The sequence below is a fragment of the Panthera leo genome, chromosome A1 (genome assembly GCF_018350215.1).
Source record: "Panthera leo isolate Ple1 chromosome A1, P.leo_Ple1_pat1.1, whole genome shotgun sequence".
Lineage (NCBI taxonomy): Eukaryota > Metazoa > Chordata > Mammalia > Carnivora > Felidae > Panthera > Panthera leo.
Window position 1 is genome coordinate 81,086,938 of NC_056679.1, and position 105,176 is coordinate 81,192,113.

The following is a 105,176-nucleotide window of genomic DNA, read 5'->3' on the forward strand; positions in this document are numbered from 1 at the left end:
CACGCAGGTTGGGTCCCTGTGGTGCAGACGGTGAGCGTGAGCTCCAGGGGGCGTCTGACCCACCTACGGCATGTTCGGGGCTGACCAGAACATTTCTCTGAGCAGGTTTTCCTACCCGGACCCACTCTGTGGACAGGTTACGCCTCTGCTTGATCCATGGGGTGAGGCTGGGAAAAGTTACTCGGGACAGGGTGTGGCTGCCTCCTTTTTCTAAATGGGCAAGTCAGTGGACATTCATGAATCAGGTCCTAAAACAGCCCTGGAGAGAGAACTTCTGCCTTGAGGCCGTGTTGGCAATGGCCTGGTGTTTGTTCTAGAACACACACCCTTCTTATTGGTGGTTGCCGGCTGCCCACACTTCTCCAGTGAAACAAAAGTCCTCTCTTCTCTATCCCCGACGTCATCAAGTCATTGGTAGTGTGGAGGCTCGGGGCATTGGGACCAGAGGATCGAGGCTTTCAGCCCATCCTGTGATCCTAGCTGAGGACCCCAGGCAGAGAGGGGACACAGGACTCCCTCGTCACCAAGTGAGTTGGTGGCAGAGCAGGACGCAGACACCCCTTTCCTACTTCGGCCCCTCCATCAGTAAACGGGTATCTCAGGGGGTTGGGGTTTGTTTTTGCATACAGTTCTAGTTTTTCTGTCTTGTCACTTCCACTTGTCTCCACTCAGAGGTATTAGGTGGCCCTCTCATCGCCACACCATCACAGGGTCCCTGGTGGAGCCAGTCCTGGCCGACTCTCCCTGCCAGGCATGCCGATAGCATCCTTGGTCCCAAGCAGGACCTTGCAGTGTTTATCCCCAGGGGTGCTTTGACAGAGCAGGACTGACCTCGATAAGATAAAATGTAAAAACATCATCCACCAGGTCCCCCCACCCCCTCCCTCACTCTCACGGGATCCCTGAGTACGGTGATTTTCAAAGCTGAAAATTTAATGAGTTAATAGTCTGCGCACATCAGAACGTCTCCTCTCGGTGGTGGCTCCCACGTGTCCAGACCCTGCGTGCGGCAGGGGATAGATGGTTGCTGAGAGCAGCTGAGAACTACATTTATGGACAAGAACACAAACATTAGCATTACTAACAAACATCAGGTGATCCACTAAGTCTGAGCTGGAGGGAGTCTCCCACTGGGTCCGGAGTCGAGCTGGGTGAGAGCTCCACGGAGAAGACGTGGACGTGACCCTCTGGAGGCAGGAAGCACATGGGCATGGGCACTGCCACCCGGGGCACAGAGTGATCCCCTGTGATGTGTTATGGGTTGGAAAAAGCTTAAAAATACTGATTTGCTCTATGATTTCCATTTCGGAAATCGACCGAGGCCTGCTTCATGGCCAAACATGGACGGTTCTGGTGACTGCTCCCCCTGGAAATCGGGAGGAATGGGTATTCTGAAGGTGCTGGGCGCAGGGTCCTATAGACTCATCAACTGTCTGTTTCTACGGGACGTGCATTTGAGTCCCCCACGATGATTGTGAGGGGGCTGTCAGTTTTTCTTTATATATTTCAAAGCTATGTTATCAAGTTCATAAAGACTAAATTATTATATTTTTCTGGTGGACTGAAGCCTTAGTTGTGTGACACGTTTCTCTTTAACTGTGTATTTCTTCTTGCCTTGAATCTACTCTGGGGGCACCTGGGTGGCTCATTCAGTTAAGTGTCTGACTCTTGATCTCAGCTCAGGTCTTGATCTCAGGGTCGTGAATTCGAGCCCCGTGCTGGGCTCCATGAATGTGCATGGAGCTTGCTTAAAAAAAAAATCTACTCTGTTTGATATTAATAGACATAACCACACTAATTTTCTTTTGGCTAACGTTCGCATGGTATATCATCTTTCGTCTGGCAACCTTCACCTTTTCTGTGCATTGTATTTCATGTATATATTTTAGGCACTAAATATAAGGATGTAGTTTTTGAAATTCCTCCTTTTTGCTTTTTAATTACTTAATCCACGTACATGGAATGTATCTAGTGATATATATAGCCGGGTTTATATCTACTGTCTTACTATTTGTTTTCTCTTGTCTCCCTTGCCTATGTTTTCTCCCTCATTACCTTATTTAAGTCACTCAAGTATTTTTTCGTTCCATTTTCCCCTTTATTAGGTTAATTATGTATTCTTTTAATATTTAACAGCCTTGTTAGAAATTACAATATGCACCTTAGACTTTTTTTAATGTTTATTCATTTGTGAGAGAGTTGTGTGAGCTGGGGAGGAGCAGAGAGAGAGAGAGAGAGAGAGAGAGAGGATCTCAAGCAGGCTCCGCACTGTTAATTTAGACCCTGACTCGGGGCTCGAACTCATGAACCATGAGATTGTGACCTGAGCTGAAATCAAGAGTCGGACGCTCAACCACCAGAGCCCCCCAGGTGCCCCTACATCCTAGACTTATTATAATTGAAAATAAATTAGCGCTTTTACTACTTTCTGAGAAATGCAAGGACAGGAGGCTATTTAACCCCATTAACAACCATCTTTTGTATTATATTCATCATGAATTTTTTACAAATGTCCTAAACACCACAGAACATTATAGTTAGTTTTATACAGTTAATATTCATTTAGGTTTACCCATATATGTACCCTTCCTTCTGCCCTTTATTCTGTAGTGCATTTTTAATGCTTCCAACCGACAATACATTCCTATGACTAAAGAACTCCTTGTAGCATTTTAGTGTGGCTCTTCTGGGTGTGTCATCAGGCTCGTATTTGTCTGAAAATATCTATATCTCCATTTTCGAGGAATATTTTTACTAAATACATAGAATTCTGAGTTAGCAAGTTATTTTCTTTCAGTGTCTCCATTGTCTTCTGCCTTCCATAGTTTCCACTGAGAAGTCTGCTGTCTTCCTCTGTGTCCTCGTTGCTCCTTTGACGGTTAAGGCTCCTTTCCTCCTCTGGCATTTTAAATTTTTTTTTTAATGTTTTAATTTATTTTTGCGACAGAGAGAGACAGAACATGAGCAGGGGAGGGCCAGAGAGAGAGGGAGACACAGAATCGGAAGCAGACTCCAGGCTCTGAGCTGTCAGCACAGAGCCCAACGCAGGGCTCGAACCCACAGACTGTGAGATCATGACCTGAGCCGAAGTCGGACGCTCAACCGACGAGCCACCCAGGCGCCCCTCCTCCTCTGGCATTTTAAATACTTTCTCTTGTCTCTTGATCTCGGCAGATTTACAGCGATGTGCCTGGATGTTGTCTACTGCACTTATCGTGCCCGGATCCAGCTTATAGTGATGTTTGAGTCTATGGCTTCGTTTCTTTTGTGAGTTTTGAAAAATTCTAATCTGTCTCTTCAAATATCAATTCTGAATGATTTCTCTCTTCCCCCTTCTCCAGTTGTACATATTAGATCTTATTATGTCCCCTGTTTCTTATCATTCTTTTTATTTTCCATGCTTTGTTTTGTTTTGCTTTTATCCAAATGTTTTCTACTGACCTATTTCCAGATAACTTACTCTCCTCTGCTGTGGCTACTCATCTACTTTGTACCAAATGTCCATCAATGTGTTTTTAAACCTAGAATTTCCATTTGAGTCTATCTTACGGATTCTACTTCTCTGTGAAGCTCGCCATCTTTTTTGTTGAATTAGATTAGTCATAGTGATTTTTTTATCTGTATTCAACAACTCCACTATCGAAGTTATTACCAGGAGTCTATTTCTGTTGCCTCGACTCTTGGTATGACTGGTGCTTACTGACTGAATGCTGGACGTTGTGTTGTGAAATACCGCAGAGACTCTGGAGGGCCTTCGTCTAGCTCTGGCATCTAGTTAGAATAAGAACTGATCATCTTGAGTTGTTGTAACACCAGGTTTCAGTCTTTGTAATATCTGGTCTATTTCCAGTTTCTCTTACTCTTCATTTCTACAGGAGTTTTGATTTAAATCTGAGAGAATTTATAGGACCTTGAGTTTTATTTTTATTTCATGCTATGAGGCTGCGTGAAAGCTCTCCTTGGGTGTTCAGCCTCTTGGCTACGACTTTCTGCTCACCTCATTTCTGAATGCATGGCTGGGAACTTAAAGAACGCTTTGAGGGACAAAGAGATCAGATGTGTAGACTCACTACACTTCACATGCCTTCTCTCTGGCACCCCACTCCTGGCTACTTCAGAAGCCCTGAACTCACATTTTTTTTTATCCCCGGCCCTGGGAGATTACCGGGAGACTCTTAGTGCCTGATTTCTGCTCTGCTTGTCAGACTCTGTAACTGTGATTACATAAGAGTTGGCAAATGCTTCACAGGGAAGACAGGTTTAGAATACAAAGCTCACATCAGTCAATTGTCCTCTCTGGTGTCTTGACCCCAAGTTCTTGGTGTCTTTCCAACGTACACAGATTTGAAACGGTGTCTCCAGTGGGATAAAGCTCCACTACCAACAAACCACCACTTCCAGAAGTGGACCTTTGAGAAACAGAGACTGTCCTGGGCAGTGAGGATAGAAAATGAAAGAAAAAATATTACAGGTAAAGATTTATAAGACTTATTAATTTTTATATTTAGGAAAACAGCACAAAGAAGTTCTCTCTCTCGCAACTTGTGGTCTTTCTGGCCTGAAAATAGTGCCGCTGGCTGTAATGAGGAAATACTTTGAGTTGTTTCCCAGAGTCGGGGAGGGGGTCCCCTGAATCATTCACTGTCCCCCTTCCCCATAGACCAGTCCATCCAAGAACCGCCCCCTCTCGACTTGGCATCGTGACTCCAGGGTTTCAAGTTGTGTATGTATCGGACGCCAAGTTAGATGCGTCTGCCTTTGCTACTGTGTGCGCCAACCTAAAGATGTGGAGAAAATTAAAGAAAACAGAGGAACAAAGAGGAGAGTCAAGAATCTATTTGAATTTGACACACGAGACATTTGTTGTTAGCTAGCAGCATCCCCGTCGAACTATGGGGGAACTCGAGGAAGCAGGTGGGGAGGCTTTCTCTCCTGGTACAAATACAAGTGCCTTCCCGGGCACATCTGATCAAAATGCAGTATCGAGGAAGTTTACTCTGATTTGGGTATCTAGTTGGAAGAGTGTGGGAAGAGATTCTAAATAAGGACCAAAAGAAATTGATCGAGAAGCCCAAGCTACAGAATGAACGACGTGTAGCTTACTAACAGGAGACCTAAGCCGTGAGCATGGACGAGAAGTTCCAGATCGTGTGAAGGTACAGTTATTTGTGATTCTAGCGCTCAGTTATAATTCCTCCTCACCGGCCGAGCCCTCGGCCAGCAGTTCTTTCTTGCACACACTCCTTCACCACGAATGTATCGAGCAGTTTCTTTCTACAGAGCCTGCCTTGCCGGGGTCGTGGGGACACCTGCCTTGTCCGGGGCCTGAGCCTGCTCCTTTAGCTGTTCCATCCCAACTTGTTGTTGGGAGCAGATGCCCTCACCGTCGACTGTGTGGGTGCAGCACCCACAGAGTGCCCAGTCCCTCTGTCTGCGACAAATGAACACTCGACCCTAAAACACACGCAGTTCGGGATATGGCTGATCGCTGCTCTTGCTATTTTGGCTCGTGCTTGGTGGAGTCCAGCCCCGTGCGGTGCGACCCCTGCGGCTGTGCAGGGGAGGTGGGGTGTAGCTGCAGGTGACCAGGACACTCTGCAAGTGCATTTCCCTTTGGGCCGCTCCGCTGCATCCACGCCCCACCCCCCCAGGTGCAGAATCTCTGGGCGCTCTGCCTTCCTTGCAGGTGCCAGGAGGCCAGCTCTGTGCCTCAGACTCCGGTTCCTCAAAGTGACGTTCCTGGGTGAGCAGCGTCCACTCCTGGGGAACCTGTCAGAGGCAAAAGCGCTCAGATTTCGGCCTGCTCTGTCACTCCGGGAGATTTGGCACCTGTGCAGGGGGGACCGCTGCCTCAGGCTGTCACGTTTCTAGATCAACAGAGAGGAAATACAGTCGTACGCTTGCATCTGTGTCCGAGATCGTCCCCCCTCCTCCATGGGGGAAGGTGCCTTGGTCACAAGGTCAGCGTCACAGGCCAGTGCTGTGCTCAGATGAACCGATTTCAATCCAGCGTCTTCCATGAGTCACACTTCAGAGACCCAGGAACCCGCAGTGTCCTCTTGCCCTGCAGGGGCATAAGTGAGAGACTTCAAACTCAGGGTAAGTAGAGGGACACTGAGAAAGGAAGGAGCGCCCAGACGTTGTGCTCAGACACAGTGTCTCTCTCCCAGCATTTTCGCTGGATCCCCAGCAGCACAGCCCGATTTGCTCACACAAGCGTCTGCTCTGCAGTTAGACCCACGTTGTAAAAGCTGCTGCTGTTGTGCCCCAAGAGCCCCTGTGTGACCTGCGCTGTGGCTCTCCCACGGGGAGACGTGCTGGGTGCACCGGTCCCCCAGCTCTCCCCAGCCTAGCAGCTCTCCTCTCTGGATGGCAGAGCCCAGCCCACAGGTGATGAAGCAAACAGGTCACAGCCCGTGCCCCCAGCTCAACGGGTCGGCGCCTGCGTCTGGTTCCAAGGACTTTGTATCAGTCCTGGGCAGCATCCTCGCTTTGATTGCAAGCATGAGCCTCCCCTGCTCTGGAGTTTATGCCACCGCGTTTTCTAGAAACAGCCCTGCAAGGACGAATCTGCCTCCTGGTGCAATGAGCGATAAAGCGGAGGCCTGTTATTCCCGGGGCACAGTGTCACTGGCAAGTAAGCTGGTGGCCTTTCCCTGGTGAATAGGGGGTTTCTGCCCTGTGGGATCCTAGCCCTCCATCCGCCTTGGAGAAGGAAACAGCCCCAGGCAGCCCCATGGCCCCTCCTGCCTCTGCCCACGGAAGCAGTGCTCACTGGCTGTACGCCCACCCCACAGGGAACACGCACATTCACGTGCGCATAGACCACACGTACGATGCACGTGTGATGAGGCCGTGTGTCCCCATGCCCATGAGGCCGTGTGTCCCCACGCCCATGAGGCCGTGTGTCCCCACGCCCCTTCCCGGCACACCCTGTGACTTAAGCTGCTGTGCCCAGAAACTCCCCTGTCCCCCTGCTATGTCCCGTCTCAGACCTGTCCACCTGGCTGCACCCCCGGAGGGGCCAGGGTTCAAGAGCCATGTGTGGCCACCACAAGCAGGCCAGCCCCAGGGCAAGCTCAGCAAACACTCTGTGTAAAGGGCCAGATAGAAGGTCCTGGAGGCTTTGCAGGCCGCCTGGCCTCTGCTACGAGTCAGATGGTGGCAGCTAGAGACCATTGGGCAGAACGGGGGTGGCCGTGTCCAAGACTCTACAAAAGTCAGGCTTGGCCTTGGGCGTAGACGGCTGTGTGGGACAGCGCCACCCAGGGGAAGGGCTCGGTGAAGGAGCCATTCTCCGCGGGCACCACCTGGCGTGGGAACTACCAGCCCCCGAGGGCCCGTGAGCACTTGAAATGTGGCCAGTGTGAGCAAAGAACTAGATTTTAAACTGTATTTCAGGTAAGTTAACGGTAAACAATCGAGGTGGCCTATTGCATGGCCCCGCGGTGAGGGAGGTCGAGACCTGGCTGACCGGTTCCATGCGAGCACCGGGCGGAGTTCCCAGTTACGCTCCCTCCTCCGTATCTCCTTTCAGGCCCAGAGAAGATTCGCTCCTGGTGACAGACACACCTGTGCATGATTTTACCGAAAGAGAAAAAAGTTCCACTTGAGTCTTCAGAGGCTAAAAGTCGTAAGCCCAGAAAACACTTTTTTAAAAAAGATGCTATTTTTAAGTGGCCAAATAGACTTGAAAAACATTTGCTAGAAAATGTTTTCCAGCTAAAGATCGCACATGACGTTTCTCGACTGAGATTTCACTCTTAACTGCTCGCATCTGAATCCCTGATAACAGTGCTTTACAGAGGCAGCTCTGGGCCCCCAACCCCCAGTGGCCAGCACCCGAGGGGGCGTCCCGCAGGCAGGGAGGTCAGGCCCCGCCACGGGTGACCAGCGGGCCTGGCGCCAACCCCCCTCCGCCACGGGTCACCAGAGGGCCTGGTGATGCCACGTCCCGAGCTCACTCCAGGGTTTTGTTTTTTTAACTCAAAATAGGAGATGATGGCACTCAGCTCACAGGTGGTTCTAAGGATTAATTTAGGCCGTGATGAAAATGGAAATAACCAGTTGGAGGAAATAGCCGTAATTAACAGTGGTAATTGACACCCTGACCATCATCACGGTCCAACTGTGTGCCACGCTTGTCCAAAGGGTTTCCATTTGGATGAGCGCATCCCACCCAACAGACCTGTGGGAATAACACTGCCATCAGCCCCCCTTCACGCCCCCCGTGGTAACACCCCCAAGTGTCCCACACATCCCTCCACCATCACACACATACCACCCGCCATCACACTCTCCAGTTGTCACACACATCCCTCCACCATCACACACACACACACACACACACACACACACACCTAACATCACTCCCCTACCATCACATACTTCCCCAGCTGTCACACACCCCCACACTTCTACCCTGGTCATCACCCCTCCCCCAATGTCACCCCCAACCCCCACCCCACCATCATCGCCACGGCCACCTACTCCACCCTCCTTGTCCCCCTGCGAGGGACACACACTATCACACCTCGTTACCTGTATTAGTGGGGGTTCTCCAGACAAACAGAAGTGTGTTGGAGATTATTTTCAGAAACTGTCACACCCGATTCAGGAGGCTGGCAAGTCTGAGGTAAGCAGGCCCACAGGCAGGCTGGAGACCCAGGAAGGGTATGGAGATTCCCACCCCAAAGGCTGTCTGCAGGCAGAATCCCTCCTATTCAGGACACTTGGGGTTTTTCTCTCGGGTTCAATGCAACGCCACAGCCCGCCCACACCAGGGAGGGTGACCCGCTTTACTCGGACCCTCTTCTGATCCACTCACGGCCACATCCTGACCGGCTGTGTCCACGGCCCAGACATGGACCCGTAAAATCGACCAGTGCCTGCATGGCTGCCATCACCCCAGACAGAACAAATGGGGCCTGGAGGCACCTTGGCCCAGGCTCGAATGGTGGAGCAGGGGCAGCCTTAGGGGCTTGGCTGGCCCAGGACCTCAATCTCTGTCCTGCGCTGCCTCCCCGTGGCTCGTCTAAGAACGACAACCACTCTGCCCTTCCCCACTACTCTGGAAGTCAGGAGTCACCCCAGCCTACGGCACTGCGGTCAGGGGCTTGTCCTGGATGTGCGTCCTCCGCCGGGAAGCCCTCGGCCCCAGCGCTTCCCACCTCCACTGACGGCGTCAGACCGGAGACCTCCCCCCGGAAGCGGGCAAGGAGGAGACAGCCTTGTAGGTGGATGTTGGGCCTAGACAGCAACGATCCCAGGCACCGAGGCTTGGACGCTGAAGCTGTGCAGTGGGGACACCGGGCACAGCTAACAGGGAGAAGGTCTTCGGAGACTGTGCGGCCTTGGAGTCAGACCAGGTGTGAGGCCCTGCCCGGGCCCTCAGGGCCCATGTGACCACACACAGGGCTGTTACCCAGTGTAGGCCTTGAACTCCTCATCTGCAAAATGTGCCGGCAGTAAGATGGTTGGGATGTTGAAGGCATTCAGCCTGTGGCTGGAGCATCGAACAGGCTCAGCAGGCGGGAGTTACGACCCTCATCCCGGAAAAGGCTGCAGCCCCGAAAGGGCCTCAGGAAGCCCCGCGCAAGGACCCCCATGCACCTCCATTAAAGGTCAGACCACCTGGTGCGGCCTCAGGCAGCCATGCGGGGATGCCGGCTCTCTGCCCTGTGTGTCCCTCCGCGGGGTCTCAGAGGGCAGCCGGATGCCAGACAGCAAAGCCCGTGGGGGGCCTGGAGCCTGATCCCTCCCCCAGCTGCCACTCTCCGTGACCCCATGGCGGCGACTTTCAGGGTTGTCCTTCAGCTTTCTGTAAAGGGCCCCACGGCCACAGGTGGAAGGCCCAGACGGCTCCTGGGGGGGCAGCGGGGGCCCTGCCCTGCTGGCCCCCTCCCTGCTCCCTTCTCTTCTCCCTGTCTCCCCGCCCCACCTGTGGGGAAAGGGGGTGGGGGCTACGGGGCACCAGCATCTGGAACTGGGGACCCGTCCAGGAGACCAGACGCTATCACTCCGAGCTGCCAGGTCGACTTGGTGGCTGGCACGCGGCCACCCGCCATCCTGTGGGACTTTCTGTTGAGCTAGACTGAACTGAATTCAGTTCTCCAAGAGGCGCGTGGCATAATGGGACCGGTCATCTGGAGGTCACATGTCCACTCGGACTCCACGGGCCCCCCGGGAGCGGCCAGAGGGGGCGAGGCGGGCGCCCCAGGGTGGGAGAGCGAGCACACCTGCACCACAGGTCACACACACCGTCGTCAAGGCCACCACTTCCCTGCAGGACTGGATCCCAGCTTCCCTTCACATCCTGTCCACACTGACCAGAAACAGCCAAAAGCCAGATGTGCATCTAAGTTGGGTTTTTACCTCACAGTTCTTTTTTTGACACCCAGGTGCCACAATAACATTTGCTTTGGGGGAGAGCAACCATCTAATCAACAAAATAGCAACCCTGTATGATGGGCAGAGTCCTGCATAATAAAATTTAATGGGGAGGGGGTCCTGCAAGGGTCCTGGGGAGCACGGAGCATCTGCCAGTGGTGGGGGAGGCAGGTCCAGGGAGCACAGGGTTCCCGCGGTGGCGGGGTGGGAGCCTGGGAGCACTAGGTGTTCCACAGGGAGGCAGGGCGGGTCCTGGGGAGCAGGGGGTGTCCCACGGGGGTGGGGCAAGTGTCTTGGTGACAGGATCATAAGACTGGGCAGGTTGTCACCAGGGAGCTCAGCCGTTAGCAGTGGGTGGGGCCACCATCCACCTAATCCAGCCTCAGGCTCTGCCCTAAAGAAGGGTTGTGTCTACGCCACGTGGTTACCACCTCCGGGGCGCACCTGCCAGACCACATCTTGGTGCTGCCTCCCGGGGGTGCTTGTCATGAGCTGAGAGGAATGCTTTAGTTGGTGCGGGAACAAGAGGGCACAAGGACTCAAGGTCATGTCCGTGGAGAGGCAGCTGAATGGTTCAGGGTGTTTACCTGATGTTTAGCTGTGCTGAGACCACATGGTCCTCAAAGCTGTTCTCCAGTGTCTTCGTGGCTGTGACACAGACACACTGGAGGGAGGGCCTCCCTTGGGGCTGCCCCTCAGGCATGGGCTCAAGGCCCCAGCTGGACGGGGGTGGGGGGGGGGGAGGTGGGGAGGTCTGGAGGGGTGGTCTTCCCGGCCACACCCTCCCTCCTCCTTCAGTAGCTCCTCACTGGCAGGACATGGAAAGTGCTGGGCCATCCCTTCACTGTCAGGCCACCAGCAGGCAGTGGCTTCTGTCACCTCCTCCACTGCTTACTTACCAAGAGAGGCCTCTGGCCCGCAAACCCTGCCACTACCATGCTGGTGAGCTGGGGTGGACCCTTCTCCAGTTGAGCTTCCAGACGGGACCCCAGTCCCAGGGACAGCGTGACCCAGCCCTGCCCCTCCTCCCGGAGCCCGCCCCCCCCCCCACCCTCCCACCTCCTCCCTGCAGATGCGTCCTGACCCAGCGGGCCCTGGACCTGGCCACAGCTCCTGGACCTGCTCCTCCCCGGGTCACCAGGCTGTCACCACTGACTCCTTCTTGCTATAATCACTGCATGTGCTCTGCACCCTTCAGTTGGACTGGAGTCCCCCACAGGGGCCTGGGTCTGACTCATCCCTGCTCCCTTCACAAGCCCAGCACAGCGGCTGGGATTTGAATTCTGGATATTTCTGTGACTTTTGGATAAGTTCTTAAGTGTCTGCAGAGCTCAGTTTTATTTTTTTCATACGTAAAGTAAAAATTAGTGAATTATAAGAGTGGATGCTTGCTGATTCACTGATTGACAGATGCAGTTCTGTGCTAGTCCTTCAGGAAAGGCCACCCATGGAGCTCTGCCGTCGGGTCCTGCGGGCCTCCCTGGACTCCGGGCGAACAGCTCAGCGAGCAACACTGGTCACCAGCTCTGGGGCAGCAACGTCTCCCTAAAGTCCCCTCCCGGATGGGAGTGCCCTCCTGGCCTGGGTGCTCTATGGTCTCGGGCTTTGACTCACTCTGCCCCAGGCCTTACCGCTGAGACCAGCACCTGTGCATCCCCTCAGGGACACCAGAAAGTCCGGTGGTCGCAGAGCTTGGCTGCTGAGAAGAGAGGACGGTAACTATTTTACAGTCTCGGTTCCCTCTCTGGCCTGTACCTCCCAGCGCCCCAGCGTCCTGCCAGAAGACGCGCTGCTTTCCTTGAGAAACGAGCTGTAAACACCGTGAAATGTTTAAAGGGCCAAATTGAGTTTTGCCAACATAGTCTTTCTTGTCCTTCAATACTTGACTAGTATATTGACGAAGCTCCCGCAAGCCTCGCTCTATTTTTAAACCCTTGATTTATGCCTTTCAGTTGGATCTTGCTCAGCTAAACATGTTGTGTGTGTTCAGCTGAGAGTAAACATCTTCCCGTGGTGGTGGGGGTATGTTTGCAGAGACCTCCCTCAATTACAGAATTAACAGGGCAAATTTCGTTGTCTTTGTTGAGACAGAGAGATTACGAGAAAAGCCTCTAATGAAGGGAGACACAAGAAATAAGACCAACAAACAACACTAACAAGAATGGCTTGGTGACTTCCTAGATGCGAATGGCTGAACAGCGAATCCCTTCCGTTCTAGAATTCAGAAACAGGAACACCCCGTGCACCATGGGGTGGTGGTGGTGGCGAACCCTGTGAACCCTGGGTCAGAGCAAGGCTGTGTGGCTGGCCCGGTGGCCGGGTGGCCTCAGGGGGGCCCGGGAGGCCAGACGTATGACATCCGAGGACGTGCTAGAAGACTTGCCCACGGTGTCACTAAGGGCCAGACACTGGAGGGAGGTGAGGGTGGGCAACGGCTGCCTGTGGCCTGTGACAGAAAAGTCCAGAAGGTCTGGGCTGGAAGGGTGACCACGTGATGCCGAATTTTTCCAACAGAGCCGCAGACCTGGAGGAAGCTCCCGGAGACACACAGAGGCCCAGAAGGCTGGACGGGACCTGTTCCAGTGACGGGTGTCTCACAAAGACTGGCCACGGGAAGAAGCCATGGGGCCCAGGAGGAAGAGCTGGAGTGGGAGGGGGGGCACTGGTGTGGGGACACAGACGGAGATGCAGATCATGGGGTGGGCAGCCACCTACCTCCCTGTTGCCCCAGCCACCCGAGACCACCTGCCAGACCCCCAAACTGCCCCGTGAAGGCAACGGAAGGGCCGGTGCCAGGCAGGGGTACCTCGATCCTCGGGCTGTGATCCCGGCTGCCCCCATCCTGCTCTCCACCGCCAGATGCCCTGCGGCCTCGGACTGGAGCCGGTGCCACAGGCAGGGTACAGACGGTGGCCGGGAGCACCTGCCTGACCCCCAGGGTGCAGATACCACCCCGGGAGCTGCACCGTCTGCATAGTCGCTGGACCACCGGGGTCCCGCGGGGAAGCATTCGCATGTCCATGCTGCCCCACCCAAGGACAAACCAGCAAGATCTCACATTTCCTGCATCATCCGTCACCTCACCCCCACCCACCCCCACCGAGGTTAAAACGGAGGAAAGGGCGGAGATGCTAGTATCCGAGATGCTGCTCCGTGCGGCTGCGAGTCAGTGTCACATAACCTCCGGCGTCAAGATGGCGTCGTACAGGACCCCCCAGACGTGGGTGCCCCGCAGCACAGGAAGGTGGGCAGGGGCCACAGCGACGGGGCACCCGCGGCAGGCGGGACACGCTCAGCCCCACGCACAGGTGAGCGCCGCCGGGAGGAGGTGTGGCCACGGTGCAACAGGATGACACTGGGGGGGGACACAGGCCGTGATCCACACAGGTCAGCCTCTGGGGGCTGCTGGGGGGCTGCGAGTCCACGGGGCAAACAGAGGGTGTCCGGCAGAGCCCATCTCTGTCCCCCAGGATCCACTCCGGCCTTCAAAGAGCAGAAGTTGTGTGTCCCTGTGTCGGTGTCCTGGGGCCGCCACAAAGCACCACAGCCTGATGGGTGGTTTGCAGCAGGAACTCACTGTCTCATGGGCCCAGAGAAGTCGACATCCAGATGCACACAGGCTCTAGGGGACGGTCCTTCCTCCCTTTTCCAGCTTCCAGCGGCTGTTGGCCGTCCTTGGTTTATGGCAACACCTCTTCTCCCATCTCCTCCCCCCTACCCACCCTGGCTCTGCCTTCCCACGGCCTCCTCCTCCCAGCGTATCGCAGGAGGACATCCACCCAGATGATCCAGAAAGATCTCATCTCAGGAGCCTGAACTTAATTATACCTGCAGGGACCTTTTTTCCAAACAAGGTAACGCAGGTTCCAGTGATTTCATGGGGAACGTGTCTTTGGGGGTCACCCTTCAACCCATGCAGTGCCGGGTAAAGGACACACAAATCCCCATCTGGAAGTGCAGCTCCCACCTGTGGCCTTGAACTCCACTCGGTGGCTGCCTCTTCTGACCTCCCGGTGTCCAGGAGGACGACAGGACACTGCCATCCACCAGGATGAAGCAGGCAGGTGGCTCACTTAGGGCAGGAGCGTGTGGGACGTGGGTGGCCCCCAGGGGGCACCCCGGCACAGCCAGAATAGACAAGGGCAGCTACCTGGCCTGGAAAGGGCACAATTAGCGGGAGCTCAGCCCCTTGGGAGCCAGGGCTGGGTTTACGCCCTCAGGGAAGCAGCCAAAGCCGGCCGCAAGCAGGGCGGAGGAAAGAGCACTGTGGGGAGAGGGGCTGGCTCCTTCCACCGCCCCTCAGTCCCCTCCCCCAGCAAGACCAGCGCCCCCCCCCCACCCCCACTGTGGCCAGAGCCGTGGCCCCATGGGAACTCTGCTCCACCCACCAGTAATGGCCACCTGCCTGCCGTCTGGGCCTCCACTGCGGGGGTGGCCGGCACTGCCGAGCAAGCGGAGGTGGCCCTGGGCCCGGCCACGGGACTTGTGCAGATGAACAGGCCCGGCCCAGGCTCCAGGGGGCCACTCCTCATCCGACCCGCACCTCGGGGTCCCCCTGCCTCACCCCTCAAGGTGCGTCTGCACTCAGTGCTGCGTGTTTTCCAGAGAACCCAGCCCACCGGGACTGACGTGCACACAGCTCACGCGATGTTAAGCCTGGGGCACGGCCCCGAGTGGGGAGCCCGGGCGGCAGCAGGAAAGGACGGGCCAGGGCCACACACCCCGCGTTGGGCCGACCTCCTTTCCCGGGCACGGGTGGGCCAGCTAAGAGCGGCCATAAACGGCTGAGTAACAACATCAACAATGAGATGTGATGAATGGATATTTCAGAGACGCGTGGATCTTGGCACAAAAGGCCACACGGTGACACGAAATATTAAACAAGAACATGCAGATAAGGCCGGCAAGCTAAGGACGCGGTTGATAACGCATCAGCTTGGGCCAGGCCAGGAGCTATATCCTCTCTTGGAAACGAGGCAAGGCTTCTCTTTCCTCTTCAGAGGAAATTAATAAAAAATATTTGCAGATTATTATGAAAAAATATATATTAGCTCTTGGAGTGATGATTTAAAATCAGTTATTTGTGAGACACAGCACATCAACATTGGAGCTGCCCGGATGGTAGGGGGTTGTGGGGGGCGGGGGGGACCCCCACGTGATAGCAAACGTCCCAAATGGTGAAGCCAAGGGGCCAGCTATGAGACACCGAGCCCGTGGACTAAATTTGCCTTATCCCACTACCTAATCTTTTAATTTTGTAAAAACAAAAACACACAAAACCGCTGTCCTACAGCTAGAACGTCCGTCCCAAGCTACATGGTGCTGTCGACCACCACCGGGTCTGCGCACCCCTCCGGGAGCCCCACGGAGTCAGCCAGCGCCACTGGGCTGTGCCCTTCTCGTCACGCGGACCTGAACACTGACCACGGGCCACTGGGACCACCCGGGCCCCAGCCGGCACTATCCGATGGCCCTTCCTCCCGGTCTTGGGTCCCAGAGGCAGACAAAATACACAGGCGCCCACAGAGGAACATCTTCCTGGGCATCGAAGAGAAGGAATAAAGACGGTGAGCTTCTCGCTCCGCCCCCTGCCCGCCCCGCACAGAATGGGCCCTTCCGCCAGGAGCCAGGGTCTGCGGCCCGGGGGCACCCGAACTACAGGGCACAGGGGACGCGGGGAGGCGCAAAAGCCCCCGCGCACATGGCCGTCTGCCTCTGCCCCCGCAGGGCCGCGGAGCAGCCTGGCTGGAGAACAACAGGACGCCCCCCTGTCCACACATCTGAATGCTTCTGACGTAGAACTCTGGCCAACAGACCCAGCCACCCAGGGACACCCTCCAGGGACACCCACCAGGGACACCCTCCAGGTGCTCTCCAGGGAGCCCACCGGGGATGCCCACCAGGGTCGCCACCCAGGGAGCCCACCAGGGAGGCCTGAGCGTTGGAGTCTGTGTCCAGTGGCCTCCCTGCCTTCTGCCCCTCAAGCAACTTGCAGGAAAAGGAGAACTCAGAATCGGTTCTATTTATATTCAGAAAACAGATCGTGTGCTGCCTCAGATACTTTATCCTCAAATTATCTGCAACTTCCCCCAAATCCTAACTCCCCTGGTTCTCCCGAAAGTGCAGATAAGAACTGACCTACAGCAGTGATGTCTCGACAGTAATCTCTGAGAAGAATTTCACAATCCAAGCATGAATCCCAATAAGCATGAGCATTTATTTACAAATCATATAAACAACTACTACTGTTATGAATATTATCAACACAAAGAGACATTTTAGAAGGACGGTATAAGGATGAAATGAAATATTTTAAAACAATTTTAAATGTAGGTCTTCATTGTACTAAAATACGGTAAAAATAGTGACTTTAGGGAGTCCCAGCTTATTTACAAAATCGCGTTTACCATTTGTGACGCGACCATTTGAAGAGACACCGACATTCAGATAATTTTGACTCTTGGTTTTAATTTCTATCACGTCTGAGAAGATTCCTCACAGGACACAGGGCAGCTCCATCGTGCGTCACTGGCTGGACCGCCAAGTTGCATGGCACGTGACACAATCCCATCGACCAATTTGGCCTCATTTTGTTAAAATTTGGGCAGCAAATTTCTATACTCCATAATAACAGTCAGGTGTTCTCCAGGCTAATTAGAAAGTGTTGAATTTTAATGATTTTTATGAATAAGTCCAATCTACGAAAACCCTTTGTTTGTGATATTTTAGAACAAGTTTAAAAACTATTTCCAAGTTTTTCAAGTGTTAAGTTAAACTTAAACAAAAGTGACACACATTATTCTTGGCAACAAACCCCCATAACAATAACATAACATTTCTGAACATTTTCCAAGCGTCTCCACAGACACATTTCTTCTGAAAAGTAGCTCCTTCCTGAATCGTTGTCAAAACATCATTAGCCAGGTTTTTCCTCGCAGGGGCTGAGTGTTTTACTATGAAAATGTTTGCTCAGTGGCCCCGTCTTGCACAGAGACCATGCACAGATTCGGAACGTCTTCATCGCTAAGAGCGGTGGCATCTCTTTACTTGAGGTGACCGCCAGGCTCCGGGTGCCGCAGGTGCTTCAGGATCACTCCCTGTGTCCCTACAAAATTCGGCAAGGACCCACTGATGCTGGGACTGACACTGTGGTTTCGCTTCCACGTGGACGCGGTGGGTCACAGAGAGACCGTGGCTCCCGCCCCAGAAATGAGAGTAGCCTAGACCCTCTGAGGGGACCCCACATGCCCAGGAGGCAGGAGCGAGTTTTGGCACCCCTCACTCCCGCCCAGGTGACCCTTCATGGGGGGACTGGAACGGCGGCAGCTGAGAGGCCCCCACAGACACAAGGGAACCTCGGCCACTGGAGACGGAAGATGCGGGGGAGCAGAGGGGGACCCAGCTCTGGGCGGCAGGCACACGGGGCCAGTGGTGTCAGGCAGAAAAGCAGAGAAACCCAAAGGCGTTGCACCCCGCCCTGGGTGAACGGGAGACACTCCCTGAGGGGCAGGGGTGGAGGCCGGGAACTCCCCAGGGGCAGGTGCAGGGGGGCAGGTGCAGGGCGACACCTGAGGACAAGACAGCAGAAGGGAGATGAACCCGTGGCCACTTTCGACCCCAAAGGACAAGAAAGCCCTGACCAGCCTCATGTCATCTGAGTCCAGCTCAACTGGCCATGAAGCCTCCACGTGGCTCAACTACAGGACAGGCGGACTTGTCCCACTGCACCCGTGTGGCCAGAAGGCGCCCGCGCCGGGTGTGAGTGTCACCTGCTTCCGCTGGGGTCCGCTGCTCCTTCTATTTTTCCAGCTTTGCTGCAGCGTCACTAACACTGGAATATCTCTGAAGCGCACATCGTGCTGGTAGGGTGCACATCTACACCGCGACAGGGCTCCCCATCTTGCTAATTCGCACATCCGTGGTTTCAGTTTTCTAGTCTCTGCTGTTCTCATACACAAGCTGACTCTGGCAGTCAATAAAAACAAAAACAAGATACATCAACAAACAAGAAAACGTGCTCCGCCAACATGAACTAGTTGGGGGGGGGGGGCACCCGGCTGGCCTACTCAGTGGCGCACACGACTCTTGACCACGGGGGTCATGAGTTTGAGCCCCACGTTATACACAGAGCTTGCTTTAAAAAATAAAGATTAAAAAAACTAAGAGTCAATAGAACCAAACGTGGAGAAATGACTCAGATATTGGAATCTCAGAGCAAAACTTTAAAAAAACCATAACAAGTGTGTTTGGAACCTAGAAAACAAGGAGGCCGATGTCTGTGAAGAGAGCCAAACAGAATTGCGACGCGGAACACGCGGTGTCGGAGAAGACACCGCCTGTCTGCCGCCTGTCTGCCACCTGTCTGCCGTCTGTCTGCCGTCTGTCTGCGGGCTGGCAGCGGCATGGCAGGAAATCTCTGAACTTGGGGGCACAGGCAGAAACTACCCAAACTGAAGCAGAAGGATGGTGCATTGGGGGAAGTGCCACCTGAGGGCAACATTCTCGGCCAGCACATGTGAACCTGCAGCCCCAGAGGAGACAGAATCTGAGGCATAAAAATGCCTGAAGAAATAACAGGCAAGGATATTGCAAAAATAACAGAGAACCAGAAATCCAAGAAGCTTGGCAAACTCAACGGGAGAATACAAAGAAAACCCTCCAAGGCACACGGCAAACTGCTGGAAACCAGGATGGGTTGTAAATCCTGAAAAGAGCCGCACGGGAAAGAAAAAAGGACAGTGCGACAAGGGAATCAAGGCGGAGACCTCTGCCGTCATCTGAGCTCGCGGCCGCAGGTGGAACAGCACCAGCCCACATTTCTGTCTCTGCAAAAACATCCCTCAAAACCAGAGACACGTGGGGTGGCCCCAGCACAGTAAAGGACACCTCCCACACCCCGGAGTCCACCTGTATTCTAAGCACGAAGACTCGATGCAAAGTACCTGCACTTGTCTTTCTTGTTAACACGTTCTTCGCCCCCTCCGCGGACTGCCTGACGGATGTGCCGGGCCGGGCACCCCACCCTGAAGACCACTGAGCCTCTTCAGGGCACCCCCAGAATTTGCCTGTGGCAGGCTGGGTCACCAGGGTTCCCCATGGCCGGAGCAGTACAAGCCCTTCTGGAATCTTCCCCGAAGCCTCGTGCGCAGCAGCTCTGGATTCGACAGGAGACGGTGGCTCCACGCTCACGGGCCAGGGGGCCTGACTCACGGAGCCCCCACCCCAGGCCTGCAGCCTCGGCCCCAGGAGGCTCGGCCCCCTCTCCCCAGCTCCACCCTTCCCATCCTGGCACCTGACGGAGGGAACTCACCTCTCCAGAAGGGCGGATGGGAGGCCTTCCACACCGCAGGACCTCCCCCGGCCAGGGTGGAGGCTGAGACAGGCCACCCCCAGCCTCAGCTCCCAGCAACGTCCCCGGGAGCGGGGAACCCGCAGACCCCTCTGATGACACAAGGGCACGGGCCCCAGGCTGTGGACCAGAAGGGCGAGCAGGGGCAGCCTGATGGACGAGGCCGGGCCTGCGTCCCGGGATGGACAGTGAGGCCCTGGGCTCCCAGGTGTCCCGCAGGGGTGACAGCGTAGAAGTGGTGGATTTGTGTGAGGGAACGCAGCCTGAGGCTCTTGCCAGCAACGGGAACCTCTGCTCCCGGCAAGTTGCTCTGCAGGATTCCCTTGCTGCATTTTTATTAAAACCTTAAACCCAGAATAAAGGCAGAGATATACAAATTTATTTCTCCTCTTGAAGAGACACCTGGCGACACGTCCACAGAACAATATCCATAATCACTCAGCCACATTTCCATACCATTTGACGCAATTTTCTGGAAAGGAGAGGTATATTTTCAGAGCGGGGAGATCTGTGTGTAATTTTAACCTCCCCGCCTCCCACCCGGAGCCCCGCAACACACAGGCGGCCAGGGTGTGGCCGGACCGGCCCCCCATGTCCCTGCTGGGCCCCCATGCAGGTCGTAGCTCCACGGGCCGGCCCTGCGGGCTGGGGCCATGCTCCAAGGCTACAGTGCCTGCCAGACAGCTCTGGCCAGGACGGGTCGCCTCCTCCCCAGATTAACCAGCAGCAGAAACACCCTCCAGGGCCCTGCGCTGGGCAAGTCTGTGCCCCTGAGGCCTCGCTTTGCAGGCGTCATGCCCACAGGGGCAGCGGCCACTCCAGGGCCAGGAGTCCCAGACAGCAAGGCTCCCGAGACCCCAGGGATGGCTGACGCAGGCAGCTTAGGCCCCTCGCGCGTGGCGACCACAGGTGAGGGGCCACCACACGGGCAGGCATGGGAGGGCACCCTGACAGGAAGAAATACGTGGGGGACCCAGGGATCCAGCCATCCCCTCGGAAGGCAGCAACCCTGGCCTACGAGGGCAGCACCGCAGAGATTCAGATCCCTGACCCAGGAACGAAGGTTTGGGCCACACTGCAGGCAAGACACCATCAGCCAGAGTGGTCCCCGAGAATTCAGACTGGAGGGCCAGGGTGACAGGGGCTCACCCCACTCACCACCTCCCTCTGAGCCGCCCCAGTGTGAGCAAACACATCCATGCGCTGTAACCTCAGATCTTCACCTGCGGGCACGTCACTGATCTGAAGCCCCAGATGGCACGCTCTGAAGTCCGTCACGGCCTTCCTGCCAGGCCAGGCTCCCTGAAAGCTGCTCAGCCCACGCTTGCACACAGGGGACCCCTCTGGTAACTTGGCTCAGGAACTCTCCGATGCTTTGTCAAACTTCCCCAGAACCGTGCTGCCATCTGACCCTTCCTCCAGAACTTTCTTCATCCCCACGGCCCTTTTCTGTGAGGATCTGACCTGAATCACACCTAGCCGGCCTTCCCAGCCTCCACCGAATCCCTCCCACCATGGTCTCTCTCCCGATAAAGCTCTCTCCCAGGCATCTCTCCCGATAAAGCTCTCACACAAGTAATCCCACCTTGCTGTCTGCTGCTGGGGGAACCAGCACAGGTACACAGAAAATCCAAAGAACCCATAGATAAGCTAGTACAATCAGTGGGCAATTGCTACAACAACTTAATAAGACTTCTGGATACAAAATCAACATATAAAAGATGCATTTCTGTGTATCAGTAACAAGTAAAAATCCTACCTTGAAGAAAATACAGGCACCCCTGGGGGCTCAGTTGGTTAAGCATCTGACTCTTGATTTGGGCTCAGGTCATGATCTCACAGTTCTCGTGGGATCAAGCCCCGTGTCAGGCTCTGTGCTGACAGCGCGAAGCCAGCTTGGGATTCTCTCTCCCTCTCTCTCTGCCCCTTCCCCCCCCACCTCCCTCCCTCCCTAAACATTTTTTTTTTAATACACTACCATTTAAAAAATGAGGCCCCTAAGAATAAACCTAACAAAAGTTGTACAAAGTCATCATGGAGAAATTTATAGGATTTTGAAAGGCATTAAGACAAAAGTAAACATGGAGAGATATACTATGTTCATAGATTGGAATAAGCAATATTATAAACATGTCAACCTCTCTCCAAATTGATTTATAGACAGTACAACCCTAATCAAAACATTATTCTTTTCTGGGAACTGGACTCTAAAATTTACATGAAAGGAAAAAGGTCAGAAATAGCCAGGGGTTCCTTGCAGAAGAGTAAGAAGTTTAAAGCACTCTCCTTAAGAGATACCAATATCTACTATAAAACTATAGAAATCAAGACAGTCTTGTGTTGACGCAAGGACAGACAATTTGACCAATGGAACAAAACCATGAATATGTAGATTTCTGTCTTATGACAGAGAGAGTATTTCAGATCAGACTTCTCAATTGTTGGGACTTGGAAACTGAATAGTTATGGAAAAGAAATGAAACTGAACTCCTACCTCACACCATATGTAAAAATTCATCCCAGGTAAATTGAAAACAAAATGTGAAAGATAAAACTATTACATTTTTATCTTCCATGACTGCAGGGTTGGGAAGTATTTCTTAAACAAAATGCAGCATTTGCTAACCAAAACATTTTTATAAAACAAAGATTGACAGATGGGTCAATATTATAATTTAAAATATGAAAAAAACAATACAGGGGCCCCTGGGTGGCTCAGTAGGTTAAGCATCTGACTTCGGCTCAGGTCTGATCTCACAGTTCGTGAGTTCAAGCCCCGCATTGGGTTCTGTGCTGACAGCTCAGAGCCTGGAGCCTGCTTTGGATTCTGTGTCTCCCTCTCTCTCTGACCCTCTCCTGCTTACACTCTGTCTCTCTTAAAGAAATTTAATAAGATAAAAAGACAACACAAAGAAAGCATACCAGAAATTGAGAAAAGATGTGTGCAATATCTATAACTGACAGAAGATTCGTACATAAACTATATAAAGGGGTGCCTGGTTAAGCGTTCATTTGGGTTGGACTTCGGCTCAGGTCATGATCTCTTGGTTTGTGAGTCTGAGTCCCACATCAGGTTCCCTGCTGTCAGCGCAGAGCCAATTCATATCCTCTGTCCCCGTCTCTCTCTTTGCCCTTCCCCTGCTCATGGGCACACTCTCTCTCACAAAAATAAACAATAAAAAAATATAAAAATATAAATATCCCATATATCAATAACAAAATGACAAGAAAACAAAACAAAACAAAACTCTCCCAAAAGTACAAAAGACAAAACCAGGCAATTCAAAAAATGGGAAAATTCAATAGCCAGCAAATACATCAAATCACATCCAACCTCGTTACTAGCTAAGAAATATAAATTAAAGCCATGAGATACCATCATACTGCAGCCAGACTGGCATTAAAATCTAGTGATAATTGTAAAAGCCAAAAATTGCAAATAACCCAAACATTCATTAAGAATAAAAGGGCTGAATAAACTGTGGTACGTTCAAAAACTGGAGTGACACATAGCAGTAAGTGAACTTCAGTTACTGCTCAAGGTGTCCATTATCAACACACTTAAGTTATGGGCACCAGTATGCCCTCACACATAAAGTGTTGAATTACAGATCCCACCAACAATCTGTTATTCTTAGCAATGCAAATGCAGGTGGTAAAATTACAGGGGAAAGGGGTGAGTGACAGAGTCAGGAAAGGTCACAGGAGGCTCCCACATTGGTAGAAATGCTGTAGATTTTAAACTAGAAGGTAGGAACATGGCTTCTGGCTTTGCAGTTAATCTTTAAACTTGACATGTCATAAACATATGCAGAGATTAATTACACAGAAAAAAATCTGCATCGCCAAAAGCTGCTTCTCTTAAAAAATAGTAACTCTAAAAACGTGACAAACCAGCACTCCAGTGAAACAACTCGTCAAAATCATCTTCTTGCCAAATGCAACGATCAATTCTCTACCAGAATCTAATTCTGCCTTTCAGCAGCATGCAAAAGAGTTGACCACTCTTTTCCTGCAACGCTCTTCCCTCGGGTTCTGCGATACCCCAATGCTCCTGCTCAGCCTCTAAATATTGGGCATACTTGAGGCTGAGTCCTGGATCATCTTCTCTACACCCCCTTCGGGGTAACTTCACTAAAACCCATTCCTTCAAATGCTCTGTATATGCTGATGATCCCCAAATGTTTAACTCTAGCTGTGACCTCTCCTCTGAAATCCAGACTCATAAATCCAGAGTTCACGTCTCTGATGCTCTATCCTATAGCCTCTAGCTGCCTTGGCCTCCCAGGACAACCACCTCCACTGAAGTTAGAGACATTTCCATGCTCTGCCTAGGTTCCCTCTCCCTGCACTGCAGACTTTCTCCAGGAAGTAAGTTAGGGGTCACCTCAGGTTGTTTCACAAATCTCCCAGGTATCAGGGCTCTCCATTGCCAGGAGTACGTTGTCTCCATTGCAACCTGTTGTCTGGCTTCCCTGGTTGTGTTTGGTTTGGTTTGTATCAGGCAGAATACATCTGGTCTCTATTATTCCATCCTGGCCAAAAATGGCAGCCCTCCCTCTTTAATAACTCTGAAAGTGCAAATTAGTACATCATAAATGTTAATAAATGTTTGGTGAATGAAGTATTTAACTTTAAAACCACTGAGTACAAAGAAGGGTGTCTCAGCAGTGAGAAAAACAAATAGCAAGATGGTAGGCTTAACCCCAACTGCACAAATAACCACATTAAAGGTAAATAGCCTAGAAATCCCAATTAAATACAGAGATTTTATATTGGATTAAAAAAACAAACATAAGTGTGGCCCAACTATATGCTGTCTACAAGATATCCACTTTATTTATTTTATTTTATTTTAGAGAAAGAGAGCATGAGTGGGGGAGAAAGGCAGAGGGGGAGAGAGGACAGAGAAAAGTCTTTTTTTTTTTTTTTTAAAGTTTATTTATTTATTTTGAGAAAGAGACAGAACAAGCAGGGGAGGGGCAGCAAGAAGAGACAGAAGCCCAAGCAGGCTCCGCACCATCAGTGCAGAGCCTGATGGGGGCTCAAACCTACAAACTGTTAAGATCATGACCCGAGCCAACATCAAGAGTCAAACACTTAACCAGCTACACCATCCAGGGACCCCAAGAGTGAAAGAATGTTAAGCAGGCTCCATGCCCAGCACAGACCCCAATGCGGGGCTCAATTCCACAACACTGGGATCATGACCTGAGCCTAAATCAAGAGTCAGATGATCAACTGCCTGAGCCACCCAGGTGCCCCAAAATATCCACTTTAAATATAAAGCTACACATATGCTAAATATAAAAGAATGGAAAAGATATACCATGCTAACACAAATCAAAAGAAAGCTGGAGTGGTTGTAATATAGACAAAGTATGTTTCAAAGCAAAGAGTATTACCAGAGATTGCGAGGGTCACTTTACAATGATAAAAGGGGTCCGTTCATCCAGGAATTATAACAATCCTAAATACTTATGAACCTAACAACAGAGCTTCAAAATACATAAAGCAAAAACTGAGAGAAATGCATAAGACAAATTCATGATTATAGTGAAAAGATTGCAACACCCCCTCTCTCAACAAACAATAGGAAAAGTAGACAAAAATTAGTGCAAGTGCAAAAGACTTAAGCCAACCACCTTAACCTAACGGAATTCATAGAACACCACAAAACATCAGAATAAACATCCTTTTAATGTGTACCCGGGACACTTGTCAAGATAAACCCTCTCTAGGGTCATAAAACAAATCTCAATAAATTTAAATGGATTCACCTCAAAAAAGTATATTCTCTGACCACAGTGGGATTACATTACACATCAAAAACAGAAAGGTACCTGAAAAATCCATAACAATTTGGAAACAAAATAACAAACTTCTAAATAACCCATAGGTCAAAGAATTAACCAAAAGGGAAATTTGGAAAGTATTTTAAAAGAACAAAAATGAGAGAACATATTAAAATTTGTTGAAGGAAACAGAAAGATCTTAAATCAATTACCTTATCTTCCATCTCAAGGAAAGAAAACAAAAGAAAAGCTCAGTAAGCAGAAGAAATAACAAAGATCAGAGTAGAAATCAGTAAAATATAAAGCAGAAAACAATGGGGGGAAATCAATGGCAACAAAATCTGCTCATCTGAGAAGATGAAACTGATTAATCTCTAGCCAGATACGTGGGGAGGAGACACAAGCCTCCCATGCAGAAGAAATTTCAAATAATTTTTGTAGATACTCTCCCCTCAAAGGAGGGAGAGCAAAGCCCCTCTCCGCTAAGTGTGGGTTGCACCAGCGACCTCCCCCTAAAGGGCACAGGATGAAAAAGAGGGTAAAGGGGTAACTTCGCAGGGAAGGATGCCATCTCAGGCAGGCGACCAGGGTCGGCACTCACATTGATAAGCCATGTAGACAGTGTGCACCCTGGATTCCCTGAGAGCAGAAGGGCACTTCTGGGGTCTTCCTCCCTGAATTCATAATCTCAGTCTAACCATACGACATCAGACAAAACCCAATTGAGGGACATTCTATAAAATATCTGACCAGTACTCTTAAAACTGGATAACAGAAAAACAAGAAAAACCTGAGAAAAATGTCACAACCAAAAGGAGCCTAAGGAGACAAGACAACCAAATGTCATGTGATGCCCAGAACGGACAGAGGTCCTGAATGGACAGGTGCTCGTTATGGACAGGTGTCCTGAATAGAACAGAAAAAACATCCAGCAGAAACATACAGGAGATGCATAGGTAATTTATAGTTTTCTAGTAGCAATGTTTAAAATGTAAAAAAAAAAAAAAAGAAAAGAAAAAACTGGCAAAATTAATTTTAATATATTTTATTTAAGCAAACATATACAAAATATCACTTCAACATGTAACTGTATGAAAAAATATTGAGCTATTTTACATTCCTTTTTTCATACTAAATATTTGGGATTTGCAGTGTATTTTACACTTACACACATCTCAGTGCAGAGTAGGCACTTTTCAAGTGCTCAACACCTGTGATGGACAGGCAGATCTAAATTAATAGCTACAATCTAAAGTTGACAGCAATTGGAAACTACTATAATCACGGTGAGGACTCTTGGTTAATTGCAGGCTAATACACAGATATCGCTTCCTCTGACAAGTTTCAATTTGTGGTTAAAATGACAGCAAAAAAGCAGTAGCAGCTTTGCTAGGATTCTCTACATACTCATTTGTCCAGTCTTTTCCCTGAAACTATACCTGTGGGAGACTCTGTCCACACCACGGACAGAAATAAAAATCTCTATGCTGACAAGCACAGAGCCTGGGGGGTACTTAAGTCTTTTAAAAAGGCCTAAACAGGGAGAATCTATTTGTAAATCACCTACATGATAAAAGACTTACATCCAGATATATATAAAGAATTCTCAAAACTCTGTAAGAAAACAACGAACCCAATAAAACATGGGAAAATATCTTGACAGACACAATTTCACGGCAGATGAGCCTATGGAAACACACTCGGTGTCATTAGACCCCAGAGACATGCAAGTTAAAAGCACAGTGAAAGGCCAGCACACACCCGTGAGAACATCTGAACTTAAGAGGCTGTTCCTCCTGCAGCGTGGACAAGGATGCGAGGACACTGGAGCTCTGGCTCATGGGCCCTGCCTTGCCGGCCAGGCCCTGAGACATGAGATGTAAACATGTGAGGTGTGGACGGCTAGCCGTGCCCTGTCCTAGCCACCAGGACGTGAAGGACGTGAAGGACGTGAAGGCCTTTATCCACAGACTCCGCCACAGCTGTTCACAGCAGCTTTACTTACAACAAATGCTGGAAACAAGGTAAATGGTCAACAGGTGAATGTGTTTCCTTGTGTGATGGGAGTTAAAAGCTCTCAGCTTAAAATTTTTTCCCAGTGGTTTGCCCCAAACCATTCCACGTACCCGAAGTAACCCTTCACACACTCTAAAGACCCACAAGTTCTCGTCTGTGGGTGTCTCTTTCTGTTCTTGTGTCCTACCACTTTTACATAGTAGCATTACGTTTTTTGATAACATGGTTTGACAAATCTGTGTATCTATTATTCTTCCTTTTCAGAAACTAACAACTGAGAAAAAAGCAAACTTCCCAGAAATTTTGAACTGTAACTATATCCACAGTCAGAATAAGACAATCACAGCCTGGTTAGGAACTAATGAAACAGAAAATGCACTCCATGAAAGCCTGTGATGTAATGCAAAGCGAGAATGATTCAGTCACAAACACAATGAGAAAAAGAAATTCCATATGTTTTCAATTCAGGAAAAAAAAAAAAAAAGAGGAAGAGGAACATACTAAATACAGAATAGCAATTTAAAAACAAAGCAAAAAATGGCATCTATGCATAGTCAAATGATAATATCAAGAGATAATTCCTGAAAGACAGAGCCATGATCACACTGGGAAGGTGACCAGAAAGAAAAAAGAAAGCACGAATACATAATACCGGGAACTAAGGAGCTAGAACTCAAACGTGAGTATTTCAATTACCATAAAGGCATCTACTTAATCATTAATGCCAACAAACTTGACAGCCTAAATGAAAACACGTGATTTCCTAGAAAGAAAAAGGAACCTGGAATTCAGAACCACAGTAGACTAGGAAAAAAGGCTGTTTATGACACACCCACCAAGACGTGTCCGGTGATGACACTGCTGAAACTGAGCAGGGTCCTTGGGAGGAATAATCACGACTTCGGGACCACAATCTTCTGACACAGCCAGAGCATCCGGCATCTTCTCTCCACCAGGTCAGAGTCTAACAGACCCAAGCGACTCCACCCAAGTCACCAACACACAAGGGAGCACCTCCGCCTTTTACGTAGGCGCTGCCCTCCCTTGATTACACCTCCATACATCTGCAAATACTGCCGTTCCTGAAGCGTAAGTTCCTCCGTGCTGTTCGGCACCCCTCATCCACTTACATGCGCATGAGCAGGGTGGTGAGTCCCTCTCGCCCACCGAGGCCCAAACGGCCATGCTCAGCTCTACACAGGTCTGCCGGGAAGCCCGGTGGGAGGCCTGTCCTCCCTGCTTGCGGCCACAGCGTCCACACCAACGTTCCCAGCGCTGAGGAGCCGTGCTCACGGGGAGGCCACTAGCCCGCCAGCTCCTTGTCCTCAGACCTCGGGTGCTGGTTTTTGGGAACACTGGTCCCTTCACGTAGACTTTGTGCCTCGTGACTCACTCTGAGTATGACTGTGCCTATTTGATACAAGTGCTTTTTTCCGAGTCAGATTTTCACGTTGGCTGTCCCATGGTGTCCCGTAAAGCCAGGACACGTTCTCCATAGGGCTGGGAGAGTTCCCTTGGTGACAAATGTGTATGCATGAAGGAAAGGTGCCCCCTGCCCCAGCTTGTCAAACCTGCTATAACCCAACAGGACTCAAGAGAGGCAAGTCCTGAGCGGAGACAAGCCGTGCCTGCAGCCTGGCACTTGACCTGAGCTGGGCGGTAAGAGGCGTCCCCAGTGACAGGAAAGCTGGGCTGGGCTCCCCGGAGCTGCCCGGGGCGAAAGGCGTCAGCACACCAGACACAGGAGCTCCGTTCATCAAGAATGTGCCCAGAGCCTGACTGGACGCACACAGTTCTGTCCGATCTACACGACAGGCCTGAAAGGTCAGCACCACTACTGTTCTCCGGGTGAAGCAGCAGTGGCCCTCCCAGAGCCACGCCGGGTACCTGCCTCCAGGGACGACTCACCGCTCCAGCGGGCTCTCCCACCTCAACCACCCTGTGGGGAGCCCCGACTCATCACTGAGGAGACCAGCTCTGTGACAGGTCTGCCGGGTAACAGGACGTCCCCAGTGGGGTCTGAAACAACCTGGACCGCCAGCCCCCCTGTGGTTGCCACCTCCACGGTTCTGTCCAGGGACCGCCCCCACCCCGGGGGAGGCCCCTCAGAAAGCACCTCCATAACCCACTCGTCACTTCCTCCTAAGCTCAAACGGAGTTTTAGTTCCCAAATCTGGATTAGCATTTTCCAAAGTGGCTCCTACGGAAGATTAGAGGAGAAATGCTTTAAATAAAATAAAAACAGGTTCCGAGGTCAACAATCTTAGGGAAATTTCTCTGGGAGATACAGGTAACCCCTGCTTTTCAAAAGCCCCCATCACGCCACTTGGCTTTCACAAAAGCCCCACATCAGTGCCTGTCTGGAGAGGATCTTCCAGAGCATTCAGGGCTGGCTTTGCAGCCCAGCACCCTCGGGGGACTGCGCTCCCATCGCTCTGCTCAGCAGCCAGCCGGAGTTCTGCACTGCGCCTGCTGGCACCCGGGCGTTCTCTCGATCCTGTGCCTCTTCCAGCAAGATGCACCCCGAGAAAAGCCTAAAAGGTCGCTTTGGGGCGGGGGGGCAGGGGGGCGCACGCAGACACTCCTCCATACACGTCACAGCGGACTGCTACTTTGCTCTCCTCCGACTCGGCTTATGGAAGTCCTCATGGGAGGACCACTCTGGACACGGCACTCCCTCGCTCCTGGGAAGTGTTCCGGGACAAAACCCTGCTCCAAACTCCAATTTTACAAACTTTTAACCTAAACTACGCTGCTCTCCTACAACGTTCAGATGCACTCTGCAGAGCGGGGACCCCCCAAGCGCCCTGGGGAACTGGGTGGGACAGCAGAGCGAGCTATGAGGGCAGTGCCAGCCCTGAGAGATGGCCGCCCCCCTCCGCACCGAAGGGCACACGGGCTGCGTCCTAGGTGTCACCCTCATCCCCACGTGTGCCCTGCCACCTGGCGAGGGACCAGCTCTCCTCACAGCTGCTCCATTCAGGGAGGAACCGATACAGCTGAAAGACCGCTTTTAATTTTCTAAGTTTCACTTATGCAACATAATAAAGGCGGATTTATGTGACTTGATGACGTTTTTACAAAAAACAGTTCCCCACACCTGGTCAGTATATAAATATTTACAATGAAAAAATAGGCAAGGGAAAAGGAAGCCTTCCATATTCATGTCAGTTTCTTTAAAATGCTCATTAGAATTTGAAAATAAAATAGTTCGTTCACTCTCTAGTCTCTATTTACATCGTCCCGACGGCTGAGGAAATCTGGGCTTGAGGGTGGCTGTTCAGATCACCGGGACGTCCTACACTATTTTAGAGTAGTTATCTGAAAGAGTAAATTAAATATAAAAATGTAAACTTTGAAAGAAGGATAAACGTGTAAAGGTTCTTACAGAAGTTGACATTTTACACACTACAGACCAAAATAAAATGCTCTGTATATTTTCTTAGCAGGGACATTCTGTTTCAATTGAACTTGATCATATAACAAAAATTGCCTCTAAGGAGGAGGTTAAAAAAATAGCAAGAACAAAATTACCATCTTAAGTGATGAACATCCATTTGCTCTAATTTTCTCTAAAAGCAACAGGGATTTCTCAAAAAGTGACAAATATAAATTATATCATGGAGAGCTTAAGAAGCCTCAACGAAGTATGGTATCTCGTAAATACGAAGACGTTAAAAAACAAACGAGTAGTGCAAACGGGCCTATGTAACTCGGTGACGTTACAAATACATCCACTCCGTGTGTGACGACAAGATTTGGATGTGACAGATGCCGTGCCCCCAGGAGCTTCAGGGGCTCGTGGGCAGCACGCCGGCGGCCTCACGGGTTCGCACGCGTGTTCACCTCGACCTGCAGTCCCTGGCGCAGGCGGCGCCGGGGGATACGGGAGGGCTCACGCGTGGGAGCCACGCCGCCCGCGGGAGCCCAGGGACACCCGCAGCCTTGGCTCTCGGGCCTCGTAGTGCTCGTTGAAGTCCAGCCTGAAGCTCAGGAAGCGCAGGCTCTCGTCGGAGCTGGTCGTCAGCAGCACCAGGAACTGCTGCACCACACCCTGGGGACAGGAAAGGAACAGGAACGTCAGCAGGGGCTCGCCCCTGTGGCTCAGTGGGCTGGGGTTTCTGTCCACACCCACGGTCCTACATAAACCCCCACTGCGGCAGGCATCCCAAAGGAGGGCCGGGTGTGGGGAGGAGATGCCCGTGGGCACAGATACAAATGCGCTATCAATCGATTTTATTTAAAAGAACCAACACGTTTCCCTTTCTGCCCTAAGTTCTGTAAGAATATGCAAAGCAGTGAAGCTTCTGATGTTCAAACAGCCTATTCTTTTTATTATGTTTAACCTTACGCTCTTAGAAATGTACCCTTCTTTTTGATGTTTACTTATTTCTGAGAGAGACAGAGACAGAAAGAGAGAGAGACAGAGCATGAGCAGGGGAGGGGCAGAGGGAGAGGGAGACACGGAATCCGAAGCAGGCTCCAGGCTCCAAGCTATCAGCACAGAGCCCGACGTGGGGCTCAAACTCAAGAACTGTGAGATCATGACCTGAGCCGAAGGCGGACACTTAACCGACTGAGTCCCCCAGGAGCCACTTTTTATTTTAAATACAAAACCCAGAGTTACATTTTCATCTTTCCCTTGAGTTATGAAGAGGCCTGAATCATAAAGCCCTCACAGGAAAGCACAAGGCAAACATGAGGAAGGACCTGCCTCTAAGGCACGACCATTGGCTCCCAGGCCGAATCTCCTTCCTGAAGATTCACAGGCAGAGTGTGGAGCGTCACCTCCTTATCGAGGGGCTTTGTAAACGTGAGGGGACATGACTGTCCTCAAACCTTCAGACGGCAAAACCCAGCTGCTTCTCTGCAGGGCGGAGTCACTTAGGAGCACAAACCCCACCATCGGGTTCCTGAGTCACAGCCAGCAGGCGTGTGTCCGTCAAGCAGGTGAGGTTTGTCCCCACGCCTGCAGACCCGCAGGAGGTCTCATGTGCAGAGAAGTCCTCGCTGAAACACCACATGCCACAGTCCTCCCAAACCCCAACAGCACCTCAGTCCCTGTCCTTGCTCCTGGGGACTTGGGCATGTGACACCAAGGGACACACACCTGAGCTGGTGCACAGCAGGGCGCTGTGGACACCCGTGTCATTCTGGGAAACAGAGGGCTTCAGAGACAGTCTCTAAGCAATTCTATCACAAAAATATAAACAGTGGCTCCTTGCTGGGCAACAAAACAAACGTGTGAAGGTCACTACAGGGACATGTGAAGGACAGGTCTGTGCTCAGGCTGGGGACTCCAGTCATGGCTCAAAAGCAGAACATGATGGTGGCTGTTGATGCCCTGCTGTTTCCATAATTCAGAGAACAGAAGAGGACTTTTCTGTTAAGGGAAAAGAAATCCCAATGGCCATGATTTAGAAAGAAGATTAAGACTGTAATTTCAGTAAAACTGGGATTATACAGATTAAGATTCCTTCTCAAAAATGTATTAACTCTCTCAGGAAATATGTAATCACCCCTATCTCTTTGAGAAACAAGCATAGGGACAGACGTTTTCAAGATTTCTCTGCAGCAGATACACAACTCTCTTAATAGTAGCAGTGCACCTGCAGGCTCAGTCAGTTCACTGTCCAACTCTTGATCTCAGCTCAGGTCATGATTCCAGGGTGGTGGGATAGAGCCCCATGTTGGGCTCTGTGCTGAATGTGGAGCCTGCTTGAGATTCTCTCTCTCTCTCTCTCTCTCTCTCTCTCTCTCTTTCTCTCTCTCTCTCTCTCCCTCTCCCCTGCTTGTGCTCTCTCTCCAAAATTAAAAAAAAAATTTTGAATTAAAAAAAATAATACGGAGCTGACCATTAGGTATCCATTTTTTTTTAAGTTTATTCATTCATTTTCAGAGAGAGAGTGAGTACGAGCAGGGGAGGGACAGAGAGAAAGGGAGAGAGAGAATCCCAAGCAGGCACCATGCTGGCAGTGCAGAGCCTGACGTGGGGCTTGAACCCATAAACCGTGAGATCGTGACCCGGGCCAAAATCAATATTCGGACACTCAACAGACTGAGCCCCCCAGGTGCCTGTAGATGTCCATTTTAAAAAAAAAAAAAAATTTTTTTTAACGTTTATTTATTTTTGAGACAGAGAGAGACAGAGCATGAATGGGGGAGGGTCAGAGAGAGGGAGACACAGAAACAGGCTCCAGGCTCTGAGCTGTCAGCACAGAGCCCGACGCGGGGCTCAAACTCACGGACCGCGAGATCATGACCTGAGCTGAAGTCAGCCGTTTAACCGACTGAGCCACCCAGGCGCCCCTAGATGTCCATTTTTAAGAAATGTGCATACATGCTATTTCTGCACACGGAGGTAAAGTAGGTATTTCATTATGAAAACAGTATCCGGTGAAGATACTTTTGCACTGAACACAACCCCATCATCGTTAGGACATATTTTCAACAAACACGCAACAGTCACTAACGTCAGAGGAAGACACTTGGGAAAGGGACAAAGTCTTTCCCCGCCCACGTCACACGGAAGACCGCCATCAGAAGTGTGAGGACACGGGAAGAAACTAGATGCCATGAACAGGTGGCACCTTCGTGTGAAATCCTGAACCACGTGGAGACATTAGCACACAAATATGTAATTTTCAAAGGTTTTAACGTCAATGCTCGATTTGTCTTCCTTATTAGTTACCGGCAACCAAATGTAAAAATTCTTCACAAAATCTTTTCACCTGTATCTCCATCACTAAAATCACACTGAGAACAGATGGAACCAGAAGGCAAAACCACCACAGGCATAAAAGGCAGAGCCCATGCACTCTGGGCCTCGGCGTCTCTCTCAGCCTCCCGGGGCTGTGTGCCGAGTTCAGCGCCCGCTGCCCTGCGCGCCCGGCTCCTCCACAGCCCCCCGCACGCCCGCGGCGCCCTCCGGCCTCACCCCGGCCCTCCCAGAGCCCCCGCCCACCACCGACACCACCGGAACCCTCCCAGGCCAACATCGGGGGTGAGCCCAGGGTCCCTGGGAAGGTCACAGCCAAGACTGGGCACCACCCTGGGTGGAGGGTGGACCGAAAGGACTGTGTTCTAACTATTCTGATGGCAACGGTCTACTGCAGGAACACACCAGTGTGGTCCGGGCCCTGCCAGCACCTGGTAGAAATGGGCCAGTATCCGCAGCTGCGAGCACATTTTCGGGATAGATTCTCGAAACTCTTGAATCCTCCTGTTCTCCTCCTCCTCCTCTGCTGCCGTCACTCCCCACCGGCCCTAAAGAATGGGAACGACCAGATGAAATTAAAATATGGGTGCAAGAAGCCGCCAGGGAGGACGGGGCTAGAAGGGGAGGGCGGGGAGAGGCATGCTTCCCGCGTCCTTGTGCTGCCGCTGAGCACAGACATTTTCCATCAGCACACATGGGCACAGAGAACGCCCTCACTCTTAGTGACTACGGTTTTACAGTGCGTACGTAGCACATGACACTTCTGATAATTCGTCAAGCCAAGCAGCCTCTCGCGCCGAGCAATGCACCGGTCCATCACTGCGCGCTTTCTCGGCACAGATAGCACGCACAAAGGGGGGCCGACTGGCCCAAAGTGGGAGCCCGTGAGCCCTTGACGGTGGTGGGAACGCCTCTCGCTACTTCTCCTAAGCATGCCGGCTCTTTCTGCACTGGAAATAGACCTACTTCTGGTTCTAAGAGACTGTTCTCTATGGGCGGTGAATCTAACTAAAGGGCTTTGCAGCCGGCCTGCACAGAAGTAGTGTAGGAACTCAGTTTATCAGTGGGAACGCATCCTGGTAAGACAACGATGAAACACTGGTTTCTCCTACAGCTGTTCTGTGTCCTCTGGAAGCTTTAGCACGTCACCCTTCCTGTTCAGACTCAGCCCACCGTGCTGCCTGTGGGTGTGAGGCAGGGCCAAGCTACAGCTGCCTGACTCCACCTACTGACGACCCATTGCCCACTGTCCTCAATCGGGAACTGACGGTCCCAGGAGGCGTAGGGCCGTTTCTGGATGTCTCTCTGCTCACAACTGCCCGTGGTGGCGCCAATGACGTCCTGCTCCCTGCCGTGTTTTCACGGCTAAGTCCCGAGTGCTCAGGTTACTCAACGTCTCTTCTCTGCACACCATGCCCTACATATTTCCACATCAACTGTAGAGTTGGTTTATCATTTCTTACCAAAAGAAAAAAAAGTATGAAGGCCCACAAAAATCCCAGAACTGCTGGGATCAGAACCGGGATGGAACTGAGTCGGTTCTCCAATCCACGAATACAACATATTCCACTTAGGGGCCCTTTACGATCTCTGTGACGCAGCAGTTCGCAGACCTTGTTTGCCAAGGGCCAGGGGGCACACAGCGTGGGGTCTGTGGGCCGCCAGGCCGACACCATCACAATGCTGCCACCAGCCTATGCGGGCAGCCACGGACGGCTGCTCCAACACAACTCCATCTGCGGGAACACTCAGGAGGCCGGGCCCCCGTCTTCGTGCACAGTCTCTTGAACACCACAATGACCCTAGGTCCAAGTGACTGCTTCTGCAGTTATTTTGCCCACTGGATTTAAATAATTTCTCCGAGACAGTTCGAGCTTTCAGCTGTCCTATGGTTATCCCCAAGCACATCTGAACGAAACACACCGAATAGTCCTGACTCATTATGTAGATGCGTTCCACTCCGGTGCTGATGGCTTACAGTCTGGAGAGAGAACGTTCAACTCCCACACAACTGGCCACCCCGCTACTACAAGAATGTGAAAATCCCAAGGACTGATTTTTGCAGATTTTATATAGTTTAGTAATTCTCGAGAAGGGCAGATTCTGCGGGGCTGTGGGCAGCTTTACAAATCACAACAGTAACTGGCTTTTACTGAATGCTTCCTAAACGCTAAGTCACTGGCGTGCATGACACACGCCGACAGGTCACCACGGGGTCTTACTTAGCGTCACTCCCCTTTCACAGACAAGGAGACCTGCCCTGGAGAAGTCAAGCCACCCAGAAGGACGCCACCAGCGAGCACGGCCAGGGTGGAGTCTTTGGTCGGTCTGGCACCCGGGCGTGCCCGCACACGGGCCAGGCGGCATTTCGGGGTCACACACACACCCCCATCTTGGCGACAGTAGTGAAGCAGGCCTCTTCCTGTTCCCAGAAATCCTGAGGGGACGGCATGTGCTCTAAGTGGTTGTGAGTTTTCCACGTTAAATAGGGTCCTAACACAAATTTTAAGGAAACAGTTAAAAATAAAACTAATCAAACTGTGTCAACTGAAAAATTTGTCACTCAAGAAGAAGCACCTTGAAAAGGTAAAAAATTATACAGATTATATCAGATACAAGAAGTCTCCTAAACACCCCAACTTGCTCAATAAATCTTCACAATCCAAGGTCACGGAGGACACAAACATACCTTAGGGAGGTCACTGAAAACAGCCAAAGTGCACAACTTAAGTTCCCACGTGGACACACACAGCCACCAGCTCCAGGGGACAGGTGACACAGAGCTGGGCACCGTTTGCAGAGATGTCAGCACCTCCCTCACGGGATTCCCGCGGGTGCTGTCTTCATTTATTTTCAAGACAGGATGACAGCAATGGTGACCGGTCCCCTGGAGCAGTCAGCACCGCCTCAGGACTCCGCACGCAGGTGTGCGCACGGCGTCAGTCGAACATTTCAGCAGGGAAGTTACCTGACGTATTCGTGACTATGGTGGCAATAAGCTCATTTTTAAACCTGGTAAAACCCCCAGTGTCACAGCCATACCTCGACTTCATTCTGTTTCTTTTTCTCCTCAAACTGTAATCGTCTCTGTAACTCTTCCAGAGCCGCTCTGTATATCGCGTCTTGAGTGTTCTGAAGTTCGATGATCTGATCAAACACGGCTCTTAGTTGATTTAAAAGTGCCTGAGGACAGGAAACAAAGATTTTTCTTTTAACGACTAGAGCCCCAACATGCTCATTCCGAAGTTGTTCCAAAGAACATGGACGAATAGTAAAAAGGCACGAAAAAACAAGATACCAACTCACACCCTCAAAGGGCTCTGCCTGTCCACTCGCGCGTACTGAGCACGCACCATGCGGCACAGGGTCCCGTGTCACCCACACCCTCAGAGCACATCACAGGCCACAGCGCAGCCCCAGGAGCAGAGATACTGCGAGGGCAGAAAGGAACAGGAAAGCAATTCCATTTTCTCCACCCTTTGGAGCCACACACACCCAGACCAGACATGGGAGACATGAGAAAAGAGGTTCTTAATGAAATAAAAGAAGAAACAGATTTCAGCACAGTTTTTAAAAATCAGCTCACAGCAGGCACACGCGGACGGTCCCACACTGGAAGCCACCAGTGTTTGGGCCCAGCGTCTCCACACTGCACGGCGCCCTCCACAGGTACCTACGAGATTTCAGGTGGGCTTCCTCCTAGTGTGGCCCCGAAACAGAGCTCAGCAAACATCATTTAGGTAGAAGCCAAAGACACATCCGTGCAAAATGCCACATATGCATCCAAGGTCCAACAGCAAACACAAAGACAACTGGGCCAACGGTGGGGATGCCAGGGGTACAGGAGGGTGGGATGTGAAACCCAATAAACACGACAAGTCTTTCATGGACGGACAACGGCGCCCCACGACTGAAGAGGGGCGTCTACTCGATCCTCCGCCAGCTTAGAGTTTTAAAAAACCCATTAACAATTTGAGAGGAAGAAAATCTTGAAATCACAGGAAAAAAATCACGTTAAAACGTAACAGCCACTCATGATTTATCCAAAGCATCTAAGCAAACTAGGACTCAAGGACCCTCTGTAATCTGATAAAGGTCCTGGGAGATCTCCTGGTGACATTGCAGTCAGGGGTGAAAGAAGAAAATGTGTCTTCCATGTCGGGGATGTGGCATGCATGCTCCTGGTTGACCCAGCTAACATCCTAAGTCAAAAGAGCCAAACATACCCTGTGGAAAGGAAGAAACAAAATGGTTTTCCCTATAAAAATGGGACCTACGTGGATCTAGAAACTACTAGGATAAAAAAGCAGACAAAAGAGCAAAATGAAATCGACAGCATCCCTACAGACCAGCCAAACCGCACACACGTAGTAAAGGCCTACAAGAGATGTGCAGAATGTTATGGGACAAGATGGTGTGACTTTACGGAGAAGCAGAGGAGAAGCCCAGAAAGCAGAGGGGCTCCAAGCTCACGGGCGGGCGGAAGCAGTGAGGCTGATAGGCCCAGCCTACCGCTGCTGGAGAAGGAGCTCGGGTTGGTGAGGACATGTGTGAGGCTACCGTCCCGGCGCTGTCCACGGGACTCACTGCACCCACTCAGACATGCCCCGCACGGGGCCACTAACTGCTGGGCACGAACCTCACTACCTTGTAGCTGCCCCCAGGGTGAGGACGCCAGGACCCGCAGCAGACACCAGGCTTACCATAAGGCTGCTTGTTCTCTTGCTTAATAACAAGAAAGCAAAACAAAAGATGGACGTGGGCTAATTCTTTTGTTTTTAAGAAAGATGTATTCGCTACTTAGGAGTGGTTAACTACTGTACGAGGTGACGGAATGCTCTTTCTTCACTCAGGGTGCGAGGAGGACTCTGTCAGCAGTATGCCCGCACGGCACGGCCGCGACCGTGTGTTCTGGGCCACCATCAGTCGGCAGCAGAGTCAGGTGGGGTTCAGGACCTTCCTTGGCAATGCAGAGGCGAGGATCATGTGTGTGCACACCCGCAGGATGATGCAGTATCAGAAAGCCTTACTTCTGACTAAGAGAGACACCAAAAATACACTGAATTTTCGTAACAGATTGCTTGAATCTATTCTAGATTGGGTTCCTTAAAAAACAAGACCTCTAGTGATTATTTTAAATCATTAAATTCAAAGTAAAACTAGGAGTGCTAAGTGGCTCAGTCAGTTAAGCGTCCCACTCTGGCTCAGGTCATGATCTCACGGTTCATGGGTTCAAGCCCCGCATCGGGCTCCATGCTGACAGTTCAGAGCCTGGAGCCTGCTTCTGATTCTGTGTCTCCCTCTCTCTCTGCCCCTCCCCTGCTCGTGCTCTGTCTCTCTCTCTCTCAAAAATAAATTTAAAAAGAAAAAAATTAAAAACAACATTTTAAAGTAAAACCATCAGCAAAGGGGCCATTTCAAAAATGGACATTAAGTCTTTAGCGTACTGACTTCTTCACTGAAGGAGACATAGGACCAACTCACATGTGAACTTTCCACGACCACGAGAAAGTATGTTACAGGTAAAACATTTTCTGCTTGGATTCTGCTCACGTCAGTGGGAATCTTCTGGAGGCAAGAGGTGTGACTGTTGCGTACGCGACTGTCCTGTGTGGCTGAAACCACACGCGGTCGGCCGCTGACTGCTCCTCACTCCCCACGTAGACTGAGGTCAGCGTGGGTGTAACCCTCAGGAGCTCACGCATTACACCTGCCCGAGCTCGATCTCTGTAACACACACAGAATGGCTCTGAACCATTCTGGACCTGACTTACACACAGGTCACTATCCGTCGCGCATCAGGCACCAATGCGATGGATGGTTTCCATCAATTATACCATTTACCCCCCACAGACCTATGTGAGAGAGACGAGCGTCACGCCCGCTTGACACGACAGCGCTGTGCCCACACAGCACACACGGATGCACATCCACAGACAGGTAGCACGCGTGCCGCCAAGCAGACAAGATGACTCCACGAGTGTCCGGGAGCTCAGCCGATAAAGACGAGGCTCACTAACAGTAACCAAGGCCAAAAGGCTCCAGGCACACAGTTCTTACGTCACTCATCACACCCAAAGTGCTTTCAGTTACTTCTGTGCCATCGTTTCAACCCGCTTACCCAAGCACGTGGGTAATCGACTCCCACCCAGGAGCACGTGAGCACTGTGGTACGCAGACGAGGGCGGTGTTCACCACAGTGTGGCACATTAACACCTGCTTTCGCAGCCATGCCCGGGAACACAGCTGCGCCCAGCGCGAGCCCCCAGAAGCACCGTGCTCCCCTCGGGGAGCTGCCGGCTTAGCCAGTCGTGGCCCTCCACGAGCCCAAAGTCACACATTTAGTGTCAAAAACGCGCCTGACATTTTGACTCTTACATCAGAATAGATTTCCCCAGATGTCCGAATAAAATCACGACTCCAGAAGGTTCGGCCACGTGAACAGCCACTTTTGGAACAGGGGCCCACAGGGAAGCGATGCTAACAACCAAGCCAGGGCCGCGGAACACAAGCAACACTTAGAGTTCATCTAGACAAATACTGTTTTCCGACCTGTACAGCCAGAGGCTCGCTCCGTGAGCGCACACAGGAAACACCACCGTTCCTAGAGAGCACGTGAAGGCACAGCCCCGTGCTCCGTGCATCCTCACACCCTCTCCTGAATGTGGGCAGTTCCTACTGCTCGTGGTTCACTTGTGTCTTCCAAGCCCAAGAGCCCACGGGTGGGTGAGAGGACATGGGTGGGTAAGAGCCCACGGGTGGGTGAGAGCCCACGGGTGGGTGTGAACACACACTTTACCAGTTTCACACACATTTCAGAGCGTGTTCTTATTGTAACTCTGCCCAGAAACGGTCAACCTTGAACTCCAAGTGATTAGTTACCCCAATGTGGGCATCAGGCGATCTCTAAGATCTCCCTGGGACAGGAGCCCAACACGCAGGCCACACTACTGGTCTCCATGTAAAGAGCATGTCCATCTTACTCTGGAGTCGGCGTCCAGCAGACAGCGGGAGATGATGGTGTCCAGGAACACCTCGTGTGCGGCGATGATGTGGTCCAGGTCCTGGGCCTGCTGCACCTTGTTCCAAAGCTCATCCCAAGAACACTCAAGCACCTAGGAAACAACAACGTGAGACTCAGGACGGAGGTCGTGTCTTCCTGGTGTAGGGTCTTTGACGAAACTCACCACATAAGACATCATGACTTATTTAAACCAAAGGGTGCTCAGGAAGTACCTCGAATGTGATGTAATACTGCATCTGGTGGATGAAATGGACCATCTCGGACGCCAGGATGTGGCAGTGGTGCAGCACCCCGGAGAACTCTGCAAGAGAGCCGCAGAGCTGGTGTCACACACACAACACACTCAAACAGCACACTTGCTCCCACCCGTTCATCTGCAATCACTTTCAAAAACAAACAATCGCTGGCTTTAACTCTTAGCCCCTTAAAACAGGGAGCAGTCTTTCCATGGTCAACCTCCGTGCCACTCAAGCTACACAAGGGTTTAGCTACCTAATCAACAGCATCACGTTACTTTACGTGACGTAAGGACCCGATAAGGAACAGCATGAAACAAAATAATTGCATCTGAAAATTCAGTAGACAAACTGCTTCACAAGTATGAATTCACGCTCAATGCCATGGCTTCTTTACAACACGTGTGCTGCTGTTGCGTGAGACCTCGGGACTCCCAGTAATCTGGAGACAAAAGTGACATTTCCTGAAGGGCCCAAATAGGACCTCATCACCTGAGAGACAGGTGAACTGGGAGGAGATGGGCCTGAGCCCAGACTCTGCTTCTGTCCTTTGCAAGATTATAAAGCCATCAAAAGGCTTTTAGGTCACCACAGAACAGCCGTTCTCTGCTCACACTTCCAATTTTTCATTCAAAGACTCCACCAGAGTACCAGAGCCACCACAATAGAGGGTTCAGTCGGAAATGAGACCATCAAAGGAATGGTTTAAGCACATTTATTTTTGTTTCCACCCCAAATGTCTTTAATTGCGTGGTTAAATAATCATCGCTGCACACAGTTATTCGAGAAACCATTCTTGTCCCTTTGTAAGACGGTAACGAGGAAGCGAAATAGGGACATGTGGAGAAACAGTGGTGATGCATACTTTAGAAAACAATCCTTTCTCCAGGTTAAGGGGTATGGGACACGTGGGGACTGTGCTGGCTGGCGGAGACAGCAGGCCCCCTCAGAAGACGAGCCTGAGCGACAAGCCCCCTGATGTCTTCCCTGCCGTCGGGAGCCTGCTGTCCGTGGCTGTGGTCAACAGTGTCGTAAAGAACAGGTAACGTGAGCCCCGAATAAAGAATGTACTTCTCCTAATAAAACTCTCAGAGAGGGTTAAGATGTCCCAGCTCCCACTCCCAGCCCATTTACCTAAATTACTTTCAGTGTAAAAGAGTGTAATAAAAGGCTGTTGTAAGTACGACTCACCCGTGTCACGGGGGAAGCAAGCTTCTATTACAACTCCATCCTGGGCTTTGCCCCAGGGCTATAAGGACAGGGATGGTGCTCCCTCCCCCACAAGGCCAGGCAGTCTCCCCTGGACAGATGTGTACTCAGAACACCCGCAGCATGCAGATGCTCCTTTACACAGCATACGTGACAGCAAACAGGTCTCACTGTGACACCCAAACCTCCGGGTCTTCCCTCCAGCACACCTGCGCTAGGTCCAAACACGCCACTTTGCACGGAGCCAAGTGAAAGCCGTCTGCTTGTCTTTCAGCCTCGTGAGAAGGCATCTCTGTGTCCTGACATTCCTTCCACAGAGAGTTTAACATCACTCATGGACTGCAGATTCCGTGCCTGTCCTGACAGACGTGCATGAAGACGGTAAGCAGGCCCCAGATGTGCTACAGGAGTACAGAAATCCGTGTGGCCCGTCTCATCACCTGCCCAAGTCAGTGTGCTACACGCAACGGGAAAATCTCAACTCAACAAACACGCGGGTGTCACTGCTCTCGTCTCTAGGTCTTGGGGCCCCCTAGGGTGCACTGGGGTCCCATCCATCAATCCAGCAGTCCTTGGATAATGTGTTGGCTTTTGTGTGCGCCTTAGATGACTTTGCTAACGCCTTCTACATGTTACATGTGAGTGCATAAACGAGGAACTCGGTCAGGTCTCACAGAGCTGACAACATGGTGCCCTGCCCACCATTGCTGACTCCACTTCATGACACGGAGTGACCTGGTGCACAATTTCTCCACCACCAATTAAACTACAAAAACCTCTCGTGTCTCGAGTCACGCTGGCGCCAACTTCAAATTCCCGGCTGTGGGCCTTGGCTGCTACCTGGAAATCCCGGGATCTCCGTGCCTTCCTGCCTTCCTCTGACACAGCGGCTTCCCGCCTGACACCTCTGCCCTGGAGCCCTCCCCCAGGAAGTTCCCTGCCACGGCACCCAGGGTCGCCCCCACTCACACTGTCTACACCCTCATTTCTAGTTCAGATCTGTCTCAGGTTGCAAATCAATTCAAACCAGATGTATCACGTAGATTCTTATAAGCACCTCACATTAATATGCCTAAAACTGAAGCATTACCCCCAAAGGTGCCCCCCAGCTCCAAACAGGGCCCAGTCACCCAGCCCTGCGCCCCAGAGCTCCGTCAAGTTCACACACGTCCCCCTGACCCCAGCTGCTGTGTCCACCAGGCATCCAGCACAGCCACCCTCCTCACAGCACCATCACCAACCTCCAACGTCGCCTCTGATGCTCATTTTCATCATTGACAACATAGTGGCTTTCAGAACCAAACAAGTCCGAGCACGTCCCACACCCGTGAAAAGACATTTAAAGCATACTTAAGGGGTGCCTGGGTGGCTCAGTTGGTTAAGCGTCCGACTTTGGCTCAAGTCATGATCTCAAGGTTCATGAGTTCAAGACCCACGTTGCGCTCTGTGGTAACAGCTCAGAGCCTGGAGCCTGCCTCGGATTCTGTGTCTTCCTCTCTTCTCTCCCCTCCCCCACCTGTGCACGCATGTGCGTGTGTGTGCTCTCTCTCTCCTAACATAAAAATAAGTAAATTAAAAAAAATAAATAAAACATAATTAAAATATAAATACTTGTGTTTTTATGATTGACCTACAAATAATCGCAAAAGCAAAGCAACATTTGCACCGAGGTCCAAAAAATACATAAACACAAGCATCTCCCAGTGAATGCATTTAAAAAAAAGCAGGCAGTTTCCTGCACAAAATCTGGAATGAGGTGTCTCTCCTGTGGCTGATCACCCCTAACTCCTTGCTGCCCTCTACAGGTGCCTGAGGAACACAGAGTCTCATGAAACACCCTGCCCCAGGCTCCAGAAGGACTGGACGGCGTGCTGTGGGGGCATCTTCAGCGGGAGGCACCTTCGACAGCATGCAGGGTCGTTAAAAATTACACCAAGTTTGTTTTTTTAAAAAGTACCCTAAAACAGTTTCTTCACAATTGCAAACCACCTCCTTCAACCTGCATTGATAACTGACACTACTATACTTAAAAGTGACTATCAAATTACCCATCTGATTAATTTCTCAAGGCTAAGGCTTCAAAGAACGTTGGGGAGAATCAGGATTTCTCCTGCCTCCTGTGTTCGGAATCTCTACTCACCACAAAGGGCCTCCTGCAAACGCCATCTACTATCACCACGTCACCAGGCAAGTGGCAGTGACACCTGAACAGGTATCCACCCCCACAGGGGGCAGCACTGGTAAGTGCATTACACAGACCTGGAAGTAAGCACCTGTCGACATCCCTCCCCCCATGAGGAAACTGAGGCAGGAGATAAGGAAGTCAGCTGTGGCCACAGCCTGGTGCTGAGGGACTGCGCACAAACCCGGGCAATGCTGCCCAGCAAATTTCCGGCATTGAGAGCTGTTAATAAATGTGTAATTATTGAGGAGTACCTACTCATCTGCGTATACAAAAATGATACACACAAAGAGAACCTCTAAGGAGAAAAATGCCTACTCGTTTTTTAAGTTATCATTTCTGCAGGTCTGGAACACTGTCGATCATCAGATGAACCATTACTGTATTAATCACCAAGAAAGAGAAACTACTGCCAATTAAATTGGCAGAATGCCACAGCAGTCCTGTGGTGACAGGTCTCCCCCAAGGACCCCACCCCCTCTCCCACCTCCACCACCTTCAATTTCATTTCTTACAAGGACCAAGAAGGAGATCATTTTAATACCACCCTCTGGGGAGGGAGGGACCTCCATTCACTCTCTTCCCTCAACACACAAAGGTTGAGAAGCATACAAGCTCATTTGGGCACCTGGGTGGCTCAGCCGGTTAAGCATCCAACTTCAGCTCAGGTCATGATCTCATGGTTCATGGGTTCAAGCCCTGCATCAGGCTCTGTGCTGACAACTCAGAGCCTGGAGCCTGCTTCAGATTCTGTGTCTCCCTCTCTCTCTGCCCCTCCCCTGTTCACACTCTCTCTCTCTCTCTCTCTCTCTCTCTCTCTCTTTTGCAAAAATAAACATTAAAATTTTTTTTTAATTACAAGCTCATTTGACTGTATTTATCTATTTCATTTTGTTAGATATTACTTGAAACACAAATGGAGTTGCCATTAATTGTGATACTTTTTACATTAATTGAATCCAACAACAAAAAATCTCCATACCACTAGAACCAAATCTTTAAATGATTTTGGGATCAACAATTGCCTTCTGTCCAGCTGAATGACAGATATATAAAAACAGGCATAAACATCTTGGTAGACACTATCAAGAACTCCTGTACTAAGCAAATCATTTTCTTTTTGTGTGGTTGGTTTTTTAAGTTTGGTGTTTTTTTTTTTTTTTTTTTTTAAGTAATCTTTACACCCAACACGGATGGGGCTTGAACCCACAACCCCGAGATCAAGAGTCACATGCTCCACTGCGCCAGCCAGGTGCCCCCTAAGCAAATCATTTTCAAGTGTAACTATTTACTCTAAAAAACTTACTTTAATAAATATTATTAAAGTATCTGGGATAACAATCAGTGATACTGTTCGCATGGACCAAGACAGCTCCACACACCACACATATATGCAAATCTCCAAAGGTGCTCCCAGAAGCACTTTCTGTAATCTTCTATAGTTCTGCCTCAGATTTATGACCGGCAAGATGTTTCTAGATTTGTTGTGTTAACAAGACTAACTAGCTGGGTGATTTCTGCTCGTTAAGTTGACTGGACAGCAACAACTTTAAAATACTCCTTATAAATAAAAGTAAGAACATTACACCCCAACAGAGACATGAGCAAAAAACCAGTTTCCTAAAAGAAACACAATGACCAAGAAAGAAAGTGTTTAGTCATCAATAATTTAAAAAGCATTAAATTAATTAAAACAAACTTCCATCTTCCCCTCTCGAATTGACGATTTGTTTGAACACAACACCCAACAGCAGCCAGCTAACAGGAACGCACACAGCCGCCAGAGGACTGTGCCCCTCGAGATGCACCTCAACCTGGTGCCTGGCTCCTCAAGTCATGTGACCATACGCGCCCACAGCTGAACTATCAGGACCGCTATTCATGAATGTGAAGTAAACTAAAATCCATCCCTGCTAACCCAGCTGTTCCTTCCCTCAGTTACCTAAAGAAATAGCCAGAGGCATATAATACAAGCAAATGGCGTTGTTTACGTTAGTGGGAAAAAGTACAACTAAAGGGAAGAAAGATCGAATGGTATATTCACACGAAGCAAATGTTGCTATTAAAAAGATTGTAGGAGAAGCTTCAGTGACAAGGAAAGGGTCAGTGAAGTAAGCTAACGCTAAGCTCTCCGAGATAGCACCGGTTATGTTAAAGTTATTGATTTTATAAAAGAGAAGGTCTATTTTTTCCCACACTACCTTCAAGTAGAAAACAAAGCTCGCTGATTATTCAATACAAGAGAACAGCAAATTCATACAGACACTGGTGAGGTGATATTCAAACCACGAGCTAATACTTAGAACTGTCACAGAGCTCAGACTTCCCAGGGCTAAAAATAACAGACGCTTATTCTGAAACAGGGTGACAAGAACAAAGCGTCTGCCCTGCCTGGAGAGGACCTGAGTCGGGCACAGAGAGGTGACACCTGGGCACACACACGCGGCAGTGCCAGGCAGCCCCAGAGAAGGCACGCGGCCGGCAAAAGGGTCAACCCACCAGGGCGCACCCAACAGACTGTGTGAGTCACCCCGAGACACAGCACGAGGTCGTGACACCAGGGACGAGAGACAGGTGCAGAGCCAGGACACAGGCAGGCCCTCTGAGTGACTGACGCCTCCTTCTGCCTCCTTCACGAAGAGCCAGCCGGCGAGGCAGCGCACAGGTACTAGAAATAGCTGAAGGCAATAACTCCCGTCCACAACCATTATGGTATTGACAAGAAAACGTTCCCTCTCACGTCCTTCTCGGCTACATCAGAGGGTCCTTATTATCAACCTTCTATGAAGTGAGTCCGGAGGAAGCCAGGCCAGGAGCATAATCAGAACGTCCTGATGCCCCTGGAAAAGGCCTGCTGTGTATACAGAAAGCAGGGACGCCCAGTAAAAACTGGCCACTCTGTCCACACAGTCGGGTACCCTCCAGGCCCCCGGCTTCCGGGGTGTCATTATCCTGGGACTTTGGGAGCTGCTCAAGGATCAGCCTTGATCTAGCAATCACGCAAAGGTTACACCTTTCCTCAGGCAACAGCTCCTTCTTCAATAATCACTTTCACCAAAGGGTTAAGAATCGCTCAGTGCTGTTTTTCCTTGGAGACACATTGTTGAAATACTTTCTCAAAGGTTTTGACCAAATGAATTTCAATACGAAAATTTCAAAATTATTGGTAACTACAGTTATTCAGTATTGGTAACATTAAAATAAACCCATCTAAATTTTACCACAGCTTTTAATTGTAAAATAATATAAAAAATTTTCATGTCACGGTTTATGAACCAGAATAAACATTAAAGTGATTCCCAAACAGACTTTAATCAAAACAATAAGTGAATTTTAAATGAGACAGTGGTTTGTTAAATAGCTTTCCTTCCTGTAAAATAAACAAATGAACATAGCTTTCCTTCCTTAAAAATTAAAAAAAAAAAAGTCCAGACATGAACAGCAGAGTGAGAACAAACGTAATTCTGAAAGAAATCTCGTGGTCTGAAAAAATCTAACTGGATTCAATTTTCTTTCTGATTTGCACCAAGTCAGGATGAGCAGTATCACAGATGAGCCTCCCACAGAAGCCCGCTCCAGAAGCACGGGGACGCGGGGCTGGCAGGGGAGCGGCCCCAACCTCCCCGGGCGGGTTTACCTGGCATGTTCCTCAGGAGCTTGGCATTGCACATGTGTCCCTTGCGGATGTCCGTGAGGATGTACTCCATCCGCTTTGCCCTCCAGAGGAAGTTAAACACCCTGAGGTAGTGGCTCATGCACTCTCGTGTGAACACCTGCGAAAAAAGGCACAGGACAGGCTGACAGCACTCTGACCTACGGTGACCTAGGGACCCTCCTGTGACAACACAGCCTTTCTGACGCATCTTTTTTTTTTAAGGCAAAAGAAGCCAGAGAACACACAATCAACTCTAATAAATCCAAGCATTACATAGGCAACTAATATAACACGTTTTAGGAAAGTATCATCAAATACAACCACGGTGACGACCTGTGCGCTAAGTAGTACGTGGGGCAAACTCACAAGGATAGAAGCAGATATTTTGGTACCAATTTTACAAACTGAAAGACAGAGGCCTAAGGTCACAGAGCTAGTAAACAGTTTCTCGGGACTTTTAAATGCTGCCTAAACCCAGTCAAAATGTGGGCTCTTAACCCCAACGTCAACCGTGTAGCAGTGTCCTCCGCCCCAACCACCCGGACGGACACATGAGGCTGCTACATCTCAAGCCAGGTGGGCCTACGAGAGTCTCCTGTCTGTCAAGAGGCCTCCGGGTTATCTTAACACAGGTATTTACTGCCTGTGGAGCCACTTCACTGCAAACAGACGGACGGCGGTCTCATACCCTGGGAGGATGGACCTATGGGCAGGGGCTGCGCGAGCTTCCCTCCCACGGGGGCCACACTTAGCAAATAAGAACACAAGACACCTGGTTAAGAACGAATGTCAGATGAACCACAAAACATCGTCTAGGAAGTCTGTCCCGTGTGTACAGTAACAGGGTTTTCTGCAGACAGCGGCCAAACACATCTCGCACACCAACGTGTGCACAACAGACGTGGGTACGTTTACTTTTCCCAGTCCCTCGAGAAAGGATGCATTTCCCTGAGTCTGCGGCCCTCTCCCTGCAGTACAGAGAACTGGAAACACCCCTCCCTGGGGCCTCGGCTCCCAGCAGCTCTGCGCTGTGCATCCAGGAGCCAGGCTGGGCCCTGCATCACTGGTTTCTCACCCTGGAGCCCAGCCTCATTCACGCCCCGGGGCCATTCCTCATATCACTCCCAGACTGCTCCACACTCTCCTCTGGCCCAGACCCCACCTGGTCCTCAAGGACAAAGGCCACACACCCTTCCCTGGCCTCACCAATGTCCCTCTTCTCCAGACAGGACATTTATCACTGGACCCCTACAATCTGAGCATTTAGCTGTAGACTGCTCTACCTTTGTCTTCTTATTTTTGTGTATTCTTGGCTCATGTGTTATAAGGACTATCTGTTTATTCTTCTGTATGCCTTTTGTGCCAGTATTCAGCAGTGCTCAGTACTGACTGATGACTGTATGTGTCTATACTGGACTGACTAGGAACTGCTCTGAATGGACTCTGAGACCAGTTAGGACTGTTTTGGGGATTAAGTACTTTGCTGTGCTGACCACACTATAGTTGTGTCTGCAACTATAGAAATAAGGGGTGACTGGATTAAATAATTTTACAAATCAACCACAGAAACCCTTGCTATACAAACGCTGCCTTGTAGAGATCCTTTCAGTGCTGGCCTCCCAGAGCGCATTTCACGTGACCCAATTTACAAACATAGTTTAATCAGGATTTGTTAGGAACAGGCACTGTTTCAGAGAGACACTCCTATATCCCACGGCGTTTACATGGGGAGATAACCCACGTTTAGTTTTGCCGTGTGCATCGTCTTTTGGTTCACTGTCTGTGTACCAGGAAGTTTAGCAGAATACAAAATAAGCTTCTGATACGATATAAGCATACGTAATAAATACAAAATAAGCATCTCACCTAACACCCTGGAGACCAAGTCAATGGATTTTATCCTGCCCAAGATCCCAGTGAGAAGATCACAGATAACCTCTCCACATCCTCCTTCACAGAATTTACAAGAAGCTAAAATTATACTATATTATATAAAATGAAATTATGTGACTAATATATGTACTCATTATAATTAAATTATACACAAAACTGGCAATCTCAATTAACGAGAATAGAAAGGGAATGGAGATAATACTGTAAATTTAATAGGGAAGAAGCAGAAAATCCATTTTCTTCCAAAATTCGACTCTGGAAGTGTATTTTTAAATAAAAGATTCCATTTAGCTAAAAATATAACAACCTGGGACATCAGCAAACCCCAGAACTGGAATAGCAAAACCAGACGTGCAAGACCCCATCCCCCACATCCTGCGGCAGTCACAGGGCCCTGCGCCCACCCAGTGCGGCCTCCCAGGCACACCCTCCACCTGCTGGAATTGGCAGGTAAGTTAACACTTGTTAGCCATAGACAGAGATCCACCCCAAAGTTGTTTTTTAAATAAATCTAGGATATAAATGTCTCTTGACCCTCTCGATTAGAGCTTACAAAAAGCTAAAATTTAAAAAATATACTGCATACCCAATTGTTTATATACAAGGTGTGCAATGTTTAACTTTGTATGCTTCGTGAGTCTACACTATTGTGAAATAATTAACTGCATGTATGAGTACGTTCAATTTGTCTAACATTCGAGGCACTCACGTTCTAGGAAATAACAAACACAAGGGCCTCTACTCTGGCATCTGTGGCAAAATGATATGAACGTAGTCAGTATTAACAAAGCAGACAATACAAAAGTTTCTGATTTAAATAATAATGTACACGACAGGATATTTTAACAAGTAAATACTGGAAACTAGGATATAAGTCAAAGAAGAAAAAACTAATTTGAATATGACAAAAAATCAAATTTAAGAGCAGTTATGCATTTAAAATACAGTAGCTCTGATCTGGTACAGCTTAAACACTAGGAATATGTGTGAAACACGCGCACCAGGAGCTTCCGGCTCACAGCAGACACAAGAGCCACATGTCCCAGGTACGGCTGCTGCCCCAAAGTGCGAGGCAGCCGCGCTGGTGCACCCTGGCAGGGCTGTGACTTACACCTGGAGATGTGGGAACGGCCATGGAGTCACACTCTGCAAGGACCGTCAAGGAGGATTTTCACAGCCAAACTACATTACTTCTTAACAAAATATTTTTCCCAATAACTAAAAGAAACGCATGTTCTCCTTCAGTATTTCAGATATCAAACGACTGACATCACTCCAAAGAATCGTCCTGGTCAAGGAGAACTGACTCCAAGCTGAAGAGAAAGTGGGCACTTAAGGCAGGGCATTTGGGCCGCAGACAGCACGCAGAGGAGCCAGCCTCTCAGTCTGGGAACTCCGGGAGGAACCGGTACTTTGCTCCAAGCAGCACCAGCACCATGGACAGCAGCACCAGCACCAAGGACAGCAGCAGCATGGGCTGCTCCTTGGGTCCCAGGGAACACTGAAGGTCAGACTTCATCTAAGTAGCGTAAGTGTGACCTCTACAATGCACGTCCTAGTCTCTCTCCGTCTGTTCTGAATTCGCTACTGTGGTCTAAGGATTATGGGGTCCAACGAGCACTCCATTTACTACATGACTGCTGAACCCTATCACGGAGCAAAGGGTATTTGTAGGAATTCATAAAATACTAGAGCATTTCAGCACTTGTTAATGATTATCTAAGCCACACAGAATTGTGGCTTAGGTATTCCTTCAGTGGGTCTGACCAGAGGTCAAGTGATGGCCTTCAGTAGAAGCTCTGAAAGAGAGCTCATTCTGAAACAACAAAACAGCAAGCTGAAGGGCTGCAGCAACCATAAAAAAGCCCAGCATGGCCTTACCGTGGCAATTGGCCCATCGACATGGTAGTCCAGGCTGAAAACGTCCCACCCGGTGTCACCTGGAGAGACCTGGGGACAGAAACAAACACTGCAGGCCTTCCCACCAGTGCTGCACTTAGTGCCAAAGAATCTCTCATCAAAGAAAAGGCAGTAAAATAAAGCCCAATTTTTGAAAAGCATTCAATACTTGTGAGCGTTAGCTATAGGACAGCAGAGATCTGTTTGTCAACCCCTGTACCCTCGGCATTTAAACCATGGGCACAGAGGAGATGCTCTAAGGATACTGTGAAATGAATGGTGTGTTGTGGGGTTTTATTCAATGTTTATTTATTTTATTTTTATTTCTTTAAAGATTTTTTTTTAAATGTTTATTTTTGACAGAGAGACAAAGCATGAGTGGGGAAGGGGCAGACAGACAGAGAGGGAGACACAGAATCCGAAGCAGGCCCCAGGCTCTGAGCTGTCAGCACAGAGCCTGATGCAGGGCTCAAACCCACAAACTGTGAGATCGTGACATGAGCTGAGATTAAGAGTTGGTCGCTTAACAGACTGAGCCACCCAGGTGCTCTTATAATGTATTTTGAATAAATACCATAAAATCAGTCTAAAATTCGTCACCAGTTTATGACAAGAACTCACTGCCTCAGATGTCCTGAATCCCTTATAAGTCAACATTTAGGGGTGCCTAGGTGGCTCAGTTGGTTAAGCATCTGACTTTGGCTCAGGTCATGATCTCACGGTTCGTGGGTTCGAGCCCCTCGTCGGGCTCTGTGCTGACAGCTCGGAGCCTGGAGTCTGTTCAGATTCTGTGTCTCCCTCTCTCTCTGCCCCTCCCTCACTCGTGCTCTGATTCTCTCTCTGAAAAATGAATAAACATTAAAAAAAAAACAACAAGAGTCAACATTTTAAAAAAGCCAACAAGCCCTACTAATGGTCCTTCATCATAGCTAAGCAAACAGTGTGTGATGTTTCTGACACTCATTCCCCTAAGAAAACTCACCGTCTATCAAACTGAAACTAAATACATCTATTTTTGATGAATATTACTGTTACGTGCCATCCCTGTGCCTCCTGCAACATTACCATTAACAGGAGACAAGATTCACTCCACAACGTGCTACCGAGCGCCGGGCTGAGCGCTGCGTGTTCTCCGTCTGCGGCCCTGTGGGGACTTTGCACAGGGAGCAGACGGAGAAGCCCAGTGCAATTTAGAGATGTAGCCCTTGTTGAAGACCAACGAGCAGCACAGTGCAGGCTCAGGCCAGCCAGCCTTCCGGCAACGACTCCCACCCGGCAGGCTAGACAAGATGCACACCACACACCACACACCAGAACGCTGGCGAGAGTGCTGGCCCGGGGAGCTCACGGCCTGAGCAGAACCAGGGCCACAGTACCTCCAGCAGCCTCACATCCAGTCTCTTGAGGATCTCAGGGCTGTCAAACTGGGCGTTGGTGGCTCTGACGGCAGTTTCAAGAATTCCAGTCAAGTTGTGTTGATACAAAGTCGTAGCTGGACGGACAAGTTCTGGTCTTAACAGATTTTGTAAAAATAAAAGATGTTACTTGAATTCTTAAAGAGCTTTGCAAAAACTTAAAATTGTAGAAAGAGTTGAAATTATAAAAACTAAAAAGACAAACCACTACAACATAGAAACAAAAGTTTCACAAAACTAACTGTAAACAGGATTTCACCAAGTCTTTTGGGGAATAAAACATTTCTTTAAATCTCAAAAAAATTAATTTTGATTCTGCTTAAATTGAAAATACTTAACATATGCCATACACATTAACAAATCAAGTTTTCAACTTAAGTCTGGCCTACAGAAACGGGAACTACTGGAATTTTCTGCACAGACCCAATGGGTAGAGAGGTCTTTGTTAAATCAAAACAACTAGATACACAGACGTCATGATTCTAGAAGCTAAAAATTGCCGCGTTATCAGCAAACACTTCTCTGGGGTTACTCATGTCCAGGTTGCTAAACAGAAAGCTAACGTTACCGGGCAAGAACCGGCCAGGTTACCAACACAGCCTGACGGCGAGGGGAAGTGCAGGAAAGGGGCCACCCAGTGCAAACAAGCCGCTGTGTGTGAGCACTAGGTTGGAGTGCACCACCTGAGGGCCACAGCCAACACCCCGTGTGACACACAGGACCAGTCGGTACAAGAGCAAATCCTAGGAGTTCCCATCAAAAGGAGAAAAGGGGTTTCTTTCCTTTTTTTCTTTTCTTTGTGTCTATGTGAGAAAATGGATGCTAGCTGAACCTGCTGTGGTCACCATTTCACAACACATGGAACCAAGCCATCGTGCTGTACACCTTACACTCACACAGTGATCTAGGTCAACTATTGCTCAATACACTGGGGGAAAAGCCTGCCCATCACCCCCAGGCGTGCACATAAGCTGTGCGGCTCCAGGTCTTCGTGGCAGCAAAACGTGGGGCAGAGACCGATGAAGAGGGACCATGACATCATCACTCAGAGAAGTCTGAGGCTAGCTGGAGACCAGGGACATCCCCCACTTTAAAGCCACAAACTTCAAACATGTCTTCAAGAAACAAATCTTCTGATTACGAGATGCTCTGAATATCAAAACCGCGCATAAGGCAAACACGTTAAATCAGCCACACGACCTGGTCCGTAGCATGACAGGCACCCCTGCGTTTGGCCTCACCTGTAAACCGCGAGAGCTGCCTTGCCCACCTTGACCTGCACAGCTGCACCCTGGGCCAGCTCCCCCCACATGCTCACGGGAACCCCCATTTAGGCCAATGGCATCTCCCCTCCAAACACTCCTGCCCGCCCATGCTTCCGGCAGGCGCTAGGCTGGAGACCAGGACTGAGCTCACCAGAGGCCCCTTCCCTGCTCAGGGTCCAGACGGGACACTTCCACAAGTACGTGTGCTCAGTTCACAATTCACCAACCCCTTCTCAAGCTGACGACACAGTCACCCACCCAGCACAAGCACGTAGAAGGTCACTGACAGCTATGTGTGCCCTTTCATGCGGAAGATGGGCTCTGGGGCAGAGGAGGGACCGCAGGGGCCTGTGTCTGGACCAGGGGCCTCATTAGAAACGCACGTTCCTGGCCCCACCCCCGAGGGACCAAGCCCCTCTGTGGGCAGGCCCAGGGTTCACCTCAGCCAGCTCCCTCGGCAACTCCGAGGCACAGTGACATCTCAGGACCAGGCCACCAAAACCACCCCTTGATCACACAGGTAAGACTGGAAGGCCACACACTCTTTCAAGTGTTCCAAAGGGAACATCAAAAAGTGCCAATCTCCATTTCTCAGTGCCTGAGTGGACATCACCCGCGCTCTGGCTAGGAGCCTGGCTGCACCCGAGGTCGGTGTGTCTAGAGCCCGGACAGACACCCTGCTGAGGGGCTGGAAGAGTCTCCACAGAGGCCAGGGAGGGACCCACATCTAATTCTGGGACAAAAGGTGCCATGAAAAATGTCACAGAACAAAATGAAAAGAGTAGTAATTTTGTTTTATAGGTTTTTTTCCCCCAAGGAACAATTTAAAATTCATAATATGGAAAAAGTTGTTTGAAATACACAATTTTTGAACTTGTTTGAAACTGGCACTAAGTGTGATCACACTGCACACACCTCGGACATGGGACTGTCAGTGCCAGGGTGTCCACAAGGCCCACAGGCTTGTGAGAAAGGTACAGAATATGAGAAAACAAACAGACTTCAATGTGACAATCTTGGTTTCATCAAAAAATTTTCCAAAAAAATTTCAGATTTCATCTTACCGATATGTTCTCTAAGAACTCAGCCAATTTCCCCTAATGGCATTTATTCTTTAAAACAAGAACTGTTAAGACTCCTCATGTTGCAATCTACTGTGTATTTAAAAGATCCAAAGAGTGTTCTTACTTGAGCAAGTCCATTAAGTGCCTGATGAAGTCCCCTTGGCCAAGGAGCAGGTAGCGCCTCACAGCCTGCATGTGGTCCAGCAAGCTGTACTTTTTGTTAAGAACGTCCAACAGGTACTTGCTGGTCTCAAAGTAAGCAGCATCAATTTTCCCCCGAAACGCATTCTCCAAATCTGTGAACAAATCTGCAGCTGTAGGGAACAAAACGAGAGCATATACGTACATAACTTGTATTTCAATAAAGATAAAACTACCAGCTCCACGCACAAATGTCACCGCCTACACCCACAAACGGCCCTGGCAACAGACCCAATGGGCTGGGTGCGCAGGAAGGCGAATGAGCCCGAGCCCAAGAAACCCAAGAAACCCAAGAAACCAAAAAGGCCGCCATCTGCTGGACGCACAGTGGACGCCCGAGCTCTGACCTATGAGAGGCCCCAACAACAGTCCGTCCTGTCCTAGACCTGAAGGTCAAGTCACTTTCAACAACACAACTAACTCAACACCTCACGGAGACACTGAGGTGAAGAAGGCAGCACAGGGAGGGTCAGTGTTGAACTGCCCGCACGGTCTCAAGAATGAACAAGAAGGTGCCCACAGTGAGCAAGCTCTGGGAACTGCTGGCCTCAGGGTGAAACACAAGAAATGACACACGTTGGCGAGGATGCGAAGAAAAGGGACCCTCGTGCACTGCTGGTGGGAATGCAAACTGGTGCAGCCAACTGTGGAAATCAGTGTGGAGGCTCCTCAAAAAGTTAGAAGCAGAACCACCATATGATCAAGCAACTGTACTTGGTATTTCCGCAAAGAAAATGCAAACACTAATTCAAAAAGATACCCGCACCCCCACGCTCACCGCACGTTATTTATGATACACAAGATACGGGAGCAGCCCGAGTGTCCGTCGACGACTGAACGGTCGAGAGGTGGTGTGCACACACAGTGGGCTATCATTTACCTGGAGAAAGGTTATTCTGCTATTGTGGCAACATGGGCGGACCTGGGAGGGTTACGCTAAGTGAAAGAAGGCAGACACAGATACCGTACGGTATCACTTATGTGTGGACTCTAAAGTAGTCAAAGTCAGAGAAGCAGGGAGTAGACTGGTGGTTGCAGGGCCGGAGGGGAGGAGAAAGCAATGAAAGGGTACAAAGTCTGGGTTCTGCAAGCTAGAGTTGCCGGGACGACCATGGAGCGCAGTGCCTGTGGCTAACTCCACGGTATCACATATTTACAGCATGTTATCTATACTCGTTTACCACTCTCTATGTTTGATTATTTAGTATTTCATTTCCTTGTACATTTTCACCTTCATACCTAGAGTTTAAGTTCACGAAAGGCACAGTCATTCTCATGAAGAGTAAGTCATGTCATGTCGCCTGTAGCTGACACCGCGAACGGAGTCAGAACGACAACATGAACAGCAAACAGCCAGGAGGGAAAGCTGCACACATCAAGTCGGCCGCACACAAAACACTGTGGAATTACTTCGGTGGGGTGGGCAGCAGATGGGAAAAATGGAAGCGAGGGCAGCAGCGAACAAGGGGACCATAGGACATCTCACACAGGCAGTCATTTCACCCAGCACTTCCCCTGCTAACTTCTGAATAAGCCTCTTTGTGTTACATGTGGCCACCAGTAGAAACATTTTTCCTTTATTTTCTGATTTTGGCATAACTGTCGCTAGATCGTTTTCTTTTTAAAGTAATACAAATTCTAAGAGAGTAAAACAGCTCCACCTAATCCAGTACTTACTGGTGAACTCCACGTAAAAAGAGAAATTCAAACTTTACATAGTAATGTTTTACACACATCACACTAAGTGTGAAGGTATTTCAGATGACAATTCAGAAACTGTCAGTCCTACCGGACGGAAAACACTTCAAGCGACAGCTCTATCGCACCCCCACCACCACCACCACCACCGCCACCACCGCCACCGTACCATCCTGGGGGGAGTCGGCAGACTTGGTCACAGCTATCATCTTTGTAGTGGGTGTCTGGTCATGACAAACCTGGTGCAGGAAATTTATTGATTTTCCGATCAAAAGGACCTAAAAAGGAAAAATATCCTCCAGTTACCATGATGTAAAAATGATTAATCATTCAACTACTATAAATATTCATAAGCAACAAATCTACTATTAATTAAAAATTAAGTAATGGAGGGGCACCTGGGTGGCTCAGCTGGTTAAGCTTTTGGCCCAGGTCACGACCTCATGGTTTCATGAGTTCGAACCCCATGTCGGGCTCTGCGCTGATTAGGACTCTCTTTCTCTCTCTCTCTCTCTCTCTCCCCACCTCCCCCGCTCATGCTGTGTCTGTCGTTTCAAAACAAATAAACTTAAAAAAAATTTTTTTAATTGTTTTTTAATTAAGTAGCAAGGACATCTGGGATAGCATCAAGGGAACTGTAGGAACTGAGAAGACTTATTAACAAACACACATTAATCAGTGTATTCAATCAATACATACTTCTGATCCTAAGATGCGATAGAAGAGTTTTGTCACCTGCTGCCCACATGCAGAATTATGACAGCAGAGCCCCAGTACCCCCCGGCCTCACCTTCCTGGACTGGTCCATCGTAATAAAGGAGGGGATCATCGATCTCCGTAGAGTGTACTTGTCCTGCCACAGCCGGTCCGTCTTGACGGCTGGATCCGAGGCTACGAAAAACTGAAAGCAGAGGCACGGCCAGGTCAGAAGATGACGCTTACAGCAAACCGCTCGCTGACAGCCACACCGAGGAAGTCACCCTGAAGGAAAGCTCTCCAGAGACGGGAGACTTACCTTCAGAGTAAAACCGTCTTCAAAAGCATTTTGAGCACTGGGTGTTGTATGGAAACCAATTTGACAATAAATTCCATATTAAAAAAAAAAAAAAAAGCATTTTGGATACATCCCTCTGTAAATGGAATCACAGACGTCCCAGACTTTTTAAACCGAGTCTAACAACGCAGGCCTTTTCTCGAGGATTCATGATCTTCACTCTGATCACAATCATCACCTCTGCTGTAGCCTCTGCTGTGCTCTGGCTGGGAGGGCTGCCTCATCTACCATAGTGAAAACCTGCGGGTGTCCAGAGGTGTGGTGCGGCGGTCCCTGTGCTCAGCTGTCCCCTCCTGCCCACGTGCAGCCCTCTGCAGGTTCTCCCCTGCGGAGCCCCCGGTCTAGAACACAGAGGTGCCAGAGCTAATGGACCCTGCTCACGGACTGCTGGCTGCAGGCTGACCTGGGCGTGTGGGTGGCCAGCACCTGCCTGCCTGGCAGCACTGCAGGAAGTGCCTTCCCAAGAACCACCCTGCACAGAAGCTTCTCCCCTGTCCACTGTGCTCCTCACTTTTGCTGATCCCACTGCCCAACCTGACCCTGATGTGAGAAAGGGCACGAGGCCACTCTCATGTTTCAGTCCCATGTCCTTTAAGGTTTTTTTTTTAATTTTTTTAAGTTTATTTATTTTTGAGAAAGAGACAGAGCATGGGATGGGGGAGGGGCAGAGAGAGAAGGGGAGACAAAGAATCCCAAGCAGGCTCTGTACTGACAGGATAGAGCCCAACGCAGGGCTTGAACCCACACACTGCAAGATCATGACCTGAGCTGAAGCTGGATGCTTAACTGACCAAGTCCCCAGGTGCCCCTCAGCTCTATGTCCTAAATACGTTTGGGCTTTTATCTCTATAAACTCAATTTCTAGTAGAACTGCCAAGTCAAAGCAATTTTTAATTTTTAGAGACATGTCAGACTCCCCTTCCCAACCAAACAGGCACATCCACGGACACTCCCACAAGGAGGATGGCCCCTGTTCTGCATCCTCACTTGTGTTAGACTGTGCTAGTCAGCTGGTGAAGCTGTGGCCACCTGTACTGTTACCATCCTGACACAGGAAGTGGGGCCTGTTTCCGCGATGCTGATGGCCGTTTGCTTTTATTCTCCCGTAAACTGTCTTTTCATCTCCTCAACTGTCTACTGACGCTGTCCTTTTCTCATCAACATATGAAAATTCTGTTATATTAGGGAAAATGACCATCTGTGGATGAAGTATTACTAATTTACTTTCTCCAAGTTAACCATTTGGCACCGTTTACAGTATGTTCCATGTTTTCGCTTTGTTCCACTTCTGTTGTGTAGGTGGATGTCTTCCTTTATGGAAGAAGACTTTCTTGTCTTCCTACGATCTTCCCGCTCCTAGATTACGGACAATTTTCTCTTACTATTCCTGACATGTTACTTTTATTACTTACATTTTTTCATCCGTCTAGAATTTACCTTGGATATGATGTCGGGGCTAGTGTTTCCTTCTGGAGCATCCTCCCTCTACTGGCTGAGCTAGCACCTTTTATTTAATATGCTATCCTTTTCTCTGAGCTAAAATGCCTCATCAGAAGCTGTCATGATAATTGTATCGATACATCAGAAAAGGGGAAAGGCGACTAGGTCAAGAGATGGACGAGGTATGTGGTAACATCTTTACTTCCCAACCTCCAACGGTGACCAGTGGCTTTGTGTTTTATCATCATGAACATGGACTTAAGTGCATCTATGTTTCAGTCCATTAGAGTTACTACCCTCACCGGCACTCCACCACGTTTTCCATTCTGGGATGATGGGAGCCCCTTCAAGCTGGCTGCTGAGTCCTGTAGACTCAACCTGAGGTGTCTTCCTTGCTTCTGGTGTGGAAGATGTGCCAGGCTCATCTTACTCCTTTCTCCTCTAGACCTAGAATCAGCCACTCCTCCAGGGAGGAGAGAAATGGCCCTCAGTACTTAGTAGTATCTTAACACGGAAGCCGGACGGTTTGAGACGCAGCACTGGCCACGTTAAACGTGACAACCTGGCTCCCCCGTGGAACCGTAAGATCCACTTAAGTCGTAACACACTTCTCTAGTGATTCTTACACAAGTTCTAAATCACCAACAGGTGAACAATGCACAACCCAGACTAAGGAAAGTGTGTCCACAGAAACAAAATAGATTTAAAGAATTTTAAAAATATTTTCCGTAATTATATGCCAATGCAAAGTTGATGGTTTCCAGGCAAAACATAAAAAACAAAGAGAGAAAGAGAAAACTTGAAATGAGAAATGTAAAATGCTATCGCTATGGCACAGAACCTACTCAACTTTAAAATAAGATATCATTCTTGGGGTGCCTGGATGGCTCAGTTGGTTCAGCGTCTGACTCTCAATTGAAATCGAGTCAGTTAGTGAGTTCGAGCCCCACTGAGAACATGGAGCCTGCTTGGGATTCTCTCTCTCTCTCTTCCTCTCTCTCTCTGCACCTTCTCCACTCACACACGCGTGTGCTCTCTCTCGCTCTCTCTCTCAAAATAAAAACTTAAAAAAAAAAGGTATCATTCTACGTTATTCTAGACCACAGAAAAATATACAGAACATTTATTTTATGGATCTAGTATAACACTAGCAAAACCTGACAAAAATAATACCAAAATTAGAAACTATAGGCTAATTCCATTTGTAAACATAGATGAAAAAATACAAATAAAATACCATCGTTGCATTACTGGAATAAGGTACTTTTGGTCAGGGCACACCATACTCCCAATACACTTCAAAAAAAATTTTTTTTAAGTTTATTTTTGAGAGAGAGAGACAGCGAGAGCAATCGAGCACATGCACGAGAATGGGGATGAACAGAGACAGAGGGAGACAGAATCCGAAGCAGGCTCCAGGCGCCAAGCTGTCGGCACAAGCCCGACGCGGGGCTCAAACTCACGGACCGCGAGATCATGACCTGAGCCGAAGTCGGATGCTTAACCAACTGAGCCACAGGCGCCCCTGAATACACTCCCAAAGATAAGAGAATGTATAACAAAGTATAAAATAGTATCAGGTAGTCATTAAAAATAAAGTTCATTCTTAACTATTACAAACTCTTCTGGGAATTTGATGAAAAGTACAGATCTTCTTTCCACAAAATAACACTATTATGTGCTATTCAGGAGTTTCAGAGATCATGCTTTATGAAGCCCTGGGTAGAGAAGAATAAAATTTAACAGCACAAAATTTTCATTACTAAATAACCCCCACTGTATTGGTGAAGCAGGAATGCAAAGTAGTGTGTTTTAGAAATACAGTGAATGAAGGCTGAAATTTAATTATTTCAAATTAAAACAAAAGTAAAAGTTTACAAAATACTACGCATGTACCATATCTGATAGACACATTGAAAAATACACAAGAATATACTATAAAAAATATACACAAAAATATTGGCAGGTTATCTGTTCATGACAGGATTACTAATAAATTTTCTCCTCTGTTTATATGCTCAAAATTTTTTAATTATTCAAACATTTTTAAATCAGAAAAAATATCATTCAAAAGAATTGAGTAATTAAGACCAATGAGAGAACATATGATACCAGCAAAGAAAACTGTGCAGTAACATCACCTTCTCATAGCAACCAACAAAAAAAGATTTGTTTTCTGTTCACAGAAATCTACTCCTGAGGGTAAATATTTAAGAGAACAAAATTCTTAATGATGCTAAGGCCTTATTCCATCCCTCTTAAGTCAGGGCTAGATGACAGCCATATATAAGGAGGGACCTGAATAAATGCCAACATGTTTATAACCATGTGGATGAGACCAAGTTTCTTATCTTTACGTACAAACTAGTATTTACTGATCTTTGTATTTTTAGATTTGATTTCTATCACCCAATTTTAAACACATAACTAATGACTGCTTTGAGGGATAACAGGTCCCACAATCCTGAAGCGATTATCACGTTGAGATACTTAAATCACCCAACAGAAACTTGAAAACTGTCACGAGCCCACCAGGAGTCATGCAAAAGGTCGCCCAATCACCGCGCTAGGACCGCCCCATAGCCCCCCACTCAGCAGAGAGGGGCTGGTGTAAATTCTGCTGTTACCAGTTATTCACTTAAACGGAAGAGCTAGTCCCACAAACTAGTCCCACTAATTCGTCCTGACAGATGGAGTGCAGCCGGCTTTGTATCAGTATGTAAGACGATTTAATTTAAAAGATAAAAAGCTCGGACAATTCAGTCATCTTTAGAAATTAGGAAAGCATCACTTCATCTGAGGGCAGAGTAGGGTGCAATCACTCTCCCGGCAAACACTGAGAGGAGTAGGTCCATCCTGGGATTTAATTAAGCCTCTGAAAAACATATAGTTACAGAGGAAAAAAACCAAGGTCAGAACATAATTGCTTGTATTTCACTGATGCATTTTCCACTCAAGGTTCTTTACTTTTCACCATGTGTCAAACACAGAAAGAACGGAGAAAAAAATATAACATAATTGTACCATGATTTCTCATTAACTGTTGGACAAATGCCAAGGCCTCCCTACTAAAAACAGAAATGAAGAGGGTAATTTTCTTAGCAAGCAACGTAGCTTCTAAGAAACAGCCATTATTATACAAAGACCCCAACCCCAAGTGGCAATAGGCAGGCAGCCCTCCAGAGCCCCTGCGCACCCCCCCCCGAGCCCCTGTGCCCCCCCAGAACCTCTGTGCCCCCCAGAGCCCCTGTGGCCCCCCCAGAACCTCTGCGCCCCCCCCAAAGCCCCTGTGGTCCCCTCCACCCCCCGCCCCTGCGGCCCACCACACCCAGGAAGCCATACGGGCTCCGCACAGGGAACCAGAAAGGTCTCGCACACGGTAGGCAGGAAAATCCCAGCACGTCAGGGGTGAGGCTGGAAGTGACAAAATGCTAACATGATCTTACATGGTACACTTTTAAATTCAGTAATTCTTAGCAAAAATATACAAGAAACAGAACAAGAGAGCTGAAGGCACCCACAGATATTCCCAACAGCAGTCACCACATTATCTCCAGTTCCACCGACCTTCCAGTTCAAGGACATAGATTTTTAGAGCATTTTTAGAGCATTTAAAAAAATTTTTTTTTCAAATTTACTCATTTTTTTGAGACACAGAACAGAGTGTGAGCAGGGGAGGGGCAGAGAGAGAAGGAGACAGAATCCAAAGCAGTCTCCAGGCTCTGGGCTGTCAGCATAGAGCCTGATGTGGAGCTCGAACTCACTGACCGCAAGATCATGACCTGAGCCAAAGTCGGGCACTCAACCGACCGAGCCACCCAGGAGCCCTGAGTGTTTTTATAGCATTTAAGTAAACATGTGAAGTCTGGAAATTTTCGGATTCTGAAAGCAAGAAAGCTTACATTTACCTTTTCCTTCCGTGTTTGCTCCCAGATGAAGTCCCTCACCCTTTGAAAAGAATTTTCCAAAAGGCAAAAAATAAAAACAAAGTAGATTAACGTTGAACTACTGGAATAATTTGTTCACCTCAATCACTCAGGGCAGAAAACCCATGGGAACTACTGAAACATGAAAACCCCATGTTTTCATTTGTACTAATTTGTAACCAAATAAAACTACAAACTTCCCCCAAGTGTTGAAAGTACTTAATCACTTACAAAATCTGTAAATTTTTCAAGTGCTCCAACATTTGTCTACCTTTCCATTTCATAACAGAACACAAAACACAAAACACAGTTCCTGCTGGTTGGGCCAAAGGGTCCTATCTTTTTAGAACAATTCACAATAAAATCCCAACTGGTAGGCCCAGAGGCAGTCTTGAATGATTCCATACCAGAGACAGCAAAGCTCAGAGGCTACCTGGGCCTCTAACTCATTCTTGGGTTGCAAATCAGCCAAGCCCAGAGGTAGCTAAGGCAGGACACTGACCACTGCCCAGCAGCAGGAGAGACAGACAAGCCTTTCCAGGGAAAACCTCAGAAAACGTGGAAGGAGCTTCCGGGAAGGACAAACTCGAGCTCTGAATAGCCATCAACAGACAGTAGGACCCCCTGCAATCAGTCAGAGCCTAATGCAGGACAGTCACTGAGCAGTGGACAGCTGGGTCAGAGAGAGAAGGGCCAAGAGCAGGGAAGGTTCTGATCCCACCCCTGACTGGCATCCCCACCCGTCCCGAGGCAGGAGAACTGGAGCTTCAAGTACAAGCTCACACCTACGTTGACTCTACAGAAAACTAGCTCCTGTCCACATTCTTGGGGCCAGGTCACGACTTTTCTTGTAGGTTTTGTTCTAACTGGAGGTTTCCTGACCTGGGGTCCACGGGCCCAGAAGGCAGAAGGGTCTGTAAACGTGGAAGGGAAGGGAATTACACTTTATTGGCACTAACTTCTATCTGAAATTTAACTCTTCCTTCCATCACAAATGCAAACAACAAGCCACAGTACCTGTGACTTTGTCACCAAAAGAAATCACATATTCTCACATGACCTGTTCAAGTGGGTGCACAGATCCAAAAGGGCCACTAACCCTTCTTACTGAACGTGTCAATAAAGACACACATCTGTTACCGCATCGCTTATCTAATAGGAAGTCTGGAAACACTACATAAACACACTTCTTTACCAGGGAATTTTTCTGGTGCGCATTTACTCTTCTTGACTGACGATGACGCTTTCCCTCCCCCTCACAGAAAACCCTCTGAGAGACTACTGTACGGACGAGAGCTAGTGTGGACTAAGAAGGCCCTCTGCTCTCGCCTCCCTCTCCTCACCTCAGCCCCTCCGACACACTCCATCTCTGTCCCACTCCAGTCAGGCTGGGGCTGCAGAGAATCACAGGACAGGCCCCCAGGGTCTCGGGCTTCACTGGGCCTCCGAAACATCCTCATGCCCAAGTCACAGTCCACATCACACCTCCTTACGAGGTTCCCAGAGGGCAGCCAAAGGGACTGGAGACTGCAAATGGCCAGGCCTGGTGACAGGTAATCAAGGACCTCCTTACAACCAGCACTGAGGCAGAATCAAGGCTCAGCAAGGGAGGAAAGTTAAATCTTAGGAGCCAGACATGGCTGGCACCCCTTCGCATAATACAGTCACCATTTTAATCATTTTAGAGCGTGAATTCAGCACTTTAACGTTATCCACTACAAGGCTGTGCACCCGCCATCACCATCAAATTCCAGAACACCCTCGGCATTTATTTGCAGGAACACCATACCCATCAGGCAATGACCTCCCCACCTCTCTCTCCCCAACCCCTGACAGCACTAACCTTTCCGCCTCTGTGACTTGGCCTATCCTGCACATTTCACATAAATGAAATCCTACAACACGTGAGCTTTTGTGTCTAGCTTATGTCTCTCAGCCTAAGGCTTTTAAGATTCATCCATGCTGTAGCATGCATCAAAATTTCACTCCTTCTTGGGGCTGAATATTCTATTCTGTCACTTGGATAGACCACCCATTAGGTAACAGACACCGGCACTGCTCCCACCTCTTGACCATCCTGATAATGAATGAGGTTTCTGTGACAATCACGTACAAGTTCTACGTGAACGTGTGTCCTCACCTCTCTTGGGCACACACCTGGAACCGCTGGGGGTGCGTGTAACTTTCCAAGAAGCTGCCAGCCCTGTCCCTGAGTGGCCGCACCGCCGTGTCCCCACCAGCACTGTATCAGGGTTCCAAGGTGGCCAAGTCTCCACCGGCACTTGTTATGCTCTGGCCTCTGCTCTGCTCCAATGAGATCCCCATGAGTGTGGTATGACAGCCCCCTGTGGTTTCCACTCATACTTCCCTGATGACTAACGTTGAGACTCTTTTCCGGTGCTCACTGGCCATTGGTAGACTTCCTTTGGTAAAACCTGAGTACCCTGCCTATTTTTCAATTGCAGTGTTTGTCTTTTTGGTCCCGAGTTGTGATAATTCTTTATATGTTCTGGATACTAGACCCTTACCGCATATATGATTTGCAAACACATTCTCCCATTCTGTGTGTTTTTCTTTTGTTATTTATGCTTTTGGTGGCATATCTAATCCATAGTCGCAGAAATTTACACACAGCTTCAGGTGTGGGACCTACTTTGAGTAACTTTTTATACACAGTATGCAGGTGAGGTCCGAATCCTTTCTTTTATGTGTGGACATCCAGCCGTCCCAGAACCACCTGCTGGAAAGACTTTTCTTCCTTCACTGAGTGGTCTTGGAGCCTTGCTGAAAAATCACTCAACAAACATGAGCACGTGTATTTCTGGACTCTCAATCCTGCTCTCGGATCTCTGAGCCCATACTCATGCCAGAAACACACCTGTGATTGCTGTGCCCTGTAACGTGACGTCGGGACGTGTGAGTCCTCCCACTGTGTTCTTCATTTCAAGAGCATGTGGCTTTCCAGGCCCCGTGCACTTCCATGTGACTTTGAGGACCAGTGCTGCCATTTCTGCAACAGAGGCCACGGAATTTTGATGGAGATCACATCCAATGTGAGATCATTTGGAGTAGTGCTGCTACCTTAACAACAACACAGAGGGGCACCTGGGTGGATCAGTCAGTTAAGTATCCGACTTCGGCTCAAGTCATGATCTCACATGGGTCTGTGGATTTGAGCCCTGCATCGGGCTCTGTTGCTGACAGCTCGGAGCCTGGAGCCTGTTCCAGTTCTGTGTTTCCCTCTCTCTCTCTGCCCCTCCCCCGCTTTCTCTCTCTCTTTCTCTCTCTCTCTCTCTCCTTCTCTCAAAAATGAATAAACATTAAAAAAAAAATTTGAAAGCACAGTATCACGTCTTCCAAACCATGAACGTGTGGAGCCATCGGTTTATTCAGGTCTGCCTTCATTTCCTTAACAGTTTTATGATTTTCAGTACAATTCTTCCACTTTCTTAGTTTAATTTCTCCCTAAGTATCTGATTTTGACACTGTCATACTTAGAATTGTTAATGTTATTTTGGGATTGTTTATTGCAAGTATATAAAAATAGGACTGATTTTTATGTACTAATCTTGTATCCAGCTAATTTGGCAAGCGTGTTTATTAGACTTGGACTGTGAACACTTTAGTTTTCTATGTATAAAATTATGTCATCTATGAAGAGAAGCAGTTTTATCTCCTTTGCAATCTGAGTATCTTTGTTTTTCAACTGCTCCCTTGTCTAACTGCCCTGATGAGAGCTTCCAGCTCCCAGTGCAACCCTGAGCAGGATGGGGAAAATGGACCTGCTGTCTGTTCCTGAGCTGGGGACAGAGTGTACACCCTTTCACCATTGCGACGTTACCTGTTAGCGCTTCATATACGCCCTTTATCAGGCAAGGAGGCTCCTTTCTATTCCTTCGGTGAGTGTTCTGATCACGAAAGAGTGTTGAGTTTCATCAAATGCTATTTCTGCATCACCTGAGATGATTGTATGTTTTTCCCTCGTTTGAACAGTGTGGTGTATTACATCACTTTCCTTATGCTGTAACCACCCCTGCGTTCTTGGGAGAAATCTCGCTTGGTCATGGTGTACAGTCCGTTTAACTTCTAATCCATTTTTTAGCGCTTTATGAGGATTTCTACATCTATATTCATAAAAGATACTGTTCTGTAGTCTTTTTGTGTTGTTGTCTGGCTTTGGGATCAGAATAATATGAGCCTCATAAAATGTGTAAAAACAAGTATTCTTTCCTCAGTTTCCTAGAAGAGTTTGAAAAGAACAAGTGCTAACTTTATATATTTGGTAGAATTCACCAGTGAAGCCATCTAGTCCTGGGCTCTTTACTGGAAAGCTTGAGATTATGGACTCACTTCACGAGTTACAGGCCTATTCCAAATTCCTACTGCTCCGAGACTCCGTGTCAACGGTCGGCATTTCTAGGAGGTCTCAGGTTTTATTATCTGCAAATGGCTTCATTTCTCCACCATTTTTGAGGTGGAGTTTTTGCAGGACACAGAATTCCTGACTGGCAGATTTTCCTTCCAGCATTTTGAGTGTACATCCTAGTGCCTCGTGGCCTCCGTGGTTTCTGAGGAGAGGGCAGCTGCCGACCTAATCGAGGGCCTTCTCCATGCAGAGTTTCCCTAGGACTCTGTCTTCCCACGACTCGATCACAAGGCTCCTGTGGACATGGCGACCTGTCCCACTGGAGTCTGGGGAGCCCCCTGCGCATCCCGGCGCCATGGGTCTCTCAGACCCTTGACATTCTCCTCTTCTCTTCCTGCTCCTCCGGCGGGATAACTCAGTTGGTCTATCCTCAAGGCACGTGTTTCCTTTTTCCTGCTCAAATCTGCTGTTGAGCCCCACTAGTGATTTGTTTCATTTCGGTTACTGTACTTTTCATCTCCAGAGCTACTTTGGGTCCTTTTTACAATCTCTGTTTATCCAGGTTTTGTGCTCTCTCTGATTACAAAAAGTAGCATTTCCTGGGGCACCTGGGTGGCTCAGTCAGTTGAGCGTCCGACTTCAGCTCAGGTCATGATCTCACAGTCCATGGGTTCGAGCCCCGCGTTGGGCTCCGTGCTGACACTTCAGAGCCTGGAGCCTGCTTCAGAATCTGTGACTCCCTCACTCTCTGTCCCCTCCCTCGCTCATGCTCTATCTCTGTCTCTCAAAAAATAAATAAACGTTAAAAAAAAAATTCTTTTTTTAATGTATAAAACATAAAGCGTATAAAATCCAAATATAATTGAAAAGATCATACAGTTTGACTCATTGGGCAAAAAAAATTAAAAAAAAAAGAAAGTAGCATTTCCTTGCATTATGCAAATATTTAATAAACTACTTTTATTTTCGAGAGTGAGCGCATGAGTGGCGACAGGAGCAAAGGGAGAGAGAGGGAATCCCAAGCAGGGTCCAGGCTCAGTGAGGAGCCTGACGCAGGGCTCAGTCCCACAACACTGGGATCGTGACCTTAGCCAAAATCAAGAGTCAGACGCTCAACTGACTGAGCCACCCAGGCGTCCCTAATAAACTACTTTTAAATGAGTGGTTACATAAGGCTCACATGTAGCTACTTACAGTTAACCTTACGCTTAAAGAAATATGATTTTACAACTAAGTTATAACTCATTACACAATTGAGGGGAAATTAACCAATGTTAGAATCGAAGAGACAAAAATACCCAAATTTTAATTGTGTAAGGATCAAACACAAAACGCAATTGTCTCAACTACCAAATTCTTATGGTAAATATATTATTTAGAGTAAATTAAAGAGAACTTCCCAAATTTAGTCAGAGACTTAATCAGAGTCAGGAACATTTATAAATGTATGAGTCAACGAAAAAAGGAGAAGTCAAAGAACACCACAATTAAGAGAAAGGCCACAGACATATCAGGGCCAGCGGGCACTCAAATTATATCCAGCATTCTTCTTACATAAATTAACAGCAAGTAACCTAGTAACATACTGAGCGCTTACTACCTGCCTGACTCCATCCGCACACACACGCACAATCCTGTGAGGCTGCTGCTATTACACACGCACAGAAGATGTGCAAGGGAAGGCTCACAGAGACTACAGCACTCGCCCAGGATTCAGAGGTTTTCCAAACTGCAGCCAACAGTCAAACCTAAGCCATCAGACCCCAGAACCTGGGCCGGTGAGCCCCACCACAAGGCGACGAGGCAGGGAGTTAAAACAAGGCCCCTGTAAGACTCTATGAGCTGCCTGCTGGCACGGCGGTACCCAACAGCAGGCATGCAGCAAAGGGCAGAATCTACTTTACGTCAAGGACTCATGTTAGCTCTATAGTCACAGTACATTTTTGAGAAATCCCAGCAGCCGAACTAGTGAAGCAAACAAGACCATGTGGGTATAAAGTAACTGGCAAATGAACACTTACAAATCCTGAACTTCCTGAAGCCTTCTCTAACCTCAGACACCAAGTAGGAATATCAGTAAATATAAAACCTTAAAAAAGATAAGTTTACTGTAGTGCAATGTAAGTATTCGAAGTAATCTGAGGAAAGGGTACCTGAGGGTGCTTTATAGTTCTGTCAACTCTTCCAGAAGTCTGAAACTATACAAAAAAACAAAAAAAAAAAATTTAAGGATAACTTTATCTGGGAATGCAAACTGGTGCAGCCACTCTGGAAAACAGTATGGAGGTTCCTCAAAAACCTAAAAATAGAACTACCCTACGACCCAGCAACTGCACTATTAGGAATTTATCCAAGGGATATAGGTGTGCTGTTTCAAAGGGACACATGCACCCCCATGTTTATAGCCGCACTATCAACAATAGCCAAAGTATGGAAAGAGCCCAAATGTCCATCGATGGATGAATGGATAAAGAAGAAGTGGTATATATACATATAATGGACTATTACTCGGCAATCAAAAAGAATGAAATCTTGCCATTTGCAACTATGTGGATAGAACCGGAGGGTATTACGCTAAGTGAAATGAGTCAGTCAGAGAAAGACAAATATCATATGACTTCACTCATATGAGGACTTTAAGATCCAAACAGATGAACATAAGGGAAGGGAAGCAAAAATAATATAAAAACATGGAGGGGGACAAAACATAAGACACTCTTAAATATGGAGAACAAACTGAGGGTTACTGGAGGGGTTGTGGGAGGCGGGATGGGCTAAATGGGGGAGGGGCACTAAGGAATCTACTCCTGAAATCATTGTTGCACTGCAGACTAACTAATTTGGATGTAAATTCAAAAACTAAAATTAAAAAAATAAATAAAATGTGTTAATGATACCTACAAAAAAAAAAAAAAAGAGTAACTTTATTGATGAGGCAAGATCTGAGATTAAGCTGAAGGGATCGTTTGAGCTAATGACCTAACACTGAATTCAACAGACAGGGTGTTTACTTAGCATCTTATCCTTAAATACATAAAACCTAAGGTTTGCCTTACACATATTCTGGGTGACAAGACTTCTTCAAAGTAAGTATCCCAAAGTGAAGCTATCCCAGTCTTGGAGAGTTTGCTTTTTTGCCTTACCTCAGTGAATCAATGTCCAAAAATAGAAAAGAAAACAGTCTAGAGGAAAATCAATCTGCAAGTCAGGGCCCAATTCTCTGGCCCCACAATTATAAATAGGCCCAGATCACACACAGGTCAGACAATCAATAACGAACTGGTGGTACTTTTAGGGACGATTCTGAAAACAGACGCACACAGTGAATTAGTGGTGTAATTAAGGACTACTTTAAAAACCCAGTTGCTAGCAACTGCAAACTAAATTATTCCCAAAAAAAAAAGTCAAAAGCATTGCAAATTAGAAATTAGGTTCTAAATTTTAAAAAGATAATTAACCAGTTTGTGGCTTTAACTTTTGTCTTACTTGACAACAATTTTATATATATCACAATAGGACCAGAACTGCAATTCCTGTCCCAAACTCTGAAGAAAATCAGCTTCATCAAGTTAACTGGTCAGCAGCTGTTTAAAAGGTCAGTATCACCCAGAGGCACCTGGGGGGCTCAATCAGTTAAGCTTCCGACACTTCTTTTCAGCTCAGGTCATAATCCCAAGGTTTGTGAGTTCGAGCCGCATGTTGGGCTCTGGGCTGACAGCTCGGAGCCTGGATCCTGCTTTGGATTCTGTGTCTCCCTCTCTCTCTGCCCCTCCCCGGTTCATGCTCTGTCTCTGTCTGTCTCTCAAAAATAAATATTAAGAAAAAAAGAGCAACCACAGACACAAGATATCCAAATGTATAAAACCACGCCATGACTCAAGTCTAGAAAGACAGACAAATCCACCAGAAAAGCGGGCAAAGAACAGGCCCAGCAATTGGTAGAATAAAAATAACAAACATGAAAAGCTGGTCAACCTCACTAGGAAGCAGTAGAATGCCTCCAAGACACCGCACCTCACACATTAGAGTAAAAACCCTCAATAGAACTGAGTGACAGGAGCACTGACCAAGCTGGAGAAGGGGGACCCACGGAAGGCCGACTGCGGGTTGGCCTGGCAGGACCGCTCCAGAGCCGGGAAGGGCAGGATCAAAACTAAAAGACTGCGCTCGCTCCCCAACAGCCAGCCATCCCACCTCGCAGGACCGACCTCAGAGGAACTCGTATGTATGCACAGGGAGACACATGAAAGGGTGTTGTTTTCAATAACATTCAAAAGGTTTACAACTATAAAGACCATCCGTCGGTACAAGACACTACACACAAAGTGGACGTCCACCTTTCCTACACATAGTAACAAAGGACGACTCTAACGCAGCCACAGCAGGGGCTACAGGCCACACGGAGCAACCCACACAACACCTGCACCTTAGGTGCTGCCCGTGTGCACCAGAGACTCCCCAAAACCACTCTCGACAGTCGGCTCTACCGCCATGCTGGTTTAAAAAGCCACTGGTCCCAGCACAACTGGTCTATGAGGAAACAATGGGACCATAACACGAATTTCATGACTGTTCACATCAAGTTCATCCACAAAAAACTAGGTGAAAACAGGAGCCCAGCCTTCTGCTCCACTGCAGGTGAGCCCCACACCCACAAGCCCACATCAGGGCGTCTGCAGGGTAAATGCCGTGCTCACTCTAGAATGTACGGAGGGCTGGGGCACCTGGTGGGCTCAGTCAGTGAAGTGTCCGACTTCGGCTCAGGTCATGATCTCGCGGTCCGTGAGTTCAAGCCCCGCGTCGGGCTCTGTACCGACAGCTTGGAGCCTGGAGCCTGCTTTAGATTCTGTGTGTCTCTCTCTCTCTGCCCCTCCCCTGCTCGTGTGCTCTCACTCTCTCTCTCAAAAATAAATCTTAAAGAAAAAAATCTAGGATGCACGGAGGGCTTAACCACTGAACGTGTGTCGACAGCACTACAACTTCTGTGAAGTTCCTATCCTTTCCTAATGTGATGTCCCCGAGGTTTTGAGGGTGCAGCCCCTCATTCCACTCTTTGTCAGAGGACCTATGGTTTGTGCTGTGTGACTTGCACAGCACAGTGGCTTTTAGGAGCACACACGCCGCCTCATGGCAGAACCAACTGTGCTTCCAACAGGCACACAGCACACACACTCATTAAAAGTGCCAGGGCCTCAGTAAGTGACCTTGCAAAGTGACAGAGCGTGCGATACTGCACCACACGAGGACTAACACGGGACACCTAGGTCTGGCTTTGCCGCAAACCTGGCCAGGGGATTTGGCCTTCTGACTTTCCCACCATTAAAACTGGGATGATAATCTCCGACGGACCCCAGGCGGCTCTGTCGCTCAGAAGTAACTGGTTTTCAAAGCACCGCACAAAACACACACGGCATTCGTGCAGTGCGGTGGCGTTACAGTCGAGAGGAAACAGTTCCCAGGGAGAAAAACTCAAGAGAGTAGCCGGAGACTCGAACGGCGCTCCTTACTTCGTGGTACGTGTCCTCGAGCTCCCCGTCGTATATCCAGCGGTACAGGAAACTCAGCACGGGATGTGACACTAAGCTGAGAATATGCTGCACCAGGGACCTCACGTACGGGTCCCCCGTCTTCGTGTACGCGTGGACGGCAGAGGCCAGCTCACCTCCTTTCCTCCCTGGGGGACACATGCAAAACACCCAAATTACACTCCCGGCAGAGACCAGGTCATCGAGATGCAGTGTTCCCTGGCTACCATCTGGGACTGAGGAGTGGCAGTAACGTGTTGAGGAACAGAGAGAGCGCCAGCCTGCCCCAGGCTTCACGAGTCAGAGCAAGGCACTCCCCTACCGCTGCGCAGCCGCTGCGGGGTTTTTCAAGAGCAACACCCCTGACTCATTACTCAAGCTGGAACATGAATTGTCACCTCTGCTGACCAAGACATGCATTAAGACTCACACTTTATACTGCAGTCAGGGATATAAACACATATAGAAAATATGAAAGTTTTACAAAACAGTACTTGCACTTTAATGCTTCCTATTTTCTTCCTTTCCTCCTTTAGTACAACACGCTAGTCTCGGCTTACCAAACTCATCTTACAACCCCATTAAGTGGCTAGAACTCCCATTCCGAAAAATCCTGCCACAGTGAAGAGTCCCGGGCCCGGGGAGCACAGCTCAGGATGAAGCACTGGCAGTGGCAAATATCAGGCCCCAAAACACAAACACAGAAAGTTTCTTACGTTAAGAATTCAGGATTTGATTAGGTTGCTGAAAGATTTTCAGGAAGGTCTAATGTGACCTGATGTTACTGAGATGCTCCTGGCAGGAGCACACACAGCTGCCTGAGGGAGGGGCAGAGATGTCAGAAGGAGCTGGAGGTCCAGGACACGAGGGGCTCAGTGCACACAGACTGTGGGGACTGGGGAGAGAGACAGAGGAAGAGTCTAGAAGGAATCCACATGGGGGTGCTCGTCATTTGAGAAAAGACACATATTTTGCCTGACTGCTTTCTCTTTTTGAGGGGAGGTGGCAGGAAGTAGAGGAGGCAGGGCACGGACAGCTTGGCGAGCTCAGACCACACATGCCGGAGTCCCGGCCCCTGTGCTCACACAGACAGAAGAAGGTGGCAGCAGACACAGGGCCGTGACCTAGGGGCAGACCCTCGGCTTCTCCCACCTCACTCAGTTCTCACAATCCTAAGAGGAGGCCACTGACGCCCCAACATTACAGAGAAGAAAAGACAAAGAGGTTCTTGGCCAAGGTAGCTCCAACAGAGAGAAAAAATGTTCAGAAGGCAGGAAGAAATGCAGAGCCAGAGCCTGGGAGAGGCCCCAGCCACACAGGCAAACTGGAGGACTTGTAACACCTAGCTTGTGGACCCAGACCTGGGCCATAACCTCAGGAGGAGGAAACCCCCAGGGAAGGCTGCTGGGCCAGAGACAAGTAAAAGGGGCTTAGAGATGAACAGTTACAACACCAAGGACCACAAAATGCTTACAAACTAGACACCCTCTCCTTTCTTCCCTCATTTCAATGAACTACTAAGCTTCCACAAACATAAATATGGGGCCATGTCAGCAACTGGTGACTTTCCCTATAAGTGATCTACGCACTTGTACGTAATCTGCACATTCATGGCTGTCAAGGATACACGAGAGCAGGCACGCAAATGACCGCAGATGAAATTCTCTAAAACCTGCTTTGAAATAAAGCAGGTCCATGAGACTCAAAACAACCTTGGCAGTGGTCCACTAGGGCCGCGAGAGTCTTCAGTCTTATCTTGGGGTCGTACGTCCAAACCAGGAGGCGCCGGAGCGTCAAGCTACTCTCAAGGCCCAAGTTCACTCCCTGATCATCCTCTAACTGTAGCTGAAAAACAACAAAGACGTAACATGTAAACACAAGTCACCAAATATGTCCACCATTTCTTAATCCACGGAAGTCAGCATGGGGAGGGGATTATTCTCATAAAACGAAGTGACAGGTCCCCTCAGAGAACAATAGTTTCTTCAAGCCACTAGTCATCGGTTGAAATGGTAGATCACTTCTCGGCCTCTTGCCTAAGATCAAGTGAAATGGTAGACAGAATTCTGAAAATCAGCATTAATTGCCTCTCAAATACACTGAAACTCCATGGGTATCGAGACCTCACGAACAGCATTAGCAAACATTTTTATCTTTTAAAAGTAATTACAAAGAAACTTAAAAGCTCTATATAGTTGCAATTTTGTATGATGGCAAATCACGAAGAAATTAAAATATAAGCAAAGCATTACCTGGGAATGTAAGACAGACAGCAACCGGTAGTATTCCTTCAGTTCCTGATGCAAGGCCGCGCAAAAGCTCTGCGTGGGAAAAAGCAGGCGTGGTGAACACACAGCACAGCCCTCACGCGCCAGCGCATCTGATCGCCACAGGCTCAGCGCTGGACCACGACTGGTATGTTCTGCTGGTTTAAGTTCTGCTTCTGCCAGGGGCCTGCCGGCAGCTTTACCCACCAGCATGGCCATAGTTCATCCCACGAGGGGGGTGTTCTCCCCCAGCACGAGCTTGGCAGTTGGAAAATCAGATTACAGCTAAACATATATTCACTTTGACAATGATCTTTTAATATTATATCCCCTCTAAATCTTTAGAGTTAAAATGTCATTTTCTCGGGGGCACCTGAGGGGTTCGTCCGACTCTTGATTTCAGCTCAGCTCGGGTCATGATCTCAAGGTTTCTGAGTTCAAGCCCCGAGTAGGGCTCTGTATTGACTGTGCAGGGCCTGCTTGGGATTCTTTCTCTCCCTCCCTCTCTGCATTCACACTCTTTCTCTTAGAAATAAATAAAACATTTTTAAAAATGTAATTTTCTCTGTTTTTAATTAGAATTTAAAAACTGGCAACTCCATGCCAGTTTCTCCCAATTTTTCAGTGTTGTTTGTACCGCTCATTTTCCACACCGATATTATTAAAAACTTCTTTGTATTTCTAGGATCTTAAATACAGAAAAGGTGAGGGGCGCCTGGGTGGCTCAATCGGTTGAGCAACCGACCTCAACTCAGGTCATGATCTCTCAATTCCTGAGTTCAAGCCCTGCGTCGGGCTCTGTGCTGACAGCTCAGAGCCTGGAGCCTGTTTCCGATTCCGTGTCTCCCTCGCTCTCTGCCCCTCCCCCACTCACACTCTGTCTCTCTCTCAAAGTAAATAAATTTTTTTAAAAAATACTAAAAAGATGTCAAACCAGAATCTGTAAGAAAGACCATCACACAGTCCTGTGACAAAAACTTTCTAGAATGAACCCTAGAATGTAAACCCAGGGACCTCAGTGGGAAGAACCTGCAAAGGATAAAACCTCTTCTCTTTAAATATCAGGCTCCACACTGTTCTGAGTATCTTAAAGTGATACACCGTCAGTCATCTGCAGGTTTATTTTAATGCATTTATGTATTCTGTGCTCACACTCCACCAACAGCTACCGTGAACCATGTGTGGTACTGGGTTATCTCTGTCAATACTCACCGTGGTCTCTATTTTCTCGAGTGGACCAGGATGGCTCCAGTGTCGCAGTATCAAAACTTCCTTACTTAAAAAGAACCCTCTTTTCAAGAATTACTTTCATAGTAAGATTTTAGGTAGACTAAGCACTCCCCAAAATGAAGGCATCCTAAATGTTGTGGTAACAACAAACATACCTGACCCACAAGTCCAAACGAACGGTCTAGACTCCTCTGGTCAGTGTATTTTCTGATTTTGTTATGCAACCATCCCAACTCAGCAAGTCTGACTGTCGTATCCCTCAAAGATTTACTTAGGTTTGCCTAAAAAGTAAATATATCAAGAGTTAAAAATTAACAGTAGAATTTCAATTGCTTTTATAAACCATTTGCACTTTTAGTATCCTAATGCTTAGGCCCCAACACATGGCACTTACAAGTAACGAAAGCACCACCACCAAGACAGAACAACGAGAGTCTGGGAAACGAGGGCAGCAGGTGCCAGCAAGGAAGGGAAGTAGAACCTCTCTCTGCAAGCGTAAGGCTCAAGCAGCATCACCCCAAGACGTAGCTGGCCAGCTCCCCGGCAAGGCAGGGTCTCTGTGACGTCAGCCACGTCCTAGAACAGCCGGGACTTGTAAAAGACCACGACATCAACACGAAAGGGCCATGGGGAAGGAGGTTCCAGAAGGGGAAAGCAGGCAAGTGGAGGCACCTTATCCGGAACGGTGTACCAACCGCAGAGATGCCAAGTGGTACCCGCCCCTCGGGTGCCTCGACACCACCATCACCAAGAGCAGGAGTCAGCTTGTGGGTGGCTGCATCCGTGAACACGAGAAGACACGGAAGGAGAAGCAAGCAAGGTCTCAGCAAAAGCACCAGAGCCACAAGCCCGCGGGGAGGCAGACCCGTGTGCCCGACCGGCACACCGGCTCTAGGGGTCCAGTACCCCGAGTGCACCTGTCGCCCCTACAGGTTAACAGCTCCCGGCCGGCTGTACCGACACCCGTCTTTCCTGCCTGAACGCCTCACACCTCACACGGGGGGCCGGTAACTGTACCTTCGCCTCCACTTTGTAGCGGTTCTCCACGCTGTCCATCTTGACGTGCTTGCCATCTATGCCCTGGAAGACGTACACAATGTCCCGCACAAGGGCCGCCTCCGTAACTTCCCCAGCACCTGAAACATTGGTTTTGTAAGAGGAATTACTGAACAACACATTTTAAGATGGAATCTATTTTATACCACACCTAGTTTTACATTACGTGTTTCAACCAGGAGAAAATTTTAAAATTAAAAAAAATGAGCTTAAGATGGAAAAAGCATGAAGTCCTAAAAACCAACAGTTTTCTCAAAAAGATATGGAGATCATAGAATTTCTTATACAAAAAGTCTTTAGAAATTTTTTAAAAAAGCAGGGGTGCCTGGGTGGCTCAGTTGGTTAAGTGTCCAACTCTTGATCTCAGTTCCAGTCTTGACCTCACAGTCATGAGTTCAAGCCTCGCACTGGGCTCCACATTGTGGCATGCAGCCGATTTCACAACCAATCACAAAGGGATAGGTAATTATTTCATAGACGGCGTTTGTGAAAATTTATTCCATGGCATGAGTATGAACTTGGTTCCATTCTCAATCACATAAAAAGAAGCGAATACGATAGAAAAGTTATGATTTCCATAAACCTTGGAACAAAAGCTAAGTCAGAATTTAGGTGTTACTCAACGACAAAGAGGCAATGCTCAGAAACCCAAGACATCGGCGGGAGGAAAAATGTCATGAGTACACAGTCAGGGCCCAGCACTCCCAGAACCAGGGTAGTGAGTCAGAAGGTAAGGACAGGTACGTACTTCAGTTGTGGAGATAACATTCCATAAATATCAACGCCACCAAACTACGGGTAACATTGTTCAAATGTTATCTACCTGTCGTTACTGACTACTTTGTCTGCCTTTTCCATCAGTTACTAAGAGAGAGAAGTTGAAATATCCAACTGTAATTGTGGGTCTGTTTTCTTTGTAGGTCTGTTGGTTTTCCACTGTGCATCTGAAGCTGTTGGTAGGTGAATACACGTTTAGGAGCATTATTCCTTCCTGAAGAACTGACCCTTTCCCTGTTAGGAAACATCCCTCTGCCCTGACGACACTCCTACGGTGTCTACTCTAACAGTGAAGGAGCAGCCCGTCTTCCCGTGGTTAAATACAAGATGCGTGTTTCCATCCATTTACTGCCAACCTATTTGTGTCTCTATATTTGGAATATATCTCTTTCGAGCAGTACATAATGGTCTAAATGTAATTTTTTAAAAACTAAACCAAGTGTCTAATCTATACACATTTAATGTGACTACAGACGTGTTTGATTTAAACTCCCTGCATTGCAGTATGTTTCCTATTTATTGCCTGTTCTTTCTTCCTTTGCACCTCCTCTCCTGCTCTTTGGGACTGATCAAATACACTGTGAAGTCCTTTTATCTGTGAGCTCTGTGTGTCACGCAGGCTTGAAGGCCCTGGTAGGGGCCAGGAGTCACAGCAAACAAGGAGGAGCAGTGAGGGGCACTCTCACTGTCTGGAAGCCAGCCGCCAAGTCACAGTGTTCCCCCAACCCCCCACACCCCAGCTGTCAGGGTTACACGACGGACCCAGGTAGGAAGTGTGGCTGCACGGGCCGGGCTCTACACTCTGGGCTGTGTTCCCAGGTCCACACAAGACGCACCTGGTCCTCACATTCTGCACAAGAACAGAGAGCAGCGGGGGGAGCAAGTGGGAGGGTGGCAGGAGGGATTATAGAATCTGTGGATTACGAGCCAACAACGAAGCCCACTCCTCTCTTCTCGGAAGCGTTCCAAACACTGCTATTCGAAGGGCTCTTGGGAAAGAAATGCAAACTTTCTTTTGCGATCTAGCAGAGCTCTAAAACTCTCAGCAAGGTGTCTGTTTAACCATCAAATAAATCTTCAGTGCGTTTCTCCAATGTCCCAGGCACTGCCCGACTTGCTGAGGCATCACGGACCATACTTAGGACTCTGAAGTTCTCATCATGAGAACAAGCCGGCCCTCAATGGTTGTAAGCAGGGCCTCGACAGTGTTTTCAAATACGGGAAGCACAAAATCTAGATTGCAAAGAAAACCCATGTTAGGATCTATCCTTACTCACCACTGGCATCCCCTTCCCTCCTTGGTCTTGTCACGTTGCGAGAAACAGTGTTTGGGAGACCTTTTGAGGTAGTGGTTTGTGAAGAAGGCTGGTTTGCAGTTAAAGTCCATGCAAGACGTGACCCCAACTGCTGCCGAAGACAGTCTCCAACTCCGGGAGTGTGATGAGGCTGTCTAAAAGAAGGAGAGAGCATTTCCTACCTCCAAACACGCAGACCATTCACTTGAAACACAACACACTGCTGGAAATGTTCCTAAAATTCCTATATTGAGTTACATGCTAGAAATCTGAGCTAGATGCACGACATCGCCCTACCAGAATCCATCCACCGACCAGTCCAAGGCCTCTTTGGGACGTTTAGGCTGCCATTCAGGCTCTCACTGGCACCTCCCACATATTTCTCAGCCTAAAGACCAAAATCTACTTGACTCTTCTTCACAAGCACATAACATACATGACCCATCTAAAAACCAATGAAATTCACGACTAATTTTAACTTTGAACTTGAACTTAACCCCTTTCATTCACTCAGCACTTGCAGGGCACAGCAATCCAAACTCTGGAGGACCATCCTTCTATATCCTCGCTTGTCTCCCAGCCTTCACGGTATTCGACACGAAAAGAAGTATCATAATTTGCAAATTAATTTCAAACATACACAAACATCAAGTCCAAGGCAAGAGTAAAAAGGTCAAGACTGCCTGTGATAACTTCGAGAACGTGTCAGAGTGTCAGAGCTGGTCTCTGAACAGCTGACTTCTCAGGACGTGTGTTTTGACAAGTGTAATGAAATGTCATTTCCCGGGAACCCAACACAAAAATGAAAATCTCAACAGCACTACTGCTCCTAAGGGGCAGAACTCAGATTCAGTACCAGAGCAATACTGCTGGGCCCATCTGCAACCACTAATGAAGTGACACAGGAAAGAAGACCCCAAAAACAGCCCTCCCTCTTCTCTATTTTCAGGGGGAAAAAGTCATCAACAACACTTGTTAAACTAGGACTTTCAATACAGTTCTAAATTTCAGAGAAAAATTCTAAGGGACCATTTCAGTTCAAAGTCCTCTATACAGCGCTTTGTTTTTGTTGTTTTCTTCAAATTGTAAGGTAAAAACGACCAAGTCTATTTAGTTTACTCTTTTAGCCAGAATACAAGTCAGAGATTAAATCTGTAGAATATGTTGCACTGTCTTTCCAGAACACCACATTCCACTTACAACGCACGTGTGGTGCACTTGAACACAAGAGTACTTATGTCACACAACGATTAGTATTATGCTCACGTGGAACACACATGACTGTAAATCTCTTTAGTCACTGTTCTGGAAAAGTACCCACTTTGTAACAGTCTGTTCTAATGTGATTTCCAGGATCGAACCATGTGTAGAAATATACAAAAAGATAAAGAAAACCAAATTTCCAAGTCCACTACTGTATTAGCCACTGCTTTTCTCTCAACCACAACTCTGCATCTCCTGGAAAAGGGAGAGCTGATGGCACGTTGACCATGCGCTCCCAGAGCCCCTCCTCTTAATCCATGAGTGCCACAATTCTCAGTTTGAAGATCACAGCACTTGAGGACGAGACAACTTTATTTTAGTTTACTTATTTTTTAAATAATTTAATAAAGAGAATAGCATAGATCAGTAAAGCAGACAATATTCACTGAGAGATAAAAATGTGAACACCGCAAGGGAAATGTCAGTCAGTTACCAAATGAAAGGCCCATCCTATTACACTTCTGAACGGGGGCCTTCACTAATACGCACTTGCATTAACAGGGAAAGGGTTGGCCAAAAATCATTACAGTCAACCATGACTAGAAGTGGGAAGAATTCCCACGTGAAACAAGAGTTTTTGGGAAGAATAAAATCCTAGGAGAAAGCATATCAGACACAGTGCCTGGAACATTTCTGGCACATACGAGGCCCTAAAGATAGTTACAGTGAACACACAAAATGCCTTCCTACAAACCTGAGGATTCTGCCGTTTCTACTGCTGATAAGCAGCCTCTGCCCGCGAGCCCGACTCACCCCGGCAGGAGAGACTGTGGCGGTGGGGTCGGGCCATTCAGGGCGTACACGCCGATACTGCTGATGCCGCTGCTCCCCACGCTGCCCGAGCTCTGTGCCGACTGTGTGCCGCGGTCCTGGTAGTTCAGCGGGAGCGTCTGCGGCCTGGCGTAGTAGTAGGGAGTCGAGTGCGCATCTCTCGGCAACGCTTGAGCAAATAACGCAGCATAGCTGGAGACCTGAAAAGAATAGAGAGATATGAAATCACAGAACACTTCCTAAATCAACAGAGATGATTTATACACAAGTTTTAGTTCTTTCTGTAATTGATTTGGTACTGTTCTTAAAAAATTTATTTTGTGAGCGCGAGCGAGTGAGCACGAAAGGGCAGGAGAGACTCCCAAGCAGGCTCCGTACTGTCAGTGCAAAGGACGCGGGGTTCGAACTCACGAACCGTGAGATCATGACCTGAGCCGAGATCAGGAGTCGGATGCCTAACCGACTGAGCCCCCCTGGCATCCCTGGGACACTGTTGTATTTGAGGTAATAACAACCCTGGAAAACATCTTAAGGAAAAGCAGTGCACTGACGAAACAAAGAAACAAAGAAAGAAAGAAAGGAAGGAAGGAAGGAAGGAAGGAAGGAAGGAAGGAAGGAAGAAAGAAAGAAAGAAAGAAAGAAAGAAAGAAAGAAAGAAAACAAAATCAACCAGACAAGTTACTATTTTCTTAAGTACAGAAGCTGATTCCTGTCACGACTGGGCATGGCTGTGCTGACAAGACAGAAGCTGCTTCGCGAAGGGCGCTGGCTGTGAGGACAGCCTCTCTCTCACCTTGTTTGGCTGCTTGCGTGGATCCTCACTAAGGCTGAGCAAGAGGTAGAGAATTGACCATTTATTTTTCAAAACTCCCTGTTAAAAAAGAAAACATTAACAGAATAACTTTGTACTGCTCTCCAGTTTCATGTAACTTTCTCCTCAATTATCCTTATTTCCAAAACGGAAATGTATTTTAAAAGCCACATGGTAGCACTGGGTGTTGTATGTAAGTGATGTGTCACTCAACTCTACTCCTGAAATCATCATTACACCATACGTTAACATGGATGTAAATTAAAAACATAATAAGATAAAATAAAACAAAATAAAAATTAAACGTAGAACTGTACTTGGTACACAGAAGTTAATCAAAACCAAAAAAATAAATACATTCACACGGTAACAGCATATCTAAATTTGTTCATTTTTCAGGTACTGCAAACAGTGCCACCCATTACAAAGCTACAAAACCTATTCTCAAGAGGTCATTACCCTTGAATCATTTCACCCACTGAAAACTAACTCCAAAGTCCCCAATGAGAACATGTTTTTAAACTACCCTATTCCTGAATAATAGCATTTCCCCTTAAAATAATTCTTAGAATAACCAACTTCCTAAACATAGTCGTTTTAAGACAAACGCCATCATAAAATAGGTGAACGCTTTTTTCCCCTTTTACCAAAGTCCCGTGTAGGCCATAGAGGATTAAAGAAAGAAAAAAAAGAGAAATTGTAAAGCACACGATGTAAGTCGGCATGCTGCACACCTAACTCGAGGTTCCGAAGTAAGAGTGGTTGACAAGAAACCCCAGTTTTCTGGGTAATTAGCACACGGATTGTATGGACTGTCTACTGCTCCGCCCTGACTCACAGCCCTGACAACAGCCCACCCTCCAGTCACGTGCAACCTCGAGTTTGCAGAGCATTTCTACTCTCTTCTCACTGCCTTACCTCTGGGACGCACACGCTAGAATACAAAAATAACTTTATTTACAAAACACATTATGGGATGGCTGCTTACTTTACACAAGGTCCTCATTATAGAGAATATTCCTTGAAAGTTTCTTTAAAGAAAAAGTTTATCTCAGGTATTTAAATTACGGTCTAACTTTAAAAATCTGAATTACACACAATTTTCCAGAAATGATAAACTGCCCAGCTGGCACAACACGGGGAACAAAGAGACCCCGACAAACAGCAAACAGACAAATGGGCAAACATACTTCGGTGGGTACGGGACATTTCAGAGAGAGGAGGGTCACTCAAGTGGCCCAGGCTGATGAAAGGACCCCCAGAGAGGATGGGGTCTTCGAGAAGGGTGGGCGGAGCACACGCACAGGAAGGGGCAGGCACAGAAGGAAATGTATTTTAGGGAATGAAGACATGTACACCTGGCCACAGACAGGCATGAGACGGAACGGAAAACAGAATGAAGCATCAGGTCAGAGGGGTCTCACGTGCGGGACCAGAAAGCCTGACCACAGGGAGCCCGTGAAGGTGCGACTGCACCTGCGGCCAGGCCCAGGAGGCTGGACTGCAGAGGTCACAAAAGGAGACGCAGTCATTCGGGAGGAAAAGGCCAAGGGCCGGCTGGCATTCGGTGACTGAGGACCCACCCAGGGAACCTTCACAGTCCCCTGTGAGCAGGTCCAGGGCTCCCAGGGCTAGGTGACCCCTCGGGTGCAGCACCGAGGGCCGAAGCCAATCCTCCTGCATCCCGTCTCCCTGAAGGGCTGGAGGGAGATGAGCTCCCGTCGCTGCCGTGGAAAGGAGGGCCCCGTGGGATGGACGCCCTCCCACATGCCTCCTCCTGCACCCTCACCACCACTCTGGGATGTGGGCAGAAGCAAAGGTGAGCACCTAACTCCCCTACCAAAATCACCAAGCCGTGCACTGGGAGGCCAACCGCAGGGCGCCAGACTCCAGATGGCACAGGAGAGAGGCATGCTTGAGAGAACAATTAATAAGGCTTGGGGACAGGGCAAATTTGGGGAGAGCGGTGGAGTCGACGTGACATTCGGGTTTCCAGCTTTTGGCACTTGAACAATGTCATCATTCACCAGAAAAGAAAATGGGGAAGGGCAGGGGTGTGCGTGGGTGCATGTGAACGGATGCCTGGAGTATGGAAAAAGACAAAAAATGCTCCTTTCAGTTCTGAGAATGTCAAGCTCCAAGGCCTTGTGGGAGTTTCCTGAGGGGCATGTGCGTAGAGATGCCCAGAAGGCGTCAGGAAGGCAACAGGAGGTCCCTCTGGGCAGCGAGTTCTGGGTTAGAGCCTCAGTTCTTGCTTTAGAAAAATAAGGACAATTTATGGGGTGGAGAGCAGAGAAAATTCCAAATCCAAACAAAATCATGCACCAAAAACAATCAGCAAATGACATTTTTAAAGGAGGAGGCAGTATTCTTTTACCATAAGAACAGGTATGTAAACACGCAGGCTGGGCCTGGAGAGCGTCTGACGGAGGGACTACGCAGAGGCGTGGACAGACCAGGGAAACAGGACGGCACAACGCCGGCAGGGACCACGGCCAGGATGGAGGCCTGAGGGACCAGGGAGGAGATGGGCCACCAGAGCCAATGAGCCGGGGGTGCAGGGCGCGGGCAGGGGAATGGTCCGCGGGGCCCAGCGGCACAGCAGAGCCACTGCCAAGCCACTGCCTGTCAGGAGGAGGGCGGCTTGGCCTCACTCCCCTCCCGCCCCATCAGTTCTGAGTGAAGACACCCCGAAGCAGGGCAGAGAAGGGACAAGGGAGCCCCAGGGGGGCCATCCGGAGCCCAAAGCAGGGCAGGGAAGGGTGGAGAGAGAGATCTGCTGAGGCAAGCGAGCTGAACGACTCCAGCATCACAGACGTTTCAATGCTTCTAAACCACTTCAGACCCCATTATTTTAGATTTTGAAATCTAAGGACCTTGATTCAGACTCAAGACTTTAAATGTACGCATGTATCGAATTCTAAATGTCAGAATGCACGCCAGGGCACTGTAAGATCTGGAGGAACACCCACACAAGTGGGTCTGTGAAGCAGTTAGACACCGAGCTTCTTCCAGCGTCCATACCCCGCCCGCCAAGGTTCACCTCCTCCAAGACCCTCGCCGCTGCCCACGCCATCCCCTCATGCCCGCCCTTCTCCCAGCGCCCTCCACAAGGCATGGGCTGCCCTCCCCCAGACAGCCATCCTCCTCTGTCCACAGCTCCGTCAACCACACGCAGACTGCAGCCCAGGACCACTGGGACCCCTTCCCCAACCACTCCACACCGTACCACAGGCCTCCATCATCACCTCCCCGATCCTGCCCAGACCGCACCTGCACCCCCCGGCCACACCTCGCACAGCACGCACTGCCAAGAAGGGTACCCAGTGAGGAGAGAGGACAGAACAGGGAAACCAAGAACTGGATGTTTTAGCACAAAGATGGGCCGGCTGTTCCTCATCTGGTTAATTACTAGCGCTGTACTATCGTGTCCTCACATCGTTCATCCCGTGTCAGCCACCGGCCGAACCACGCGCTGCTTCTGGGGGCGAGAGCCCTAGGAAACCAGCTCTGCTTCACCACACTGCTCAGGGATAAGCACTCAGTGTTCCAAACAAAGTTTTGGAAAACAACCATTTTAAGTTAGAAAGGAGGAGAAAAACTTGGAAGAGTTAAGAGTTTAATCACTAGCAGCCTTAGGCACAACTTGGGGATTTTGATCGCTGTACTGCGAACTCAGTACTGGATGAGCAAAGCACGAAACTTGGGATTTCACGTTCTTCTCTGCGGCAGGAGGGAGACAGATGGACCAAGCTCTCACCCTGTAATTCAGTGAATTTATTGGTGTCCAGAAGGGCAGCGTCTTCTCCAAAAATAACAGGTCAGAAAACCACGTGTGGCCAAGTCATCAACAATCAATCACAAAATGTTCAAAATCAGAACTGTTTTAGGTCATTCACTACAATAGCACAAATTAGGGCCTGAGGAATAATAATGGAGAAGTCGAGCTGTCACCCCACATGCAGCCGAGTCGAGGCTTCTACCAGCTTCCTACCGCACGTGCAGCCTTCCGTCACACGAACTGAGGGCTACCTCATTCTGGTTGATTTCCCAATGTAGCTTCCTCCACCTTCATAAGCAATTTCCCATTAAATCCAGCTCAAACCTACTTTTAATCTCGAAAATCTCTTCAAAAGCAAACACAATCTACAATGAAGATCCACTACTCAGCACAGAAAGGCTTAATGTGATCCCACAAAAAAAGTCCCCACATCCCCAAACCAGCCCGACAGCCTCACGGGTAGTGGAGTGCACGCTACCTGTGAGTGAAGCTTTCTGTGGAGCTCTGAAAACAACGCAGCGTCCGCTTCTCTTCTCTGCCGAATAACTGAAAAGTTAGAAAAGAAAGCGACGTGTTAGTCACCTACACCAAAACTCCTTCTAGGACACTATTTCACCCACGGTCACAGGTAGCTGAAGTCTGAAAAGAATCCTGAGCTTAAGAATCAGAATAACGAGTGACATTTCGGCTCTGTGAATTTGGTCAATTCCTTTGATCTCTCTGACATTTGCAAAATGCTGACAGTATTAGGCTGGAATCAGAGTCTATGAGAAAGTTAGCTGAAGTAACAGAAACGATGGGACCTTTTAGATTCTACCCACCAATATGAACAGGCAATCCAGTGGGGCAAGCTACCACCAGGTTAACTAGTCGATGGCTACTGGAAGGACAGATGTAAAGTAAAAATACCTTGGGAATGGTAAATTCAAAGGGCAATAACCAACAAGCCTATCATTCATGATAGCTTGACCTAAAACCACACATTCTAAGCATTTCTGTTAACATGCACAGCAATATTAGTAAATGTCTTCAGACGCCTGCAGCTACTACACTCACTAGTTCCCCGGAAGCCACAGTAATGCGCGCAAAGCCCATGCTCCAATCGGTTCCACAAAGGACGAGACTCCACACTGGACCTGGGCCCCAAAGGAGAGGGCCACACTCGCCCACACCCACAACCCTGCACATACCATGTGCACACAAGCGCCCCTCACAGGAATCCCATACCTGCCCCATACCTGCCACAGCAGAAAAGGCACCACTTTCGAAATCTAGCTAACAGTTTCTCCAGTCTCCAGGGAATCACCCAGCAGGACTCGTTTCTTAAAATCCCAACAGCCAAGTTCACTTAACTCTAAACTGGTTTGCAGAAAGACAGTGACTGGTGTGATGGCCAATACTTTTTCACATGTATCGCCAGGAAAGGGTCCTGGTGTTCACGTTCTGCTCTTGTGAACCACACACCGGAGGTTACATCATCCCGTTCACATGTCAGGTCTGCCTGTGCACAAAGGTAAGGCTCTCTTTAACATGTATGTCTTGTTTACTGGGCGCCTGGGGGGCACAGTCGGCTGAGCATCCAACTCGACTTGGGCTCAAGTCATGATCCCAGGGTTGTGAGATCGAGCCTCGTGTCAGGCTCTGCACTGGCAGTGTGGAGCCTATGTGAGATTCTCTCTCGCCCTCTCTCTCTGACCCTTCTCCCCCCGTGCCGAGTAGGTGCATGCACTCCCTAAAATAAATTTTTAAAAAAATTTTAATTTTTAATGTGTTGTTACAAAATGCATTAAACTAAACAAATGCAATTAACATTTAATAATATAATTTACTCCCTTTAAAAACATATAAAAATACTCCAAATAAATACAGTCATTAAATTAAGCGAGAGATGCTCTGGGGCACCTGGGTGGCTGAATCAGATGAGCATCTGACTCCTGACTTTGGCTCAGGTCATGATCCCAGGGTTGTGGGCTCGAGCCCTGCATTGGACTCCATGCTGAGCATGAGGCCTGCTTAGGATTCTCTCCCTCTGCCCACCTCCCCCCAACTCGTGAGTGCTAACTAGCTCTCTCTCTCTCTCTCTAATTAAAAACAACAACAACAAAAAAATTAAGAGAGGTTCTTTCTACAGAATGAGATCAATACTAATGCACAGATACAAAATAACCGTGGGACAATGAAACAGTAAATAATACAAATAAAAATAAACAGAATATTTACCCCCAAAAATGTTTTACCTAATAGATTGCAAAACAAATCTTTAGTTACAAGGTACCCCACTGACCAACATGAAACATTAAAAAACAAATAGGTGTTAAATTTTGTCACACATGAGAAGTTTTACAATTTGTTCCAATATAATACATACTACCGTTTTATATTCTAAGTGGGCCATATAAAATGGAAAATTATTTTGTGTTGTTCAAGAGGCCAGAACTACCCCAACTCAGCATATCTACCAAAAACTGTAATCAAATTTCAAAAGTGCTTAAATGTAAACACTGTATCTAAGAATTAATGAAATACGAAGTACAAGAACTCGGTGGTGACCATTACATGAAAAGACCATCAGAAACGCTCTCCCACAGCGGGGCCACCCCGGACCCGGGGCCCAGGGAGGGTGACGCTCTCCCCACGGCAGGCCCAGAGAGGGTGATGCTGTCCCCACGGCGGGGCCACCCCACAGCAGGGTCCAGAGACGCTGTCCGAGAGGAGTGGCGGGCACTCGGTGGTAAGAGGCAGAGAGGGGCAGGGAGGCGAACTGTGGCAAGATACAGGTCTTTCTTCAAAAACACAGAGGATACACCAGAAAAAACCAAACTGTGACGGATACAGCTTTCTTCTTCAAGAAAGTCCAAGACTTCCTTGCCGTATCCACTCCAACAACGTCACTGCCAGTTCCGTAACTCTCAGCCTAGACAAACTTTATTTTTAACTACTACACAGGTAATGTGCTCACCAGGTGGCCTCGAAACGTCAAGCTGCAAAGGGAAGGTTCTGTGAACACAGACCTAACAGCTGGGGTGGTTGCTCATCTACAGTCTGACATATAAGAACGATTTGAGATGTAATTAATAGTCATCAGGGTTCAGAAAGAGTACAGCGTTCTTACGTTTAGTTTTATTTACTGAATAAAAGTAAGTTTTTAGAGGTTAATAGCGGGATAAATACTCCATTTCTGGGGCGCCTGGGTGGCTCAGTCGGTTAAGCGGCCGACTTCGGCTCAGGTCATGATCTCGCGGTCTGTGAGTTCGAGCCCCGCGTCGGGCTCTGTGCTGACAGCTCAGAGCCTGGAGCCTGTTTCAGAGTCTGTGTCTCCCTCTCTCTGACCCTCCCCCGTTCATGCTCTGTCTCTCTCTGTCTCAAAAATAAATAAACATTAAAAAAAAAAAAAAAAAAAAAAAAATACTCCATTTCTGCCCCTACGTTAAATAACACATCACGCTGCATAACACCAGGGGCTGAGCTACCTCAGTGGACGGGCACTTCACCCCTGACTGCTCACGGGGCCCAAGTGTGCCGGGGCAAGGACCGCAAGGTCCAAGCACTTGCGCGTCAGGACCGCCTCCCGTCCAGCTCAGTTACGCACCGTGCAGCAGGATGTCGCAGACCACCGGCCAAACCCAGTGAACCAAGCACCAGCTGGGGGTGGCGAACCGTGCCGTGAAGAATGGAAATCCTAGACGGCGTCGCCACCAGTTTGCCAGCACAGTCGGAAGCGCAAAGCCCACTGCGTCTGGGCGGTGGACAGCCAGGCCTCAGCAGGGAGATCGCGCTGACAGGGCCTGCTTTCCTGGCGCAGAGCCCAGAGAACTGCGAGGGGCTGGGAACTGGTCTCTGGAGAAAAACAACCCTCCAACCGGCACAAGAGAAATATTCGCACGTGGGTACCTGTGCTCCAAGCCTCCCTCCCTCACACAGTCCCGCAGGGCAGAGGGCAGCAAAGCCCCACCTCACACAGAGCACACACCAGCACCCCGGTGCGAGTAAATGAGAGCTTTCTTGTCCAAGGTAATGACGTTTAAGAAAGCTTTCAGTATCAGCCCAGAATGAAAATGTTCACAAAGACCATTCTAAGGTATTAGAAGTTTGAATACTGACAATCCCCTAGAAGCCATACTGACCTCTTCACAGCCAACACAGTGTTCTAGGATATGTGGTCAAAAGGTGCATAATATTAAATACTGCAAATCAAAAGATATACAAGAAAATACATGAAGCCCTTTTATCTTCCTCACACTCTCAAATTATTCAGTTCTATAGTATTTAAAACAATCCTCAGGGAGCCTGGGTGGCTCAGTCGGTTAAGTGTCCGACTTCAGCTCAGGTCATGATCTCACTGTTCGTGGGTTCAAGCCCCACGTCGGGCTCTGTGCTGACAGCTCAAAGCCTGGAGCCTGCTTCGGATGCTGCGTCTCCCTCTCTCTGCCTCTTCCTTGCTTGCTCTCTGTCTCTCTCTCTCTCTCAAAAATAAACATTGCTCTATGTTCTGATAAAAATCAGAACGAAGTTGTGCATATTGTTAACACATGTTTTTACATATACGTGATAGTACTTATAATCACACTGTGCTTGGGGACCACACGTACACATGCACAGAGATACATACGCATATGCACGTATACAAGTTTCAGAATCCAACACCTGGTAGCGCTGAAGAAAAATACGTACGTTCTTTCTTGATTTTTTCGGCTACGAGAAATTCATCTCTTTCGACGGTTGGGGCAAAGTTGCTGCCAATAACCCGCACTGCGTACTGGAACTGCTGGGCTACGTCAGCTGAAAGGTAAGTAAGAAGATGCAAATTATTGCCAATCAGGCTAAGCTCTGACCAGCTCACGCTTCCAGCCAGAGACAGCGGGCCGGGCACATAGATCTCCCTCCCAGCTTCCCAAGGTCTTAACTGAGAGAACAGAGAAGCTATTCAGAAACCAAAGCAAATGAATGAATAAATGAATATAACGAGAGTTCCAAGAAACAAGAAAGGGAGACAGCAACAGGCCAGGAAGGCTGAAGAATCCCAGACAATGAGCTGGACCGATGATCACAAAAACGGGGCAGGGAGAGTCACAGCCAGAACACGGCCCGTGAGAAGTAGCCCATTCGCGAGAACGTCCGAGAAGCTCCAAGGCTGAGGTCAACAAACACAGAAAACCAAAGTGGGCAGCTAACTTAATAGACAGTGTGCACCTCAGGCACCGATGACAGCTTAACCACGGATGTCTGCCTCTACTTCCTTCAACAACCCCACTAAACTAACAAAGAATTTTGTGGTTTGCTTGTTTAACAAAAGCAGAAACCCACAAGGGCAAAGAAGACAAGGTAGAAACTGCACCGATCAGAAGTCAGCCAGTGTGAGAAGTAGCAAAGCAAACGGACGGGTGGGAGCAGGTTCAGGACAGTGAGATGGGCCGTTCCAGGTCTGACTGGAGGGGCAGCAGGGGGTGGAGGGGGCAGAGCCACCAGTCCCAGCAAGAAACACAGCTCCCTCTGCAGAAGCCCAGGGAGGCTCCGAGGGCAGGGGGCCCCACTCCTCGGAAGGTGTGAAGGAACTGGGGCAGAAGAGGACCAGCAGAAGGTCTGGCTGGACCACAGGCCCCCGGGGCCTCTCCCCCTTCTGTCCCCCACACAACCACTGACCGCCTCACCGGGCAACTCACACAGGGCCTGCTGGAAAGGCGCACGAAGGAAAGCAGCAGACTGGCTGGTGCCTGGGCAGCTCGGTCGGTTAAGCATCTTGACTCTTGATTTCAGCTCAGGTCATGATCTCTCAGTTCGTGAGTCTGAGCCCTGCACTGGGCTCTGCACTGGGACTCTCTCTCTCTGCCCCTCCCCTGCTAGTGTGTGCGCTCACATGCTTTCTCTCTCTCTCAAAATAAATAAATACACTTAAAAAACAAAAAGTAGCAGACTGAACTTAAGGATGCCATCCCTCCTTCCCAGACACGGGGAGTCACAATTCCTATACAAGGAACACTAGCAAACCCAACACCCCCTACCTTCCCACTGATGCACAACCACCCAGCAGGGCACACCCCAACCTACTCCAGGCAACACCATTAACATCTTAGAGTCGTGAGTTCAAGCTCTGCATTGGGCTCTGCACTCGGCGTGAAGCCTACTTAAAAAGAAAAAAAAAAAAAAAAAGAAAGAAAGCAACTTAAATGTGGGGGAAAAATGTGGTTTCTTTTGTAAACTCAAAAAAGAAGCTCACCCTATACCATACAACGCATGCAAAAATTAACTTGACTACATCACAGTAAGAGTAAAACATAAGTAAAACATAACACTCTTAGAAGAAAAAAACCAACAGAAGAGATCTTTGTGACTCTAACTCAGACAAAGAGTTCTTACGTAATATACCAAAATTCTGACCCGTTAAAAAATGTGTTAAACGTGGGGCCCTGGCTGGCTCCATCAGTGGAGTGTGTGACTCTTGATTTCTGGGTTGTGAGTTCGAGTCCCACACTGGGTGTAGACATTACTTAAAATCTTTTTTGGGGTGCTGGGTGGCTCAGTCAGTTAAGCGTCCGACTTCCAACTCAGGTCATGATCTCATGATTTGTGGGTTCAAGCCCCACATTGCGTTCTGTGCTGACAGCTCAGAGCCTGGGGCCTGCTTAGGATTATGTGTCTCCCTCTCTCTACCCCTCCCTCACTCATGGTCTGTCTCTCTGTCTCTCTCAAAAATAAATAAAGAGTAAAAAAAAAATTTTTTAATGCAATAAATAAAATCTTTTTTAAAAAAAATGTGATAAACGGGACTTCATCCAAGATTAAACTTCTGCTCTGCAAAGGACACTGTTAAGAGAATGAAAATACTGAGGAAATATTTGCAAAACACAACAAAGGACCTGAATCCAAATTATAGGGAGAGAGCTCTGAAAACTCAATAAGGGGGGGGCAGGGAACACCCAATAAAAAACATAGCCTAAAAATGTTAAACAGACAATCAGCATGAAGGTGAACGGCACAGAAATAGATGACGTTAGTCATCAGGGAAACTCAAGACCACGATGAGACACCCTTATTCATCTATCCCAACTGCTGAATGAAACAGACCACCAGCACCCAGGCCAGGCGTCCCATACACTGGCCGGGGACGGCGGGGGGGGGGGGGGGGGTGCATGAAGCTGGCACAGGCACTCTGGGAACATTCTGGCAGTTTCTTTAAAAGCTAAGCATACACTTTTCACGTGACCTAGCAATCCCACTTGTATCTATTCCAGAGAAATGAAACTTAGGGTGACATAAACCTCTGTACGTGAATGTTTGCAGCCGCGTTCCCTAGGACTCCCCGTGACCGCCAGAGCCCAGGACCCGTGCAGACACCCCCCCTATGTGCAGGGACAAGTAAGCCACGGGGCATCCGTGCAGTGGAACGCAGCTCTGCAGTGAAATGGAGTCACCTACTAACACATGCGGCACCACTAGTGAATCGCAGAAGCATCAGCAAAGTGAAAGTGGCCAGTCTGAAGAGCACACACGGTATGATTCATCTACACGATATTCTGAAAAAGGCAACACAGAACAATCTAGAACAGAGGACGGCTGCCAGAAGCAAAACAGCAACACAGAGGAAGCAGTTGTGAAATGTTTTTAAAACTATTAAATATTTAAAAACTAGGCCAGACACCAGATGGAGCTAGTCAGGGGTCAATAAACACAACAACACAACAAACACAAGTTAGAATTCACGAGGAAGAATGGCACTTTTCCCATAATTAGTCCTCAAATTGATGGAGCGCCAAGTGTTAATCCACATAAACTTTGAGTCCCATACCTAGACAAAGTTTCAGAGCACGAAAGCAAAATTTACATAGAGCGGAATTTCAGAACATAAAAGATAAAGAGAAGATCCTATGAGCTGCCAGATGGAGCTTCAAAGGAGTAAGAATCACTTTAACGGCAGATTCTCATCAGTGAAGGAATGAACACCTTCCAAGTGGACGGAAGGAAAATCACTTCAAACTTTCTGTATCTGATTGATGATTTAGGAGATGAGGCTCTTAAGCACTTATCCAGGCCAGCAAATCCTGTTGAATCCATTTCTCACGGTGCGTCCCCACATGCCCGTTCCACGGATCTATCCACCTGCAGCAGGTGTCCTAGGTAGCCGGCCACCCTGTGTCTACTCTTGTCCCTTAGAGCAAATTATCCACATGGCGGTCAGAACGATCTTTTTAGAACATAAATAAAGTCATCGCTCTGCCTGACCCTCCCGTCAGGCCCAGAATCAAATCCAAACTCATGAGGACAGCCTGCCCGACCTGGTCCCTGGTCCCCGGTCCCTGGCCATGCCACCAGCACCACATCCCGCCTCTCCCCTCCCAGCTGCACTGGCCACACGCCAGCCGCGCTCCGTGGTCTGGCCAACCCTGCCAACCCTTGAGCATACCACCCCACCCCCGGCTTGTGGCCCGGACCCTGACACTCTTCTCCCACATCCTCCCAGGCCTCACCCCATCACTTCCCCCGGTTCTCTGTGGAAATGTCACCCCTTCAGACCGCCCTCCTCTCCCAAGCACACCCAAACACGCACACAGGAGAGAGACTACAGAGTCTTCCCTGAACACCACCACATCAGCACAGCATGTGTTCAGGACTTGGTGAGTGCGTACAAAGCAGGGCAGGGAAACAGCAAAGAGAAGTAATCTGAAGTGTTTTTGTGGAGTCCCAGGATCAGGGAGTAGTTTTAATTTTCTTCTTTATACTTTTCCACACCTTTAACATTTTCTAAGGAGTAAACATTAATTTTAATATGTTAAAAGTGGCACTGAAAATTTCTCACCTGCAAGGGTGCCTGTAAAACTGTTCTAGTTGAGAAAATGTTTTTAGATTACCATGATCCTGAGTTCTACAAAAAAAAAAAAAAAAATACTTCATTAACATACTCAAGTACCTGAGACAAACATCTCCACTCCAAAAGTTTCATAAACTTTCCACTTTTCCAACAAAAATTCAAAACTCAACACCAGAAATCCTCTCCTCTCCCGTCTCTACGCCCTGCACCTGTGGCACGTGTAGCATTTCACTGCCACCTCACCAACCACCTTCAACTTCCCTACCTGCTGGCCAGACCAGTGTGCAGTCTCTCTTTCCCGCTGACAGAAAATATCTGAAAATTCCATCTGTATTTTTAGGTGAAATCTATCTAAGTTTCAAAGGTAGACGCACAGAATACAGGCTATTAACTTCACAGTGACAATCATTCCTTGTTTGGTGAACCTAACCATCAAACAATATCCACTACAGATTTCCAGTTTAACACTCCCACAACATTATTCCATTTCTAAGGTAAAAACTAAGTTCAATCAGTAATTCAAAGAAAACTCCTAAGCGCCAAACACCACGGGCCCTAAGACGGGACAGAAAATAGTGGTTCACCAGGCAGCTCAGTGACAACACGAAACACAAGGCAAGTAACTCCACAGGCGACCCGTCTGCGATAAGAGCTCCTAAGAAAATGAGCAGGACGCCGTGCCGGCCAACAGGGAGGACCTCGCGATGTGGGCTGGTCAGGGAAGGCCTCTCTGAGGAAGCAGCCCTCTGACATGTAGGAACTCGCCACAAGAAAGGACACGAGGAGATTCAAGGGCTACTGTGTCCACGGTCCCTCAAAGGATGCCAGTGTCGCTAGTTCCAAAATCCAAGCCGTGTTCCATCCGGAGTCCCAGGGGAGGAGGTCCAGGCTGAAGCTCTTTGATGACTGGCTAGGTCCAAGATGAAAAATTAGAGTATTGCATTGTTTTCACCAGCAAACACCAAAGGAATGTGCTACGTCCTCACGTCCAATCCGCTCTGGGTATCAGGAGCCAAGGCAGGAAGGCAGTGTTCCTCTGCCCAGCCCCTGAGAGTATCCCCCTGAGAAGCAGGCACCAGTGAATTCAAGGACACACTGCCCAAGCAGCCGCTGTACCCACGCACACTCTCCAAACAAGCCGTGCGGAGAACACACAGGTGAGGACAGAGGAGAGAGGTCGTTCCACAGGCCGGGCAGGTGCTTAGGTTCCTGCACTCAGCACAGAGATGGAAGGTGCCAGATTCCACACAGAAGAGCAGGAAGGAATTAATTCAAGACATCAGGTTCCAGAACCAGAGATGTGGGTTCCGATCCTGGCTCTGCAATTCGCCAGCTTGGTGACGGTGAACAAACTACTTTATCTCTCCGCGCGCGTGTCCCCATCTACAAAACGAGGTTAGTGAGAAGTATTCCAACTGTCCAGCAACATTGGGAGTTAAATACACCAGCTCACAGTGTATGCAGAGTGTGGCAGAGAGTAAGTTGTTGAAAAACGTTAGGTATTTTTATTAGTATTAATCTGAAAATGTCATTTCAATGCATGATCTGTCTGCCATAGCCATTAAAACCACAACTCAAAGCACCCGGCTTTTAACTTTTCAGCAAGACAATGTGGCCTTCATCCTGTAGATTACACGTAGGAAACAAACTCTCTTCACCTGGCGTGATCAGATGTCCCCTCTAGAAAGGACCCGTGGTTGCAGCACAGAAGAGGTTCGCGTTCAGGACAAGGGAGACGGCGGGACCACATGGCCCTGATGCCAACGTGAAGGGTCCAAAGAGCACTCCGATGTGGGCCCAAGAGTTCGTAAGTGACAGTTACCTTCTAGACCCCGAAAGGGTTCCACGAGCACTCAGGTAGAAAATGAACATAAAGATGCACAGAAATAAGTGAATCCAAAGCCTGCGGCTGCGTGCTCTCCTGGGATTCGCAAAGTGAGCGGGGTGGAGGTGTGTGGTTTGGAAGCGATGCACACACGACACTGCTGTCCTATGGAACAGGACAGCATGTCGGCCAACACAGAGCAAGCATGTAAACCTGTAATTCTTTGCCCCTCCAGACGCAGGCCACAGGCCACAGGGACTCTGCGCTTGAGACACCACGCTCCCACACGGACCTACAGAGTCACACTATCTGGAGACGGTGCCCACGACATCAATTCCGAGGAGGTATCACATGGAGAGATGCACGGTGACAAGGTGTGAAGGCTTAGCTACCGTAAAAGGCCCCCCCTTAGACCACTGCCACACCACCAGTCCCGCCACAGCAACCCTGGTACCAGGTTCTCGTGTGGCCACACTCCACGCGCAGCTCCCACGGAATGCAAGGCTATGCTCCAAAACAGAAACAAGACATGCTGCTCTAGACTTGGGGCTCTCAGACTGAAATTTTCAGTCTCAGGGTCCCCTTCCACGCTGATGATTGAGGATCCCTAAGAGGATTTACTTATTCATGTGTAGGTTATATCAATATTTACTGGATTGGGAATTTAAACCGAGATCATTTTTAAATTTTAGATCATTTTAAAATAACAGTAAGCCCACTAAGCACAACTTTCCAATGAAGCCTAAAACACTGGAATTTCTATGTCAGTAGACATTTAGTGCACATTTCAACATACACTTAATGTAACTTTTAACATATATTTAATATACGTTGATTTTCCCAAGTATATAATCAAGGAAGACCATAATTCATTCATCTGGAACTTTATCAAGGGCTCTTCACCACTTCAGAAAATCATGACACCAACAGCAATACCGCGTGAGGCCCACGAGTCACCAGGACGGCACCCCGTCCGCCTGCACCGTGGCTCGGAGCACACTCACAGCACTGTCACAGCAGAAGATAGTCATCTCACCTCAGTGCACAGTGTACCGGAGCTGCCCCTGAGCATTTGTGTTCAAATACTCACCTAACAAAACCCACTGTGCTTGTTATCTTCTAGTTAGGAAAAGGATTACAAAGTATGAAAAGGAAGGTTGCTTCTGAAACATCCAGAACACACTGGCTGGCAGTATGTGTGTGTTTCAAGCAAATTCGAAGGCTGGAAAAGGTGAGAAATAATGATTACATTAACTTTATAAACATATCAAGCACCAGGGGGCGCCTGGGTGGCTCAGTCAGTTAAGTATCTAACTTGGGCTCAGGTCATGATCTCGCGGTTTATGAGTTCGAGCCCCGCGTCGGGCTCTGTGCTGACAGCTCAGAGCCTGGAGCCTGCTTCAGATTCTGTGTGTGTGTGTGTGTGTGTGTGTGTGTGTGTGTGTGTGTGTCTGTCCTTCTCCCACTCACGCTCTGTCTCTCTCTCTCCTTCGGAAATAAACATTAAAAAAAATTATAAAATAAAAGTAACAGGTATCAATTATTCCTCAATATCATAGTCTTGGAAAAGCAATATTATAATAATACAAGGCCAATTGTTTATAACATGACCTTAGAAAAAGAATTAATCAAATGTTCTACTTAGTTACCAGATAAAATACCCACTAACGAAAAGATTTTTTTAAATGTCAAACACTGTAAAGGAAGCAATTAATATTGCTTTTGTTCAGTAAGGTAGAACAAATCAGAACAAGGCAAGCTATTAAATACTTATAAATTCTTCAGTAAATAGCATGTATTTGGAATTACGAATATAATGGTTTGCCAATCCTCGCGGTCCAGAACAGAGCTAACGGAATCATCTTTGATGGATTTTATGATCCATTTTGTTCAGAGAGGATCCCCTCAGGATCTCGCAGAGAACATATTTACTCTTACATTTAAACACTGTTCTAAAGAGAGACAGGAGGAGGCAGAACTCTGCTGAAGATAAGTGCTTTAATCTCCTTGAAGGGTGAAACAATCAAAAAGAGCCTCAAATTTTAAAAAAGAAATTTTTTTTTTTTTTATCGAGAAACATCATGCTACCTCACAATGAGTGGCCTTCAAAGTCCACGTATGAGCATGGGGGGAACGGACAACTGTGTGGCTTATCCTGGAAGGAAAACCGAGGACCCGCCGGCACAGTGAGACCGCTGGCGTTAGAGTGAGTGAGTGGTAACCAGCAATCTCAGCCCTCGGGCTTCTCCTAGGATCAGGAACATGGAATCAGAAAGGTAACTCGGGGTGCTTGAGGTGCACGTACAGGAAAGCTGGAGACAAAACCTGAAAACAACAAGCCAGGCTCGCAACCTGTGCACCTGTCCTCTCTCTGGGGAACCCTCTCCAGGTGCTCCTGGGCCCCCCTACCCTCACTCCAGTCCATCGAATCATCTCCGCAGAGGCTTTCCCTCACTTCTTCCCTCAAAATCCCAGCACCCGCTCTATCTCCGTTTCAGCATTTATCCCTAACCTACAATTACCTATTTTACCACGACTCCTCCCCTAGAATGTACATCTACCAGTGGAATCACTGGTCTGTGCGTCTCCGCATCACACAAGCACCCAGCATAGTGCCTAGGGTTGGGGAGCCCAAAGGGACAGACTTAAACTTTATAAAATGTCCCAAGAACTGTGTGAGGTTGGTGTCATTGAATAGGCTGACGGGAAAAAAAAAAAAAAAATCCAGCTTTTACTCCTACGGCTATCATAGAACATCAAATCAAGTATGTACCTAATTGTCATGAATCGCGAAAAGTTAAAATTTGGTCATTATATTTTCAAAGTAATTTTGTGTAAAGTCTTCCAGCAAAAACTGCACGATTTCTCGTCCACCGCACAGCGCTGAAGGCATAAGCAACCCCGTGTCTTCAGTTACCCGGAAAATCCCTCCAGGGTGGACTCCACGCATCCCCTTCGCGTCCCGCCAAAACAAACACCAAGAGGGCAAGCCATGTCAAATCGTAAAACACCGCGGCCGCAATGGCTCCACGCCCCGCAGGGCTGGGCTTGGGTATCGGCATCCGCAGGGCGGCCTCTCCAGGACAGCTTCGTACCAAGTCCAACCTCAGCCCTTGGAAGAAAACCGGGGAGGTAACAGTCACGCACCCCCGCTTCGCAGCACACTCCGACCGCTCGACCTTCCCGGGGGGGCAGGGAGCACGCTGCTGCTCGCCAGCTCCCGGCCACCCGGCCCAGGCCACCGCTGCCCTGCCTCCCCGGTGACTTTGAACAAGGTGGACGCGCCCGCGAGCCGCCGTGCCCGGCTTCGCCCCCCGGGCCCGCTGCGCCCGGAGCGGTGACTCAGCCCCGCCGGGGTCCGGCCTCCCTGCCTCCGCCCCCGGGGCTGCAAGCCCTCCGCAGGCCGCCCCGCCCCGGGGACGCGCCCCTCCCCAACCCCGCCGCCCATGCGAGGCCTCCGGATCCCAGGCTGACGGGAGGCCTCCGGGACACGCCTCGGCCCCGAGCCCCCGACCCAGCCCCGCTACCTTCGCTCCTGCCCAGGATCCGGCAGCACAGGTTCTGCAGCAGGACGTTCGGCGACTTCTGGTCCGGGGTCGCCATCCTCGCCTGGGACCGCCCGCGGGGGCCCCGCAGAGCCCCCCGGCTCTCGCCCGCCCCACGCCCCACGCCACGCAGGATCCGGTCGTCCCCGACGGGCTACGGCCTCTCGGGCACCGCCGGCGACCAGGCCGCCATTTTAACGGAACCCGCCGAAACCGCGGGCCCTTCCCACAATGCCCCGCTTCTTCCGGCCGCTCGGGGCGCTGGTGCGCCGGCCTCAGAGTTCCCCACTCCGTGGCGCGCGGTCCCCGGACCGCGGCTACCGCGCGTGAAGGGTTCCGGCACCCGCTGCTCCAGCTGCTCAGACCGCACGGTCCTCGAACGGGGTCCTGTGGCCCAGGTCCCCCAACACCCCTGAGGTCAGGAAAGCCACTGATTTGCTCTGTGCTCAATAGCATCTTTATAATCCATAATTTTAAAAAAGTTTTAATGTTTATTTATTCTTGAGAGACAGAGCACGAGTGCGAGCAAGGGAGGGGCAGAGAGAGAGGGAGACACAGACTCCGAACAGGCTCCAGGCTGTGAGCTGTGAGCACAGAGCCCAACACGGGGCTCGAACCCATGAACTGTGAGATCATGACCCGAGACGAAGTCAGACGCTTAACCGACTGAGCCCCCTAGGCGCCCCCGTAGATTTTTTTTTTTTTTTAAACATCATTGGCTCAAGCTGACTTTTGGTGGAAGAAGTCTGCTTAAAGGCAAGATTTTATGGGTTTTGACACTTGGTTGACATTGACACCCAGTACACTTTCTAGGTTTTCATAGATAGCATGTGACTATTCACCATCCCTAACCCCAGGCTCCCCTCCCCACACGTCCGGGGTAACTAGTCATCTGAAGACTAAGTCAGGCCTATGAAGACTGAGGGGGGAAGGGCCCGAAGAGAACAAGGCAGATCAGTAGGCCATCACAAGGCATTTGAAACTCTGTTATACACACCTGCACACAAGTGCGGGGGGAGGCTGCAGGCACTGAGAAATGCCCCACCGGATAACAAATGAGCCAATCCACACACCAACTGGTCAAAGATGTGAGATGTTGGCGGCCAGGAGCTTTGCGGTTCCCATGACTGCAGCCAGTTAGACACAGGCAACACTTACTCCACTGCGGACCAACCTGTTTCCTTCCTGAGAATCTGGAATTAAGATGAAAAGAGCTTGTATCCACAGATGGGCTGCACTATACCGCAGAAAAACAGGCACCTAACAACAATCAAGTGAGCTGAGAGCAAGAGAAAACTCCACCCCTTCCTTCCCAGGGTGGAGGAAGACAGCAGGCCTTACAAACGGGACCCCCTGAGGCTTCTCACTGAGGATGGCACCTGAATGAGGTGTCCCGAAGGAGGGCTGGGCCCTAAAGGGACTTACTTGGCCGACCATGCATTTAATACCCACCTTGCACCACGTGAATTCTAGGAACAGGAAAACCAGAAGAGCCCCAGGACAATCATCAAGCAGGTGTCTGAGAGAGGCGACTGCAAGGCCAGCACCTCACGCCCAGAACAGAGCTGCAGCGTCAGACGTCAGATGTGGCAGGTGGCGCCAGTGTCCTCCCTCCCAGCGATCCGCTATGCATGCAGGGTTTCTGAGGTAACAGAGCCCCCATCGCAGTCGTGACAACAACATCACACAGCACCAAGACCATGCGAGGCACAGTGAGGGAAGGAAACTGCACAGTGCATGGCCCAGAAGAGTGGACACGGTGCCAGCGTGTCCTGTCAACGCCCATCGCTGAAATTTACCTGAAGGTGCCTTGGCTCTTCCAATACGAAGATGGAAACACAGCAACTAAAATGCAGTGTGGTAGGCATGCGGCAGGGATATCCTACCAAGTGGCAACTCAGATACAAAACCGAGGACCCCACATTTTAAAGAAAGCCACGGAAAACGGGAGGCAGATGCTGCATCAGGACTGATAGGACGTGGCCCAGCAGACATGCTAACTCTCCGGCTATGTTCACTCCCACCCTAAAGGTCCACCCCCTGCTGATCAGCTGACCATGGAGAAGGAGGGCGCTCTGGAGTCCCGAAACTATTTCAGGGACATCAGGACCTGCCAGGACCCTGCAGAGTCAAAACCTCCTGCGTGGAACCCACAAGGAAAGCCACGTGTGTGCCTCACAGACAACTGGTCTCAGATGCCCATGCGGAGATGGCCACTTGGGGCCAACCTGACGGAAGGTGTGCCTGCATGCAGAGCTAACCGAGAGATGCCTGACCTTTGTCCTGACCCCTCTGCCCTGACTCCAATCCAGGGAGTTAGAATCAGCAGGGAGGTGAAGGAAAAGGGAAGAACAAATGTCACCGTCTCCCTCGGGCGCCTCAGGCTGGTGACGCCTGGCTGTGCAGGGATGAGGAAAACCCATGAGCTTCAGGCTGGGTCCAACATGGGAGCTTTGCGTCGACCTGGGCAGGACTTCCTCAAACACTGGATGTGACCAAGAGGCCACGAGTGCCTCAGGCGCCACTAAGGACGGGACAGGGAGAAGCGACCTAACCCATCTGGGGAACTTGGCTGGCAAAAAATACTTTTTGGCACAAGTATCTTTTTGGCAAGATTTTGTAACCGGAAAAATTCTACTTTTAGTGTTTAAGCCCTGACGTTAGACTCCTTAAAGGCAGGTCCCCGATGCTATGGTGTAGGAACCAACCATGGGGCCCTGTTCACATTTCTTGCCTCCCAGAATTGTCACCTGTTTGTAGTCCCCTCCCCTCGGCTCTGGATAGACCCGCTAGTTTGCTTTTCCTGGTAGGAGCAGTGAGGGCCGGCTCCCAGCCTCAGCCTCCAGAAGGCCTGGCAAGCACCTCTTTGCTCTCCTGGGAGCCTGGAGCCGCCATGTCAGAAGGCCAGCCACTCTGCAGGACAGACCACAGGTGCAGGCCACATGGAAAGGGAAGGAGCCTGAGACCCCAGGCAATGAGGGCAGCCAGCTACCCCAGTGTCCCAGCTGAACCTGGTCCCCTGCTGTCGAGCCAGCTAAATGCAGAGACTATGTGCAAAGCAAACAGAATCCACCCAGATTGTGGAATTGTTAGCAGATAAAATGCTCATCGTTCTCAGCCCTTACGTTTGGGGATGGTTTGTCACACAGCAGAGAGCACTAGTGTGCATGGTGTTTGCCTGGAGGGTTCGAGCATGGCCACGTGGAGGACGGGCCTGCCTTTCCCTGTCTGCCCTGCCCTGCCCCGATCTGCCCTACATCTGGACAACACTGCAATGCAAGCCCCCGGGACAGCTGGCCCCCCTGCTAGGTTCAGCCAAAGGAGTCACTGGTAGAGAAGTGGAGGTCAGAAGGAGACGGCAGCGATCACCCTGTGGCATCCGGCCCTCGCCTTCTCCATGCCAGCAGCCAAACGTCCTCTACAGCTGCACCTG

General features: G+C 49.0%; 1 protein-coding gene across 8 annotated transcripts; it reads right to left on the reverse strand.

Annotated features, from left to right (window-relative positions):
* Positions 1–16,610: 16,610 nt before the first annotated feature.
* On the reverse strand, positions 16,611–101,936 carry TUBGCP3 (tubulin gamma complex associated protein 3). 8 transcript variants are annotated; one of them, XR_006200318.1, is made up of 24 exons: positions 101,726–101,936; positions 92,242–92,349; positions 88,049–88,116; positions 83,772–83,849; positions 82,961–83,178; positions 80,927–81,099; positions 78,834–78,952; positions 77,972–78,097; positions 76,572–76,640; positions 76,032–76,164; positions 74,302–74,468; positions 58,799–58,909; positions 58,178–58,286; positions 56,234–56,423; positions 53,742–53,877; positions 52,348–52,416; positions 48,556–48,691; positions 41,504–41,592; positions 41,251–41,382; positions 37,310–37,450; positions 34,699–34,815; positions 31,396–31,603; positions 18,159–18,354; positions 16,611–17,494 (listed from the first exon to the last, which is right to left on the reverse strand). XR_006200318.1 is itself a non-coding variant. In XM_042930390.1 (23 exons), exons 1-22 carry the CDS (start codon positions 101,799–101,801, stop codon positions 31,445–31,447), a joined length of 2,724 nt encoding a protein of 907 aa, XP_042786324.1. In that variant the 5' UTR covers positions 101,802–101,936; the 3' UTR covers positions 18,149–18,354; positions 31,396–31,444. The 8 variants fall into 8 exon arrangements, 7 of the variants coding, with proteins under 7 accessions (XP_042786324.1, XP_042786310.1, XP_042786372.1 ...); XM_042930390.1 differs by lacking the exon at positions 16,611–17,494 and having other exon boundaries at positions 18,149–18,354; XM_042930376.1 differs by lacking the exons at positions 16,611–17,494; positions 18,159–18,354 and having other exon boundaries at positions 26,563–31,603.
* Positions 101,937–105,176: the final 3,240 nt, after the last annotated feature.

Coding starts and splice junctions, on each gene's coding strand:
- TUBGCP3 (XM_042930438.1), bottom strand. CDS start 101,801: ATGGCGACCCCGGACCAGAAGTCGCCGAACGTCCTGCTGCAGAACCTG. Junction 81,100..82,960: donor CCACAGTCTCTCCTGCCGGG/GTGAGTCGGGCT, acceptor TCCTTCTTTTAG/ACAGCCTCATCACACTCCCG. Junction 56,424..58,177: donor TGCCGACTCCCCCCAGGATG/GTACGGTGGCGG, acceptor TGTTCCCTACAG/CTGCAGATTTGTTCACAGAT.